We start from the raw sequence: 140,627 nt of genomic DNA, 5'->3' as shown, positions 1-140,627 counted from the left end.
AAAAGACAACTAAGTTCTATAATTATACTGTATATGCGTATGAAATTTTTATCCTCCATGTTCAAATTGCTCATGATGATGCTGATTTCATTTTACTGAAAAACTACCAAAAACTATTGGATCCATCACTATTTGACCAATTAAGCATTCGTGAAAGGGAAAAAAAGGAAAGGAAGACTATAGTAAGAGTAAATTGGAGGTGAAGAGAGTGTCTGACAGAGTGATGAGTGTGAAGCTGGAAATTGTAGGGTTGTTGATAAATGTCATCAGCGCATATGCCCCGCAAGTGGGGTGTGAGATGGAGGAGGAAGGAGATTTCTGGAGTGAGTAAGATGAAGTGGTGGAGAAGGTACCCAAGGAAGAAAGAGTGTTGATTGGAACAGACTATAATGAGCATGTTGGTGAAGGGAACAGAGGTGATGAGGAGGTGATAGGTAGGGATGGTGTCAAAGGAAAAGTGCGGAAGGACAAAAGATGGTAGATTTTGCAAAAAAAAAATAAATTGCAAAAGAGGCAATGGTGAATAATACTTTAAGAATAACTGAGAACACAGGTTGATTTTATCTTATGCAGAAGATGCAACCTGAAAAAGATTGGTAAGGTGGTGGCAGAGAATGATGCAGATAAAAAGCATCGGATGGTGGTCTGTAAAATGACTTTGGGGGTAAAGAAGAGTGAGACCTGAACCAAGGACCAGATGATGGAAGCTGAAAAAGGAAAACTGTGACCTGAAATTCAGAGGGGATGTAATACAGGCACTTGGTAGTGGTAGTGAGAAGATGCTGAACAACTATACAATTACTGCAGAAGTACTGAGTGTGACCGCTAGGAAGGTACTTGATATGACATACACGTACGAACAGACGAAGGAAGACAAAGAGACTTGGTGGTGAAATGAGGAAAGCAGAAGAAAGCATAAAGAGGAAGAAGTTGGTGAAAAAGTATTGGGATAGTCTGGGTTGCATATATAGCTGTCTTTTAGCTAAGTGTCTTTTGCTCTGACGTTTAGCTAAGTGTTGTTCAATATATACCCTCCCAGCAAAGATTTGAACGATTGATGACCACTGATGACAGCTGTTGTGAATCAGATAACGTCAAGGAGAGGAAAGGAGAAGTGAAGATTTCTCAACATCGATGTGGTTTCATGCCAAGAAAAAGTACTACAGATGCAATGTTTACTTTAAGAAATTTAATAAAGAAGTATAAAAATGGCCAAAGGAGTTGGATTGTGTATTTTAGATTTCAAGAAAGCCTATGTCAGGCTGCTAAAAAAGGAGTTATGTTGCTGTATATGGGAGTGATAACGAGCAGGAAAGTATTTGAGAATGGTGTAGGACATTCATAAGAACAATGTTATAGTCTTCTCTTGTTTGAAATAGTGATGGACAAGTTGACAGATGAGGTCAGACAGGAATCCCCATGGACTAAGATGTTACAGATGACTGATCGGTGGTGATAGTAGGAAGCTGGTGGCGATAAGTCTGGAAAGGTGAAGGTACACACTGGAGAGAAGGGAATTTAAAGGCAGCAGGAGCAAGACAGAGTACATGAGCTTAAATGAGAGGGAGCATGGTGGAATGGTGTGGCTTTAAGGAGTGGAGGTGGTAAAGGTGGATAAGTTTAAACACTTGGGGACAGCTGTCTAAAGTGATGGCAAGTGTGGTAGAAAGGTAAAGAAGAAAGTGCAGGCAGGGTTAAGTGGATTAAGAAAAGTGTCAGGAGTGATTTTTGAGAAAAAATTATCTGCAAGAGTGAAAGGGAAAGTTTACAAAGCAGTAATTAGACCAGATATGGTATACGGTTTTGACTCTTTGGCACTGACAAAAAAGACAAAGCTGGAGGTACAGAGTTAAAGATGTTGAGATTTTAATTGATAGTGATGTGATGATGATTATGATGATGATGATGATGATGGACAGGAATAATAATGGGTATATCAGAGGGACAGGACAGGTGGAGACAAAGTGAGAGAGGCAAGACTGGAGCGATGTGGGGTACATAGGGAGATGGATGCTGAGGATGGAGCTGTCAGGTGGAAGCAAAAGAAGAATGCCACAGAGGAGATTTATGGTGAGAGAAATCATGCAGGTGGTTGGTGTGACAGAAGAAGAAGCAGAGGACAGGGTAAAAAGCAAACGGGCGATGCGCAGTGGCGACCCCTAACGGGAGTAAGCGGAAAAGATGTAGAAGCGTTCTTGAAATCTTTCTTCCCGCCCCCACCAAGAATTGTCTCTTCTCCAGATTTGAAATAAGGAACAATGATTAAACATACATACATACAGTAAAAAGAGGCAGTTGTGTCCTGACTTTATCAGTAGCTCTTTGTGTAGGGAACGTTTGTTGTGTAATTTTACATTATTAATTGTATTTCGCGTTCAGGACAAAGCTATGTAAAGATATGTTTTTTTTTTTTTGGTGACACTGTTTTATGAAACGTATGTCAGATAAAAAAGTAAAAAGAACTGTACACTAGTAGCAAGTAGCAAAGATTAATCGAAGTGCACTAACAAAAACAGTGCACAATAACAGGGACTCGCGGAGAGCCATTCGGGATGCGCCCTGTGTGGAGGTTTTTATGGAATCCCGAGCAGAGCGCTGATTGGCTGGATACGATGACGCGAGGTCCTGAAGTCCATTGCAGGAAGTAGGTGAAGAGTCAAAGCAAACTCTGACAATTTACCTGCACAAACGCTGAGTTTTCCTCCATCATGTCCGCGCCTCTGTCGTTTGCTAGAAAGGTTGTGCTTGTGACCGGAGCTGGCGGTGGTGAGTTGAGACGACAGTGCTCTCTTTAAAACTGTTAACCACCTGCAGTCGCTAACTGAAACAGCTTTTTGAAGCCTTGCTATTAGATGTGTAGAAGTGCTTTCAGCAGGCAGAGCAAACTGATAAAGTTAGCCAGCGGTGCACTTTTGTCTTGAACTTGAATAACGTAACCACCAACAACAAACCAAACTTTATTTGAAGAAATTATATATAAATGTAGCGCTGCAGCTAGTTAGCATGTTGCTATGTGTCTTTAGCTCGCAGCACTATTATCAGCCGACAATATGACATGTCCGTGTCAGTAACCTAAGCAATACAAACTAGCTCGTTGATCAAACGTTCATGTGCATTTAGCAGGGTAACTCAGCTAACTCTTTACATCTGTTTTTAATTGCACTGTTTTATATGTTTAAAATATCGGGACAAAATATGTGACTTATTAGTATAAATAACTGTAAAATCCCACTAAGATTATGAAATGATCTTGCAGATTATGAAGCAGTTTACAATGCTTTTAATTCTTTATGCTTGCTTAATTATTTATTTTCCCTAATTTGATCTTCATGCATTTTCTGCCAGTTCCTCAGTGCACCCTGTTTACTCACAAAGGATATTAAGAAAACATTGAGACGCATAAACAATGACTTTATTATCTTCTACAGCCTGGGAGTGTGTTTTTACCACTTCCTTGAAAAACCTTACCAGTAACTGACAAAACCTTGAAAAATATTAAGAAAATTTTAAAGGTGTATATAAGCCTTTAAATATTTAGCCCTAACGTTGTTGGTTTTTAAGATTTTATTAATACGCGTTATTAATACAGCATGTACTCTGCAATAAAGGTCTCTCATTTGTACGTCTATAAATTAACCCCTGCTATTCATTATAAAGTAAAGATTCATATCAGTCAAAAGCCACATCTCTTCCTCTCCTCTGGCCACCATGGAATGTCTCCAGTATGCATACTGTGAAAACCCATCAACAGATGATGCTGTTGCTTTAGCGATGCACAGTGTGCTCTTGCATACTTGATTAAGACAAAGCACCTACAGAAGAAGTCTGTTTTCGTCCATGCTCCTGCCTTTAACCCTAGCCATAATCCTCACAAAGATCAAGGACTTAGAACTTTATCACTTAAGTGTTGTTAAATGTTGGCCTTTCTGATGAGCACGCCACAAGTGGTGAAAATTACTGGCCCTACACTGTCCTCTGAACACAGAATTTCTACAGAAATGTTTACATACGTCTACCCCCATTCCACCCCCCCCCCCCCATTCCTGTTCACTCACGATTTAGTTGCCAAGCACAGCTCTATATACTTTTCAGGGTTAAGGAGGCACCACCACCATCCTCGGACTGATCATGGCTGAATCTTATCGAGAGAGGGCCAGTATGGGTAGGCTTCTACTCCAACCAAACAGAAATCAGACTTAATTCCACCTGTCTAATTAGTCATTCTTGGCTTTTAATAGGCTATCTGGTGTGGCATCTGCTTGGTTGGGTTGCAACCCTGCACCCACGCCGGCCCTTTTTGGATAATATTTGTCACCTCTGGCATACAAAGATACAGCATTATCAGAGTCATGCGACAATTGCAACCTCTTCACCATATACAGTAGGCCATCCTGACTGGGTGCTTAGCCATCTGGCTTGGTTGATCTATCGGCCTTACAGGACATCTTACCTGTATTTTGTAAATAAGTACTGTAAAGGACATATTCCCTATAACTCCACATATAGCTCCACAGACCACAGTCAGTTAGCACAATGAAAGTTTTCCAAACTGCCATTAGCATTGCAATTCCAAAACTGCAGCATTTAATTCAGAACCAGCAGACTGAAGAACAGCTTCTTTCTGTAGGCCTTCAGGATCCTGAAAAACTGTAGTCCATATATTACTCTTCCTTGCGTTTTTATACATTCAGACCGCCACTACTCCCACACTGGTCAACTCACTGACAGCTCAGGGACACTCATGGGCCGCCTTTTCAGAAGTTTCTGTCACGTTTGGGCATGTTGCAATATTTCAAAGGGCACTTTTGTCACTTTACTGCCACTAAGGACCAAGTCCTGTCTCTGTGCAATCTATTTATTATACACCATACATACTACTACATCTAATTTGATTTACTCTTGTTTAAATACTGTGACTGCATATACGAGCAAGTGCATAAGTATTTGAACAGTGGCAAAAGCATTGATCAAAAGCATTGTGGATTTAAAAGTAGTTAAACTGAAGTATTTCAGTGCATAAACTGCTTGATACTTACTATCTAAGGTTTTGAAATATTTGGGCACTTGTTTTTTTTTACTACTTTGAAAAACAAACATGTATGTTTTTGAATGTAATTATAGTAAAATCACTATTGTATTATATTATAGTATTTCTAATTAATTTCTCTTGTCTTTAAATTATTGTTAGTTATATGCAACAACCCGCTAGTAATGTTGCATATCAGTATGATGGCAGAGTGTCATATTTGTGGACCCAACTTATCTGACTCTTTTGTGGGCACAAGTGGTTTCTACGAATTTGTGCGAACACTTTCAAAAAATGTATTTGAAATTATTTCAAACAATGGATTAGATTTTTTAGCAAAATTATGCCTCGGGTTTTGCTATGGAGGACAGCAAGCAGCTAGTTGGCTGTATTAGTTGCCTTTGTCTGCTGTTAAGTTTTACTTCCCTTACACTGGAATTAATTACCTCAAACATTACGACAATGCGCCTGTGCACAAAGCAAGCTCCATGGTTTGCCAAACTTTGAGTGGAAGAGCTTAAGTGGCCTGAATGTAGTCATGACCTCAACTGCACTAAACACATGGCTTGAATTAGAAATCCTACACATTGCACACTGGACATCATCACCCAACATCAGTGTATGATCTCACTAATGCTATTGTGGCTGAATGAACAAATGTACCAGCCATGCTTCAGAATCTAATGGAAAGGCGTCCAGAAGAGCAGAGGTTATTATAACAGTTAAGTGAGTGGTAATTAGTAGTATTGCGCCTTTTCAAGCTAATTTTATAATTATAAAGTATACAAAGTACACTTCCCAACTTAATTCTTGTATAAGTACTGAATACATTAGCTTAAAGGTGGTTTATTTGTGTCTAATTTTTTTAAGTAATGTTTCTTTTTTTCCTCCCTTTCCTTGGCATTTTGTGTACAACTGAGGAATAGCAGTGTGAGAAAAATATTTACTAAAGTTTCCATGTCCTATAAAACCTATAAAGCTGCCTACTTTTAGTTATAATTTAGTTTTTTGTTTGTTAGAGAGTGCACTAGAGTATTTTTACTCAAGTTGTCATTGGTAGGACTGCACTCTTAGTTCTTTGTATGGTTATGGGTTGGATAGATACGGATCATACATACAACCTCTAATAAACACCCTGGGGGGATGATCAAAGACCCTTAAGGGTGCTCGTTTGTATGTCCTACACTGATCTTTTAATAGAACTACTTCTATATCACTCCATGCCACAGTTTCACTGTCACTATAGTTTAAAGCAAAAATCAGACAATTGTTTGTACATTTTGTCAACCTGATAGTTGTCGGTTTAACTGACAGTTTAAAGATTAAATTTCGTAATTTGATAGTAGTAGTTTTTCCTTTTCTTTCTGCTTTTTTTTTTTTTTTTTGCTAAGAGAGTTGAAATTCTCTTCTGCATATTTAATTTGGCACAAGTTTTACACCGAATGGCCTTCCTGATGCAGCACTCCCGTTATATCTGGACTTGGGACTGGCACTACAAGTGCACTGTCTCAGAGACCCCTAGTGGCTGTGTGCATAGTCCCAGAGTCACATCTCGGTTATTCCTTTTAAATTCATTGCGGTGGTGTCCGGAGGCAAAATTTTAATAAATGGGTCACTGTCCAAATGTATATGGGCCTAATTTCATTTCTTTATTTCCTTCTATTTTTTTGAGTGAAAAAAATATTCCACTGCTCTATGGGTACTATTGACTGTCAGAGCACTATGTTTTTGTTGTATTAAAGGTATTTATTTCTCTGAGAAAAATACTAGTTTTAATAACTGAAACTGAAAAACAAGGACAGCATATTTCCCCCATAATTTATATATATAATGTGTATATATACATTATTTATATTATTTTATTGTTTTAGCATATTACATTTTCTTGTATTCTCTTGTAAATTTGGTTGTATTTCTCAGTTATCAGATAGCATGGTATTGACATTTGTCGTTAATAGTGATTTTATGAAATCCTAAAGTCACCCTTAGCAGGAACATTACTTGCAGTTTTTCTCCATTTAAACTTTGGCAACCCTTTTTTCTTTAACTAATTTTTAATAGTGAAGTTGAATATCAGCTAATATGTCTGTATTCATGTTCAAATGTTGTCTGTCATTGTGACGTAGAATTTATCTTTTGTAAAGAATCCTTAATAATAAGAATAGTGCTACATGAATAAGAATAATGCTTGCTCAACAACTATGCATTTTATATTCTAGGTGTCAATGTTGCAACAGAGCCTGGTGTGAACAGATCAAAGGGCATCTTAAATAGCATTAGTAAAGTAGAGGTGGCAGAGGCTAGTACTGTGGCCTTGCATGATCAGGGTCAACCCCCACCTTAGGGTCTGTGTGCGTGGAGTTTGTACATTGTCCCCGTGTTTGGTGGGTCCCTTTCAGGTGATCCAGAGTACTCCTACAGATTACACATACAGATTGGGCTAGTCTGTCCTTTCAAATTGCCTGTATGTGTGCGTGCCCTGCAATGGATAGCACAATGAGTTGATATTATTTAGTTACCAAAAAAAGTTAAAACTCAAATACAGTGGAACCTTGTTCAAATTCAAATACAGTGGAACCAGGCTCGGATTCCAAAACACTTGTAAACCAATTTGAATTTTCCCATAGGAAATAATAGAAACTCAAATTAATTGTTCCACAGCCCAAAAAATAAATACATAAAAAGAATTAACACAAAATATTAAGTAAAAATAAAACAAATTAACCTGCACTTTACCTTTTAAAAATAAATAAATCTTAACAGATAAGTGTTTCCATTTGTGAATGCTGTGTATGTATGTACGTGTGTGTGTATGTGTGTATAAATGTGTGCGTGCATGCGTGAGAATCTAAAGTAAGCGCCCCTTTCCCCCCTTTTGTCTTACACAGTTACCCTTCCTCCACTCTTTTCACACACACAACGAAAACACTGTTTTATGGGAAAAATAAACAAGAAATCTCTCTAATGACACTCGATTGAGCGACACACTAACGGAATTACTTCTGTAAAGTAAAAATAAAACAAATTAACCTGCACTTTACCTTCGAAAAGAACCGCGACAGAGCAGTGTTTCTGTGTAGAGCAGAGAGAAAGAGTGTGTGTGTCTGTAAAGGCGAAAGTAGGGGTTTGTCTGTGTTTGTGGCAGGCAAAGTCTTAAGCAGAGAGAGAAAATGGTTTTTTAATTTCTCGAATGAGACTTGCTTTTAATTTACACGTGTGCAGACACAAAATATAAATGTTTTACGTGCATAAACATGGTCACAGTGTTATAGTAAACAGTACACGCGAGCACAGATATTGATTATACCAGTAAAAGACACGCACTAAGACTCAGCAGGGGAAACGATTACCCAGAATTCCACAGCGCAAGAGATAGAAAAACTGTTGGCTCAGTTGTGATCAGGTGATGCTTGGCGTCAAAACAAGAACGCATGCGTGCTACATGATACTCGGTACTCGTAAACCAAGACATGTTCATTTTCCAAGTCCAAATTTATAAATTTTTTTTGCTTGTTTTGCGAAACACTCACAAACTGACAAATTAATCTGAGGTTTTACTGTATTAATAAGGAAACAAATCAATAGAAGTATGCGATTTTTAAGGAAGTACGTGATAAAAAAACTTTAAGAATTTACCTGCTGTAATGAGTATTTATTTTGGCTTATGCCATTACTATTAAAGTCCAGGTATGTAATAAAATGCAACATTCTTTTCAGGACTTGGGAGGGAATATGCCTTAGCTTTTGGAGAGCGAGGAGCCGCTGTTGTTGGTAGGTTATTTTCATAGTCAATTTACCCTAATTTTATTCATGCTGAATCATTTCAGTGAAATTTGCCTTTTGATTGTCTGTTCTCCACACAGTAAATGACCTTGGGGGTGATGCAAAGGGAGGTGGAAAGAGTTCAGCTGCTGCCGATAGAGTGGTAGAAGAGATAAAAGCTAAAGGTGGCAGAGCTGTGGCAAATTATGGTAGGTAATCTGGATTTTGTGAGTTATGCTCATTATTTGTTATGGAAGGTGGTTTAATAATGCCGGTGTCCTTTAAAAACATTTTCCAATATCCTGTGTAATATTTTCACAATAATTGTGGGGAAAAAATGCTTAATTGCAATCTTTTACAAAAGAAAATAAGTTTCAATTGTTTGTTTTTACAGATTCAGTAGAAGATGGTGAAAAACTAATCCAGACTGCTTTGGATGCATTTGGACGACTAGGTAGGTGTATTTTTTTTATTTATTTATTTTTGGGTGTTGGTTGTTTTTTTTTTCGTATAATGTTGCTTGAGATATATTAGGGGGGTTTTCATGAACTTAAACATGAACAAATTATCCAGTAACCACAGATAAGATTATATGCAAAAGTACATAATTGAGCCTGTGGAATAAGAGGAAAAATTATCTGCATGTTTATTAGGTATTTCAATTAATTAAGTTGTTGGTCAAATATTTAAAAACTGTTTTCTCTTTTTATATACCAATATATTTGCCTGAATATCTATGTTCTTACATTAATTAACAGTCTACTGAGTGGCAAAAACAGCTACTTTCTTAAACCTTCTAGCATATAAAACTGCTGGGTTCCATCACTGATAACCATGTGCAGAGCATTCTTGCTTAGATCTCTTTGTGTAGAGAAACTTGCTGCTCATTTATGACTTTACAGCCTAAAAACAGATTAAAAAAATGCTATCCAAGGCAGTTCTCAAAAAACATCAATAGATATTCTTTTTATGTGGCAAACAAAACAGACAGACAAACAAACAAAACAGTCTAGGTTTTGCTGACTCTATGGTGTAGCATGATAATTGCAAATAGTTCAAAACAAATCTAATGTTAAGGCCCACTGTTTTTGTTCACATGACAATTGTAACTACTCTGTAAGCATCCTGTTTTTAAATGAAGGTTTTCACATCATTAAACTGTTGGCTCAGTGCATTTGTATTCAAATGTGTCAATTTGGCTGATGGTTTTATTCAAAATGATGTGCAACTGAGACAGAATAGATCTAAGCAACGGAGGGAGCTAAGGGTTCAGCAATGTCAGCTTGGTAGTGCTGGGATTTGACAGTGCCTTTTAAATTTATTTTATGCCTTTAAAGTTTAGTCCTGTGTCCTATTTGGTATGATGCTGTCTGGATACAGCCAGCATTTGTGCTTAAAAGATAAAGTCTGTCATATTTGGAAAGTAGCCCAGAAAAAGCTATATCTTCTACAGTCTAGGATTTATTAAATAACTCAGTTTGTCCTTGAAGAAGGGATCCCATAATGTTGTAGTAATGTACTAATTGTTCTTAGAAAACTGAAATAATATTGTTAACTGTAATAAATGCGCCCTTCAATTTCAATTATTTAATTATGAAATGTTAATATTACATGCTTACTTTGCACTATACTTAGTAAGGTTGTACTTCATGTGATCTACTGTATGTGTTACAATATCGAACATCATTAATAGGCTGTAGATTGAAAAATCATAAAGCTATGAAATTTTAAATATATTAAAGCAAATGTATGTCATTGCTTCAAAAATGTTTTTCTTAAAAATAATATTTTAATTGTTTAATTGCAGACTATGATTTTTTTTTAAATTTGTTCTGTGAATTGAGTTAATTTCCTTAAATACTTTAAATTCAAACATATTTGGATTAAATTTAGGTGCATTTCAACATTGACATGAAAAAAGTTTAATACAATATTCTAATAGGCTTTATTTTCTATGGCCATATCTTTTCCTGATTCTGGGAATCTTCCAGATACAGTATGATGTGTTGTAGCTGTGTGTCCTAACATTTTTTTGTTTTCTTCTTAGATATTTTGATCAACAATGCCGGGTAAGTTCTAAAGGTCCTGTGTTTTTGTTTGTTTTTAATAAGTTGTTTACACCAAATGTCATTTTCCCTGCCAACTGTGGACTGTAATTTGCTTCTTTCTCTGTGCTCCAACGTGAGGATCCTGCGTGATCGATCTTTTGCTAGAACCAGTGATCTTGACTGGGGTATGTACCATTTGAGGGTAGCAAAAAACTACTTTTTTAAACCAGATACTTTTACTCACTCTTTGCTTTTAAGCAGTATCTATAATAAAGAACATGAGGGCAACATGAGTGCACATAACGTTATCTGTGTTCATGGTCATTAAAGAAGGTTGTATATATTTTGAGCACACAAAAGTATTGGCAAGGGTGGGGCAATAACGAAAAAAATACTGAAAAATGTATGCTTTATTTCCTCTTGCTTACAATGGTCCGCACTTTGCTTATACTGTAAGTCATGTTGGTTTGTGACTTTGAAGCAAGTTGAATGTCACCACTATGATCATTCAGCCAGGCCCCTTTTTAGTGAAACAGAACGTCATTTTATTAATAGACTACATTTTGGTAGATAACAGAAACAAATAGGATTACGATATATTAATCGCCCAAAAAAAAAAAGGTTGCTGTACTTTATAAGAACTGGTGCTGTAATCAAGACTGCTCTGTGTTTATTTCAGGTTCTATACTTAACAACATTCTCATACTGAACAAACTTTTAACCACTGTACTCATTGCCTTTATTCTTTTATACCTGTATACGGCAATGACTTATAATTCCACAATGATGGGTTTATAAATGCTGTCTCAGGGAGTGCTTTCTCGCCATGGTCACCACCATTTCAGATTGAATCCAGCATGAATGCGTCTGTGTATTAAAAAGTGCATTTAACAAATTGTGGGGTGTAATAAACATTTAGTAAACAAGTAGGATCCTCAATTTCTATTTGGGAGAAGCTAAATAAAAGCTCCTTTTTTACTAGCTACTGTAATACACTACAAGCTAATAGCACCCACTCTCATACATGCGCGCACACAGCAATGACTTTTTGCTGCATTCAGGCAGCACTTTCATGGTAGATCCGGGTTAAAGAAATCACCATGGCGACTGGGAAGTTCATAGAAGTAGGTATGATTCTCTTCTCAGTATAGTGAGAAATGCAGGATTCAATGTTTCGCGCACAGGAAAACTATATGCATAACCGGGGGGTCATGCGACAGCAGACACAAACAGTGGGGGTGGGTGGGACACAATGTTCAGACATCCACGAATCTTTGGCCACATAGTGTACACGACTTCAAGGGTAAAAGCATGATATTTAAAAAATAAAATGTAGTAATATTTTATATTAGGAGAAGAAATTGTGTAACATTTTGAAATTAAAGCCATATGGTTGTCCATTTGTGCATTAAAGTGAGGAACATTTGAAGACATGTTTTACTAGTATTAAATAGAATTCAATAATTTGTCAAATCTACTGTACCTTACACAACGGTGAAATAATTTTTTCACATATTCCAGTTAGGAGTCTGGGGTCAGAGTGCAGGGTAAGCCAGGATACAGCAGCCCTGGAGCAGATAGGGTCAGGGGCCTTGCTCAAGGGCTCAACAGTGGCATCTTGGTGGTGCTGGGGCCCGAACACCCTACCTTCCGATCAGTAACTCACTAGCCTTAACCGTTTGAGCCACCACTGCTCCAACAAAAGTAATTATTGTTTTTACAAATAAAAATACTTAATCAGATTGTTGATATTAGTACTTTAAAATTAGGAAGACCATGTGTTTATTTAGGAAAAAATAACTGTATATGATGGAGGAGGGTTTATTTGTTTATTTTTTCCTGATGGACAAATCCTGATATTTAAATTGTGTGGAGCAGTAACCTTCAGGTCTATAGATTGTTAGATCTGTAGAACAGTTGTATTTTCATTATGCTCAGTAATTCAAAAGTGTGTAAGCTGTAAGTGATTGACAGACTGATCATGTGTACATATGCCATATGCATTTGGGGCAACTTGCTCTTGATGCAGAGTGGGCTGAACCACTATCTAACGGCCATACAGCTGTTTAGTCCCAAATACTATGCATGAGGAAATGCTAATTCTTTCACTCTTAAACATAATTGTGCTTTCCACTATTGAATTTTTTTAATCCTGCAACTTCTTCACCGAGTGTTAGTGATTCTCATTCATGACTTTTAATTAACTTTTAATAACTTTTTCTTTTCTTCTCCTGACCACATTTCTTTCATGAAGTTTAGCACTATCCTTCCAAGTTTTAATACATTAAGGATTTTTAAACTATTTGCAGTAATTTTAAAACAACTTAGTTGTTCAGACACATGTCTTTGTACTACCCCACAGTCTAAAAAAAATAACCACTGCTCCAATTTGTACTCTGTCAATAACTAAACACACAGATAATGTTGCTGTGCACTCAGTGTCCTATTAAGGTAAATATTCTATTTAAATGCTATTTTCTTCTTTATTTAGACCTCATTCACAGAGTGCACTTGAGGGGTTCATTCTTAGTCACTCGCGCAGCATGGAATCACATGAAGAACCAAAAATTTGGAAGGTAATGTAATGGCCATGTCTATGAAATAACATTGCATTTTATTCACTATTAAAAAACTTTGATGCAACAATGCACATCACTGCGCAGAATCATCATGACCTCATCGGCTTCTGGAATCTATGGGAACTTTGGCCAGGCAAACTACAGCGCTGCCAAGCTGGGCCTCCTGGGTCTGGCCAACACTCTGGCAATTGAAGGCCAGAAGTACAACATCCACTGCAACACCATCGCGCCTACTGCAGGCTCACGTCTCACTCAGTCCATCATGCCACCAGGTTAGAGAGTGTTAGAAAAATAATTGAATAACAAAACCAACACACAGCAATGTTTATCTATGACCCTCCTTATGAAAAGATTGGCATGCTGTCCAGGTTTTCCTTCCGTGCCGAAATGTTCCCTCTGAGGGTGTTTTATTTGCATGTCTATTAGGGTGCACTCTATTAAAATAATTATATTAAAAGCGTGCAACAAATGAATAATACCCAGACAAGCTTGGTTCAGTTATCTGTGTGATACAGTACATTTAAAAATACAGCAAACAAATTTACAATACAGCAATTCTGCTAAAATCTACTGTGCACAAAATATGATATCCCTTGCAGGATGTAACAGTTTTTTTTGTGCTGTTGAAGTAATTTCAAAAGTGTTTTTATGCTTCAAGCTTGTACACTGTTAGCATGATTTTTGAGCTGAGTATTGTGATTTGTGATCAATTTTATGTCTCTCATCCACAGCTAAATCTTGTTTCTACAGTTTTCTATAGTCTGAAACATAACTCCAGAAAATAGATCTTGTTTGTTTTTTTGTTTTGTTGCAAATCAAATGTAATTTTAAAGTTATTCTGGTAGAAAAATGCTATTGCAAGCTACTTCCCAAAGAACACTGTGTAATATTGGTTTGTGCTGTGTTCTTCCCCACAACAATGGTTAAGCTGAAGGTTGTTAGAGCAGGTTATATAGTTTTAACAAGGGTTCGAGTCTGTGTCCTTGAATTCTTCTAGTGAAAACAATGAAATGCCTAAATAGTAGGGGTGTATTAAAGGAAAAATATAAAAACGATGCTCAAACATGAAGTACAATTGGGAACATGTATTTGGATCTGGTAGATCTAATGGCTCTATCTATGTAATGGATCTGCTATGGCTTGTGTCTTTGAATCAGATTTGATTGCTGTGTAGTGTAAAATGTTTCTTTTGATGGTGAGGTTTGTTTATGATGCGGTATAAATGGCTTCTCCACTTATTCTTGTCGACGATGTACTGTATAAAGTCAGTATATGGGGGGGTGACGTGACTGACCACCCATTGGAACTAACAGTGTTGATATGTGCAAACTGACGGCATGACGATTGGTTAATGACTAACAAAAAAAGAAGAAAAAAAAACAGTACATGGTGACCAAAACAAATCCTCCAGGGCTGTTAAAATCTTTTCTTATACAGTTAATCTTTAAATATTAATTTGCCTTTCTTTTAAAGCACACTAATTTAAAGACCAATTAATATTTAAAGATTAACTGTATAGGAAAAGGTCTTAACAGCTCCGGACTTTTTCTCCCTGCCACCCACCAAACATGTTCATTCTTTAAAACATATGAAATATTCTTTGATTCTTCTTTATACCGGAGTGTGCACCAAGTAGCAGCTATGTGTGGGTAAACACTGCTGACAAGATACAGTCTTGACTTTGATTTGCTTTTTGAGTATTAATTTCCTGAAGTGCCGTTTTCTTAATATTAAGTTTCTATTCTGTATCGCGGGGGAAAAGGTCCATGAGATGTTCTGCTAGATAAGCAGTTTAATAACCTTTGAATTTTTGATATTAAGTAGTGTGATCAGATTTATTTTGAGTTCCCTCTTGCTCTAATTGTTAGTGACAATGTGGTATTTGTCCTTGTCAGATCTGGTGGAGTCTTTGAAAGCGGAGTACGTGGCTCCTCTTGTCCTGTGGCTCTGCCATGATCAGTGTCAGGAGAACGGGGGCCTTTTTGAGGTTTGGTTCTAAATTTTAATGGTTTTGACTGTAAAGTCACAACTGTTGGTTATTTTTTCAAAAAAGCTGTCATCTGTTAAAGTCATAATTGTTCTGATAATTCCAAATATTTTATTTTATTTATTTATTTTTTTTACTGTTCTTAGGTTGGGGCTGGCTGGATCAGCAAATGTAAGTGGAATTTTGCTAGCCTGTTTTCTATCTTAAATTTATAAAGATTGACACATTTTAAGACTATGTATGTGTGGATGTGCAGTGCGGTGGGAGAGAACTTTGGGCAGCATTGTCCGTCATAAAAACCAGAGCATGAGCCCAGAGGACGTCCGTGATAAGTGGGACCAGATCTGTGACTTCACCAATGCCACCAAGCCAACTACTATTCAAGGTGAATTCTGATATGGACCAAGAATCACCAACTATGTGGTCCCTGTACCATGATGTGTAAGATGTGTCTGCCCTCAGCCTACAAATTATACAAGAGACAACACGAGCCAGTAAAATTGACTTTTTCTTTATAAGTAGAATCATATATTTGAAGGAATTTAATCTGAAATTTATTAAAATGGAATACATACAGTATATTCAACCCAGAAGAGGGACCAGAGTAAGCCTCATCTTTAGACCATACTTGACCAATAGACACATGAGCACCAATGTAAATTCCACTGCATAAATTAAACATAAATAAATCCATTAGCAGTTATTTCTGAGCACATTTACAACCATGGACATTAAGTGAGTCTGTGTTTGCTTTCCATAACCGCCCTGAGGAATGTACAGCACAGAGCAGAGAGAGCTGCAGTAAGGCTTGTTAGCATGGCTTTGTATTGCTCATCACTTGTGTTATGTTTGTACTGAGCATGTTGCTGTCTTCGTCTTCTGAGTGTGGGCTAGTTAATTAAACATTTGGTTCCCTATTGTGATTAAGAGTCAATGCAGTTACTGGTGGATGTGCTGTCAAAAGTGGAGGCTGAGAAAGGAATTAGAGCCAATCCAACCAGTGCCATGATTGCATCATCTGGCATAAACCCTGTGAGTACTGAATATGCAGCATTAAATTGATTGTGGTGTCATATATACAGTACAGTTTATATAGGCAATAGTCACTACCAAAATGTTTCTATATACATTAAATATCTACAATTAAATTGTATTTAAATTTTTGAATTATACTTGCATGTTGGCAGACAGAGGCTGTTGGGAAGGTGCTTCCTGAGATGACATTTAGTTACACTCACATGCACTGCATCTTATACGCCCTTGGAGTGGGAATGACTACCAGAGAGCTCAATCACCTCAAGTTCCTGTATGAAGGTCATGAGGAGTTCAGCTGCCTGCCTACATTTGGAGTAATCTCAGCTCAGGCGTCAATGCTAAACGGAGAACTTGGCTCTGTTTCAGGGCTTAATTTCGACCTCACAAGGGTAAGCAACTTTTTAGGATGCTTTCTATTAACATTAATTATGCACACAGTTGACATTGATCTCATCAAGGCTTTTGCTTGATCTGATCAGACTCGTTCAATAACAGATTTTGGTTGTTTTTTTTATTGAAAAGATGTTAACATAGTCACTTTTGGAAATAGAAAAAATGGTTAATATTTTCAGCAAACATTGATGCATGGTTTCTTATGCCATAAATTGCATGATGCATGGATTCTTATGTCATAAATTAAACAAAAAAATATAAACATTATTATGGCACTGTGCAAAAGCTTGGGCACCTAAGAGTCTTAGATTCTTTTTACAAGGTTTCAGACTTTAATCAACTCGTTAAATCTGATGCATGGCAACAGCTGTCACTGGTAAATGCCAGTTTCGAAGCTTAACAAATACTTTGACTCTTCAAACCTTGTGCACACACTTAACAACCATGGGTTCCTCCAAGCAGCTGTGTAAGACTCTGAAAATGAAAGTTATTGATGCCCACAATGCAGAAGAAAGCTACAAGAAGATAGCAAAGCAGTGTCCCCATCATAAAATCCAACGTCAGAAGTATGCAACAGAACATCTACAGAAGCCCAATGCGTTTTAAAAACAAGTGCTTTATTTTTTTTTTAATCTTTGTTCAGTTTATGACATAGTAACTATGCATCAATGTTTGCTGAAAACATTGTGTATTTTTTCCATTTCTAAGAGAAACTGTGTTAACATCTTTTAAATTAAAAAAACAAAAAATCTGTTGATCAATGGATGCCTAAACTTTTGCATAGGACTTAATATACACATGAAGGTGCATCTCAATACATTAGAATATCAATGAATATTTGATCTCTTGCCAATCAAGCACAGATATACAGTACCATGGGCCTTAAACCAGGGATTAGTACTTTAGGCAGTGTGGGTAGGTCCTGCTGGAAACTGAAATTAGCAGCTTTTTAAAGCTGGTCCACAAAGGCAAGTGTTCCAAAACTTTCAGTGGACCAACATCAACAGATGACATGTCTCCCCAAACAACCACTGAATGTGCAAACTTTAAACTGGACCTCAAGCAACTTGCATTCTATGCCTTTACTCTCTTCCTACAGAGATCTCTCTTCCATTTCCAAATGAAATGCACTATTTAATTTCATCTAAAAAGATGACGTACACACAGTATGTTTCCATTTGTGTCACTGAGTGAAATAAAAGAATATTTTTTGTTACAGTTAGTGCTTATATGTATTGGCTTTCTTTTTTTTTTTTTTTTTTTAGCTCCTACACGGAGAACAGTACTTGGAGGTGTACAAACCTTTGCCTACTTCTGGTATGTCAGCTGTCCCATAGTTTGTATGATCAGGACTTTTTTCTTTCTCTTAACCAGCTGCTCTAACTAACATCTGTTTTCTAGGAACATTGACCTCAAAAGCATCAGTAGCAGACATCTTAGACAAAGGATCTGGCGCAGTCATACTATTGGATGGTGATTATCATTATATTATGTACTATTTACTATAGTGTTTTGCTAGAATTAAGTGAAAGAACTACACAGTACTTTAATTACCTATTGTTTTAAATTAAATAAGTGAGCAAGAAAAAACAGAAATAGTACAATTACACATTTTCTTCCTTGTAGTTTACACTTACAGCAAGCAGGAGCTGGTCTGCTACAATCAGTTCTCACTGTTTATTGTGGGTGCTGGGGGATTTGGAGGAAAGAGAACATCAGATAAAGCTGTGGTAATAAATCCTATACACCATAGTCTTTTTTGCTTTTTCCTGTTGTTGTACATTTATACAGTATTTCCTCCTTTGCAGGCCACAGCTGCACCACCAAACAGATCACCAGATGCAGTCATGGTTGACGTAACCACCAAAGATCAGGTACTGTCAAATGTGACATCTGATAAAAGATTAATAAATGAATGATGAAACCATTGCAACAACTGTTGTACTCTTGTTTTTTTTCTCCTTTTTTTTTTTTGTAGACATTGCTATAAAATCTAGCTATACTTCTACATATGTTTTTTTTTTTTATATTCATATAGACTGACATATTTCACAGTTCAGAGAAGTAACATTTTCTTTTCTTCCATAATCTCAAAAACCTCATTTTTGCATTGTAGGCTGCTTTGTACAGGTTGAGTGGTGATTGGAACCCTCTTCATATAGACCCAAGCTTTGCAGCAATGGGAGGTAAGAATTTAAACAGTTTTCAGTATCAATTAGAGTAATGGCATTTTTACTTGAATGTTTAAAAAGCTATCCAACACTGTAGGTTTCAAATCTCCTATACTGCATGGACTGTGCTCATTTGGATTTGCTGCTCGGCATGTCCTGAAGCAGTATGCTGGAAATGATGTTTCCAGATTCAAGTCCATTAAGGTGAGGCAAATTGATATGATGCCACTACTTAAAACCTTTAAAAAAAAAAAAGAGATCCAATTTGTAGTGATTTACAAATGAATATAATAATTTTAATTATTGCATTTTTTTAATGTATTAATTTCTGTTATAATGTTTTGTATCTACATTTAATGTATTTAATTTAAATTTATTTATTAATTTTTTTGGGATAGGTACGATTTGTGAAGCCGGTGTTCCCAGGCCAGTCTCTGCAGACAGAAATGTGGAAAGAGGAAAACCGAATTTATTTCCAATGCAAAGTAAGAATAAGTGTTTATTTATGCTGCTTACATCCATCGGTAGTGTATATTTAATGCTCAACCTACTGTCATATTTGTTCTGGCTTTTTAGGTGAAGGAGACAGGAGATGTTGTGTTATCTGGTGCGTACGTGGATTTACATGCAGCTCCCGATGCTGTTGCCAGCACTTCTCCAACAGAGGTACCGGCATCATTTGGATTAAATATTATTGTTTATATACTTTCAAGGAAGTAAGTCATTTGTAAAAAAGAGAACAAAACTTAGTCATTTTTGCATATTTACATATATTACAATCACTATGACTTCACAGACCAGTGGACTTCAGAGCGACTTGGTGTTTGCTGAAATCGGACGCCGGATCAAAGGCATGGGTGCTGAACTTGTGAAGAAAGTTAATGCCATTTTTGGCTGGGAAATTACCAAAGGAGGAAAAACAGCTGCCCAATGGAGTAAGACATAATGTTTATTTACCAAGCGTCTACAGGGACGTAGACTGATATTCTCAATGTCTGGTGTCAAAACATCAGTAGTAAGGGTGCTAAACAAAAATAAGTACTTGAAAAACTTCTTAGAAAAACGTTCTTTAGAAATATCTTTAGAAAAACTTTTGTTTTTTAAATCAAAGCTTTTTATTTTTATTTTTACTTTTTGCATTGTTCTTTTTTAGTTTTATTTTCTGGCCATTTAGCACTTGATGTTTCTCTCATTTGCAGATGAGAGATACCATGCAATGCTAATTTTCCAACCGATAATCTGATCTGTTTCTGTGCAGCCATTGATCTAAAAACAGCACAAGGTGCGCTCCATAAGGGTCCTTACAGTGGCAAAGCTGATGTGACAATTACTGTGGCTGATGAGGATTTCATGGACGTAGCGTTGGGGAAGCTCAACCCTCAGAAGGTACCTGTGTGCCACATTTGAAATGAAAAATTTATATTGAATTACCATATATGAGAATGTTTGGAGTAGTCTACCACATTAATGCTGTTGTTCAGGGTGCTTTGTTTGTTTTCCCCATAGGCCTTTTTCGCTGGCAAATTGAAAGTCAGAGGGAATATCATGCTGAGCCAGAAACTGGAAACAATACTAAAGGATTACGCCAAGCTGTGATACACCAAACAACCTAGTGCCTGGAGAAATGCAGACTGCATGACAGTTTTACTGAGGGTGTATGATTGTTGAGATTTAAAATTTAGCATTTACAAATCCTCAACAAGAGTAAGAAATTACAACACTAATGGAGAATAGCAAAATATGGTAAGAATATGATCTAAACTCAATTAAAATTAAATGAGTTTTTTTGGGTCTTTATTGTGCCTGGATTTCAGTATATTGAACGTTTAGCTTTTTTTCCCGTTAGTCACAGTCAGGCTTTTGTTCAAAAGAAATCTGAACTAGAAAAAATGTTTCCCAAATCTGTCACTAAACAGTGGTCAAAGCTGATTAAGTAATTATGTAGTCAGGAGATTATTGATAGGACGTATTGGAATAATATTCATAACAATTGAGTAACTTTTGTGACATAAAACAAAGCATAATTGATCAACAGTTATAAAAGACTAATAATTTATAGTAAATCTGGTCTATTAAAGGTAATTCTTATTTCTGTACTTAAATTAAATTACTGTGCATGTAATATGTTAATAATTTCTAATAAATCTGACCTTTGTGGAATACCTAAAGAAAATTCCTGTTTCCTTAATGAACTTCACATACCCATAGGTGTTGCAGCAAGGAGATTTATTATATCATTACAGGTGATGTACATTACATATTAATTTACAATGACCTTTCTAACCATAATAAAATTAGATGGAGTTTTGTATATTCACATTTTTAGAGAGTAAAGGGGAGAAGACCTAATGTGCTACACACCACAACTACAGTTGATTTCCTAAGTGTGACTTGATCCTCATTTATTTTCTTCATTATTATATGGAATGAATGACTGTGTAAATGTACATGCTAAAAATGAAGGAAGGGGGAAAAATAGCCATTTTTAAAAACAAGAATATATTAAGAGTATAATTTGCAAGATCAGCTATATAAATATTTTGTTAAACAATTGTTTTAAATGCCTATGATTAATAAGAGTATTTAATCAAGATGTTATTTTATATTTACATAAACAAAATAATTTTATCCTTCTCAGTTGCTCCCCAAAATAAAGCTAATGTACATTTTTACACTGTTAAGTTTTATTCTTGTGCAATGGCTGACTTATCAGTTCTCATAAACCACAAGGCTGACAAAAACATCAATCAATCTGCTTATTCACAATAGGCTATTAATATGTACCCTTTACCTTTGATTCAAAGAACAAGTCATAAAGTGATAAGATGAAGGCATAGAAGTGATAAAGTTCAACTTTGGCAACACAACTGAGAGATTCAACTCTTTAAGGGCTCAATAATTAGCTAAAGTCTTGAATCAAAGAAAAGTAAAGAATATACTAGAAATAATCAGCTGTCAGCCAGACCTCGATGGACCAAAACATGTCTTTGTTGGAGACAATAGCATTTATTTGTTGCTGCCCACAGCAAGGGTATTCCAGTTATGTTCACATAAATGCATAAAACGTCTGATTTCTGGCAGATTACCTCGATGGAAAAGTGCTTTGTATGAAAAGTCATATCCTTCTTCACTAAAGCCTTCATAACTATAAGTTCAAGTTTGTTTTTGAAAGAAAAAGCTTAAAAACTTAGATTGCCTGCGCTGATATACATATTTACTATACAGGTCTTAACGTACCCAATCGATGAGGACTATGATACAAATACCTAAATACTGTTTATCTTGGAATTATTCTTACAGAATGCCTTAATCATACAATAAGAGATACCAGCAGGGACTAGTACACAGTTAATGCAATGCAAGAATGGTCACAAATTTGTAAGCTACAGTATGCAAAGAAGTTTAAAACCTTCACTTGAACCAATAGATGTCACAGAGGTCCATGGTTGTACTTCAGGTATAAATATAAGGACACTTTTCACTATAATATCTAGTCCACAATCACAACACTGCTTAGCAACATATTATTTAAGGCTTACTTATGTGGTATAGGTCTACAGACTACCCAAGTAATGCTTTTAAAAAGGGGTAAAATATATAATTAATGTGCTTCAATATAATATATGCTTGATCCGGATTTAAGTGATATGAAAGAGCGTCCATCCTCTGGAATTCAATCAGGGTTCCTCAGTCTTGTGAATGTCCAAACTATTGACTGATCAGCAGCGCTGTATTTGCTCAGGTCAAAAGTTCACCTTCCCAGTGGTTCGTATTGCTCATCTTACCCTGTGCAAAAGTTGCTCCGACCTCTTCAGTTGTGCTAAATGATGAACTTTACATCATTCTTCACATTGTTGGTGTAGATGCTGACACAGTCAGGCAGGACACGCATTTTCATGGTCCCGTCAGCACCGCAAGAAAAGATGTGATTGCCTGGTGCTGTCTCAATCTGCATAACCCCTGTGCCTAGGTTGCGGAAGATGGACTGCCGGGCATGTTCATTCGGGAAAGTGTGCAAAAGGCTCTGCGTTAACATGTTCCACACCTGCATAACAGCGAATTAGAATAATTTGTCTCTTGGCCATAAACACATGACATCATAGTTTTAAGTTCAAAATAATTGTTTCATCCAAGTCATTTTTTGGTTCTAGTAGTAACATTTATTAAATGCGGAGTTGAAGGTGTGATGGTGACAATACAGTGCAGGCAGTAAATAAAAATAAAATAAAGATGTATTTTAATAATAGTGTCGTTTACGGGCATGAGCAGGTAAATAAATAACTTCTCCTTGCCTCTAGTTACAATTTGGTGGAAACACTTAAATGGCCTATAAAATGTGTTAATAATTTAATATCATACACAATACTGTTATTTTAAAATTATACTAGCATGACATCTAAATTGGATACGAACATGGGACCAAGTTCTGGATTCTAACAACAAATTTAACGTACCTTAATGTTGCCCTCAGCCGAGCCGCTGATGAAGCAGCTTTCTGTAGTGTCCACAGCAAGCGCTTTGACAGCCGAGTCATGAGCCTGGAAGCTCTGGCGCTGAAGCTTCAGTGTGAGGTCCAGCACGCTGATCCATCCTTTCCTGCCTCCGCTAAGCAGCAGCTGCTGTTTAGGAGAAAGAGCCAGCACAGTGGCACCCGACTCATGGCAGCTAAAGCCTGCAAAAGGACGAACATGCTTAGTGCGATTTTACAACCACACTGATATTGGTCTAAACCAAGAATGTGCTGATGGATACTGGTATGACAGAATACACTGTATGGCCAAATGTTTGTTATACCCATATGTACTTCTTGAGCATCCTGTTTGAGATTTGCTGTGAAAAAAAATCTCATTCCTCTAGGAAAGAGTGGGGCTGTGGGCCTTCAGCCTTCAATGAGGTTTGTTACTGATTTTCATTACCAATTTGGGGAAGACCCATGTTGATGGTCAGATGGCTACATATTTTTGGCTATATACTTAATCACAACACACCTGTGTAATTAATAGCTACAAACAAAGAAGGGAGAATTACTGCCATGTGCAATTTGTCACACATAATATGGTCAGGACTGCTGTTGTCAGGATTGCCATGGCAACACTTCATTTATGTATTACCCAGCAACACCATTTTTCACAGCAGGAAAAGAAGCAGTTTAGCTCGTGAATAATACATGCTTGGTTGAGTAATAAAACTATTGGCAGAAGAATCTAGTTAAATCCAGTCCTGTGTTTTTCTAAGTCATCTAGATGCAAATCTACTGTGTTTCAGCAAATCATCTTTTCTCACTGTCAGTGGCCCAGGGTCCTCACAGAAAAAGAATTTTGCTGTCATAATTATTTGATGTTTCTGACCAGAGGTGAGGGACATTTTTTTTTAAGGAATTTAGTAGGTAATGACATCATTAATGCTTTAACTGCACTGCTAGCTAATACAGTATAGTTAACATCAATCATTAATCTTTGATGTATCTGGCCTTGTGCCCTTGTGTGGATGTAGGTGGCATGAACAGCAAATTGCTCAGCAATATTCAACAGCTTACAGATGCTCAATACCCAAGTCCTACATGGTTGGTGGAGTGTTGATATGTGCATTGTATTGATGTAACACATGTGAACTGGTTCGTATGGAAATTTGGTAATACCATAAACAAATTTGATAGCACCATACAACAAATTTGATAATACCACTCAAAAATAATACTAATAATAAATCCCCATTGTGTTGCTAATCAGGGGGCAGGGATAGCTCAGTGGTTAAGGCGTTGGACAACTTGTAGGTCACAGGTTCAAACCCCAGCACCACCAAATTGCCACAATTGGGCCCTTGAGCAAGGCTCTTACCCATTAACTGCTCAGAATTAAAATTAGATAAAAACATAAATCGCTCTGGATAAGGGAGTCTGACAAATGCTGTAAATGTAATTATACTGAAGGAATAAATTAAAGCACTTAAGATTTTTTTTATTAAGTGTTTTCCTTAATCAGGGTAATAAGTGCACTTAATGGGTCTGCTGCTGCCGTCATGTTTTATGTCATTATATTAAATATTAAATATAATTATATAAAATGCTAGAAAATACACTGTACACTCCAAAAATGCCTCCTATAATTGCTGTGTTCCAGTGGAAAATTTAAAGAAAGCTGAAATTTTGTTTATGGCATGACAGTCTAAAACTCACCATGAACCAGGCTATGCGACGGCATGACCAGTGTATCCCACAAACATACATTTCTGTGTAGTGAAAGACAAAGAGGAAGAGACAGGCAGAAAGAAAACCAGTTTAGGTGAGTAACAAAATGATGGCAGAAATCGGCTAGAATCCGATGGCTTATGGGTTCTAATGCTGGTTTCTGCACAGTGTACCTGTTGTCAGTGGAAAGGCCTGCAGTGGCAATGAGAGATGACGAGCCCACAAAAACAAAGTCATGAGCTGTTTTATTATGGCACTGCAATGTCTGAAAATGAACACAAAAAACACCAGTCTGTTACCAACCCAAAGGAAAACACTATTTATAAATAAATAAATAGGAAATGCTGGCACTTACCAGGTACGGTTTTGGGGTGTTCCCTGATGTATTTGTCTGCCAAAGACTAAGAGCTCCATCTGCATCAACAATACCAAACTGAGGGGGAAAAAGTTATTTATTTATAATAAATAAGGAAAATCAAGTCCTCTAAAGAATAAAAATACATATACGAAAAGGCTACCAGTTAAATACATATAACCTGTCCTAGATCATTTACATTAGGCTCTACTTACTACTATTGTAAAATTCACTGTAAAGCAGATGAGACCTGTGTTGACTTACCTTATTCCCCTGGTAGTTAAATCGGATCCTCGTAACCCTGGAGTTGCCAGGGCTCCTAAAGCAGATAATCTGCTGTGAATGGCCCCATTCAAACATCCTCACACTTCCGTCCTGAGCACCTGTTAGGTCTGTAGTCAAAGAAAAAACACAAAACTGTAGTGAAAAAATAAATAAAATAAAATAAAATCTATCTATCTATCTATCTATATATATATATATATATATATATATACACACACACACAATTTCCCTTTGATTTTCTCTAAATACATGCCTGTTTATGCTCACATATGGGGAACTCTACTGGGCTTTACTCTGTAATATTTAATCAGCAAAACTAAAAGTTTGATGGCACTTACAATATGGGAGGGTAGGGTGGGATGTCATCCTCCTGACGTTGTTAATGTTTCGTTTAATCAGCTACATAAAGGATAAAGGATTTTGTAAGGTCTAGAAGCAGACTTCAGCTTTAGGATACAGTTACAAGGCAAAAAAAAAATAATGATCTTAAACACACTGCTCTATATGGCCAAGAGTTTGTGGACACCACTAGATTTTGGAGCATGGTTTTGGTGATTTCAGTCCAATTAGCCTTAGTAAGAATTAGAAAAAGTAAGAGTGAGTAGGCCTGATGTGCAATAAGTGTTCCAATTCATTCAGTGTTCAGGGGTTAAGGTCAGGGCTCTGTACAGGTCAGTCCAAGTTTAGCAAACCATGTCTTCATGGACCTCGCACATTATTTGGGTGCCTTAGCTCCAGTAAAGAGAGAATTTAAAGGACATCATATAAAATTGTGTGCTTCTTTGTGGCAACACAGACGTCACATATTGTTCTAATGGTCGGGTGTCCACAAATTACTCGCTATACATTCTAAATAATAGAAACCAGTATAAAAAGGCACAACATAAAACTGTAAATGTATACTGTGTAAAACCACTCAAATGCATACATTTAGGAAGATTTAAGGGTACCCACCATGGCTGCTCCTCTGCCAGTCTGGTGGCTGCCTAACCAGGGCATATTAATGGGAGTACCAGGGCTGCTGTGAGTGTAGGGTGTTGTGCCATGCAACGTGGTGAAATCATCCCGGGTCTGGACCACCAGGAAGTCATCACCTCTGAAACACCACATTAAACACACATTGCAGTTCCAAATGAGAACAGGACAACATAATGTTTCTGCTCTCTTCCTGTTAACTGAAGTAGAAATTGAAATAGATCATTACTTCAGTTCATGTTCATGAATCTAAAAACAAAGCATAAACACTGACGATCGGGTAATAATGAGATCCGAATATAATTTCCTTGAGTGTCTGCAAAGTGAATGAAGCGGAAATAAGCTGCACAGGCAGTTTATTCATTTAAAACTCATTCATAATAAAAGGCTTTTGTGTAGCTAGTGAAAAGAGGATGGGAATCTCATGACTGAGAACCATATGCTTTATGCCATTGTGGGAAAAAAAATTAAAATAAATACAAATCTGAACCAGCACTACAATCGCTGCAGTGGGACTCCAGGAAAATAAAAGTTTCCTATTATTTTGCCTCAAGGGCAATTTCCCTGGATTAAAAAGTATTACAAGTAAGAGCAAGTTGGCAAAATTACTTGACTTCCGACTCTGCTTCATCATCGATCCATGTCATTATCTGAGTGGCCAGGATGGAGGACACGTCCAGCTCCTGGATGTCATGGGTAGATGCAATCACTAAGCAGTTACGATTGGCCTGTGAAAGCATAATGCATATATTATTACAAATACACCCAGTGCACAAGCTAAAACCAGAACCTTAACCAGAAAATGCCTGTGTTTCTCTGATACCACTCTGCACCTTATTAATGGAGAAGGCAGTGATGATGTCAGAATCCTTGTGGATAATACGTGCTTTGCCTCCAGGGTAACCCAGTTCTGCTTCAATCTGTGAGAAACAGAGTCATCGTTTTCAAGTCTCATTCATGCAACAAACCTTTGCTTATTTACAGAAAATTCTCACGTTCCCATAATATAATACATATTCTAGAGAATGGCTGATGTGAGAGAACCAGTTATTTTACATGGCTATAACGGATAAAAATAGGTGATTATGGGAATAAGTACAGCTGCTGGAATAGACATAACATTCCAATACCATAACTGTATATTTCTACAAAAAAAAACAGTTTGGACTATGTATAAGTTACTTCTCAAACATCCGTAAAAAATTAAGGTATTTTCTACAGTACAGTTTGTGCTTTGAAAATAATCTACTCAACGACTTCCCAACCGTGTTTAACTGATTGTCCTTGTAGTTAGTAAACTAGATGCAAGTGTAAGGACCTATCCAATAATGGAAACTTCAAAAAACTTTTGTAAGTTGCTCTAGATAAGAGTGTACATGTAGATGTACAGTAGAAGCCTTCTGGCTATCAACATGATTAAATGATTTGCTTGCACTGTGCATTGCAAATGACATCGTAAACCCTTTTAAATCATCATTTAAAAACTGATGCAATAACATAGTTATCTTGATATTTAAAGCAAGGAAGTTGCAATGCACCTTAAGACAGTAATTGTAAAAGAGGTAAACTTACTATAATAATGAAAAAACAACCATAACAGGCAGTACCTGATTAAGACCAGGCTCCTCCATTCCTGAATACCTCATGCTATCAGTGTCCTCAACCAACTTAATGGTTAAAAATAGTCACAAAACATCAGACAAAAGAATTAAAATGAAACATGCAAGTCAGTAGTTCACATCAAAAAGATATGTTTAGACAGTTAGTAAAAACAGTAACTAATTACAATACAATACAAACAATTCAGGCAAAACAACTGCACAACACAACCAGCATGGCACACACCTAAAAGCACAAATAGATATTATAAACAGATATTATATTAGTATTGTACTGAAATCCAATGAGGTAGCGAGTGACTGCCTACCTCATGCAAATGCAAGGAAATGGCTGCATACCTCAGTCTGATCCCGCTTTTTGGCAAAGATGTTGCGGATAAAAGTCTCCTGAACCTCTTCCTGTTTTACCAGGTACTGCCATAGTCTCTTAACAGAAAGTGCAGAATGATGTCGAGACCTAGATGATTAACATGCATGGTCAATACAGTAACACTAATGCTCAGGTGCGATAATTGGCAAATTAGCAAGCAAGAATTACAAAAATTTTATTTCACTTTTTTATTTTTATTTAATTTACCTAAATTAAAGAAATAATCATTTTAATCACACTTCAGACTGTTGGCCATTTGTTGAAAATGGCTGTGTTTGTGTTTGGATAAGAATGCAGAATGTCTTATTATAGCTGACCTGAATGGGGTGTTAGAGGGTTCGAATAATGCCTTGTGTCTGAGAAGAGCTGGTCCAGACGCCATGGTCCCATCAACCGGTTGTGTGGAAATGAATTTGGAAGGCGGCCCACCGAAAATCTCCAGTCTTTTGAGCAACACCTGTTCCCAGCGCTGTAACGTTTTCATTACTGAGTGGCACAGTGGGGAGCATACAGGTAGGTCTGAAACACACACACATACAAAATGGGCAAACAAAGGAAAACAGCTACAGCATCAATAAAACTCCGTGAAGAACAGCTCATAGCAAAACCCTAGAGATGCCTTGAGGTTTACCAGTCAAACTCGGAGGCAGTCATGCAAAAAGTCTTCTACAATTCAACTGCCAGATATCTAAAGCGTTATATTTCTAGACATACAGTATAAGTATCAAACCACATCACATTCAAGATTTTGTCTCAGTCACTATTTTATGCCGAAGATGTTTAGTGTGGTTGAGGCATGGCGAACCCTTATTTGTGCATGAGGCATAGTCATGTTGGAACATGTGTGGGCCCCTTAGTTCCACAAAAGAAAATATAACTGCGACAGCATAGAAAGGTATTCTACACAATTGCATGCTTACAAATCTGTGGCAATAGTTATAATATACACTGATCAGCCATGACATCAACACTACCACCAGGTAAACTGAACAACATTGCTTATCATTTCACAGGTCACTGACCTCCAAACAGCAGATTTCAATCCGATGCACAGGACAAACAAGTCCGATCCTCATGCTAAGCCACAACATATCCCCAGAGGTCCTACAGAACCATGCTCTAAGGGGCCAGAGCCACCCCAGTGGCACAACCCAAAAATTTTTATGGTGGGTTTAATGTTATGGCTGATTAGTGTATGTCTTATAAGTAATGCTTTCAATGGACACTTGGAGGAAATAAGAAGTGTTTTCATTATATGCACACTGCTATACTGAAAAGTTATTTTTAAATTCTTACTTCTTGATTTATTGCAAACTGTTTTTCGCCTTTATTAAAGAGTTTGCTGTAGAGCTTATGAATCTCTCAAGTTAAACTTAATTAGTAGGTCACGTATAGGCTCTTTGCTTTACCTCGGTTAGAAGCGCAATAACTTATTTGAAAACCCCAGAAGCCTGACTTCTCTAAAATGTTCTTCGAAACGTCATCTATATTTTATTATTATTTTTTTTTTTACTCTTAGACATTTATTATTTTTTTTTTTTCAAAATTGGTTTTGGTGGGAAATTAAGTAAAATAAATAAATAAATAAAAAAGCACTCTATAAAGTGTTAACTGAATAAGGTTTTATTACTTACCCTGGAGATCATAGCCAGCCATAGGATAGAATGATTTCAAGCTGACCAGCACCAACTGCACCATGGCCACACGCATCAAACACCAGCTAAGGACAGAGGAAGCTAGACTTCAATCCCTTTCCGAAAAAAAAAAAAAAAAAAAAACGGCATAAACAGAAAAAACATTGCATACACACCTATATGAATTGTTGTTGGAATGTTCTTTAAGTGGAGAATTGGGGTCAAATGCATCTCCAAAACCATCATCATCATCATCATCTTCTTCCTCATCACTCCCTTGGCTTTCCTCTGAATCATACTCAACTTGGCTTATAGACGGTGGCAGGAAAGGCTGTGGAAGGTATATGAATGTGGAATATTTTTAGGCTTAACAATTGAAAAAACAAATAAGACTGGATAGAATATTATTTGTCTTGTACCTTTGCAATAAAGTAGTCCCAAACACTGAGTTCAGGAGGCACAAAGCGTTCTTTAAAAATGGACGCCTCCTGCTCTCCTATAGGGCTGACTGGGCTGTCTGGTACATCCCTGGAGCTGCTTTTGGAAGGAGGCAGCCTGAAACGCTTCTGCTTCCAATCCTGGTCTTCATTTGTGGCTGGAGCTGACACCCACAGAAAAGTGTGATGAGAAACAGTAGTATGCTTGCTAGACAATTGTGTTTATATACAGTCAACAAGCACAGTAGACAAACATTGGAAATCCCTTAATAGCTATGAATAATACATTTTATTTCTGTCAATATAAAAATACTTATGGAACAGCATCTTCTGCTGTCAAAAAGAAAAAAAAATTCTTCTCTTCACAAAGCACTAACCTGATGCCATGCTGGATTTTCCTGCTACAGGCAGACGAGCCCCCCCACCAAACACAACCACCCACAGCTTGCTGTTGAGTGGATGAGCCACGATGTGGAAGAGCTCATTGCTGGAGTGTGTGGCCAGCCCATGCACAAACAAGCTGAGGAAGACTGCTGTAAGGATCTCGCACAGAAGCACGCCCACACTTGGCTGGTTCTCCTCTGCTGCTGCACCCAAGAGACGAACTAAAGTACTGACACCTGCAGCACAGATACATGAATGAATGAATGAATGAATAAATATATTGTATATTATAATAACAGTAAAATTATGACCACAAAGCTTTCTGTACAGCTCAGACACAACACTATCTTTGTTCATGGATGCAGAGGCTAGCTGCTTGTATATAATAACAGAATATGAGAGGTAATGTTGGCTTTAAGCTATTAGCAGTAGTATACTGCGAAACATAGTTATAAATCAGTTACTAATGTATTATATGTGCTGTATTTCTACACCAGTTGTAACTGAAGGACTGCTAATATATGACTACTGTTTGAGAAGCACTGACAAAACATGTCAAACTAACTATGATTAATTAATAGCAGCAGCAGAAAAATAAATAATAGTAGTAATAATAATAATAATAATAATAGAAAAAAATATGGTTGGAGTCTACCTGGCCACTGTGCTGGAGGGGTGTTGGGAATGGCAGCTTCATCCATACTCAGAGTTCGGACAGGGTGTTGATGGGAAAGTAGTATGCTCTCATAGACAGTGCCTGTGAACTGGTTGATGTGACTGTTGGAGGAAACATTATGGATGTAAAGCTTAAACAGTAATTCCATGCCGAAAGTTATGTTCTCCTCTATTAATTGCTATTTGTTAACGAACAAATTAAATGCAAAATGGAATTTAAATTGTATTCCGAATGTGCATTTTTAAAGATTTACATGGAAGGCATATTATGGCATCACAAAGCTATCATGTTCTTTTGTACACTAGTCTCACGGCAAAACTGGATTGAATATTGATGGTTGATTGTCATGTTTGTACACACTTTCCTCTAAAGATTTTTATACGCATACTTGACAAAGAGCTCTAAACATTTTCCTAATTTTTGTAAAACACAATAAATGCACTTCAGCAGAGTCCAACCCACCTGTAACTGTGTCCATCACAGAGGCACTGGTAGATGCAGGCAGACAGAGAAGCTGCCAGGGTGTGCATCACATAAATCTGTGCAAAGCAGTCATTGGATTAGATGTGAGACAGAACAGGGAGTGTAACAATAAAAAAATATAACACTACATTCTTCTATTTACCAAAAAAAAAATTCCATTTGGAAACAAGCACAAGTGTAGTTTAAACCAACAAATAATAAACATGCTTTTGGAATAAGCCTAGGACTAGGTGAAGTGTCGCATAAGTTCTGTACCATCCTCTGGAAATTTACTATACCTCATTGTTCGTGATGTCTGGATGAGGAGGAGAGTCTAGTGCATTAATGGTGTGCAGTATGTCATGTGTCAGGTTGGTCAGGTGTGCTATAGGATTTGCTACAACAGTTTTGGAGCTCGCAGTGCAGGCCAGCAAAAGAGGAACTGATGCTTGCTGCTGAACAGGAACCTGAGTACTATCATCCTAATATAAATAAAAATAAAAAAAGAGATTAGATTAATTCCTTAAAGAAACAATTAATGCCAAATAAGGTTCTAAAACACATACAGTATTTAATTGACTGCATTTTCTAACAAGGAGCTTTTAAGTCAAACTAGGACTTGTAATAAAATTTCTCATAAATGGAGGATTAAAACTTATGGTTTACAGTTAACATTATAGTGATGAGACACTGGAGGCTACCAACTCCTGTAAAATATTTTGCTGTGTTTATTCAAGACTGAGTTTGTGTCTGTTTAAAAATCTGCAGACAGAAGGACAAGGCCGTGTGCTCCAGCTCCATCTGTCAGTCAATGCGTGTAATGTCCCTTCTGCAGCATTTTTTTTAAGCACTGCAATTATTTTTGAGTTGAAAATAACTTTTCATAACAAACCAGGACCAAGACCATTGGACAAAATTTCACTTTATTGGTGTGGTAACTCAATCACTACTGATTTATTTTTTCAATCAAACTTTTTGTTCGAGTTTGATTTGTTATCATGATACAAGTTACCTGTTGGGATTCCTGAAGAAGAAGAATTAGTTCCATCCTGACTGAAGCCAACCCTCCTCCATGTGAACCATGTAGGCTGCAGTAGCTTAAAAAGATGCGAAGTAGAGGCTGGTTTCTCTGAAGCCACAGTCTGCGTCTGTGTTGCATCTCTCTGACCTGCTCTGCAGTCTCCTGGTACTCTCTCTCATCTCCAGAGGCACCACTTACTTGGCCAAGCTCAAGTGAGATACCTCCAGCCAGCTGCCGATGGTAGGGGTTGTACCCGCAACACTTTTGGAGGGCCATCACCTCACGCTCCAGCCAGTGGCACAGTTGGTGGCGCAGCTTGCCACCGTCCAGCTCGTAACCTGTGGAGAGAGTCCGGAGCTCGGCAGTCAGCATCTTCAGACATGAAATAAACTTGAGCCGAGCGGCTAAGATGTCTTCAAAAAGGACAAGGGAGTCTTCTTCAATGACATCGGTAGACATGGAGGTTGAATCAGGAGCCTCACAAACGACTGCTGAACTCTCTGACTGGATTTTCTTCATGGCTAGGCCAGCTTCTTCATCATCAGATTCTTCTTTATCACTATCCCACTTCAGCTCCAAAGGCTCATCTTGCAATGTCGTGGATGGCTGACTCCAGTCAAAGCTCAAAACAGAGTCTGAGTGGCTGTGATCTTCTTGTGGAGAAGATAAGGTGTCTGAGACAGACGCAAAGCCGTTATAAATAGGCTGGGACCAATCAAGAGTAGAGGCCTGATCTTTTCTACTTTCACTGCCTGGATTGTCAGGACCACTAAGTGTTGGTGAGGGCTTCTCTTGGATGTGCAGCATCTTGGATTTCTTAATAACTTTGGGCATTTTGGAGAGGACATCTAGAGCTAACATAGGGCAACCAGCTTGTAAGTGAGCATTAGCAGTAGTAAAGAACAGTCTCCTTTCCATGAGACTAATAGAATCAGCCATGCTCCCCTGTCCCGTCAGGCCCACTTTAGCTTTGTCTGAGGATCCAAAATGGCGCCGAAGGAGCAGTGGATGTGTCCTGAGGTAGGTGTAAAAGTTGAAAACCTCTGGGTTGCAAGGAGATGATTCTTTGGTTCCTGAAAGAACAAAATAAATAGCCAAAAGGCTATCAACTAATAACTGAAATATTTGAATATGGAAAATTATAAAATGATATTTGGGTTACATAGCATACTACCTTTGTGTAAAGCATCACCATCCTGGTTGGGTTGCTCAAGCAACGTGTCCAAAGCATGACTGTAATCATCTAGAACCCAATATGCCATACTACGTAGAAAGGGATCCGGGTGCACTGGAATCTGATGGTCGTGACCCAGCACGTACCTCTGTAGAATCTTCTTATAAGTGGAGGATGTCTCAAACTCAGACTCATATAATCTGGTAATCACCAAAGCCAACTGCAGGTCCTGCATCTTCTCCAAGCAAACCTAAACGTATGTAGGTTTAGTAAGAATATCAATCTTACAACTAGCAAAAAATACAGTGCAAATGTAAGGACTTTTAATACCTTTTAATGTCTCTAAAACCAAAATAATAGAATTATTGTGGCAAACAATATTAACAGACTAGACAACAATATACTGTATACAGTTATTGATTTTAAATAAATAACTTCAGAGCACATTAGCATAACATAACTGCCTTCCCATTAACATAAATAAATTAAAATTAAAATAAAAAAATAAAATTTATGCATTCATATAATAAATGTTTATTTATTGCTTGCAAAACTCAAGCACTCCTCTTTTTAAAATGGTTTTAAGAGAAAATTAACTAAAAGCTCTCTGATGATTAGAAGCAGGGCCTTTGCAGAAATCATCTCCAGTACGTAGAGCCAAAATAGCAGAAGCAGCAATGGACTTAAAGGCATAGTACAATTTTGAGTGATAACACTGACTATTTATTGTACAAACAGGTTTTTGACATTGTGAAAATGATCAGTGTTACAGGCTATAAAATACCTGTGAACTGAAACATAACTAATCAAAAATGCATGTGCATTAATCCTGCCCCAGATCACAATTAATGCACCATATCCAGAATTTTTCAGTCTCTTTAGACCTTAAATACCGCTTCAACTGACTCAACTCAAAAATTAGCTTGTCTTTTCTTCCCTTTTTTTTATTCTGAAGCAAATGTACAGTTATGAAATGTTAAGCAGAGGCACAAATGCTTAAACAACCTTCATGTAGACTGAATAAAATACCTTCTGCCGTAATTCCCAAGAAGGCGAGTTTATTCCTTAAAAACTGGTTATATTATGCATCATCATTTCAATCCTAAAACAGTTACCTCAACAGCATCCTTGAGGGAACCAGCCAACAGAAAGAAAGCTGCTGAGTGCTGAAACCTCTGCTTTCCAAGCAGAGAGAATGCGTTCTTCAATGCAGCCTTCCTCCATCGGTCCTCATTAAAGTTGTTACTGAAGAAAGCCGTCATCTTTACATTCTTGTGGGACCTTTATATGACAGAAGATTGCATCAAAAATAGTCCAGCAGAGAGTTGCATTTGATTTTAAAACTCATAAAATGTAAAATTAAAAGGTTCACACCTGTATAGTCCCCAGACTACAGCTTTCTTTTTCATAGCCAAATAAAACAGAGCTGCATCCAGGGGATCGTTGTTTCTTTGGAAAGAAGCCTTTGCTACCTGGTAAGAGTTAAGGCAGCATTAACAATTGAAAAGCAGTGGAAAAAGGTGAGGGGTAAAAAAAAGCATAGCTTATACCACTAAAATGCAAATAATGCACATCAAGGGACCTAAATGCAACTAAATACATTTCTCTTTAAAAATCTCGAATTATATACAACATATACAGTACCACACACACATACAGACACACACAGACACACACAATACCAGTCAAAAGTTTGGATTTATTTTCTACATTTTAGAAGAATATTGCACCAAAGCTGGAGCCTGATAAAACTGTTGATATTTATGAATGCAGTTTCTCAACATACACCATATATTTGGCCTCTCATTATGTGTTCAGTAAAATTCAGGGGAATAAATTTAGCCAGCGATTCATCATTATTTGGCTTGATGGTTTTATCTGTGGCAGACATGATTGCCCAACAAATAAGCTAATGTTTTGATTGTGATTCACATGTCAGCAGGAGCCTTTTTTTTTAAGCCAAGTAATATTTTTGCCTGCACCAACCTTTTCAATGCATCTGCGAAGTTTATTAGTGCTCCTTAGCCACCAGCCAATACCCATGGCTTTCAATTCAGGCCAGGTGGGTTCTCCCTTCTGCATGCAGGGCAGCATGTTGAGCAGTTCCTCCTCAGCATCAGAGTGAAATGCCCAGGTGTAGTGACATGTAGACAGTCCTGCAGGCCAAAAAACAAAAATAAAGGGCCAAGTTGTCAAACACCAAAAAGAATAACAAACTGACAGCAGAGCCGGCTTTCAGGAATGTGATCAAACCAGAGAAAAGATAAACACCTAAAAAATTTATGGGTCATTCGAAGAAAACTGCAGCCAAACTGTGACAGGGGGGTAAAATTCCCAAACAAAAAAGGTTTAACAGAGGGCAATTTCACCTTTATGCTTTCGTTATCCTCATACAGTACTTAATGGCATACGTGAAAAAAGATCTCTACTTAAGCATAAAACCACACATTTCCTGCATTATGCATGCAACAAACTCATTAAAATAAAGAATTTATACATTTAAAAATGAGGGAAATATTTGACAGGTCAGTAAAACACATTACCACAAGATTGGTAATGAAAAATAATCAATGAATTGGATCTTAGCTTCGGTGACTTTTTAGTAGATGTTCGATCCAACAAAAAATAGGAACTCATAACACAGAAATTGAGATTTTCTTGGGTACACAGTACATCACTAAGACGTTAAGTAAAGCCCTATTCGGACGGGACTAGTTTTCCAAACGACGTTCGAGTTTGAATTTTTTTCAGACGACGTCTGTCATTTCATTTATGCATTCGGACGCCCTCACATCTCCGTGTTTATTACGGAGGTAGGAGTGTGTGTTTTACATGTGGGTGTTGCACAAGATCACATGTCCATATCTACATCCATTATTGGTGCGCAAACTTGAACACTGGCGTGATAGAGATAGTACGGTAGTTCACGTTGACCAAAACAAAACAACGAAAAACGCGTTTTGGAAAAAAACATTTTCGGCAATTACAGACATTCGCATTCGGACGGGATTAGATTTCTCAGAGGACCTCCAAGTTTGCTGAAAAACAGTAGGTAATTTGCTCTGGAATTTTTACAGAGATCGCGTGAGAGAAAGACAGACATGGCAGATTTAGACGGGATTAAAATCACAAAGTACGTCTGTGAAACAGAAATTTCTCTAACAACCCCCTGTAAAACTAGTCCCGTCCGAATCGGGCTTTAGACCATGTCAGTTAAAGATTTTTATAACAAAGCAGTATGTATTAACTGAGTTGCTCCACTCTACCCTGCATGAAACGCCACGGCTGTACCTTGGATGGCAAATTTGGGAGTTTTTTTTCCGATATTACAATGCATTTTGGCACCATTATTCCAAAATTGCAAAAGAACACAATAGAAAAGCATGAGAAAAGCAAGACAAACTAGTCAGAAGAAACAGATTATGCAATTTTATAATAACCTTAAACATTAACATTTAACAAATGTTAAATTAAAATATCTCGAATGGGACAGGCACTTCATGCTGTGGCTGAGCATTATGGGGTGTGGCAACCCACCGACAGCAGCACTCGAACCCGGATCTTCATATCCAAAAATCAACAACCTAGAGCCTTAGCTACCTGAGCCACCACTCCCACATCTTAAAATTAATGTAGACTACAATTAAAAGTGCCTCTTGAAGATAGCTCAGCAACTTTAGTTTTATCCAAACTTCCATCTAGAAGCTTTTTAAATTCAAATTTTATTTGTCACATACACAGTCATACACCATACGATATGCAGTGAAATGCTTATGTTTATATTGAAGCTTGCCATTTAAAACACCTGGTAATGCTCAGCACACCTGGTGATATCATTTGCGCTAAATGTGCCATTATCACACATAGCCGGGTAATTGTGCTGTGATTATGGAAAGCCATTAGGGTCATACTTGGACACATGATTCATTTACATTAAATAAAATAGTAATGTATTAAAATTTATAAATTATTCACATGAATTAATGTTGACAGCCCTAATCTATAATCTTATTGTAATTTTCCTCTGTTTATTAAATACCATAGATTGAGTTTAACTGAGAAATATTGTTGTTACTAATGAATATCTCCCATGAATATAATCCAGGCAGACACCAATGAATATATTCACAATGACTTTTAAAGATATCGCATCCAAAATCAGCTGTGACCTTGAATAACCATTCCTATAGAGAACTATTAAGTAGCCTCTGTACTAAAATAGATCTTTTTCTAAAGAAAAGGGTAGAAATTAAAGCAATGCCACAATTTTCAACACTAATTAATTGGGATAATTTAGAAAAAAAAAAATATATATATATATATTAGCTAGAAACTGGATGACATTAAAATTATCTTATGTACTGTATATCTCAAGGTGTAACAACTTACATTAATCATGATACTTAAAAAATACATTGCAATGTTAAATTTAATTACCAATGATTTATACTTACAGTCATGGCCAAAAGTTTTGAGAATGACACAAATATTAGTTTTCACAAAGTTTGCTCCTAAACTGCTTTTAGACCTTTGTTTCAGTTGTTTCTGTGATGTACTGAAATATAATTACGAGCACTTCATACGTTTCAAAGGCTTTTATCGACAATTACATGACATTTATGCAAAGAGTCAGTATTTGCTGTATTGGCCCTTCTTTTTCAGGACCTCTGCAATTCGACTGGACATGCTCTCAATCAACTTCTGGGCCAAATCCTGACTGATAGCAACCCATTCTTTCCTAATCACTTTTTTAAGTATGTCAGAATTAGTGGGTTTTTGTTTGTCCACCCGCCTCTTGAGGATTGACCACAAGTTCTTATTGAGATTAAGATCTGGGGAGTTTCCAGGCCATGGACCCAAAATTTCAACGTTTTGGTCCCCGTGCCATTTAGTTATCACTTTTGCCTTATGGCACGGTGCTCCATCGTGCTGGAAAATGCATTGTTCTTCACCAAACTGTTGTTGGATTGTTGAAAGAAGTTGCTGTTGGAGGGTGTTTTGGTACCATTCTTTATTCATGGCTGCGTTTTTGAGCAAAATTGTGAGTGAGCCCACTCCCTTGGATGAGAGGCAACCCCACACATGCATGGTCTCAGGATGCTTTACTGTTGGCATAACACAGGACTGATGGTAGCGCTCACCTTTTCTTCTTAGGACAAGCCTTTTTCCAGATGCCCCAAACAATCGGAAAGGGGCCTTATCTGAGAATATGACTTTGCCCCAGTCCTCAGCAGTCCATTAACCATACTTTCTGCAGAAGATCAATATGTCCCTGATGTTTTTTTTGGAGAGAAGTGGCTTCTTTGCTGCCCTTTTTGACACCAAAAGTCTTCGCCTCACTATGCGTGCAGATGCGCTCACACCTGCCTGCTGCCATTCCTGAGCAAGCTCTGCACTGGTGGCACTCCGACCCCGCAGCTGAATACTCTTTAGGAAATGATCCTGGCGCTTGCTGGACTTTCTTGGACGCCCTGAAGCCTTCTTAACAAGAATCTGAACCTCTTTCCTTAAAGTTCTTGATGATCCTATAAATTGATTTGGGTGCAATCTTAGTAGCCACAATATCCTTGCCTGTGAAGCTATTTTTATGCAACGCAATGATGGCTGCACGCGTTTCTTTGCAGGTCACCACGGTTAACAATGGAAGAACAAAGATTTCAAGCATCACCCTCCTTTTGTCAAGTCTGCCATTCTAACCCAACCAGCCTGACATAATGATCTCCAGCCTTGTGCTCGTCAACATTCTCACCTGAGTTAACAAGACGATTACTGAAATGATCTCAGCACGTCCTTTAATGACAGCAATGAAATGCAGTGGAAAGGTTTTTTGGGGATTAAGTTAATTTTCATGGCAAAGAAGGACTATGCAATTCATCTGATCACTCTTCATAACATTCTGGAGTATATGCAAATTGCTATTATAAAAACTTAAGCAGCAACTTTACCAATTTCCGATATTTATGTAATTCTCAAAACTTTTGGCCACGACTGTATATTTCATGGTGTGACATTTTGAATGCTGATACATTTTGGTGCTTTGTAAACATACCTTGGCAAAGTAGCTGTGCACGATGCACTGGAGGTAATGATGTCAGAAGGAAAGTGTGCAAACGAACAGCAAGTAGGAACTTCAAGCCACATTCATCCAGAGTCTCTCCACCTACATTTTGATCATTAAAATCGGTTAACAATCTATAGTATTAAATTAGCTGATTAAAAAAAGAAGCAGACAAGTAAGCAAAATATACTGACCTTGATCTTTTCCCTGACTCTCCCTGATGTCTGTGCTGGTTGAGGCAATGGTGTCAGCCAAGGCCATAAGTGACATTTGTTCCATTCGTGTCAGCCCAGGTAAGCTAGAGTGAAGCAGGTGGCTTGACAAAACCTGGGCATGCTCTGGGCCAAAAAAAGTAGGACTGTATTTCGAAAGATCAATGACCTTAGCTTTATTATCCTCCTCCTCACCATCTAAGAGATCCATGTCACCTAAGCTCACAGGGCTGGTCTGGAAAAGCTCATCATATGTGTCTGCTCGGCTGGAACCATGGCCGCTGTCGCCGCTAACGCTGGATGTTTTCCCTTTAGCACAGGGGGCTGTATCATCGTCTGCAGCAAGCAGAGCATACAGGGGCAATGGTGGGATGGAGTCGATCTCTGTGTAGTCTGAGCTCTCAGTCTTGCTAAACATCCCTTTGGGATCCCGGGCAGTACTGCCAATAGCACTAATAGTGAGGGATCTTAAACGACGTTCCTGATTAACGTTGGTGTCCTTCAGAGTCACAATCTCTCCAGCTATGCACTTAACCAGATGGGACAAAATAGCTTTGGCCCGTCGGACCTTGCCCAGGTCCATTAGTTCCAAAAGCTGTACTGGATGGTATTGAGGGAGGGTAGGAAACAAGTGGTGGGCTGCCTCAAACAAACCGTAGTCTTCCATTTCAGGTGGAAGGTCATACATTGTCTTCTTACCACTAAGCTTTTGAGCCAGACTAGTCATTGACCTGGTAAGAGTCCTTTTAGGAGGTTGGAGATTCAGTCCCTCTTGTTTGAGAGCTGTATTAAGTGAGCTCATGCTGCCACCATTTGCATCACCTAAATTCAGTGCGGATTTGGCTAATGCTGCAGGCTGCCACTGAGAGTAGACATGCATTTCACAGTCCATGCCGACAACAAGAATGCCATCTCTAACCCAAGACAGCGAGACTGGGATTGGCAAAGAGCCCTCCACAGAGGAGACAAGGTCCACTACACGCAACAGAACAAGACGTGAAAAGCAATGCTCCCTGCTGATGTCCGACAGCCCCAGCTCTGGAGGTTTTTGTGAGAGCAGCCCATACATGTATAGTTTAGAACCAAGACCTACAGTCAAAATATGAGAACCATCCTCTCTTGAAACCCAGTCCAGATGAACAAGACTTTTACCATTGCTATGCAAACAATCCCCAGTACTTATTGTTTCATCCTGAAAGCCAGCCACAGGCAAGTGTTTATCATAGTTAGTCAAACTGAGCGAAACATTCAGCTCAAGTGTCTGCTCCAATATCCACTGGGACCCTCCGGTGGATTCACACTGGAATATACTCACATGAATGAGGGGCTTCTTGGTAAGTCTGGAAGGCTTTAAGTCCCTGTATGCCACAGCTACTCGGTTAGTGTGACAGCAGCTAATGCCCACAGGCCTGTCAGGAATGTTCACTGCACTGCTATTGGCAAGACCATCCTCCACTAGCAAAGGCCATTCCTCCCAGATGTAAGATGCGTCAGAAATTACTTCATTGTCAGAGACTACTCTACAGCTCCAGAACCTCACAGTCCCATCTGTACAGGATGTTGCTAAAAGATATGGGGCCCGGCCAGTAGGCTGCAGAGATGACGAGCTTAAATGGCCTGCAAAGTATACAACCAAAGAGGCATTAATTCCTTTTAAATTAATTATTTTTGAAATAAACAAATCTTCAGTTAAACAGTAACCTACACAACAAATAATTTTATGTAAATATTGCATTTGATCACTGGTATTACTAAGATATCAACTTCATAGAGTCATTAAGCATTCTACCTGCAGCTGGTGTGGCAGATATAACCTCAACTCCTTCTGGAAGGTTCAGCTCCTGACTGAAAACTCTCTCTTTGATCAATGTGAGGCGACAGGCACTTTGCAGGTTGGACCTGCTAAGTGGTGATTTATGGGCTGATGGTGAGTCTTTGTGAAAGTTACACATAAAGGATGAAGCCACAGTGTCTTTATCAGCAGGGCTTGAGGTCTCGCCTAAAACATAATAAATATGATAAAGAAAACTTGTCAATTTGCATTTAGGAATTTGTCAGGTACTCTTAAATAAAAAATTTATGGGATATCACATCAGAAAGTCCAAAGACAGAATGCAAACCTGAGAACTTGGGACAAGTAGATTTGAGTTTGAGCTACTCATTAGATATTTGTGGTTGTCTAGCAAACAAACCAGGATAAGAAACTAACAACCTTTTTTTTTTTTTTTTTTAAATAGTGTTGTTAAAACTACACACGCACCCAATAGGAAAAAATTATTTGATCCCTGCAAACAGTTAAAGGGTCTATAATTATTATGTTTATTTTAAAGGATAAAATCCAAAAAAAAAAAAAAATCCAAAAAAAAAAAAAGCACATAATGGCTATAAATGAACTTGCATTTAAGTAATATAAGTATTTGATTCCGAAGCGAAACATGACTTAGTATTTGATGGAGAAACTTTGTTGGCAAGCACGGTGGTAAGATGTTTCTTGTAATTGGCTACCAGGTTTGCACATATCTCAGGAGGGATTTTGGTCTACACATCTTGTTTATCGCATACTGTAGCAACTCAAAGTTTCAGCTCCCTCCATAAATTTTCCATAGGACCCAGGTCAGGAGACTGGCATAAAGTGCTTCTTCTTGTGCCCTCCTTTGTTGGCCTGGCAGTATATTTTGGGACATTGCTATCTTCAGTGTTCTGGCTGAGAGAATAAGGTTCTCATCTGAGATTTTAAAATACATGGTCATGTCCATTGGCCCCTAAATGCAGCAAAGTCAGCTTGTAGTCACAGAGAAACCCTAATATGTGTTTTTTGTACACATAAGTTGTCGTTAGAAGCACCTTCCTAAATTGACAGGACTAATCTGTGTAACACAGGAGGCAGAATTACTGATTGGTACGGGGATAAAATACTTATTTTTATTCACTGGAATGCAAGTCAATTTATAACCTTTTTTGTTTGATATCCTGTATCTCTATAACCCTATGATAAAAAAATTATAACCCCTTACTGTATATATATTTTATAATATGGGACTTCACAGTGGTGTGATGCACAAAGATCTTGTATCTACAGTACATACAGTCAAAATTATTAAAATCATCAAGCCCTTTGTGATTTTTATTTATATATATATATATCTTTGTAAACCCATTGTGCAAAAATCTGATCAGGAGGGATCTGATCAAGACTATAGTTTTAAACTGTCCCATCAGTCACTCTCATATTGTGAGATAGTTTCTGAATAATAAAAACAGTATATGTTGGCTCCCTCATTTTAGCCAAGTCACTTAGACTTTCAGGCAACCAAAGCATGGTACGGAGCAAAGCATGCTGAAGCTGACCATTTGTCTGACCATGCAAAGATAATACTTCCTTTAAAAAAATCAGATACTCACCCATGGTAACAGGAGCTGCGGTCAGCTGCAGGTGCCACATATGTAGGACTGATCTCCTACTCGGGGTAAACTCAATCACCACCAGAAAGAAGCGTGCCCAGAAAAGTGCCGGGCTAGATGCTTAAAAAGAATAAGGGAAAATTTTATTTCATAGATGCAGAGAAAAAGCCGAGAAAGATCAGATGGATTTCCTGAAGGCAGCCTACTATTGTCAGCAGCTGGGAGCTCCTGTGAGCATTCATCCTTTTTCTCCTTTCCCAAGATCAGGTCCTCTTCAAACACATGTAACAGCTGGGTCTCCTTGCCTTGCTGTGGAGGTATTAACAAGAAGTGTAAACTCCCAACACTACTAGTAACATAATAATTGTGATTTAATTTAGCACTTGTACCTAAAAGGTTGCTCTAAGAAATTATACATACAAAGTCTGTGATGGCATCGAGCTCAATGATGCAGCCTGGTCTCGCTGTAGACTGCTGACTTATGATATTGAATACTTCTCCTACATATTTCTGAGCCACACAAAATAGGTGAGGTAAAGTGTTAAGTCATCTTGTCATCTAAAGATAATTTTAGCTATCTTTAATTATTTAAATCACTAAGTTATAGCTTTAATATGCTTACTGATATTTCAGGATTGGAGAGTTCACTCAGCAGTTTCTTAGCCTCAATTACTGCCTGATACAATCTCAGGGAATGGCCATCACTTGCTACAAAACAGGCGCTTGGCGAGTTGCCATATACACCTTTAAAAAATTATTAAATTAATATGTATTCAAAGCTATTACACAAAGCAGACAAATGCATGCTGCGATATGCAAAAACAGGACCGAGAAAGAGACACCCTTACCAAGGCAATTGCTTGGGATGAGAGTTGGAAGCCAGGCCACATTAGAGAAGGCAGATGCATGGAGCGAGTTGATTCTGGCCAGCTCAGACACACCCCCTGAAAATGACAAGGGTCCGACTGGATCCACCCTCCATAGAATTAGTTCACTATAAATTGCATTCGGGTCCTGGGAAACAGGTCCTAGGGATAACCGCTTTCTTTGGCCTGAAGAGTCTGCCCCGGGCCTCGAGTGACCAATGGGGTTGCACACATTGACATTGTGATGTGAAGTTGTTAGGAGCAGAGGCAGTACAGAGTGGCAGGCCAGGTCATTGAGGTGGAAGCGATGGCCACAGTAGCGTGACTTGTGTGAGACGCTAAGCACAGTGGAGAAGGCTGAGCCCTCAGCAAAGCTCACTGACCACTGGTTGAGTGAGCCATCAGAATGTTTTGAGATCATCAGTACATTGGGCGTGAAGATGCTCAAGCGCAGGCCGTTTGGGGACTGCTTACCCCGGCCCAGACCAATTAGAACGGAAGAGGTGCGTTGTACTCCTTGGGGACGCTGGCGACCATGCTGGATTGCCAAATCCACATTTTTATTACAGGCATACATCACTACACTGCTGCTGAGGGAGATAGCATCACCCGCAGGAAAGGCAACAGGAATTCGGGATGCGAAAGACACCTGTGACAAAAAAAAAAAAAAAAAAAAAAAGATTTGTAACATTGGTAATAAGAGTTACAACTATACTTGGTGCTACCGAAATAACACAAATGCAGATAAATATCACATAAAATCCCTTTAATGAATTGGTTTTATGTTTTTAAATTAGTTTTCAAAACGAATACAGAATATTCCATTAGGAATTGGAAGTTTTTGAAATTCGAATTTTTATAGCTATTTGATAGCTGGGGTGTGGTTGAGCATCTGTTTGTGAATGGGGGTAGAGCAAGGAAACCTGAGTGGAAAGGGTGTTTCCCAATGACATTGAATTAACAGATCCACAAAATGTATGCGCAGTACCACCATCAAGCCATTACTAACCCCAATTTGGAATTTAACTAACCCAATTTTTGAGAGAAAAAAAAAAAATATATATATATATATATATATATATATATATATATTATGTGTAATATTTATTATAAATTCTTACATTATTAAAACACGTTTATAATTATCACTATTATTAATATCTTATAATAAGTTTATAGTGGAATAATGTTACCTGTGGCACATTTTATCCGTACCTGTGCTTGTCGGAACATTCCGGGCTGGTACTCATCTAGCCAATCGATCTGCCAAACCAGCAACGACCCGTCCATAGGGTGGATGCTAAAAAGCATGTCTGCTCCCCTGTTCCAGTCGCTAAGTAACACCTCCACCTGGTGAATTACTGCAGCTTTAGGGAGAGGAATTGAGGATCCGTCTTTAAAGATGATCTCTTCATTTCTGCTTTCAGGCGCCATAGTACTGCCCTCCTCATAACAGTCTGCATCGTGATAAAAAGAAAATGAGTCTTAAATAATTTAAATATCTATATTGCAATATTTAGCTGAAAGGCCTTCATATCTTTCAAATGAAGTCTGAAACTACCATCATCAGCCTGGCTAGGCTGTGGTGGATTCTGATGCTCCATACTGCTCCGGAGCTGCTGGAGGAACACCTCCATGGTAAGAGTCAGGTGCAATTCTTTGTTGTTAAGCCAGTGAACAGTGAAGGGTCCACCAGTTTCCTCATCATCTGAACCGCTCAGGGAAGATATTGAGGGCAGCAGAGGAATATCTGAAATAACATAATACCTTTGCTGTTAAATATATTTCAGAAAATGCTTTAAAACAGGTTTCTAATGTAACTGACTAGATACAACATGAGTTGATTTGTATTCAATACAATATTACTTATCTCATAGAGAAATAATGACAGCTCACTGTAAAATCAAACACTCAAAACAGACAAATGCAGATGATGACAGAATGGTCTCACAAAAAGAAAGATATATATATATATATATATATATATATATATATATATATACATACACATACAGTAAATACAAAGAGCACCTTGTTATTATTCACTGGCTCAAAGTTACAGCTTCAGAAGAGTCAAATTACTGGGCTGCATTAAGCAGAGAAATCAACTAAGGAGAGAAAAAGACTGGACTTTGGTCATGTGGTTGAATGAGTTCAGATCGATCCTGCTGCAAAGCAATAAAAAAATGTTCCCTATAAAATGCTTTGTAAACATATAGAGGTCATTCTATAATTTGGGGTACAGTACATTTCACATGAGTAAAAAATATTTATTTAAAAAAAAATCTAATCTTTTCTGTTAAAAACAGATGTGGTTCAGTCCAACATATCTGCTGGTTCCATACTGTACTAGCAAAACTTCATCCTGCAACTCAAAAATAGGTGGTCCCAATGCCAAATGACCAGAATCAAATGATGTCAATTCGCTCTTTGGCATACATTTTAATCACACTTGTGCAATGCTCATCTCTTGTCTCCAAATATACTTCCCTCCTTGCAGAATCAGCATCCCAACGAGTCCTATATCTTCTTTTCTCATCTCTTTAAAACAATTGGATTTTAAAAATGTGTTGATGAGGGAGAAAGTGAAAGTGTAGCCATACGAATAATGTGTGCTGTGACAGATATAGACTGATAACAGTAATTATGTAGAAATGACGACTGATTATGTACACTGCTGAGTAACATAGTTTTCTTATTCTGAAACAAAAATTTTGTGATTGCCTAACTAACCATTTCACATTTTTTAACAAATCATTAAATTAAATCATAAAGAATTTGTACACCTTAGTAGTCAACTATAATATTTAATGACAGCTAACTATTATTGATAAAATATTTAAAAAATAAAAGAAAACTTATCACAGTGTGTTTAAAATGTATGCCACAGAGAAGAATAGCATTATTTGATGCTATTCATTTGGCATTGGGTCAAATCATTTTTAAGTTACTGGATGGAGATCTCGTAATGAATTACTTTACAGAAATTTTGCAGACGTTAATCAATTAATGTATTTCAATTATTTAAATGTGAAAACTAATAAAACATTTTTTTTTAGTATTTAGACATGGTGCAGTGGCTTAGTGGTTAGCGCTGTCGTCTTGCACCTGGGTTTGATTCCTGAATCGAGTTTGCATGTTCTCTGCGTGTTTGGTGGGTTTCCTCCGAGTATTCTGGTTCCCTCCAACAGTCCAAAGACATGCAGGTTAGCATAATTGCCCATAGAGGGAGTGAGCGAGAGTGTGTGTGTGTGTGTCTGTGTGTCTACCCTATTCAGAGTGTACACCGCCTTTTCGAGGAAAATATAACGTATAAAAATATACTTATTATGGAACATGAAATGCACAAAAAATTATAGAATGGCCTTTAGGATTATATGAATTCACAACGATGGGAATTTCTTTTTTGTATTGCGCACACTGATTATTTTGCAGTAAATCCATTTAATCTTTCTCACTATTTGCAGTCAGTTGCCACAATGTCTGTGTGGTTACAGTGAAAAAAAAAAAAAAAACACATCTAAGACATGACAAGCAACTTCCTCCCACGCACTTACATAACCTTTCCGGCGTTTGTCAAAAAGCATACTCACTCAAACAGTACATTGGTATGTAGGGGACAGTCTGTGTGGATGGGCAGGTTATTTAAAAATTTTACCTATTATAAAAATTAAGTTAATATAATTCAAGACGAATTAAAACTATTTACAGTGGAAAGTGAATGCAAAAAGATTACCTGTGGCTGGGTTGATGCTAGCAGCAATGTGAAAGTGGCACAGTGCATTGGCATGAGCGACGGTGGCTCTGTGGGTGTAATGTTTATTCTGCTGCTGAGGAAGAAGCCTTGAATGAGCCATACCCCTGACTGGTCCTCGATTCATTTCTGCCAAGTTCAGCTAGACATCATACAGGGAAAGAGGTACAATTCAAAGGTTTGCCAAAGAAGATTCCAGTTTGTCTCTACTTTATTTAACAGCAAAAAATTATTTAAGGTTAATTAAACAGTTTATTACTACTTATAATATATAGCACCATTTATAAAACCCTCATACAATCACACCTCTAGCACCTTAGTTTCAAATCTGTGTGTACAGTCCAATCAACATGTGGTATGCAGTAGTCCTATGATGGCCCATTTCCACTGATGAATAGGTTAGATGGGGACAGCTAAGTAATGCATACCAACAGGTCGGCTACAAATTATACTTATACGTGTAGTTTTTCTAATGTCCTTTTATTGCAATATTTTTCTTTAATTTATTTTCTGGAACATTTCTGAATACGACCCATATCAGCACATCAAAAGGCTTCAGACATGAAAGGGCATGAAACAAACTGCACTGTGTGTGTAAGTCCACTTTCTAATTTGAAGTGCAAGATAAGCTATATGCCTCAAATCATCCACACAGGTCTCCTCATAAATTATGTGATGTTCCCAGTATATTTGCAAAGTCTTTTCATCATAATGGAACTTTCACTTACCTCAGGCAGATTTCGACTGTGACCTTTGTTGTTACATTGAGCCTTTTTTAGATTACTGGACTTGAGAGTATCGTTGCTGCCGCTGTGATTTTGTCTTAGTCCAGAGAGCAGGCAGTCACTGGGCAGCAGTGTTTCGGCCCATAGTCGACACACACTGTCCTTACAGCAGGTCAGTAGCACGTTACACACAGCACCTCTGGAAGCAGAGGAGACAGTGACATGCCTGTATGACAATAAACTAAGGAATCTATTCAAAGTTAAGCTGCACATGAATAATGGTAGGTTAAAACCAAACTGTTAATTTTATACAGAGACTTGTTGGGATGCACATTGTGAAGTCAGGCATTTTTAGTTAAACAAAATTCTAACATAAACCCTGTTTTTAACTGATTACTGCAATGAAATCCAGCAGCAATTATCAATGTAATTTGCTTTCATAGCTTGTATTCTTTTTTTTGGGGGGTGGGGGAATTTTTCCCCGATTTTTCTCCCTAATTTAGTCGTGGCCAATTCCTCCCCGTGAGCCGTGATTAATGTGGGAGCACAAAGTACCTCTCATCCCTCCCCTCTGAGAGAGCTCGGCCAATCAGCTCTCTTTAGACCTCCAACTGTGAGCGGTAACAGCATCACCCGGGGATCGAACCAGCGATCTCCGGATGATAGGGCGAGCACTTTACCACTTCGCCACTCGGAGGCACAGCTTGAGAAAGTGTTTGAGGGTAAGTGCAGTGATCTGAACTATAACTGGATTTCTGAGAACATCCATTTCAGACACCTCTACTGAAGGATAATCTGGCAACCTCATAAGCATAAAGTACACTCAACAGATTTGCATAATTCGCTCACAAATTTGCAAAATCAATAGTGGGTAGAAAAATTTTCCACAAAGCAACAGATTTTCAGCATATTTGTACACCTATTTTGATGGATGACATGAAAACATACCTGAAAGTGGGTTGCCACATTTAAGACAAATGACACTTTTAGAAACGGCTAATTGTTTTTTTTAAATAATGTTTTCACATATAAAAGAAATTCATGTGTTTTCATCAGACTTCTCCATCTAAAACATGTCTATCATCAGGCGACATCTTTTCAGACGTTGGATACTTTTGTTTGCCTCACCTGGGCATATACTTGCTGGTTTTCCTCCATGAGAAGCCAGTGACCGAGCGCGGATGAGCTAGATAGATGAAGGAGAAGTCCGGCTTCCCCTGAGAGCCGAGTTCTGGTGGAGTGAACAGTTTTGCGGCATCATACTGCCACTTGTTCATGCTGTACCACACTTTTACCAAACAGTCATCCTGAGATCAGACCAGAGCACACTTTATATACAAACAAAACATACTGTATTTAAATCAGCAAACCAGTTATAAACAAGTACTACAACATGTACCAACCTGCCCTGCAGTGGCAAAAAACTCTCCATCTGGACTAAACTTAATTAGGTGAACAGGTGAGGCAGTGCTGTGTTAAAAATAGGAACAAAATGAACTGTATTAGCTCCATGACTACAGGCAAAAAAGACTTCCAAGAAGTGCTTGGATATGTAAGAAATTCTTACTTGCACTGCCATATACACCTCCAAGAAGACAAAGGGTCACTACCCATCTCTTCTTCAGCACCACCAAAGAAATTCATAGTGGACCATAACTGTAGGCAACCTGACCCAGTCAAAAGACAAGTACCTACACACACCCACACAAAATCACAAAAAGAGAGTTACATAAATGAACATAATTTTAGGAGCAAACACTGATCTGATTAACATATAAAAGATAGTCATGTACCTGTGGGGCTCCAAGCAATGATGTGTGCTTTAGACTGTAAATCGAACTGTCCTGTTATTTGCCAGTGATAGTTTGGTTTCTGTTGAGACACACAATATGTGATTAAGATGACAGAGTACTAAAAGAAACATAAGTGGGATGCTTGAGGTGAAAATAAGCTCACCATTGGCGTCTTTTCCTTTGGGCTCATCAGCACAGGGTCAAATATACAAACAATGTTTCCATAGGATGCAGCAATCTGTAAGGAACAATATGAAATGGTCCATGGACAAATGCTAGACACAAAGCTTTTGTTAACAAGGGAAAAATTGGTGGTGTTAATAACTTCTATTATTTTTGTTATAGATCCAGATCACAAAGACAATTTGGTTAGATCAGTGTTTAATTTTATTTCTGATTATACTATCCTCAACATTGCAGAACCGATCCACAGCCAAACCGCATTATATACACTTGACACTTCTTAGCTTGTCATGCTAGGATGAGTCAGTCATTTCCTAACACAGTGACATATTTAGCTTATATCTACTGTAACTATAACGGTGCATCATCAATCTATTTTCAGTAATCTCAACTGGTTGAAATCTCAACCTACATATAAACCTTCTCCAAATATTTCAAAATACAGTATGCAATGTTGATGTATAATATTTTGCTATGAAAAAAACATTTGCACAAAGCTTTATACCGGGTTTTAAGACAATGTGCATTTCTTGTTTTGATGGCAGAATGTGTGTTCATATGCGTGGCGTTCTGCAGTTAGGTTACAGTATAACTAATGCGGCTACATCCTGACAAGTTACAAACTTATAAATTCAATGGAATTAGATTTTAAATTCAGTTTTGCTACAGACAGGCACTTTAGTTGGTTCGCTTCTACTGTGATTAAAGTGAGAGAATTTCCCCTGTGGATAATTTAGTGTAGCTTGTTTTATAATCTGTGATTATGGTGGCCTCTTATTATTATTTGGATGAGGATTATTTGAAAAAGTTGAGCCAAAAGTCATAAGATGAAAGTGAGGAAAACCCATAACACCTACCTGTCCTTGTTGAGAGCAGTTCACACACCCAACTTGAATGTTTCCATGCTTGGCACCTGGGATAATCTGAAGCCTCTCAAAGTCACTTCCCAAGATAACAATGTCACAACCAGAAGCATAGGCCTATCAAACAATCCAAGAGGATATGCACATGTATTTAAAGCAAAAAAGCACACTTTTGGTTTTATGGTTTGAGTTGTATCTATGCCTGATTAGACAGCATGTTTTAGTTTTTACATATGGAGGATTTTTTTTTGGAGCAACAAAACTATTACAAAAGAACTTTAGTGTAGTAAGAACTAATCATCAGAGGTACTCTGAGCAAGGACAATGCATTTGACATTAACACATTCCATGCTGCATTTACTGTTCCTCTGACCCTAGATTCCAACACCACACACCAATCCAAGCTTGGACAGGTCCGAACGCACCCTCTCATTATCATAATAAATACGTAAATATGTAAGTGAAACCAATTTTTTTTTTCTTTAAGTAAAAATATAATAATATAAATTTGCACAATTCAAAACATTTTATTTCCTCTTTTTGCTTTAAAAACGCTATTGCACTATTTTAGTTTTTGACTCATTACACATTACTGACCGCCAGTTTGGAGATTCCATCTAAAACAAATACTCTGAGGCGATTGTGATCATGACTGTGTGAAATATGTCACGGTGAAAAGATCAGATGGTGATTTCCATCCATGCAGGCAAACAAAAGCAACTCAAACCATGAATAATATAAATGAAGTCATGGAGAATTATTCTACACTCATGAGCAAGCTTTTGCCGCGTGCGTGGCTTTCTTACCGTGAACGGCACATCGTTTATGCTTCCGACAAAGAAACAATTGTCTCCGGGGTTGACAGCCCCAGTGAGTACTTGGTGGAGATTCATTTTCCCTTAGTGTCCCTAAATTTCGATTTCCATCATCAGATCATCTGGCATGCTTTTAGAAAGACGTGAAATACCACGAACACAGAACGCATATCCACATTTTTGGTCACTGATATTCACCTAAAAGATAAAATGCAAGGATGAACAAACGGTCAGGTGACAAAAATAATACATACATAACCTTGCTAAATGCTTCCTGAAACTTATCAGGATAAAACGCAAACCTCAGAACTAACTATTTTTTTTTTTTGCTTATAAACATGAGACAAATGCAAAATCACTACATTTAACAATCATGTTAATAGTGAGTGAGAAATAAGCTCTTGCTCTTTTGTTTTTAGGAACTGAAAATGAATGTTCATGTGTTAGCAATCTGGGGGCGCAGTGGCTTAGTCATTAGCCATGTGGCCTCGCACCTTCAGGCTCAGTTCATTTCCCACCCTGGGTCTGTGTGCATGGCGTTTGCATGTTCTCTCCATGCTTGGTGGGTTTCCTCCTGGTACTCTGGTTTCCTCCCACAGTACAAAGACATACAAATTAAGCCATGTGTCATTTCCCAAATTGCCCTTAGTGTGTGAATGATCATGTGAGTGTGTGTATGTAGCTTTACCCTGCCTCATCCCCTAAGTCTCCAGGGACAGGCTTTAAAGATGATGAGTGAGTGATAGTGTTAGCAATCTCTGATGTGTGGAGTCCAACTAGGGACTGTGGAGGTCAATGTATTTAGTCCCAATTTTTACGACTGTAGTAGGACCTTCGGCCAACATTCACACACTACGGTCACTTTAAACACATGTCTAGTTAATGGTTAAGTTCAGAATGACTCCATGTAAAACACACAGTGCCCTTCCCGATACCCGGGTAAGGACATTATTTCTTCCCATTTTGCATGTACAGGGAGACTCAGCCTGTGACTACTGTCCACAAGGGAAGTTCCGCGCGCTGCCTCACGTGATGACGTGACCAATACGTGGAGGTTCTGACTGGTGTAGCATAGCCGCTAAGTCATCTATCCTGCGTTGCACATTATATGCTCGATGCAAAGCTCCACAATTGCACTAAAGCACTAATAAACGCCACCTGATACGACTAACTTTTACCGACTCAAGCATTAGCTAAAGTTGTGAGTTATTCAGCCAATAAATAAACCGTTCTACTAACTAGCAGGCTAGTGCGCTAACCCAAGCTAGCTGTCAATGTCTACCCATCAATCATGTAGAGCCAAGTATTCGAGTGAACACCGGGCTAGCTGTTATACAACTGCTAAAAGACTGATCCGGTTATATATACACATTACGCACGGGCCTTAAAGTTGCTTTAAGGAAACTACTGAGCCACACTTGTTTCTCAGCTACCTAGTTTCTATACCGGACAAACTAACTACTGTGTAGTTCCACATATGCTTATCAAGTTAAGAAGGACTATAACCACTGCTACCCCAGACTGAGCAGCAGCACCGCGCTCTTTATTATCATCATCTGCTAGTGTTAATGTTATCATGTTGTGTTGCTAACGTTAGCGCCTCTGCTGACACACACACACGCACGCACACACACTTCTGAGCAGAAACACACTTCCCAGCGAACCACAGCTGGCGTTAACAAGCTCCACACGAAGCGTTAAAACGCTGTAAAGATGTTTATTAGTTGCCACACACGTCCTACCTCATGAATTCGCCGAAAACAAGTTCAAGTTGAAGGGAAATACATTTTCCCCCATTATGGGACAGCCATACTCGCTTGTTCTCATTTGAGTGCAGAGCTCCGCTGTGAACAAAATGTTTGGCAAGGTGTCTCCAGCGCGGTGCATTGTGGTCGCTGTAGTTCACGAACCGAACGCAGTGCATGGACAGGCTGGCATGCACACTAATAACTTTACCCTTGATTTTGTGCGTTTCTAAAAAGCGTATATATAATGTTATCATCTTATGTATAATGTTATCACTCATGTTTATAATCCCATATATATATATATATATATATATATATATATATATATATATATATATAAGAAACCCACCAAATATGGGGAGAACATGTGGGGCCCTGAAGTGAAAATTAAAGACTTGATTTTAAAAGTGTGAGGCAACATTATTAACCACTACAATATGCTACATAGATAAATAGATGAAGAGAGAGAAAGACACACACACAATGTGCATTAAGGTCAAACTGGGACAGTTATGAGCATAAATACTACCTTTATTTCTCTATCTCTACATTCTATCTTCTATCTATCGGCTGGTGTTTTTGTGTTTGCACAGGTAACAGTAGGCATCATGAACTTTTATGTCATCATGTAAGCGTGTCACACACATCCCTTGTTGAATGTACTTTACATGGCTACTAAAACCTTGGATCAGACTGCAGACTGTCTACAGCAATGCCACATCTGACAGGCAGACATAGGCCCTACCAAAACATTGGACCAGCATGAGGAACGGCAGCAAGTTGACCTCACAATCCTTCTTGGGTAATGGTGGCATGCAGGCCTCAGGATCTGCACACTGGCAGGTAAACCTCTAATTTCTTTATATAATCCCCTACTACACTAATGCACTTATCCTGGCATTTCACTAGTACTTGGATACCATCAAGGTAGAAAGATTTGTCAATATGTAAGTTTTTTTTACATCTGAAACACTGGCCTCCATGGAACTCCTTTAATGGCCCAAACATGTGGAAATCACTTGGAGCACGATCAGGACTGTATCCGTCTAATGAATGTCTGATAAGACGTTCCCATTGCTAAATGCCCACAGGAACAACTGCAGTGAGCTCGGATGTACAGTCTTTTTTTTTTTAATTGCTTGCAACATTCCAATGTTTTACAGTGACTAACTGTCAAAGTCTCATCACCATACTCGAAGTCTGTGCTTGAAGACTTCCATGTCAATCATTATTAAAACAAAAAGAAGTTTGGCAAAAGAATTACGATGAGAGTTCTTCATATGAGAAATTGTAAAAAGATATATAACAATCAAACTGGGTAAAATGTTGTTAGTGTAATATTAGGACATTTAAAAACATTTTATAATAAGCAGGAATATGTGATGTCCCACAAAGAGTAATGTAAATCATACTGTAAAATGTAATCACATTGTGAATTATACTCTTTATTCTTACTTATAATTTAAGTACTTTATTTATTACTCAGGTAATAAGTATATATAAATAATAACATACATTCTTTTCAAATGCATGGTGACGTGTCCTTAATTTAATTTATAATTGTAATTGTTGTCCAATTGTTGTAATGTATAAGGGAAAAGCATTGTGCTGATTTGAAAAATATGGACTTTGGAGTCGTAATGGTAATTGTTTTGTCTCATGCCACATCACATCAGCATATCATTTATTGTTTTTCTGCAACAGCAAGATCTTTTGTGTGTTTTTTTCTTCCTTATATGTACAGTGTAAGATTTTGCTCTTTGTGTATATTTATTGCAGCATATCTAATACTCTTCTTCCAAGGTCAGCTATAAGGTTATTTATTTCTGTGCATCATTTTTGTGTGGGTTTTTTTCCAGCATATTATAATGTAAATAAAACACATGTAGGAGGAATACACAGTATAAAGCCTGCTGTTCTGGCAACACCAAATCATCAAATTGAGATCACCTATGCTTAATTACTTTTCTATAATCTTAATTATTAATTTGCAAAAATCAAAGATTAGCTAATTTTGAGCTGATAGTGATAAACATACTGTACTTCATAAGTAAATTTCCATGTTTGTGTAGTAGACATGAATGCATAAGGAAATATAAATTCTGATCATTATGTCCTATCAAATGATTCCTCAATTTTGAATATGTGATATGTGACACCCGTTCACTTGATGTCAATTTGTTTCTGCCAGTACATTTGAAATACTATAGTAGATGTCTTTCACGTGTCTAAAGTCCACTGATCATCTATGCTATTATTTAGTTTCAAGCTTTTGCTTTTCACTTTAATCCACTGTAAGAAAATGATCTCACAGTGATAATGCTGCATTAAACTGAAACAGTTTATTTCTAAAGTGGTGCTACTATTAGTACATTGTTTGCTGTTAGCACAGTTTATGGTATCATACCAAACACTTGAAAAAAACTAGTTCAGCTGGTTAAACAATTAAATAATTAGGTCCGTACAACAAATTCTTTAGTGTATAACAGGATAGGGATGGGTGTGTGTCCTATCATATGGGCACCGAAGACAAAGTATAAAGGTGTGCCATAATACTTTTATAGATAGAAACATGTGACTGACGAATGTGTTTTTCCCTTTATTTCTCCTGCACACTAGAGCATTACTAGAAACACAGGTTATACAGTGATAAAGTGTAAATGCAGGTATACATACAGTTATAATCCCACATGCCCCCCCCCCAAGGATAAAGTTTATAGAATTAGTGCAATTTGTCAGCAATATGCAAAGACCAATTTTTTTATGGGTTAATAAAAGCACTCTTATAAGATAATAAAAGGGGGGGAGGTAATGGTATTAGGTATGTAGTATTTTAAAAGGAAAAAAGGAGAAAATGTATTTTGTATCAACAGCAACAGTAATAAAAATAATAATAAGAAGAAAAAGATGCCATACTGGAGACATAGTGAATCAGGGGCACAATGGCACACTGCTTTTGTTGTGCAAGACGCTAAAAACAGCTAGTTTCTTTATACACAAAATATGACACGTTATACAGTACTGCCTGTGATTCCAGCGAGTGTGTGTGGGGCGTGTCTTGGGACACTCACTGCATCCGCCCCTCCCATGCAAAAGTCACAGGCTCAGAGAAGTTAGGGAGTTTTTACTTTAAAGTCTTTCAAAGGCACTCCTATGTTTCTCTTACTTACATCAGAGGAACAGTAGGTGCTATAAGTTTGGTTCCTGGATTGTTCAAGCAAGGAGACCCTCAACTTGTTTCATGTGTATTCACTTTTTTTCCAAACTGCTCTAAATGGTCTTTCTTTTTTTCAGTGTGTTTATTCTATAAACCCCATTAGAGTCAAGGGATTGATCATTAAAAGGGGTAACTTTTATTGACATGAGTTTTTGAGCTCTTCCAAGTTCCATGTCTCATTTTCCAGTCAGACCAAACATGAGTGAGCTAAGAGTCAATGAAAATGGTCTACTTTTTTCAGAGAGGTGAGGGTCTTTTTGTTCCATTGTGCCTGGCCAAACATTTTGATAAAAGTTTTGTGGGGGTTCGTGTGGAATTTAGGACAATACTAGGCCTTAATTGAAAAAACAGGAATTTAGGAAAAAACATCATTTGAATTCCAGCTAAAGTAATAGTGAGCCGTTCCTGTGGGGAGGAGGGGTCCCTAAACTTATATAACCCACATTAATCGCCAAAGTGTATGTACTGTACTTGTGCCCTGTGATGGGTTGGTGCCACACCAAAAGTACAGTGAGTTCCCTGGAATGAGCTCTATGCCTTCTGCACACCTGTACAGGATAAGCATTATAGACAGGATGGACAGAATTAAAAGTATCAGAACAGAAACAACTAAACATGGGTGTTAGTGCTACAACCGAAGTCACTAAAATAACAAATATACAAATGTGTTATGTATAACAGTAACATACAGAGATGCGAAATGTAAAAAATGACATTTTGCCTATTAAGCAATAGTACTTACATGACATTTTCTGTTATATCCTGACACATAGTTAGGGAAAAAAGTACTTAATGAGATGAACAGGCATACCAGGATAGACCATGGCATCCCTTGTCATAAAAGCAGGCTAAATGTTTACAAATGGTTATCCCTGATTATTAAATTGGTGGTTGCATATTATACAGTCAGCTACAGTATGTGAGCCCACTGTTTGTGGAATTGGTTGATTAACCACAGGTTTTAATTGTACAATAACTGCTTCCTAATGAACTACTTAAAACCTTACATAAGATATTGTACAGCAGCTTCAATTAAAGCAAAAAAAAAGTAGGTCAAACCTTTAAAGCAATTATGAGGAACAAGGAACAATGTGGTTTTACTCCTGTGAATTGCAGTACAACTATAATTTGTCTGCAGTGGGTTGGTGGAAAGGAAATAGGTTTGCATTCATATAAAGGGTTAGGACTCATACAGAAGCCCTTCCCTGATAGGCGGAATTTGATCCTTGTGTACTTGTGTACTGTCAGTTGAATTAAAACCAGTGCTCAGTATTCAGTTTTAGAGATTAAATAAACCGAAGTATGCATTGTTTAATAATTTTAAACACACTTTAATTGTGTGCTGTCTTTATTCTATACTGTTAAAAAAAATACTGTAGTTATAACTAACTCACGAAATAGTACATGATATTGTAGCTGAGGAAAGAACAGAGAGTCACAAAGGGAAGAGGATACATGCTGAAACACTAGTACAGTCAATAAATGATGCATATTAACATGTATGTATAATATACATGCATGTATATTAAAAAGAAATCATGAGACAGCAGTGGCAAGAGAAAAACTGAAAGGCTCAAGGATGTACAATAGGTCATTAATACATGTGCAGAACAAAGACCAGGCCATCTGGTGTAATTCTAACTAAGAGCTTTAGCACAAATTTCAGACAAAAATGTTAAATGTGTCGGAACATACAGTTCATCTTGCTGAATATGTGGCTGAATATGGTTGGTGACTAGTCAGGGTGCCTATGCTGACTCATGTCCAAGTGTTAACTTGTCCTCCACATACCTTAGCTCTCAATCCTATTAAGCACCTGTGGAATTTTCTGAACAAAAAAGTGTGATTCAGGGGGGCCTGACCTCACAACTTACACAAATTAAAGGACCTACTCACAACACCTTTGTGCTAGATGCCACAGCACACCTTTACAGGTCTTATGGAGTCTGTGCCTCTATGGATCAGAGCTGATTATGGCTGATAAGAATAGTTTAATTATTACAACATTCGTAGAGCTACTAATGTTCTAAAACAGTATAAAATACTAAAACAATACTGTGAGCAAGTGTGTTCGAAACCTTTCAGTAGAATTTGTATTCACTGTGAATATACAGCATATAAAAAAACGATTACTCTGTTATTAGTTTCTGCTTACTAAATACTGCATGCTCTCTGACACTATGCATGTAACTCAGTGTGGCTTTGACATAGGGAAGGGAACATTTCAAGCTAAATTAAGATGTGCTGAGATAAGTGGGAAAGACAGTTTTCCTATAAATTATAAAAGACCTGCCATTGACATTAAGATGGTTTAAGGACATTTTCACTGGGGCAGTTGGTGTAAAGGTTGCCTTTATGTAGTAGGTCATAGAGTAATATAAAAAGATAACTAAAAATATATAACAAAGACTTTTACAAACACCCAGGACTAATTAATGTATTTGGTTCTCTGTTTGTTATAGAATAGAGTAAAATAGAAAATCTAAATAAAAAAAAAGATAAACATTTATGCTTGGTTATTATGGTTTATTTTGTACAATAGGTAAGTTTTAACATTGATCCTAATGACATTTAAACAAAAATTGTGTTAGATCGCAACAACAAGGTTCCTTTGGCTGGCTATGTTTTCCTGTTAAATAAGTAAAAATAATTATCATGTGAATATTGTAATGATTGGTCACAATATATTAATGAGTTTTAAAAGAGATATTTAGAGTGTCCCTGTCTGCAAAATCACAAAAAAGAAAGAAAGAAAAAATAAATAAATCAGTAATTAGATAAGAAATTATATTATAAAAAAAAAAAAAAAACATTTTTTGTTAATATTTTAAATATTTCTTATACCTGTATTCAGGTAACAGGATTTGGTGAATGCAGTGGAGCTATTACAACATTTGAGCAAAGAATAAAAACAAACAAACAAACAAACAAATTAACAATTTCTTTTAAGATCCATAACCTATGAATACAACAGCGATCCACGCATTAAAGCTAATATTCTAAAATATTAAGAGTATACAGAACAGGGTCAGGGAAAGGCAAAAATCCTGTTTTCGAATCACTGTAAATTAATATAATTTTTTATTAATGTTCCTATACATTTACGTATTAAAATGTTTTTACAGTTACTTTAAATGAGTATCATTAGTCATCATTAGTGTTAGATATGGCATGTAATCTGTGGCATCCCCTTGTACAGGAACATGCTATTGATGCATACTGTAGGTGCGAATATGAACACAAGGGGGCAGTATTGAAGCGTTTAAGAAAGGTGGAGAGATCCATCCAAGTTACAGTTTAACAAATGACATGTTCCCACTGGCATGAAATAACATACTCCCTTTATAGATGAAGGAGTTGTAGGAAAAACTGATTGTGTCAGAGGTCTCTTTGAAGTAAAAACAATTTACATCTTGAATTTACATCTTCTGGTTCTGGAATAGCAGTAGAAGTCATACAATATCTAAATCCACAATTGCTAACTGCTTGAAAGCCAGTAACCATTTTTCATGCAATTATACTTAAGATTTGTATTCAACTGCCTATGAGACATGAACTCTCCTTGAAGTGTGTTTCTGATGTTATTGTATCCTGCCCCAATGACTTATTACATTAATGTCTCTGGCAAGCCATAATTATAGGAACGGAGGGTGGCAAGCAGTGCCAGAACTGTATTGTAGCTCTGGTGAGGCCATCCCTCCGAGGGTTGATGGGGGAAAATTCCACTTTGCCATAGCCATACAATCTTTGCAACAGACGTATACTATACCAAACCACAATAACACATAATGGCACACAAATCATATGCAGCTGAAGAAACACCAGTGGTAGCACATGGTGTTGTTTATCTAAACTATCAACATGCCATCTAAATCTTTTACCATGCAGCTCCATTTTTATTTCACTAATGGAGTTATTTTAACTCTTTACAGGGCTTTTGATAATCCTGGTTGTTTTCCAACTCCTACAATGTGTGATGCAATCTCTTCTGTTTTGCTGACATTTAATGTTTTTATTTTTTTTCACCAACACATATGAACATCGATATCCACCTTTATGTTTTCTATATATTTTTATGTCTCATGCCTTTGACATTAAGATGATTGAATTAAAATGATTTTTCAGTGGCAATCGGTTAATAGTTTTCTGTCCCTGGCATATAAAACATGTATCTTATGATTGATCCTAAATATTTCAGTGCACCCACCAATGCACAGCAGTAAAATCCTGTTCAGGCAACTGCAACCTAAAAAAAACCTTTCTTGTAAAACCGTCATGGTCTTCATATATATTGCTATATCAATTGTTTAATAATATGACATACAATATAGTATTGTATTTTCTCGGTCTAATTATACCTTCTATGAAGTGTGGTGTGACTGTGAGAGCCCTAAATCTGCATGAGCAGTCACATCGCAGGGCTGTGGGAACAATACAGCCACAAAGGAAAGGGAGTGGCAGTACCAGGATATCCCATCCCACTCACTGCGCCCTCTTCCTGAAGAGTTTTCCAGTAGCATCCAGGGAGAAGGTGAGGAGGTCAGGCTTCCATGTCCCTCCAAACTCTTCTATCACCTGTGATAGAACAGTTTATACGTGACCCTTTGAGCATTGCCACCAAACACAAATAAGTCCAGCATTATGTTTAAATAAGAAACCTAACGAGAGGATACACCAAACAGATAAAAAGCAATGCAAACAATATTCATGCATATACACTGAAATGGAAATTGCTTCCTGGAGTCCTCTTTGGATATTAAGTGTATTTAAAGGAGTTCTATATACAACCCTGTTTTGAAGGGTTTTTAGGATCTTGTAGTTCTGTTTTCATGCCCACCAAAGACAATGCCTAGTCTTAAGATCTTGGTTCAATTTAATAATCGTCCTATCTTTTTTTTTTTTTTTTACGTTTTATTTAACATTCTACTTTCTAACTCTTTTTTGGACAATTGTTTTTTATTCTCTTTTTAAACAATTTTTAATCTCTCCTGTACTGAATGTGGCTTTTTGTGACCCGTAAAATACTAAATAAACTCCTCAGAACTTCTTTTTGCCCCAGTTTTCCTGTCCCATGACAAGTCTGATGAGCAGCTTTAATACTGTAAGAAAAGGTGAATATTTTTACATAATATCAGAGTAAAAATTGCATCTGCAGTCAACTATATAACAACTGGTAACTGTATATGGTGATGGCAATTCTGCATGTAAGATTCTGTGATAGTGACTGCAAGGAGGGGAGTTTAAACCACGGACCGACCACAAAGAGGACACCGAGCGAGTTTTGACGCTTGACTGCCTGTGCTGTAAACTTGGATTGGAGTCATGAATAAGATATCGCTCCAGATATAAACATCAATGCAAATTTGATCAAGATAAAAAAATTTAAATATCTAGATTTAAATATTTGTTTTGCCAAACACCACAGTGATGCACTGGTTTCTCTAATTGGGTTCTCCAAGGTGTACCACTGAAATGATAAGAAAACATGAATTTCATTAAATCAACACAATAAATGTAAGTTTTTATTTTTGAAAGGTTGAAATAACATTGAAGACAAATTTAGCACAATGTAGATTTATAGCTAAGCTCATAACTCATCTTTTATTTGAGTATGTTAAGTTCATCAATTAATGGTGACATATTGATCTTCCAACTCATAAATGAAGTCACTGTGGTATTAACTGCTTTCTGTAGAATTTATAGTCTGTCAGACTGTTTCTGCTGTGTTCTAAATTGCTTTTATCTGACACATGGGTCAAAGAGCGATTGAGTAGCGTGTAATGACAAGACGTAATAGTTTCTGACCAGAGAAGTCAGAAGGAAAAAATACATAAATATGCCAAAGCAATAAATGTGTTTATCATGGCAACCTAGGAAAAGGAAGAACACATGTTCTGTCTTGTACCTTTGCCAGTCACCTAGCTGAACAAATCTCCGTGAGGATTTCCTTGGGAAGTTTGTCCTGGGATTCTGGCCACCACAGGGTTAAAGGGCATGTATTTCCCATACAATGTTACATGTGCCTTTATAATTAATTAACGTATGTTATTGCCATACGGATTTGCTAACAAACATGCTTGGTCAGCTTCATGAGTGTCTATAATTTTATAAATAAGAACATAAACACTTTCGTAGTGTAATTAAAATGTATAAGTCATGGACATACATATGAGGTTAGAGGAACAAGCTCATAATATTACCTTCTGTTGTCTGCCCTTGTAGTCAGGTGTAACTCTCCAAAAATAAATACATAAATAAATGTACTGTATAGATATGTAAACCCCGATAAAATATAGCCTTCTTAAATAGTCAACTAATTCTGGTATAGTTTATTTTCAAGGCTGAGCCATATGAACCATTGAGGAGAAAGTGTTATTTTATGTTTATGATTCCAATATGCACAATTTCCTCCACACAGTTGCAGGGTCCGCAGGACATTTCTGAGTTCAGGTCAGATCTCCATGGGTTTCCTTTGGCTCTTCTAAAAACATGCAGGTGGCTAGGCAACATTAAATTGCCCCCTAGATGTGAATTAGCATGGATTTATGTGTGGAAAATGCCCAAACTTGGTCCCACACCCAGTGTTTCTGGGATAGGCTCAGGACTCACCACAGCTCTGATCCAGAAATGGGGTTACAGAAGATGAATAAATGTATTCATTATTATCTTGGTGAAAAGATTTTAATCAGGCATCTTGTTGTGGTTGTTTTTATTGTTGCTGTTGTTGTCTTTATCCCCAGGCCCCTTTGACAGCTTATAGTATGTTGTGTAAAAGTGATGTCTCACTGTTTCCTCTCCTGAAATCCACAGTGCACTGATTTGAAATCATCAAGCAGTCAACAAGCCACCTCAGCAGACAGATAAACCCAGAGGGAGAGGATGAATGACTCAACCATGCTGTTGGAAGCTAGAAAAATGGAAGCTTTGAATAGGTAAATAATTCTACACATGCACATCGGCTCCTCTTGTGCTTTTAGAAGGAGTAACTAAAATGAACAGGCTAAAGAAATTCATGAACTCTATCATATGTGTATGCGAAAAAAAAAAAATTTATTCAACAGGCGATGGGTAAAGTCGCTGCTAAAATCCACAAGCTTAGTCGCACCTAACCATTCAAAAATGGGAACCAGAGGACTCTATAACACCTCACTTTGCAATTGCATCTTGTTACATGTCAGATATTTGGAACAGATTTATGATATCCTCCTAACACTGATTTTAAATAAGTCCCTTAAGATGTTTTCTGTGACATGGTCTCTAAGCGTCATTCTCTATTACTGTCTTTGAGACAAAAGTCTCTGACTTATTCATTACATCCATCAAGCTCTTCAAACTAATCTCACCCAATTTACAGCATTTGATCATTATAGGTAAATAGCAGGTCTTGTCTGAAATGTACAATGAAAGTTTTATTATTTAGATTAGTCTGGTAATGAACTTAATTAATAAGGACAAAAACAGAAATTATTAATTAGAATAAGAATAAAGAATTAAATGAATTGAAATGATAGTGTATACTTAATTAACAATTAGCCAGAGAGTAAAGAAGAGGGAAAGAGCAGTGAAGGAAAGCTCTGAACTAATGTGTAGCAGGAAATTAATAATAATAATGAAAGCATTATGCCAGTCAAATCATGTGTAGAATATTATAACTTACAATACCGATAGCACCTTTTATAAATGAACATGAGCTCAGTGTCGACCTCTGTAGAATTCGTTAGTTTTTAATCCAGTACATTTGGATCAAATAGGCTATTTTGTCAGTGGATCCCCTGGGGCCCCAACCTGCCCAGAACCATGACAACCTCCCCAGCTGCTCCCTGTGATGGTGGGGATTATTTTTTAAATGTAATTTGGTCAATTGTCATCTGCCACTCACTACCTAGCCCTCCTATCATACCATCCAGGGGGAGGGTAAGGACCAAGCCTGTCCCTACACCTTTTTGTATTTTGTATGTTGTTGTTAGTCTTTCGGGATCGCCACGGCGGACCGTCCGATCCACAACACAACTTGGCACATGTTTTACGCTGGATGCCCTTCCTGACACAAACCTTCTATTGTATGTGCGATTGGGACCAGCATTGCGTCCAGCGGCTGGGGTTTGAGTACTGGCTGGGAATCGATCCCACATGAAAGGCCAGGGACCTACCACTGGGTCAACAATGCCCATCTTTTTGTATTTTGTATAATTAGTATCATTTCATTTATTTGTAGCTCCGCCCAAGTGTCAACCTTTGACTTCGGTGCAAGGCCAAACCGATGACCTCTTAAATGAGTTCTTTTCTGTGGGGTTATAAAAGAGTGAGCCTCACATATGGTTAAGGGATGTTTAATGACCATAGAGGGACTATTACAGATGAAAAAAAAATGGTAATAAGCACGCAATTTGCTCCGTTGTAAATATAATGACCTATAATAAGAGTGTAACCCATGATAAGTTCCAGGTGGAAACTAAAGCTACTGTTTAAACTGGAGAATTGTTAGCAGGGAAGCTTCGGTTTTCCCACAGCCGTGTGGTGCACGTGAGGAGGCGCAGGACCTGCATTCCCTCCCAGAAAGCCGCTGCTTGGTTCGTGTGAAGATGAGTGTGAATGCCGATTAGAAAACAAGTGCCGGGAGATGACGAGACCACCCGAGTGGGTTTTTTTTCTTCTTCTTTTTCTTCAGTTTTATGAGACAAAGACAGAGAGGCCTCGGGTTTGGTTTCCAATCACTGTGTCTCCGTCTCGTTTGGGTCCTCTGGACAGCCTTTTGAATCCAGGACACCGCCTCTATTGTCGCGCGCGCTCACCATTCTTTGTACCCTCTCCAAGAACAGACAAGGGGCACTTTAGATACGCGTTTAACTGACAAGTGACGCCTAATTTTTATTTATTTTTTTTACGTTACACGTCGAACGAGTAGCTACACGACTCGACCAAAAAAAAAAAAAAAAAACCCTAGACGTTGAAGGGGTCCGGTTTTATCAACCGCGCTGAATTAAACAAAAGCTCCTGTTCCATGTAGCGGCTCCAGGCAGCAGCTTAGCGCCTCCCTGTGTGTGGAGCGAGTGACAGCTGTGTGTGTGTGTGTGTGTGTGTGTGTCTTAGTGAAGGAGGCTTCATCTCCCAAATAGGATGAGCAGCCGATTTGGTGCTGGCAGCGCGGATGGTCCGGACCGATTCGCTGTTAGTGCTTTGGAGCGCTCTTTGTTCAGGTTCACTGTGTCTCCGCGGACTGTTTCCACACCAGACGGATTTCCAATGGATTTTCCCGTGTGAAGACGGAGCGCGTGAACACGGTACGGTGACCGTGCTGTAGGAAAGGCGACGGGGCTGGGGGGGGGAGAAAAGTAGCGCAGGTTATTGGTTTGAATCCCGTGCTGTGTGAATTGTGACTTAGGAATCAGATCGGGATTGTGATTTACAAAAGCGTCTGATTCAGTTAAAAACTTGCTTTGCTATTAAGTTGGCTTTGTGTGTGGCGGATTAGACACAAGTGCGCTCCTACTGCGAGCCTCGTCTGACGTCACTCCTGTAAAACTTCTATGCTGATTGTTTTTTTTTTCGTAATAAGTGAAATTTAACAGAATGATCATTGAGGTATGTGTTTCCTCTCGTTGAACACCTCGAGCTCGTATGTGTGTGTGTGTGTGTGTGTGTGTGTAGGGGGTGTTATAACGCTGGAAACACAACACTCAGTGTCTGATTTGGACGTCAGTGCACATACTGCAATTATAGCCCAAGTCTCCCTGAATGAACATATAAAGATTTCCACCTATGTTTTATTCATATGTAAGAGACAGCAAGGACACTTAAGGGGGAAAAATGATGTGATGATTTTGACTGTGATTTTGTCCAAGTTGTTTTGAAAGTAACATGGCGTGTCTTTGTTTCTCAAATGATTGGCACTTGTTAATATTCCACCCAAATGCATTAAGTTTTGTATATTTATCATACATGAGAACTGAGTAATGCGCTGACATATACCAGTCTCATATTGCTTTATATATTTTGGTAATCAGTGTTCATTATCATAGCTGTTTTTATTCTGTATGTGCAGGCTTTTTCCTAAGCTCATCACCCTACAGTGTACTGTATGTGGACACACTACAGTAAAGAGGCTCTTGAATAGGGACAGGTTTGTTGAACTGAATGATGCTACACATTTCAGTATTTTTGCTCGAGACAAAACAAAAGGTTTGGATACAATATACATACAAACAAGTAGAGTTGAACTGAGATAAAGACTATGAGTTGATAAAATTCGAATTATGAATCGAACACCATGAGAGCTGCCGAAGCTGATCGCATGCGATAATTGGTACGAATTTGAATGAGCAAAGTAGAAGCGGTGTGACTTACCACTCATGTGGTAAGTAAAGGTATGACCACCAACCCTACCCCTAACCATGCGACTTGAAGTTACCTATTTGTGACTGTGAGACTATTCTGGTTTTCATGTGAGCTTCTGTGTTAAAACGGGGCAAGAATGCGGCTAGGTGACCTGGATGAAATCTTGAAACCCCATCAATTTCGACCCCTTACTCTTGACCCCTAAGGTCAAGTAGGGTGTGACTGTGTCAGCTCTGTCTGAACACGCTTTTCTTTGCACACAACAATACGAAGCATCTGTTTCTAGACAGTGAACAGGGTGACAGAAAAGCAGAGACAATCCAAAAGAGTTCAATCTCTCATGATCCTCCATGCCTCATTGCTCTCTTATGACATTAATGGTACTTGTTAAGTCTGCTGTCTGCTGTTCCTCTGATGAAAAATGTCTCTTGGACTATACCGATATTCTACGATTACTTTATAATTCATATGACTTCAAGGAGACTTCGATCTTTTTGTGGATGGTTTTGATTTACAGATACGCTTTTATTTCCTAGGTCAGTTGTACATATATAATAATCTAAGCGCCTTCTGTTGTTGGAAAGACATCTGTGTCTGTTCTGTCATAAATAAGAGACGCTGATACAGAACCTTGGCTGAGATAAGTCCATATGCACAGATCATCAGTACTGAAGGGGGCAGTATATAGTGACATATACAGTTTTTACCTATTTATAAATACACAGTTGAATGTTTGAGAATCTGTGTGTTTCTCAACATGGATGTTTTTGGAATCTTTAATTGCAGATATTAGATTGAGTGGTTTATGTTCCATCCATGCATTTGTGCTTGCTGCTGAGTGTGTGTTTGGATGCCGCACAACACTTCACAATCTGTATTATTGATCTACTTGGGGGCCTGGAATCAATTTTTGGGGGCGAAAAGCAGGTTCTTGGTCATAACCTGCAGTGATGATGCATCCCACCTATGAGCTTGCCAGATGGCATTCAGCATTGCCACCTACCAACATGGTTATCCTGCAAGTATGAAAACGGCGTACTATGTGAGCTGAGAATCTTATGATGCTCTGTGAGCATGCAATACATGTGACCAGGCTGTCTGTTTCAAAAGGTTGAAAAAGGGTGTGTTGTAAGGGACAGTTATAGGCATGAGAGTGAAAATTATATATGAAGGGATTTTAAATATTTATCTGAAAAAAAAACATAAAAGATTTAAATAGACAGAATGTAGACATTTTTAAAAAACATTTCAAAAAGCATAAGAATAATACATTAGGATTTGTGTGTTATTTTTTTGCTTATAATTAGCAGCATTTTCTTTTAGTTTGTGGTTTTTAATGTCAGCAATCTGTTTTTTTAATAGATTCAATACTCCAGTAAATGCCGCAAGGGGTATAAAAAATATATATTTTTACAAGCTGCAACACACTGGGAGGCATTTGGTCTCCACACCCCAACAATGGCAGTAAAGGCTCCATTGTGTGTGACTGATGTGGATTTGTCACACCGGTGGGCTTGAATCACTTGTGGTGTGTGGCATGTTTAGATTTACATTGTCAAAAACAGGTAGATTTTCTCTGCTTGAATAATTGATATGGGTTTTTGATTTCAGTTCAATCACAATACTCTCTATCGATGTGTCGCATGGACGGTGGACTTCATGTCATTTCCAGGATTATGTATTATGAATGAACACGCATGGGGGGAAGAGTAGGGTGGAGTTGGATTACAATTGGGGCAGTTTCATACCGTGTTATATATTGCCTAGACAAGGTTACTGATATTTTTAAGTATAAATATCAATACTTTATTTATTAATGTTCAAATGCCTTTTATTGCCCATACATTTTTTTTTGTGCCTACAGGGATAACAACAATGACGAGATCAAAAGTAATTATTTGTTTTTTTCCATGCTCTCAATACTTACTTTCATATTGACATCTTAATATTATTATAGCATCATTATGTCATACCCAGCCACTCACTATAATTCTGCCTATAGATTCTTTTGGTCTTCGTAATTCTTGTGGCTGATTAATGTCTATGCTGATATTGCACTTGAAATAGAGCCGTCCTGAACAAAGAAGCTAAAACAAGATCCAAAGACATTTTTAAAATTATGACACATTATTGACTCTCAGTGTCTTTAATTTACTTTTTGAATGATTGATTTTTATGTTGTGTGTCCAGGTTATTGTTCTTTGTGTTTTCTTCATAACTACCTAATACATATTACAGTATTTTTTTTTCCTTTTTTTCATGCCGTTGGTTCCACAGTGGTGTCACATAGCTGACATTTATTAGTTTATTGGCCTTTTTCCTGGTGTGCACTTTTGAAAAAATGATTGCTTCTTCTGTAGAAGTGAAAATGTATTTTCCTCTCTCAATACCTACATGCTTGCTATCACATAAACACTATATAAACGGTAGGGACTGATTTATTACCGCTCAGTTTTCTTGTTTACTTGTTTCACACTGTACTGAGGTTAAACACAGCCATGGATAACTGATAGCATCAGGTTTTGTTTTTATTCTCTTGTTTGTACTGGATGCCATGCCAGGATTGATTAGATGCTGTTGCTTATGCAAGAGCATGTGGCATTTTCAAGATTTTCACTGGTGATCTGTGGTTGCGCGTTCCACTAGGTTTTCGCATGCCGTGGTGGAGTGTGACGCCGAGGACAGCATGTACATCTGTCCCGTCCCCAGACCCAGCGTGACTGGCACGGCTTTGCTCATCTATTAATCATGGAGAGCGCCTTCTTATTCCGTTGCCATAGTTTCAGGGCCTGAGACGGCGCCGGGGCTGGAGGGGAGATGGCAGGGGCCAGCGATTCCAAACAGCCTCTCAAGGAAAGAGTATGCTTAAAGGGGCCACTATGGCCTGTGCTGGCACTGTGAAGAGACTTATTGTGCATGCATGCCACAGATGGACTGAATGAAATATTAGGGATGTGACAGCGAAGACACGTAGAGGGTGCTCATTTTTTTAAATCACACTGAGGCTATTTGGATTGAAGAAGAGTATAAAGGTGTTGATATGTGCAAATGAAACCGCTTTCCAGAAATCAGATAGGAGAACAATGATACCATTAGTTGAGATGATAGTGGTATATTGAGAAGCTCCATCTTAGAGTCTGACACAAATGCACGGCATTCACTGGTAGGATTGGCTGATTGTCTGGGACATTTTTGTTAAGGAGTTTATTCTATAGCAGAGAAAAAATAGAAATGCTTCAATGGTGCTGATAGGCTTTTTTAAATCTCACTGACAGGGTGATGAGGCTTATGGTGCCTTTTGTGAATGCATGATGTGCCTAACTTTTCAGAGATGTGTTGAACTGAGCTTGCTGATTAGACATGAGAGCCCGAAGTAAATAGTAAATAATTAAAGCTGTACAGTGCAACATCTGGAGCTGAGCATGCACCAATTTTTCTTACTGGATAAGGTTTTCATAAATAGTCCTAGACATTGTTTATTCCCTGTATGATGCACTCTTTTCAACCGAATTCCTGCTATACTCTACGTCATTCTCAAATTTACGTTTTACGATTCTCAAATTCAAAAGTACACTGAATTGCTAATTATGGCCTAAATGCTTTGGTTGTAATCTCGGAGTGTTCTTGTCTTGTTTTCATGGTCATGCCATCACTATAACTTCTCATCATCTTGCTTTTCTAGCCAGTATTTTAGGGCAGAGAACAAGCAGAGACAGAAGCACTGTAATCATGAGGCCTTCTCCTGTGCCTTTCATGTGGCTTTCGTTCTGAATAAAGAACCTTGTCATTGTCAGGACCGTTGGGCTGCACTCCAAGCCAGCATGCTTTCCACTCTGCTTCTCATATCTATGACCTTTCTTGGATGGGCCACCCATAGTTACAAAATAAGGGCTGCAGTGTTTTTTTTTCCTTGGGCTTTTGGAAATTTCCTGGTGGTACTGAATGAAGTTCTACAGTTAGGTTACATCACCCTCTGCTTTCAGCAGGTGGTGTTGGAGGGAACGATGTGACTCTTGGAGGATTGTCAGTTTTTTTGAGGTATTGCATCACATTAAAGGACATCTGCTGTAACTTTTCAACAGACTGGGTCACCACATTTAATATCTATGTTTGCATATAATACTTCTAACTATCAGACTACTTACACTAGTTGCCACTACGCTGTTTTTCGCAAATGAATTACTTTTGTCAGATGGGATACTGTACATAAATAACCTGAGCAGTAACCTTTAGAATTGCTAGAGATTCATTCTGGGTGATTGCTTTAAAGCTTTATTTTAAGGTATAACAGATTTTCTTGGAGCTGGCTAACTGAGCACGTGCTAAAATCAGCCCTGGGGAGGTTTTAACTTTCTGTGCCTCGTCGGAGAAAGTTTAACAATAAAGGCTCTTTGTGTACATTTATTACATATCTAATGAACAAATTGCAGCCATGTGGCGTTGTGTGCCTGGTAACATAAGCGTAACCACAAGGCCTCCAGTGTTCAGCCCCTGCACGTCCATCAGCCCAGCGTTGAGAAACGAGACAGGCACGCTTATCATCACTCTCAGAGGACCTGCTCAACAGCCCCGACATTGTTTCCTTCCTGCGCCGCAACAGGAACTGCACGTGAAAAATCAGGAGTAGATCTAAAACAAGCTGAACTTTGTTGAACATTTTCATGTCTATTTTCCTTTTCCTTTTATTTAATAATCTTGGGGGTCTGTCTTGCGTAAAGAGACCAGTGCATAAATACTACTTATGATGAATGACAGCCAGAGCAAATATACATAGTTTTTCTTTCAGATGTACCAAAGGGAAGGATGTTTGAGGTCTAATTGGATTTGCTGGGCACGGTCTATGGAAATAAATTGTCACCACTCCTGAATTAAACATTGAGCAGTGTTATTTGGATAGCTGGTGTCTTGTTTGTTTTGTGTAAATGAATATGTTATTTGGAGGATTCTGCTTGCTTCATACCATTCATAACACTCAGACTGTTTGGCCAAGCCGACAATTCAGACACACTCGTCTTCTTTTCAGTGGCATCGCTGATAGCAGAAGCAAGAAACAGCTCCTCCGTCTTAAGTTTCCCTAGGCTTGTTTCAACTGCAGGATAGCATATATCAGCTAATGCAAGGTAACTGGATAGAGACAAATGAAATGCTATCCAGATGCATTGCTCCTGTGTAACAACTGACCTATATAACAGAGTGTGAGATATCCAGGTGTATTACCGCCACAGCATTTCCTCCCCGTCTCACTTTGATCTTCGTAGCTCGAGGCCGAATGGATTTTATAGCCCTGTCCTTGTCCAGAGCTTGCTTCATGTTCAAATGACCGAGTGCATATCTAAAACAAACATTGTATGCTGTGTTTAAATCAGTAAAATGGAAAAATCTGTAAAATGTTGGCGCCATGGAGCAGCCTCGTCTTCTTGACGTCATCCAGAGTCTTTGCCGAGTTAGTCGCTAACTCGAAAGAAAAATTCTTTGATGATGCAGCCAGTTTTTGCTGCGTGAAGGTTTTATACAGTTACGTTCCCATGTTATATGACACTTCTTTGTCATAATAGCGTCTTTATCTTGTCAGCTTTCCCGCATGTCATATTTTCATTACAATGCTGTTTTCTGACCATCAAACAAATTTGTCACGAAAACACGAGCATAAGTACGAGCTCTATTATGTGACTTCATTTAAATCAGGAGGGAAGATGCACAGCACCCCATTAGAGTGGATTGATGTCTCACCAGGAGAAATTTTATTGCTAGTTTGACAGTGCAGTGTGAGTGAAATTAGGCATGAAGCTGCACTACTTTATTACTCATGTCTGATCTGTCAGGCTTCACTGACGGTTGTAGCCATGACTTTACCTGCATAACGGCCATGACTTTTCATTAATGAGTTGTATTTGTCTTCACAATAAAACACCGTCCTATTAGTAGGCTGTTACTCCGCGTCGCTTCACTGTTCTGTCTCTCTGACTGCACAGGCTGAAGGAGACTCTGTGGCTTGGCAGTATTGATCTTCTGTAGCTGACTATGAAGAATTTTTTTTATGTTTTAAATAGCCATTGGTGATGGTTATTTATTCACACAGATGCATTGTATTACATTTTGGAGGTTATTGAGTGTGAAATGAGATTCTGATCAATGAAACCATTAATACTTTGTTTGTCCTGCTTTGTTTCCTTTTAATAGCTCATTTCTCACTTGGTTTTAACAGAAATGACCAGAAAGTCATGACCAGAAAGTAGAGTGTTTTATATATATATATATATATATATATATATATATATACAAACACACATATACAGTATGCATATTAAACAGAGGCATCGACTACAGAAGGCGGTTTTAATATTGACCTAGCAAAATATTTTAGCAAACATAAATAAATACATAATAAAAGCATGGGCAAAATAAAGAGCTCTTGTTCAGCAATTCCTGATTTCAGACCAAGAAATCTCTGTTTCTCTGTTGTAGCAAATCGCATGCATGCTTATGTAAATTATTTCATTTGCCGAAAGTGAAATTTCTCATCAGACAAAAAACTAGCTACTGGGTGGAGACATAAGCTGGGGAAGCGGGGAGTTTTCATGGATGTTCTTAGGTTTTTCATTTTGTTTACCCTCTCTGGTCTGATTAGGGAACTCATGATTTGCCTTGTTTAAAGTAGACGACAAAAACAGGAGCATGCATTAAAATGTAACTGTTGCCATTAGTCATCTTATTCATTTAAGCAAAGAATTAGACATTTAGACAATAATAACCTATAATAAATTTCATTGCATACCCCTGCTTTAAAGCTTGGACTTTTCATCTTTTCATGTCAGCGACATAATGCTTTAGAAAGCCCACGGTGCTAGAACCTTAAGGCACACACACACACACACACACACACACACAATAGCCGGACAGCTGCATGACTTGACTTTACTTGCATGCCATGCTGGGTGGGATGTGGCATCAGTTGCAAGTCTGGCATCTTAATGCTGCTTTAACAGATCATATGACGCCTGAGCACGTGTGAAAGGTCCAGTGTCCCCTTGGACCATTTGGTGTCTGATTCAGGAACCTTGGGCCGATCAGATTTCTTGGGTTTTTCTGGTCAGGTGTTGTGGTGGAGACCTAATGAATACCTTTAAAGGTTTGGCATACTGCAAGTCTGAAATACCAAAGGCTATGAGGATTGAACAAAAACAATTTATTTAAATATAATACATCATTGGTGTTACCATTGTTATACATATAGTTATACTGTATATAAAACTGACATTAGATTATATTGTGAATTCTACTTACAAATTTATTAGTGGGTACTTTCCAACTGTCACGTTGTAGTGTAATCATTATTCTGTTCAGTCTCTGTAGAGTTAGATTTTTGAAGCGCTACTGTGAATAACATGAAGAAGATGAGTCAGAGGAAGCAGCTCTGAACGCTTCATAGTCCTAAGTGAGACGGACTTTTAATAGCATTCCCTCAAAAGAACAAACTACTGAATGCAGTAACTCAAGCGAGCAGCCACGAAACATCCCATATCTGTGTTATAGAGATGGCGCTGCTGTATTTTTGTTCTCCGTATGGAATTTCAGCGGAAGGCGATTGAATGAGATCCATCACACATTCCCAAACCCCCATATTAATAAAGGCCGAGAATGAAACAGTGTTTTAAAACGTCGGGAGAAAGGGATTTCCATCCTGCCAGTGGGAACAAGCCACAGTTTCTTTGGCGTGAAAAGAGTGACAGAGTCCTCTGACATTGTGAAACTGAGGCCCCGTGGTCTGCACACTGGCTATGGGCAAAGAGTTTACTGTACTTTTCAGGCTAATGTGGGCTGAATGAAGGCCGCCTGAGACCGGGGAGGCCCGGCAAGTTTGTAAAACATTCAGCGGTTTTCATATGGTAATTGTTCCCGAGCTCTTCTTCTAGATGCTTTTAATGAAAGTAGTCATTCAATGCTCGGTTCCCCCCACCTCATATGGAATGTGACAGGGTGTAGTATTTAGGTGACTTAATTGACCCTGTAAAGAAAGAGTAAAGGAGAGAGAAAGAGGAGCGAGGAGGGCTTTTTATGGTGAGAGACTGTCCGCTTTGCTGCCATGTCCAGTTAATATAAAAGGCATTGGTTAACGCTAATTCATGTTGAACTGCTCTTTTTTGTTTAATGGACGGCAAGTTAAAAAAGAATTACTTTGCAGTTAATTATTGTCAACAAGAAAAAAGGAAAAACCAATTAGTCGAAGGGAAATATGTAAGCACAATACAGTTCTTAATGGGTTTGAAATTTATGTGATTAGATGGTGGTAATCTAGATTGTTGAATTGAGTCGAAATGAATGGCATCAGTGGGTAAAGAGCATGAGGTTGTATGACCTTTTCAGGATCCTTCCAGGATTTCCAGAGCACTCACAGGTAGTTATTTAGGTGGCCAGTTAGTTTACAGTTATTATAGCAATTTGACCATGTGCTTTCATTGAATGAGTTTAATCTAATCATAAAGAACTAAAAAACAAGCAGGTCAATCAATAATGTCAGAATGAGACGCCTGGTGTATCCTGTAAGTGGAAAGTCCAGACATACTGTAGAAAGCTCTTTTTGGTCTAAAACCTACACAAATGTGTGAATTAACTGTAGAGTTGAAGAGGTCCCTGGTTGTAAAGGTTTTGAGAACACCCGTGCTTGGCAACATCTAATTTGCTAATGTCAGATTAGATGTTTATATACAGTATGTTAAAGCCACGGTGCCTGGGAGTCACAGGACATAAAGAGGTCTAGTCACATTAGAACAAGCAGCTTAATCATTATCAAGGCCTTCATAAACCTTGCTGATTAAAACATTTCCTGTTATTTGGACTACAAGTCAGTCTCGTTGGTTTTTCAGGGACTGGCTTAAACTTACTTCCCTCTGCTAACTTGGAGTCATTAATCTCTGCCAACAGCACTAAAGTTGAAGACCAAACAGACTCTGACAGTGAGGGGGACAACTGCATGTCATATGGCACGCCGTCTGCATGCTTTATTTTGCGGCACCTGCAAATTCCTTTTATTTATTTTTAAACCATTGACGCTAATGTTTTATGTGAATCCAAGAACCTTTCTCCACTTAGTGGTTCTTTTTAATTGCTATCTTTCTTATGTAATAGCGTGGTAGGCTGCTTTCCTGTATCATATGCAAATAATAATAATGATGATAATAATTACCCAAGAGACTTCTTCAGGCTTTGAGACAGTAACCTCTAAATATTTACCCTTATTCAGGTTCACCTCACATAAAAAAGCAGTTCAAAGTGCAGAAAGATCTAGTTCAGTATGCAATGATGTGTGCATGTGTTCTAGATCCCTTTCGTCTTTATTATAAAACTGTAAGATAAAGTGGGATTAACACTGTTTTAGGATTTGCAAAACATGCACTTGTCAGGTATAGTGTGGTGTAGGTGGAAAGCAGTATGTTCACAAGTTTGCATAAATTACACTAAACCCCGTAAAATAATTTCATATATGTGTGTAGTGTTAGCCAAATGACTGCCAGTTTTCTTACTGAATGCAACAAAAGAAAAAACTGCCTGGGAATTAACTTCAAAGTGGCATTTGCTCAAAAGGACATAAGTGAAAAGAGCATCCACTTGAATCCAGCCTATAATGCCTAATAAATAAAAAAAAATTCTTCCTTGCAATTAATGCAGTGCACAGAATAATGCGCCAATATTAAAACCTAAAAATAACTCCACAGTGCTATTCCCTACGTACTGCTTGTGTCATACGCTGCTCACACAGTCTTGTTGTTGTTGTTGCTGTTGCTGATGATGATGAGCAAATCCAACCGTAAAGCTCTCATGCTCCAGATGACAGAGACAGTCGTGTAAGACCGTGACACGTGGGTCAGCTGAACCTAATTCCCCTTTGTGCTTTCAGTTCCTGTTTTGTTAGTGTTCATTCAGTGGAGAAGCTTCTCATGACGGTGGAACGAAGTATAAGTAAATCCGTCTCGCAGTATACTATACTATTTTGGGGGGCGTTGTTTATTGCTGCTCCCTTTATTTAATAGGTTTATCAGTACACTCTCTTGACCATGACAGATAACAGGGAGCTGGTTGCACAAATCCTGAGTCTTGGAGGATGTTGTAGGTGCAGGTCCGTTGTGGCCGCTCTATTCATGCGGCTTACCACCCGATGGGGATCGGCTAATTGGTGGCCTCGGATGGGGCCCTTTTTCTAAGGCTTTCTCACAAAAGATCACATGGTGGTAGCACCAAAGAGGGGGGGTGTTAAGGGGAGAGAATGTTTCTGCCGAAAGAGTCCTATTGCTGACTGCGGGAGCGAATCGTCCCTCAACAAGTTATCTGTGACCAGTGTTGTGGGACGTTACTTTTTAAAGTAACTAATCCAACACTGTGTGTGACCCACTTGCTTATCCGTGTGTGAAGACCTCCCTTTATTATCCTCTTTTTTTTTTTTCTGGTCTTGCACTTTATCTCTGTTGCTTTTCGAACTGTTGTTCATGGTGGAGCACAAAGCAAGGCTTGTCATGTAGGTCCTGTGCCCTGTCTCTGCATTCTCACCTCCATACAAGGACAGTAACGTTGTCAGAACTGCTCCAGGAGCTTGATATTGATTCCTTGCGGGTGAGTGTCTATTGCTTAGAAACGGCGAAGCCCGAGGTCAATATTTCTCTTTAATCATGTCCTCTTGCATTTTAGTGGGTCTCTAACATACTGCCTATTGATCTTAATCCCCAGATTTTAATCGGCTTTTTTAAAGAGAAGGATGAATTAGAATTAAAAGACACACCCAGAATTAAATATGCAGTCTACAATAAAGAGGTGAGAAGGGATTTAAGGCAGGTTCATTTTCAGTCAGCTCTTTTACTTGCTGTGTGGTTGAGAGCCAAAGCAGCTTTGAGTGGGCTTGGTTGAAAAGGTGTTATGATTTTTAATGACCGCAATCTGCCAATCAACCTGGCCAAGTAATATTCCAACCCTAAAGAAAATGTTACTTCACATAAATCATACTTCACGTACACAAGTATACACATACTTCACATGTTTTCCACCAATTTCTAAAATCGACGACACATTCCTACGGGTTAAACTGCCACAGCAAGCTGTGTACAGTATAATCCAAATCAAATATAGATTCAGTTTATTAAAAATTTGCTTGTATGTTTTGTTGAAATAATAATGCCTTCAGTGCAGCACACAGTCGTTTTTTATTGTTTTATTTAAAGAAGAGTAATATCTCCTCCAAACTGTTCCCTACAGAGTCCATCCTATGTTGGCTAGAATCCATTATCAGTGGCATCTGGATCAGAGCAAGTTCCCCACTGATGTTTTTTAATACATCAGATGCAACCCAATACACACACAAACACACACACAAACACACACACACACACTATGAGAGACCACTTTCGCTCCATGTTGGTGAGTCATTACTTCAACAGAGATCAATGCTTTTGTAGCTCAGATGATAAAATGCAAATTTCTTATGATCAGAGGAAACCCAGCGGAGGGATATAATATCCTACTAGCTCAAGACCTGTGTGGGCTTGAAAATGATCTATTTTCAAGCCTGACAGTCTGACGCGAATAGCCAAGTCAGCTGCGCACTGTAAGTGAGCTTAATCGATTTGGAGTGTACATGATGAAGATACACAATATGCCTGACTCTTTTGACTTGAACCTTAATTAAAAAGGGCAACCCGATGAGACATGTCTCTGTAAAACATTACTACTGATTAGTTAAAGACTACACCGAGTAACATGTACGTAAGAGGTGTTCACAAATCAGCTGTTAAAAATATTTACACGGTGCGTAAGACAATCCAGCACAGTTGGGAGTAGGATCATCATATCATCAGTGTTATTGAGGATCAATTTTTAAGACAGGATTGAGTAAAGTAGAAATGTTGGCACTACATTTCCTGAAGCAGTGTCAAATATTAAACAGTGATACGCCATTGTCTGTGTCCTTAGCAGGCTATCTTTATCATAGTACTTGCCCAAAGTATTTTTAGCCACACAAATGAGTGCGTCACCTGACTGGTTTGCGGAAGCCTGTTACACTAGAATTGCTCTGTGTAGGGGTTGCAAAGGAAGCCTTGTAAAGCTCAAAAGGGTTTTCCCAATGGTCCTGCTACTAAATAGTATGGCTCCAGTGACAAACCCAAGAGAGCCATAAAACCAGTAAAGGCCTCCCCTTCAATACGTCCCTGTTTTATAGCAAAGTCAAGTAGAATGTCAAGCATGTAACAGGGATCGTGCCAGTCTGACCAAAGTATTCCTTTGAACATAAGACAGTCATGACAACACACATGACATCAGCTGATGAACTGGTGATGCATGTTTTTTATTTCAGTTAATTTGGCTGCGTGTCTTTTTTGTCACATTGTCCCAGGTCTTCTACATCAAGGATGTAAATATGGTATCAAAGCCTTAAACTCAGTGCATCCCCTGCTCTCTTTGGTCATTATATGGAATGGCGTAATGAGTCTTAATCAGAGGCAGGGCTGCTGCTGGTGTCGTGTTACAGTTTGGCTTACGCGTAGCGGGTGGTTTGATTGTGCAGCGGAACAGCCCTCGGTGAGCTTAAAGGCAGCCTTGATTAGAGCCGGAGCGACAGTATGTCACCTCATTTTGAAACGGTTTAATCTGGAACTAAGGACAATGCTACCTTTAACTTTGCGTACATACACACATGTGCACACACACGCTCACTATGTTCTTAACTAGCTTTGCTCAGCCACAGACTTCTGTCTCCCATCAGGATCAGTTGCTAAAACCACTGTTCCTTTGATTTGCCCCCTGGACGCCAACCCGAAATTGCGCGGTTGCAACTTGAAAAGATTTGACTTCCTCCACCCTATGGACTCAATTATTTTTCCTTGCTTGAGTCGGTAGAATGTCAAGTTGTGTATGAACTTCTCACATGTGGTGCTGCTACATGGTAACTGGCTTCTGTATAGCCAGAACAGAAGAAACCTCCAAAGAAGAGCCCTATCTGGCTATGGTCACTACGGAGGTGGCCCTAATCGCATCAGGAGGAGTAAAGAAAAAGAACTGGGATTTGCAGTGCTTCCTGGAGGGGGTCTCTGTTCTCAGCAGATAAAGCTGTTTCTGAAGGCCCCCCGAGTGCTAAAGCCGTATTAAATCCCTAACGAGTCACTCTAATGAGCATTTACCTAGAAAATACTCCGTAATCTTTCCTGCAGTCATTTCTAGTTTGGGGAGTGTACTCCTAGATCTTAATTATTAGTCATCTTTTTTATTCATCCGCTTTGATTTTGATCTGAAAAATGAAAACCATTTTAATCTACAAAATAATATTTTCAAATATACAGACTGCTTCTCGCTTGCCTTGTAAAAGGCATGCGTTCGATTCCCAGCCAATGTCCAAACCTCAGCAACTGGATACAGTCCAGATGACCCTTTTGGGGTGGGGGGAGGGGAGGGGTTGCCGGCACTGGGGGACAGCTGAAAGATAAACAACAACAGCCACAACATACATACAGATGAAACTCGACTCCTATTTCCATGGCATTTGTCTGTGTCAGATACTTTAGATACAAAAGCTCAATTTCTTTTTAACTTCATAATAGAACAGTATTTATTATCTGAAAGTGCACCTATCAAAGTTTAATTGCTTTACAAATGACAAAATGGGTACAATGATAACACTCGTGTTTGCCACATTCCTGTATAGTCCTGACCTCGCTCCAAGCTGTTTCCATATTTTGTTGTTTGGGCCATTAAAGGGGTTTCTGGGAGGCCAGGGGGTTTAGATTCGAAGCAAGCAGTTCGATCAGGACTCCGACATACTGAGAAAACGTTCTAACTTGATGAAATCCAAGCACTCTGGGATAAGTGCATTAGTGTAGCTAGGGATTATATGAAGAAATAAAGATTATAAAGGTTTTTATTCTTATAACTGTGTTTATTTAGATAGATAAAGGAACTTGTAGATAATGGCATGAAACACTTGCCACTGGAATGTTTAATGCGATACATGCATTTGCTGTTGGCTTCCATGACATAGATTAAAGAGGAACGTAGAGCACAAATTGTCTCAAAGTGCATCAAGTGGCTTAAGGGCATTTGGTGGTTGGTATTACTGTACGTATGAGCCAACACCAAATATTTGTTATAGGTTTTGCCTTCAAATTGAAAAACAGTGGGATCAGTGCATTTATGGTTCTATAAATTCCACTGTCTTTACTACTATTAGTATTGGCCTTACTGTGTAGTTTCTTATTTGCATCAAGTTAAACTTTGCTCAGCTTAATTGTATTACTGATTCCTCCAACATCATTTTACTAACAGCTGCTACACCAGATTAATTGCCAATGTTAAAAATAACTAAATGACTTCTGGCTACTTTGTCACATTACATCAATGCCGGCAGAGTGAAGACAGAGTCTGACACAAGCAGCCAAGCAGATTCAACTTGTTTAACTGTTGAATTAGGAAGACGTTAACTGTTACTCAGAAGAAATTCAATTCTTTTTGCCGGGTTAGAGGCTTGGTGGTACTGTAACATTTATGAGTGAGATATTAATTTTGCAAGAGAAAAGAAATTGTAAGGCAAAGGAAAAAGGAGTGAGTGTCCTTTTTTGCCTGAGCAGGTATGGCAGCTGATGCTCTCTGGCTGGACTCATTAGTTGAGTGGATATTTGAACCTAAGTACTCTCTAAGAGACAGTCGCTCTTCAATTCCATTAAGGCATTGTACATTATTCACCTGTTTCATTAATCAAATTTCCTCCTAAATTTACAGCACTTGACATCCTTAAACAAACAGCGGGAAAAGAGTCGAAAATGAGCTCAGGGAAAGCTTTTGATTCAACCTTTGTGAAAATGACAGAGGGCACTACAGTTCATTGCAGCTGGGCTTATGATTGAGGATATTGTGTCTGCTCGAGCTGTCTCAAAGACAGTCTGCTTATCTCAAGGCTGAGATAGAGAATGAAGTCACTGATGACATATTGCCTTGACAGAAAGAATAGATACAAAATGGTGTATGTGTGTATGGGGGATGGGGTCATGTACGGCTGGGGATCATTCCGGGCCTACTATGGTAAAATTGCTTGCTGTCTCTGTTTACACTGCCACATCAGTCGTAAAAATTGGGTTTGGAACGAGAGAGTGGGCTGGGTGACTACACGGAAAATAGATTTCATATTGTTCATATTTAGAAGTGTTGTTTACTCTAATGTTTTTTTTTTTTTACTAATTTAAAAAATGCATGCTTTATTTCCCCATGAGATATCTACAAAGTTAAGATTTTCAACTTCTTATTTTTTAGGATAGGAAATCATTAGGGTTTAATGATTTGGATCAAAAATTCACACAAAGATTATGTTGACATGTATTTGACCACATGTAAACTGCAGTATGTAACTATTAAATCTCACTCACTTACTCACTCATCGTCTATTCCGCTTTATCCTTCAAACAGGGATGCGGAGGGGCCTGGAGACTATTCCTGGATACTTAGGGCATAAGGCGGCGGGGTACACCCTGGACTATCCATCGCAGGGCACACTAAAGTGCTAATCACTAGGCCACTGCGCCGCCACTATTAAATCCACCATGGCACTAGAAGCATTTGCATGAAGGCTTACAAATTTATATCATATGTATTTTATGTGTCTTTAGTTTCTAAAATCCCTCTTCCCCAACATAGTCACCGTGACCTTTGCTAAGTAATATGCGACAGCATTTGTGGTTTCCTTGTCCTCATTTTCTCGTTCAGCATGATGGCTGCCCTTCCTGGTCACCAAAACCACACAAACTCCACCACTAGTTTAAAACAAACAATGCACTGATGAATGAGACTTTTGTTCGGACATTCTTAGCATGAGTCGCTGAGTTCATAGGTCAAATCCAGTATACGTCAGGCAAAGCTCCACATGAGTTACTCACTATGCAATGCATAGATTATCTATAATAAATCCCACCTTTTTGCGATTAGATAATTGCACGGGTTCATGTCACGATTTCGATGTCGGAGGCAGAATTATTGGTGAGCTCTTTACAAGAGACTTTTGTCATCAGAGATGGTTCAGGAGCACTTCCAATCTGTTCAGAGTGAAAACATTCACTTTGCACATATCGGGATATAGCTGGTGGAGTCTGCAGTATAAGCTTCTTTACTAGTGTTGTTTATTTTGCACCCGGTGAAGGTTTTAGCCGAAAGGATCCCGTAATCCTCATGCCATGCAATCTACACTGAGTTGTTGCTGACAGGCCTGAGTTCCCTTTGTGCGTGAGGAGTCATGCCTGGGAGAGATAGGTTCCTCGTCAGGGTATAGCTTCCTGCTGCCTGTTTATACCATACTCTGTTTCTCCCACACATCCTCAGTCAGCTTTGTTTTCATTCATACAGGCTTTTTTGCGCTTGCGAGCCTCAAGGAACCGACTGCCATTAGCAGCCTGGAAATGTTTGCATGACCGAAAGCTAATAACACGACCACTAATTTGCACATTGGCCCATTGGAAATATCCGGACCATGTGACTGAGCAGCGTGAGGCCCATAGTTTAGTGTTACTCACTTCCTAACTCTAAATTAAAATTTATAGAGAACAATCATTAACACTCTTTTATTTGCAATGAATTTCTTTTGGAGCGAAGAATATAAATGAGCCTGCTTGTATCATGCATTTACTATTCTCTTCAGTGAGCACAAGGCTTTCAAATTAGTGGCAATTACTCAAAGGCTAAAATTGAATTACAGGGTCTAATAAATGGGCTGCGGCGGTTTTCCTTTACCTTTGGCTTTCTGCTCACGTAATCCCCTCCTGATTCAATTTATGCGCTTGTTTCTGCTTTGAGTTTTTTCCTTGCAGTGAGACAATAACTTTTACCCTTAACCTTTGAAAGGAATAGATATCAGTGATCTATAGCTCCACTGACTAAATTAATGAGCAATTTCCATTAGAAAAATTACACGACACAACTGATCTAAGGATCAAGGAATCAAATGCCGTCTGACGCAGTGGCGAAAATTAGATATTGAAGAACCGTCATGTGCCCTTAGGAGGAGTTACTCCAGGGAGAAAGAGATATATTGAGACTCCCAACAGAGGGAGGAAAAGATGAGAATGAGATGTTGCGAAGCAAGATTTCGTGTGGATTTCACGTCGTCTTGGCTTCCATTTTCCCTCCTTTGCGAATGTTCTCTTCCCTTCTGGTTGAAGATCTTGGTTTTATGTTGCATACATGTGATTTGGTGATAGCGCGTGTAATTAGTGTTCTAGGTGGTTAGAAACAGTGTGTGTGTACACTGAGTGTAATAAGTTCTTACAGTGCAGTCAACCATGCAGCACAAAGCATCTGTGTAGTGCAGGAAACCCTGGTGTACACTAACAGCCGAAGCTTCTGGCTCACTCGGTGATTAATATATGTTTTATAATACTGTATGAAAGTTCATCTTAAAAGCATTTTTATGAAAGTTTGACATTTGTAAGACAAACTGAAATAGTGACGAATATAAATGTAGGTTTTAATAAGTAAAACAAGTTGTTTTCATGCAAGTTTTTTTTTCATTAGAACGTAAGAAAAAGCAACAAAGACTTCATGAAATCTATTTGAAATATTTAAGAAAAAAAGGAAAAAATATAATATATATATATTTATTTGTTTTTTCTATTTTTTCTTCTTCTTTTTTCTCTCTCTCTTTTTTTTTTTAGATGCTCACTTATAAGATTAGCCGCACTCCACAAATTGTTCTTAAAATAGCATTCATTCCCAACTGTGTGTGGTTTCTAAGGAACCAGGAACCTAAATGTATTTTTGTAGTTTTGGAATTTGGTCGTGGACAGTATTTATTGACTCGGCTTCCAGCAGTTGATGGGAGGCAGCAGAGTTCTTACACGACTCTATCCTATCCAATTAGGAGAAAGTGCTGTCTGAGCCATGTTTTTGCTATTTGTCTTTAACCTCCTGAGATCTGAAGTCTGCCGTTGTATTTCTCCTCACTGTTTCCCTCTATTAGCACCTGATAAATACAGAGTTAATCAATCAAACAGAAGGAGGCTTGGTATAAAGAATTATACCTTATGATCCTTATACAGTCATCTGTAGAAGTTACTGCTCCCACTTTTAATGCTTTTCTCGAAAAAAAAAAGTTTTTCGTGTGTAAAAAACATATTATATATCATCTGATTGTAGCGGGCCTCGGTAGTAGTCAAGTACAACCTTAGTGAAACAACAATATATAACCTTTTTACTGTGCTGGGTTTTTTTTTTTCAACAAAAATGAAGGCAAAAAGAATAAATGAGTATGAGTATGATCAGTCTCTTAAATCATTTTGCCAGCCCCTCCAAGCATGCCATATTTGTTCAGTCTTCTTCTAATTGTGAAGTCATGAATTTTAACATTTAACATGCTCTGTAAGGTCTGTAGGGTCTGAGATGTAGCTCTTGTTTTTTTTGTATTTTTTTTTAACATTACACGGTTTGTTCTGGGTGAATGTGCTGGGATGTCCACTCCTGGGGGGGATAAGCAACTTGAATGAAAGGGAGGGGATTAGATAAAGTCTTGAATGCTTTCCACTTACAGAATGTTAAAATATGTCTGCTAGCATGGTGCCGGTAGTGGTTAGCACTGCCGCTTTGCACCTCCCGGGTCCAGGTTCAATTCCTGTCTCAGTGTCCATGGAGTTTGCATGTTCTCCCCGTACTTGGTGGGTTTCCCACAGTCCAATGACATGCAGATTAGGCTAATTGGCGTTCCAAATTGCCTATGGTATGTGACTGAAAGTGTGAGTATGTGTGTGCCCATTGCTTTTGTTTTTCTCTCTTGGTTTTTCACACTCCTGAATGCTCCAGACCAGCAACTTCTGCTCTTATAGAGGTGTGCACACCTGCTGATGATCAGTTAATCAAGGACTGTTGATTAGTAGCACCTGGCGGCGTCCTACCCTCTTAAATCCTGTGGAAGCAGTAAAAGGCAATGTATTATTGATTCCATATTTTCATAATGCCTTAATTTTTCTTTAGTAAATACAGTAAAAAACAAGGCTATATGTTGTTGCTATGATCAGATGATTTTTACTATATTTTACACACACACAGACAAAAACATAGAATATAAAAAAGGAGGCTCTAACATTTACACATGAAAGTCTTAAGATCATACAAGAATATATAGACAATGAAGTTGGGAGAAAATGTAATGTTCTTATATGAGATGACATTTGCATCCCAAGAGGTTGAATGACCAAGAAAACAACGTCTTTTCACTTTCTTTTTAAAACCCACTTTGCATGTATTGGCTTTGTGTGTATGAATAAACTGCAAATAGCGTATGTCTGAAAGGGTTCAACTTGAGGCTTTGCAGAAGGCCATCACTGCTGAACTGTTTGGACATGTCCGACCTACAGAAGTAGAAGGATTGAATGTGGATTTAAGGCTCTGAGAGGAATGACACAAGAACTCACTCACAGCCCATCAGAGGATTAGCATTCGCCTTGGATTTGGCTAGCATGCAAGTTAGCAGTGAATTGGAGAGTGCTACTCACCAAAGCCAAGGAACAGGCGTAAAGCCAAAACCTCAAGCTTTACAGGATCTACTAGATCAAAAACAATGATGCGATTAGAAAAGAAGAAACTTGAAGTTCATTTAAACATGCTCTACATCTCATCTATACATCTGTAATCTATAGGTTATATTTAAAGCTTTATCTTGTTGTTGTTGTTGTACTGTATGCATCAGTATTGAAGAAGACTGTACACTGGAGCACTGAATCACAGAATTTGATGTGTTAGAAATGCATTAGATGTTTTTTGTTTTTTTCCCCCATAATCACTCTTCCAGTTTGTGAGGGTGTAAATAAAATGCCACTCCCCCACTTCCAGTTAAATACAGACTTTCTGTTCTGCAGAATGCATTATGTGGTTCAAAATATGCCAAAGAATATTTACTTTAGTCGTTATTACAGTCTTATAGCTCATTTCTATTGGCACTGGGCCTGCCATATTTTGAATCATTTCAAGAGATTAAACTGATTGCATTATAGTGCTTACAAAATAGTGATTTGTCTTTTTTTCTACAATTATAATAAGAGCACACGATAAAATGTCATCAGCTGTTACAATCATGACAGTTGAAAAAATCAGAAAGAGAATTTTTCATTTACTTGCTGTCATTGCACTACCTTTAGGCTTATATTTTAAACCCTCCAAAAAGTACGAAAGACAAATCAATAATCTCTACATACCGACAGGCCTGGTGCCGACAGCCAACGAGATTTTTTTTTAGGTGGCTTAAAAGAATTTTACAATTAAGCTATATTTTGCATAGATTACGTTTTGCAGCTGCGGTATTTCTGTGCCTTCTTTGTGTGAGTATATATATATATGGAAGGACGAGTTGATGTAAGGGAGCTCCGGTCGCTTTTTCTTTGCTCATGTTAACAGGAAATTGAACGGATAAGCCACTCGGCCAGCTGCATTTGCATGCGTGTTATAATATTTGATTTTGACGTCCATTACTTGTGCTGAAATATTGAAAGCAGATGAATAGCAGTGGCATGAATGGAGCATGAGATATGATAAACGGATCAAAGAGAGGCAGGATATGATTGCCAGTCTCTTTCTTATCTTTAATAAATTTCTGGTCTGCTCAGTCTGTTGGCTGCACTCGGCAGAGCTTTTGGTTTGTCTCTATCCCTCTATCCCAGAGTGACTGACAGAAAAGAATAAAGGTTTGAACGTACAACTTTATTCTTTTCTTTGAATAGTATTGAAAGCAGCAGTTGGGGGTCTTCATGTATATTCTGCACACAAAACATAAGAAGTAAGTGGGTTTTGGCATTCTGAGAGTGCTGCACAGTCCTCCAGCATTTGTGTTGCAGTTTTCCTTGACGGCTCACTACCTTAATTTGAAGCATAGTTATTGTGAGCTACATTAAATTTTATATTTCAACTGCACCAGTATCACCTTCAGACATTATTAACAATGAGGGAGAAATCTCCAGTTATGCACCATTGTATTAACTCTGGCCACTGCTTGTCTGATAAACTGTGAGTCACATCAAAAGGCTGCTTTGACATTTTTTTCATGCTAGTACATTATACCACTACCTCAGCCTCTGTTTTTCCCGAAACACTGTTTATAGGCGGCAGGTTGATGGGATGCTCGTTCCACACTGAAGTCTTACATTTTTTCTTTGACACTCAGAAACATGCCGTTTATCCAGAGCGTCCCTCACCATGCTGTGTTAAGGATGGTACTCCATCGCTTCTCTGTATGGCTAAGGCTTGATTGCAGGTTGCACCCCCTTTAATTCTTTGTTTGGCGATCTTCAGCATGTTTGCTATGTGCCTGATAACGATCATTTCACCACTCTGTGAGCGGCGTAAACCTGCACCGGCATCTGGTCTCCAATGGATGAACATGCAGTCAGAGGTGCGAAAACAGTGTGCGAGTCTACGCTGCAGACGCAGACTCATTTCCGCTAAGCTTTATTGCCTGCCGCAAATTTCCTTCCAGCATCTGGGGTAATAAAGGTGTTGGCTTAATTTCTAACTGAAACACTGAGGTTTCTGTCTCAGCTTTCTTCTTCAGCGCGCTAAAACTGACATTAATTTAATCTTTGTTTCAAGCACTTGAATAACATAAAAAAAAAAAGAAAGCTGTGTCGTTCGGCTTTAGGAGAAAAATCCATGCTCTTTTTTCATACACTACTAGACTTCCACCCCCACCACAACACACACATACACATATGCGGTAATGTTGATTGAAACTGAGGGATGTCATAGTTTCATCAATAATCTGGGGATAAACAGGAATTATATTTATATAAATTATAAATGATATATCATTTCTATACATTAATTATATTTCTAATTTACATAATAAGCGTGTTTTGTGGACAAAAATGATAAATGTCTGTGTTTCAAGTGTAGACCCTTGTCCATGAACTTCTACGACTTTTGAGTCAGCTAAGACTAATTACTTTACATATAAGCTAACGATTTTCGAAAACACACTACTATACTATATATGTCTCATTGTTAAAAACTCATGATGAGAAAATGTGGCTTTGGTTTAGATGAGTTTTATCATAGATCATGTTGTATGTCTCTGATTAAACAAACAGCAATGAGGCCTGGAGTTGTTTAAAGCGCAGGGTTGTATACTCAGTGTCAGGCTGTCATGTCAGATTGAGACCGTATTAGTCATGACAGCCTACGCTGGCAACACTGATTTTATTTACAGTGGACAATCTTGCCTGAGGCCATGTATTTTGTTCAGGTCATTCATCACAAACACACCAGACATAAAGCAATCCCAGTCACCGTGTGTTTTGCTGAATGATGTCGAAAGTGCTATGATTGGCCTGGGTTTGTCAGTCTGACTACCCTTTTTAGTTTTTTTTTTGTGGCATATTATAGTCAAAATGCACACTTAGCCGTAGAGTGCATAGAGTGCATGTTTAGGAGATCCAGTGCCTCCTTCATCAAGGTTGTTTCCTAGGATTTCAGTTGCATGCCCTATGCTATTAAGGGAATCTTGAGTGGAGAATAGTGTTTTCACGGCACTCTGAATGGGATTCACAGGCGCATGGAACGGGCTCTCTCTCGCTCTGTCGCCCTTCCTCCCTCCGTCCCTCTGTTCCTCCCCCTCTCTTCTTCACCTTCTCTCTCGGGTTTCTGGCACCACTGTGTCTCCGAGATGGGTCGCAAAACATGGTGGGGAGTTAGGAGTTGCATCGAGGGCCATAAAATTCTTACTTCGAAACAGTCACTTAAAAAAAGCAGCAGTGCGCTTGGGTTCGAGAGAATTAACCCGTCAATTCTGACCGAGCTCCTGACCCTGCAGTGATTATCAGACATGATTTGAGGGGCTGATTTGTTGCCTACAATCCACAAGCAAAAACAGAGGAATAAAAATGTCAGCAGGGCTGCAGGTCGCTGTAAATCTCCTTAGTATGAAAAAAGATCAGTTTCCAGTCCAAGTCAGGAATGGAAGCCAGAGCAATCTGGAAATTGTATGAGCTGGTACCAATTAATGAATCATATTGAACAGTGTGCATGTCTTAAAAAAGTCTGATCGTCTGACTTAAGGTCCACTTCAGGCTCAGCCATCGATCGGTGACGCATATTACTGAGCTAATCCAATTAATTTGTTTCGCTGGCAAGGCAAGATTGTAACATCACAGCCCTCCTGCGCATAGCTGTACTGTACCTTGTTTCTGCAGGTGCCTCTGATGAAACTAATAAGGGAACTAAAGGACAAAATGGCTCTCTTCCTCTTTCCTGCAGGCTAAAGTAAAGACATAGAGAGGAGCCAGTGCAAAAATGAGGTCAGAGGCCTTGCTGCTGTATTTCACCCTGCTGCAGATGGCTGGGGCCGCCTTCCCAGAGGACTCGGAGCCAATCACTATTTCACATGGCAACTGTGAGTATCCAGGAGCTGCTGGGAGAGACGTCTACACCTCTTTGTTCTTCCTCTCTCTTTCTTTTTCCTCGCCGTCCATCTTTCATACACATTTCTCATCCCGCATTCACATTTATTTTTCTTTCTGTCTCCCGCATTTTATTTTACCCGCCTCACTTGTGTTCTCTCACATATCCATCCCTTACATTTTCTCTTCCTCTTGTTTCTGTCATTCCGTTTTGCTAGAAATATTTTTCCCTCACGCTGACAAGAAAGGAGCTTTCTCTTCTCTTTGATTTCTTCACGATTTCTCTCACTTTCTGTTTTTCCTCCACTAAAATTCTTTGTCTGTTTCTCTCTGACATGCTCATCTCTCCCCCTTGCACTCTCACCCTTGTTTGTTCTCTCTCCCTCTCTCTCTCTCTCTCTTTCTCTCTCTGTGTCTGTGTGTACTGTTTGAAACATGATTCATTGCTGTGAAGGAAGCCCACAAGAAAATGTGAACTTTAAATGCTATTTGAAATGGAGTCTTTCTAACATCAAAGGATAATCCTTTATTTTCCCCCGTCAAAGCTTAAAGCTTTATGTTGAGGTCTAACTGCTGCGCGGGGCACAGAGATTTAGGGTGAATTTTTATCTCCATTTTTTTTTCTTTCACTCTCTCAGTTAAATCCGCTAGCCTACAATATTATTTGTTTATATGCTTGGAATTATTTTGCTTGTATTTAATTTCCACCTCATTTGCAGATACAAAACATTACCCAGTGTTTGTTGGACACAGACCAGGAAGGAACAACACACAACGGCACAAATTGGATATTCAGCTGATCGTCATAACGAATCGGACCCTATATATAGCCGCAAGGTCAGTTTGCTTACTGTCAAACATGCATTGGGCAAAGGATTTTTGTGTTAGAATGCCAACCACAAGACTTTAAGGGTGCCTCACTCTCATGCAACCATAGCGACTTCTCCCATCCACCGAAATACACACCATCCCCAGCTTTTTTATGGGAGCAGCATTTCCATAAAAGTGGCATATATTTCCCACATACAGTACATAACTGTAATGGCTTAAGCAGACTAGCTTCCTTCATGTGGTCAGAGAGTTTAAAGAAAGGCATTAACTTGAAAATGTTTTGTAGAGCAAATGATTTCCTATAGAATATTATAGAATTGTTTTCAAAACACAAGTACAGTTACAAACGATTAACATCAAATTTAGGAAATAAAAGCGGTGCAAAATGGTAATCTTTTTTTTATTAGTCTTTGGCTCGTGTTATCCACAGAAACTGCTCCCTTTACTGATAGAGGAAAAAAATCCAAATGCAGAAAGTTGATCAACGTGGCTGTTCTACTAGAACTTATTATATAGCAGAATCACACAAATAGGAAAACCCTAATAGAAAAACAATCAAAAGCAATCAAGAAGTCCGAACTGAATGGACGGAGTGAGCTATTGGCAGTATAAATGGAGAATAATGCTGGTTTGTGGTTGATATTTGGGGTGCACAGAATTGGAGATCTTTTTTTTTTCTTTTTTTTTTTTGTTATGCTTCATGGGGCTTGTGCAAATGGAACTCTAGCCAGCAGTTCTAGTTTCACCATTGGAATAGACGAGCAAAGGCTGATGAGAACTATGCACACACTCCAATTCACGTTTACTGAGCCAACTAGGAAGGAGATAAGTGTCCTGTGTACTGGCGAGCCGTCACAATCTGCCTGGTGTCGTCTTGTGTACGTCCAGGCCTTGTACACTGCTCTACTAATGTCTGGGTTATGATCTAAATATTTTTCCACACAGTGTGCAATAATACTGATTGTAAACCATACTAGTGTACTGTATAAATCCTACTACTTTGTGTTTCTATTTTACAATGTTAATTAGTCATGTAGTGTGCGGGTTTTGGATACAGCTCCGCTGTGGCACATGAGATTGCATTCATTCAGTTTGCTGTATCTTGGCCCACAGATGGCCGACAGTGATGCAGTCCAAAAGCTGATGCTACTTGTGAATGGCTTCACATCATTTGGCTCATCATGAGGTCCAGTGATTAAAAGGTTAGCCAGCTCGATAGTGTAGCACACGGCACAGGACTAGAAAAGTGGATTCGGATTTAAAAAAAGAACATTGTTGGCAGTCTGGAAACACAAGCAGATAGCTGTAAATAGCATTTAGTGGGAGGATAGAATTATTTAGCCACAAAGAATTAAATTAGGTTGCTATTACATAATTTTGGAACAGTGTTTACATAAGTTTGGTTCATGTGTTCCATGAGTTGGTTTGCCACTACAGAGACCTCTAGTCTTTGGACCTGAACAGACCCTTCCATAGTTCCACAGATTTAAGAATCCATAAAGATAAGGCATAAATGCCTGCACTTGGACTTAAAATCATCCCAAATCATACAAACTGTAGATTGCCTTTCTTCACCCATTACTGTATATGCGGCAGTTTGCTACGTATTTGGTAAAACCCTATGGCTATGGTTATCTTGTTTTTTGTTTATTAAAGACCTCTTTGGTAAGTATAAGTAAGTCTATATTGTAGTCATCCTGGAATTTCACAACTTATCAGTGGCTTGCACATTTAAGAGCTTTTCAGGTGACATTACAGGTAAGAATAGTCGGAAAGGATGCTTAATTGGCACATATTATATATATATATATATAGCCAAATGCCTATCACTCTTTGCCAGACACCTATTATATAATGAAAAACACAAACCAGGTTAGCAATGATCCATTTGGATGCAATTTGACCATTCTATTGTTTTTTCTTCTGAAAATGGCTCCCCGAATAAATAAACCAACTACCATGTCTTATAGCTTATAGATCATCTTTGTTAGATCATAAGCACTTTTAGAAAAAAAACTGTTTCTGAATTACAGCAAAAAAGACCACATCATAGCACAAGTTAATCTAAAGAATATGCAACAGCAGTAAGGCAATTTAAACCTCTAAATTCTTGCTCAGTTCAATCACATAAAGAAGCCGACAGAGATGGTCCAGTTGAATCAGCCTAATCTGTGTTCTAATGGCTGTAAATGGAAATAAACAGTGAAAAGTGCTCAGATAAACCTGGGCTACACTATTGCCTGTATATCATTATTTTCCACGACAGCCTAAATGGAAAAAGGTGGTCTAACTGTTAAATTTGTTCTTAGCGCTAAATTAGCACTAAATTCTTTATAATTGGCCCCACTGATTAGCAGAATTGGCCTGCTGTAGCATTTTTCCCAATCTATACGGAATCTAGGGAGAAGCAGCAATTTGGTGACCCTTAACGCTACTTAGAAGTTTGTGCAGATTCATTGTTCACATTCCCTTTTCCATGTCTGCTGTTTACCAGGGAAACTGTGCTCATCATTCTTTTGGGAGCCCCTTTGGCATGCTATGGGAATGGCCTAGTGGTCCGTGAGGTATTCAGGTTCATCCCTTTCAAAACAGGGCAGCAAGTGAAGGCCAGGAGTCTTGGATTCATCCAGTGTTTTCAAATCCCATTAAAGGTCCACTAATGATGAGGATTGTGCTTTCTCCCATGTGCTTTTTCAGCTGGTCTTAGAGACCCCAAATACCCTCACTTGCCCTCACCCCTAAAATATATATATATATATATATATATATATATATATATATATATATATATATATATATAAAACGCTATTAGCGATCTTTACTTTATTTACATGTCTAGTTCCTGTTGTTGTTGTGCATTTGTCATATCTAAGGTTGAACAAGACAGTATACAACGCCGTCCCGGCTATCCACCGTGCGGTTATGAAGGGGGTGAGTGGTAACCAGGGGTATGTCACTAGGTGTGGGGTGAATACTAACGAAGGCCCCTATCCCTTCTGTCAGAGAGTGAGATTGTTTTACAAAAGGCCACCAGATGGACCACAGTGGCCCTCAGTCACCCCTGAAAAAAACTGGGGTGTTATGAAAACGACATTCCTCAGCACAAAGCCTCTCTGTTCTCCTGGTGGGCGGCCAAGTCCTCACCAACACCCCCCCCCCCCCTTTCTGCCCAAGCACAACACACCCCGATATGAGATCTTTAAGCAAACGGATACACTTGCTGCGTATCAAAGTTTTGTAACACCTCAGGCACCGAGAATAAAAGAAGGCGCCCGACTCATGACGCCAAATGTTGGGTTTTGTTTGTTTGCTTATGCTGAGCTCCAGAGGTCTTTGTTTGCTTGGCTAGCTCAGCACTCACACAGCATGAAAGGAACTCAGCACTTGTTACAATCACTTCTTTTACAGCTGGATGAAGAGCCAAACTGTTCAAAAGCTTTAAAGCTGTCATAATAGGAAGCCTGTTGAGCTTCATCCAGCAGGTAGTGAGTGTGGAGTTGGTGATCTGTCCACAGGTGCAGCTGGAGTTTGATCCGGTCATGTTTGCACAGTGGCCAGTGCCGTATTCTGCTGGCAGGATGTAAGCCTGACGCATCAGCGATCACTGACTTATCTATTGCTTTGTGGCTAAAATCATTAAACAGAGAAGGTACTGTTAAAAGGTTTAAACCATGATGCACACTGATTAAAGAGGTCCATTTAGCATCTTTAATGGTTCATCTGTTTGGCTGATTTGGGAGAAAAAAATTAAATATAACCCTACAATAGATGACCCTACAATAGATCTTTTTTTATATATTTAAAAAAAGGCTGCATTTGCTATTCATCATGCACCGCAATACTTAATGGTTCAATGTGTAGATTTTCATGTTGGACCTTACGATGTAATGACATACGTTTCACTCAGTTAATGATCCTCTGCAGTTGTAATTATTCGGTAGAATGAAGTTTCATTAACGGCCTGTGAGATAGTCAAGTGAGATGACACCTTACCCATGCTAATTGAAATGCATTAGGAGTGGAGCTCAATTACTCCTCAGAAGTAATGGTATAGGATCACCTGGGGTTTAGCTTTCTGTAATCTAGAAGTGTGTCAGTGATCTTGAGCTGAGCGTTTCAGCGGGAAAGTCTAGCTTCGCTACGCGTCTCTGAAACTCTGAAACAAAGCTATCGCGAGTTTGTAGTTGGTAAGCAGAGGGATGATTACTCTTCATTAGCATCAGAATTGTATACCCACCCAGTGGTGCACAGAAAATAGGGAGTAAATATTAGGAGCTGCAGAGAAAACACTGACCACCACAGCCATATCGGCTTCACCAGCTCTAATCATTTTGAGCACCGTGTAATGAAGCTGTTTAAAACTGGAACATTTCTTGGCTCAAAATCATGCAGGACCAGCCATTTATCCAGGGCAACTAAGAGTGCGAATATGTACCTTTTTTCCAACAAAAGCTGGTACACCATTTAAAAGAAACTGGAGACTGTGAACTATTTGAAATTCGACACATGTATGATTAATTACCGGCTTCTGACAGAGATTTGGATAATATAATTGGAAAGAAGTTTATCCAGCTCGAGATTGCCCGGCCCCAGGAAACTTGTATAAGTGGATTCATTTCAGAAATGGCTTCTCTTCCAGACTTTATTAAATTTGTATAATGAGAACGCAAGCCACTGTGCAGGTTGTTAGATATAATTAAACTGAACTCAGCGGATATTGACGAGGCACTCTGATTAAACACACATTTACAAGTAGTCTCAAACAAATTAAACAGTTTACAATGCAGCCGGTCCCACAATCCCACCTGTCCGAAATGAACTCGAAATTTTACGATGTTTTACAAACTGTAAAAAGTTTTCGCCCGTATTATTCGACCTGAGTTTGCCAGCCCCTCATGCCGGCAGAGATTCTGGTATAACCAGTGGAAACACATAACTTCTGTCTCGTATTTTAATGAGTGTTGGTATCGATTTCCTGTGGTTGAGTACTGAACTTAATTGACCTGAACAGCGCAGAATGACTTGGCACTCTCCCAACCAGCAACCTTCCACCAGAACAAAGGCAGCTTTGTGGGTGCTGAAGCACTTTAAAACCTTTGTTGCTCGTGCCTGAAGTGGTGTTCGTTTTTAAATAGAAAGTCCACTGGACTTGAAATAAAAAATTTTTTGTCATCTTTTCAGGGATCACATTTATACAGCGGACATCGAAACAGCCAACACGGAGGAGATCTTTTTCAACAAGGTAAGTGCTCTGTGTCAATCTGTCTTCTGGGAAACGATCCTGTACTCTATCGTAATTACCTGGCAGCACTGAAACCCTAGCATGAGACGCTCTGGCACTGTGACTCCGCTAAGCACATTATCCTATCAAGAGTCGTCGCTATGCGTCATCCACCCTAAAAAGATGGACCCGGAAGGCTGGAGATTTATGCCTACATGTAACTGCGGCCGATTATACCAGTGCTTTGAGCTGCGGCGAGGAATACCAACGCGGCGTTGATTGATTCTGAGACTGAGAGGGCAAGAGAGATTGATTAATGAAAGGGTGCAATTTAACATCAGTGATTTAATCAATTAGCAGTTTGTAAATGCAGCTTAGAGCTTACATCGTATGTTAGAATGACTGCTGATTTGACCACAAGGGTAATAAGAGACCGACATAATCTAGTCTAATGTGTTGTATTTGTTGCACAAGCCTGTCTTCAGTGTAAAGCCTAAGCAGATCAGCACTGATTCACCATCGATTTCCTCTCCACAGAAACTGACATGGAAGTCCAGGCAACCGGACGTGGATACCTGTAGAATGAAAGGAAAACACAAGGTACACGGACCAGTTCTTTATCCTTTTATCATGCCATCATAATACCAGATAATATTTTTCTGCTCATCTGGATAATGCAATATTTCGAAATCTAATAAAGGCTTTTAGGAGCAGACTAATGTCGTAACATCCCATGTAACATGAGATATTATGTATTTGACAAAAATGGCGTAATTGGTAGCCTAATGGACTGAAACAAAAGGTGATAAAATGTGTTGATACTTTTTAAAGCAACATGGTAAACGTATAGACTAGTAATTTAATAAGGTTACACAGGTCATGCTTGAACTCTTTTCTTATCTTTAGGATGAATGCCACAATTTCATCAAGGTCCTTCTCCAGCAAGATGATGACACCTTGTTCGTGTGCGGGACAAACGCTTTCAACCCTTCTTGTCGGACATACAAGGTACCACTACCTTCCCTGTGGCCTCTATTCACGCAGCTGGATATGCTGTAGATTTCGTATAAGCGAAGCTCAATAAAAGATGACATACTATAGAGGGAATGTCAAGGAACTACAAACAGTAATGGATTATTCCTGCATGAGCGGGTTGCAAGTATGAGCCCACAGTCTTGATAAAAAGCAGTGACAACCAACTGCACATGGATGGTTTGCTTCAGTGTCATGACAAGAGTAACAAGTGCAACAAGTAGTCAGTCATTATTTTTATGTTGTGACATGCCGTACTGTGTAAATTCTTGAACCACCAGTCATTTCTCTATCCAGTGAAATTAAATTATAATGATTAAGTTAAATAAATGGAACAAATATTTTATCTGAAATCTGAAAGTCAGGTATAGGGACTTAACTGAAAATAAGAGAATAAGAGTTTCCTTCTGTAGTGGTGAAGTGGTTAGCACTGTCCCCTTGTACCCTTAGGATCCGGGTTTGATTCCCGGCCAGGCTCGATTCCCGTCTCTGTGTGCATGGAGTTTGCATGTTCTTCCCATGCTTGGTGGGATTCCTGCCACAGTCCAAAGACATTAGGCCTTTCCAGATTGTCCGTAGTGAGTGTGAATGAGTGTGTGAGTGACTGTATATCTGTGTGCCCTGTGATGAATTGGCAGTCTGTCCGAGGTCTACCCCGCCTCGTACTCTGAGCTTCCTGGGATAGGCTCCAGGCCCCCCGTAACCCTGAATACAATAAAGCGGTATAGACGATGAGTGAGTGAGATAATACACTACGTGACCGTATGTTTGTGAACACCTAACCTTTACAACCAGATGACATACATTTTGACCATCCCATTACTGACTTAGTCCCCCTTTGCTGGTACAATAAATTCTGCTCTTCTGTGAAACCTTTCCACTCGATTTTAAAGCTTGCTTGAGGGGATTTGAGTGCTTATCCAGAAGCAAGAACATAAGTAAGGTCAGGCACTGGTGTCGAGGGAAAAGGCATGTGGCTCAGTCTGTGTTTCAGTTCATTCCAAAGGTGCTCGGTGAGGCTGAGGTTAGAGCTCTGTGCAGGCAACTCAAGTTCTTTCTCAACCAACATTGGCAAACCATGCCTTGCTTTGTGCTCGGGGTCAGTAAAGCTGAAGCAGGATTGGACATTTTAGAACGAGTGAAGGGTAATTGCACCATAATGTTACAGTATACAAAAACATGCGTGCTTCCAATTTTGTGGAAGTGGTTCCACATGAATCATGGTTGTGATAGTCAGGTGTTCACAAGTTTTTGATTCATGTCACTTGTTTTTTTGGGCTCGGAGACATATACAGGCTAGAGTCTATACAGGTTGCTTTTTCACATTTATTTCAGCCATAGATGAGGCATCAACAAAGACGTTTCCCCATAACATTTTATATTAATTCAGATATAAATTTCACATTTTCTGCAGTGAGTAAAGTGCAATATCTGTGCAATATGTGGCACTACATAAAAGTCCTATCCTTTTAAAACAAGACTGAATTCCCTTTGCCAGAAACTACAATCTGCTCAGAGATTTCCCAACTGCGGGGGCATTTTGCCCTCACTGGGTTGTGTGACAGCAGAGTCAGAAGGTGCATGTGTGTGTGTCGACCTTGGCCACTCTTTTACCTTTCCATCCTCGCAGCATGATGACTCTGAAGAAGGGGCCTCTGTTTCAGGTCCAGACTCAGCCCACATTAATCAGCACCTCTCAGAGAGCGAGAGAGTCAAGGAGGTACAGATGCACTGTACAAATGTTCAACTGACAGAGCGACAGCTCTGCTCCGTGTACACACACGCCTCTCAGTCCCAAGGGCCCATCTGTAGCCCACTCAACACTTGTGCGCCCTGGGATCACTCAGACACATACCTTGGACTCGAACAGCCGAGCAGTTCTTTGTGTATTATCCCCTCCCTCAGCTATCTGATATACAGGTGGTGTGGATTATGTCACCTGTTCCTTTATGGTGCTGCAGGAAAAGGGGGTGAGGTGATGTCCCTCACCGTGTAATTACTGACAGCATACAAAAAACCTTCCCATAACCATTTCAAAGAGGGGCCCTGCCTAGTGCATTACGGAAACCGTAAGTCCATATGTGACTGATGGGTCTTTTGGGTGTAATGTGATACCCCTCCTACTGTTGACTACTGAATCGTCTGTGGCTGTGCTCGGATTCCTGGCAGAAGTCGATGCTTTGATGGAATTAATGAACGTATCCATCAAAGTCCTTCTTAAAGGTACCGCTACAGGATGTCAGAGTTGAGGAACCAATCTGTCAGGGCCTTTTTATGACTCATCTGGTCTATAAGAAAAGGGGCCCTCAAGTATCATACTACTGTTTAGGAGTTTCCTCCTCCTGTCATATAGCAGGAAAAGCTTAGAAGCTCACTGGACAGGCTTACCACTGCAATACTCACAAGTTTAAAAAGGGAAGCATTTTAGGTATTATAGATAGTATAGAGTAATGAGGCTTTATAATTAATGTTTCTTATTCCAGGAGTTTTCCGCTTAGTTTTAACACATTTTTTAGGAAATGTTAATTGGGCTCATGGTGTTAGCTTCTGATATTTCATATTCTCCAGCAGAAATCCGAAATGTGCCTAGACTTTGGCGTGACCTTTTTCACTCGGTAGATAATAGCTTTTTCCACTAAGAGAAAATAGAAAAACGAAATGACCCCCTTGAAAGCCAAAAAGGGTGGCGTAAGCAGTTAAACTTTTTGGCAAGCTCTATCTATTGTTAAGACCAAGAAAGGCTGTTAAAAATAACTTCTTGAGACAATACTGTACTGTAAGTTACTCCGGAATTACATCTCTTGATGCTATTTAATAATGATTTATTATTATTTTTGTCACTATCAGTTTTTCTTTCCTGACATTCCTTATGTTTATTTTGTGTGCAATACTGCTTTTGGAACTGAACAGAACGGCATTGTTGTACAGAGTTTAGGGACTCCTTTGCCGTTCCCTTGAGTGTAGTTGACCTTTACCCTTTGGCTTTTTTCTCTAGGCGGACACGCTGGATGCGCTCGGGGAGGAGATTAGTGGAATGGCCCGGTGCCCATATGATGCCAAGCATGCCAACGTTGCCCTGTTTGCTGGTGAGCCATCAGACGAACGATTTTTATACCAACACTTTTAAAACACTTGCTAATTTGCTCATTATGAAAGATTTTCTTTAATCATTTTATCTCCAGGCTGTTAATACTCAGTAATAGCTGCAAGATGTGCCCTAGCTTTTAAATAATAACGCAGATTGTCATTATTAGATGGCCTATAAAAAGGCATGTGAGGGATACAGGGAACTCCGAGGCGGGCTGAGCTGGTGGCAGGCATTCTGCGACAGTTGCTCTCTGTTTCTGGGAAGAGCATGCTGCTTGGCAAGATTGTGCCTGTGGTCAGTTTGGAAACACATGAAACTATTGTGGTAGTAGAAAAAAAATAATAATCCAGAGTCTTCCCTGAAATATGGGGGTTAAAAATAACTCGCAAGATGGAAAACCCAGATGATTCATTTCTTCATTAGTGGCTTGAAAACGCCGTCCAATATGAGTCTGCTAAAGTGATTCATGTAATTGTCATAGTTACACTAATTACATTATTGCCTTCATATTTGTTTTGCCAATGAAGAGCAAACATTTGAGTATGAGTCATTAACCTTTAATACATTGCAAGCCTCATCTCTGGTAATGGTGCCTTTGTTTTTGGGCTGGTGTTTTTGTGTGCTGGTGTCTTTAGGCATTTCACAGACTGGAATCTTTTTCGCATGGTGTTTGTTTTGTAGATGGAAAGTTGTACTCTGCGACGGTGACCGATTTCCTGGCCATCGATGCCGTTATTTATCGTAGCCTGGGAGACCAGCCGACCCTGCGCACCGTGAAGCATGATTCAAAATGGCTGAAAGGTGAGTTAACCTTAGCTTAACGTGTGCTTTACGTTTTCATATGGAGAAAGCACATCTTTAGACCGTACCTAGAACGGGCCGGGTTAAAAAGCTCGTTTTCTTTTTTCTTGCTGATATAAAGCACTTGTAGTACTAGTAATCTTGTTTTATTTCTTAATACAGTCTTTTACTATAGGATTATAAGACCGTGATATATAGTTTAGTTATAGTATTGTTATATTTGTTTATATTTATACTCTCCAAGCCCTGGCTATATGTGTGTTATGTGTTTGTGTGTAATTTTGCAGAGCCCTACTTTGTTCAAGCAGTGGATTACGGGGACTTCATTTATTTTTTCTTTCGAGAAATCGCTATGGAATACAACAGCATGGGAAAGGTAAGAACCCGACTTGTGACGTGGGTTTCGATTGTAAAAGAAATACCAATCTTAATGTCTATCCTTTCCTGCTTAAGCACCGCACGCAAAAATCAAACGTCTTCTGAAGAAGAAAACAGGAAGCATGGCGCGCCTCAGATAATGGGGATGGTTCTCAGGAAGGGTCAGCCATTCTCGAAATAGGAAAACACGCTCAGGATGGAGGGTCTAAAAATAAACAAGAGCGCCACAGACGTCGTTCGAATTGTTGGAAGTCTGAAAATAGTTTGCTATTTCAGCCGGAGCACCTGTTGCATGATGCACCCTACGTCAAGAAGTCAAGAATTCGTTTCCTTCATTTAATTAACCTTGTTTGACCCTGTTTATGAAAGAAATTCTTTCTTTGTGGCATTTCACATGGCGCTGTTTGCATGCGCGGTGCTCTGTGGCTGATGGTTAATTGTAGTGTTAGAACCATCTGTGAATGAAGCGCTCTGCTCTTACAGTATGAATGCATTTGAAAGAGTTCTCTAATTATACTTGCCTGCTCTAGTAGCGCAACGCCTATTGCCATCAATCTCAAACGCACTCACAGGTGCTAAAATTATTTATATGAATATTTCCTAGGCCATTCATGGAATATTTTTATATACAATTAAGCACTTTCGATACAGTTTAATTGAGTCCTTATCATGTTCAGAGGGTGAAATGAGAGAACTCGTATAGGTGCTACAGTAGATGAGGACTTTTTGCTAAGAGTTTAGCAATTAAAATGTATTAAGCATTCTTATTGGAATACTAATAGAAGGTCTGAACTCAATCTTTATAATTGATTTTATCGTAATACAGTAAATTTGTGCATATTTAGAGGTACTAGGCACTAGAAATCCAATAACGTCAATATTAAATATTATTATATGATAAATATGAATCATATGATGTTGTTTGTTGTTTTCTTCACTTCACTAATGAATTGATTTTCTGCTCGGAAATAATTAAACTTGTATTGCAGGCATTAAGACACTTCAGTCAGAGGCTTTATCAGTGTGTATGATGCTGTTTTTTATCCCCAGGTGGTTTTCCCACGAGTGGCCCGTGTGTGTAAGAACGACCGCGGCGGCTCACAGCGTGTACTGGAGAAACAGTGGACGTCGTTCCTGAAAGCTCGCCTCAACTGCTCCATCCCGGGAGATTCGCACTTCTACTTCAACATCCTGCAGGCTGTCACTGACGTCATCCGCATCAACGGCCGTGATGTTGTCATGGCCACCTTCTCCACGCCATTTAACAGGTATGTAAGATTTTTTTTTTAATCTATTCAGAAGCAAATCTAATCCAGTGGGAATGTTTCTCAGTTGATCCACTAGTAATGAATAGAAAAACAGACTTGGCAGATAATTTCTTTATCTAAATTGGAATCACAGAACTGGCATAAGGCTCATAGTATTTCACAATTCCCATGTTTGTGGCAGAGCGATGGAGCTTGTGTAATGGGCCAGACAACTACAACATTTCAATAAGGGTTTCAGTAAGGACCATATTTAAAGTTAATCCAAGCGTGGAGAATGAACTGCTATTGACTGGAAGTTCCAGCCATACAGCGGGGACGTATTAGTCATTGTTTCTGGGCAACTGCTTCGACAATGTGCCAGTTCATATTTCGGATTTATTGCTCAGATTTACAGTTTTGGCCATGGAGGTTAACAGAATCCCATCTCTGTAATTAGCACAATCCTATCCTTGTGTGCTCTGTATTCCGCTTAAACTGCCTAGTTGAAGAGACAAACGAGGTGGCATGATTCAGAGTTTTGTTATGTATACAGTAGCGGGTATCCGCAGGCGAATTACTGCATGTCTCTCGTCTCCTCTTTAGCATTCCAGGCTCGGCCGTGTGCGCCTACGACATGGCGGACATCGCCACCGCTTTCACTGGCCGCTTCAAAGAGCAGAAGTCGCCGGAGTCGACCTGGACACCCGTACCTGAAGAGAAAGTCCCTAAGCCCAGGTACTCACTGGTATTCTTATTTGTTTTGTTTTCGAACCCTTGGAAACTTCCCCAAAGCATGTGGGAAGGTCCTCATTTCCAGCGAATAGACAGCGGTGCCTTGAACAACAATGCCATTGTGCTCTTTCATCACAGATGATGTTTGGGGTTCTGTGATATGGCGCCAACTGCAGTCATGAATATTTACAATTGACTTAGGGAGATATTATGTAGGTCTTATAAATAAATGATGGTCACACTGGGCAATTCCCTTTGAATAACATTGTTATCATGCCATGAGAAGAAAGTCAAAGACAAAAAAAAAAAAAAGAGAGAGAGAGATGTACATTTCAGCAAATGAGGCATGAGCTCATTTTCCAGATGGCTGACTAATTTTCCAAAAGCACCAGCCATCCTGGTCAATCTTTGTCCTCTGTCCCTCTAATTATCACGGCAAGAGCGAGCTGTATTTGCCCTGAAATAACGTTTTACAAGAAGGAAAGAAGTGGGGAAGACAGTCGAGAGCTTCTTCTAGCATCCATATGGTGTGTCAGCGCGTTAAACGCAACAGGAGTGTCGCTGGTGCTGATTAGCATCAAATTATGTGTTTGTGGGAAACAAGGTCAGGTGTTAATGAGCACAAAAGCACTTACTCTTCTTTTGTGTCATTCTTATTTTATCGTTACATGCTGCAAGGGTTGCTAACAGATGCTTCATTTTGCTCTTCATTTGCTCGAGCGTGTTTAAAGAACACTGATTCGAATCCAATAGTTTACCACACATGTATGTTTAACCAGAGATACGGGGTGTATAAAATGAACAGAAGTGTATCTTTGACATGTTTCCTAAACTATGACTTTCTCTTTTTCTGTTTTTAGGCCGGGCTGCTGTGCCGGAACCACGTCAACGGAGAAGTACAAGGTGTCTAATGAGTTTCCAGACGACACCCTAAACTTCATCAAGATGCACCCGTTGATGGATGAGGCCGTACCATCCATCGCCAACCGGCCCTGGTTTCTCAAGACAATGGTTCGGTAAGCAATCAGATCAGTCTCCATGTGCTAATGAGGACTAGTCGTCGTTTTCTAGCACACATGTATCTTTAATAGCACACTCAGGACTGCCGAGCTGAGAGCAGATAAGCAAGGCTTATAAAAAGGGATTTAGAAATAGTTTACTGTCCTGTAGCCTGAAATTCCGTTCCATAATGGCGCTTCCCTAATGATATGTGTGAATTAATGGTTTCTATTCAGCATGGAAATTGTTTCTCAATTGACCAGTGGATCTGGGCATTTGCAATGCAGAACGATGGTCAGGTCGAATTCAGGCTCAAATAGATTAATGTAGTATTTAGAGCCGGGGTTGGAATTTCTGCTTCAGCTGCGGGAAGTGAGTGAGAAACTCAATCCAGAATAAGATTCTATCTCGTCTCTAGCCCGAAGCGAAGAAATTTAAATTCATGCGTTTCTTTTTCAGCAAATTAGTGAAAAAGGATGTTCTCGCTAGACAGGATTCTCTCTGCTCAGGAATGATGATTTGACATTGGGTTAATGACCATTTAGATGAATTTAATCAATAAGGAGTTTGCAATCTTGTGAACATAATGGTTAGCACTGGTGCTTCGGACCTCCAGGGTCCGGGTTGGATTACCGCCTCGGGTCTGTGTGTAGGAGTTTGTCTCCTTGCTAGTTGGGTTTCCTCTGGGTCCAAAGACATGCAGAGTAGTGTGTGAATGAGTCTTTGTGTGTGTGTGTGTGTGTGTGTGTGTGTGTGTGTGTGTGTGTGTGTGTGTATTCCCTGCGATGGACTGGCACCCTGTCCACAATGTACCCCGTCTCATGGGGATAGACTCCAGACTCTCCACGACCCTATACAGGATAAGTGGTATAGATGATATAGTAACACTGGTTTAAAGGACTGTATATATCTTTGGCAGCTATCTGACGCAGCTGCCATACTGCCTCAGGGTGCCCAGCTCAAACCTGAGCCCAGGTTACTGTCGGCACTGAGTTTGGACCAGTTGTTCGAGTTTCCAGTTAGTTTCTTCCCAAAAAGCATTCCAGGAGGTCAACTAGTGACTTTAAATTGCCTTTAGATGTAAAAGAGGATGAATGGTGTTGTGAGATGGATGGCATCCCACAACTAGGGTGTAGTCCAATGTTGTACCGAGCGCTGCCAAGATCCATTGTGACCCTGACCAGGATAAAAGAGCTACTGATGAATGTGAATAAATAGATAGATGCTGCACTATTGATAAATCAAACTTGCATTCTCTAATAATTTCTATCCCTACCTCTTTATGAATCTTGCATATATGACAGAAGATGCCATAATCATTTATTTTTCTTAATAAAAAAAAAAATCACCAGCCGTAATTACCTTAAAATTGTATTTGTATACCAGTTTGAAGATTATACACATATTTGATTAATGTGGAGGTCAGCACAGTAATTGGAATGGCAGACAGTAGACAACAGCTTCATTTCTGTAGCAGGAATACAGTAGAGCTGAATGTTATTAAGTCAAAGAATTACTGAGCGATTTCATTATCTCAATTCTGCTGCATTACATATTTTTCTCCCTTTCTTGTTTTTTTTTTTTCTTTTCTCTCTCCCAGCTATCGGCTCACTCGCATTGCAGTGGATAATGCCGCCGGGCCCTATCGCAACTACACCGTTGTTTTCCTGGGCTCTGAGAGGGGCATCATCCTTAAGTTCTTGGCTAAAATAAGCAACGGCTTTCTGAACGACAGCCTCTTCCTGGAGGAGCTAAGCATCTACAACCCGGAGAAGTATGTATTCCATTAGAAACTCACCACCAGCCTGCAGATCATTTAAGACTGATCTCTCGGGTTACAACCCCTCGAATGTGGTGAGCAAAATTAAAGGGAGCAGAGTGGAACTTTTGCAGCTGGGCCATTGCCGCGAAGCCATGCTGAACGTATGGCAAATGATTAAAGAATTCAGAGAGGTTGAAAAGGGGGGAATTGGATGCATGGCTCAAAGCCTAGCTGAGATCCCCTTTCTTTGTGAGATGCGATAGAGGTTTGGATCATGCTGCTGTGGAATAAACAGAGAAACAGAGGCCAAAGCAAACTTTCTGATGAAAACTGGAGTTAGTCACTGGTGATTAGAGATTTTAAAGAGCTACTGAGCTTTGTCGCGTGACAAAGTGGGGATTTTTGGAGAACGCACCTCCCAACATACAGCATGGCACCGACCAAACCCTGGCCATGAACCATATGGCTTAGGTTTAGCAGTTAGCATAATGACTTCACAGATCTTCAATTCATATTGTATGAGTAAGACGGACCTACACTATGTATGAAGCCCAGCTGTCATACAGTTGCCTTTAGATGTGGGGATCTTGGGCTCTTTTCCCTTCTAACAACCATAAGTGGCTCTTCACAGCTAACTGCTAAATGATGTGTAATTATTTCAGTATGCACGTACAATATAGTAGTCTGCTTGGTTGTACCAGACAGGCTTTACATCCTGGTAACATTGTGGCACGCCACAGCCTATAAGAACTAAATATACAGTGGGATCCAACAGTCTGAGACCGCTAGTGAAAATGATTTCGTTTGACATTCTTCTTCAATTCAGCCCAAATGTTTTCAATTCAAATGATATTATCAACAATACCCAGAGTTATTAAATCCATGTGTTAAGGGTTAAGGGTTAAGACTCCTTCCTAAAACCTGACCTTTTATTCAAAAGAGTTACCATGGTCAATATCACAAATTTGCTTACATTTAAATGGTGAGCTAGAAATTGTGCAACATCTTCAATGCTAAAAAGGTGTTGTACGTTTGAGTTTCATTTAGTTTTAGAATAGAATTTTCATTTAAAAATGAAGAAATCCTAGATATGTATTGTGATCACAGACATTTGCAATAGGGATGAGCTTTTGCATTCTTTCAGGTGCAGCGTTGATGGCGTCGATGACAAGCGCATCATCAGCATGCAGATCGACAGCAGGAGTCACTCACTCTTCGTGGCGTTCACTTCTTGTGTGGTTAAGGTACCGCTGTCACGCTGTGAGCGACATGGGAAGTGCAAAAAGTGAGTGGAGCTCAGCTCACACAATAAGGTTATCAGCTGTAATAACAATAGGGTTTTATCTCTGAGGAAAGAAGTGAAATGAGAACTGTATGAGGTTAGAGAGCATGTCATTGAGCTCACTAATCCTGGTTGAAGGCAGCAGAATAGAGCGGTTGTGCCTTCCTCTCTCACAGGTCCTGTATTGCCTCCAGGGATCCTTACTGCGGCTGGGTGTCTGAAGGCGCGTGCCTGGAAATCACAAGCACAAAGTATGTTATTCTAAACCAATACACCTACACTATCTGGCAGTATCATTGAATCCGTTCAGTTCTTTTTTTAAGTGTAAACATGCCATTTTACATTGTTTTCTAACTATTTCTAAATATTGTGAACTTGAGAATATTTATTTCAGATTAAAAAAAAAATAGACGGAGGGTAAGAAATCTATAAATAGAGACATGCAGCAAGCTCTGATATAGCAGTGAGGGGAATTCTTTTTTTTTTTCAATGCATGCAGCCTCATCTATTCCTAGCCTGGCTTGCGATCTCCTCTTCCATTCTTTGTTCCATTCTATTGAAACTGTGCCCACTGTACACTCTGATTCTAGCCTCAGATTCCTGCTCTTGGCTCACAGGACTCGAAGTAGATTTTTTTTTTCTTTTGCTGTTGCTGCTGCTGTATCCCTTCTGCCTCAAGGTTCAACATGCTGAAATGAGTTTTTTCTCAACACAGTTGTAAAGAGCAGTTAAGTAGCCTTATTGGATGCTTGAACCGGTCTAGCCGTCTCTCCTCGGCAAGGTGTTGATGTCTATAGAACTGCTGCTCAATCAATGATTTTTTTGCACCAAAAATCCCAGGAGATCAAGTTTCTGAAATTGCCAAACCAGTCCATTTAGCAGCAACAGCCATGCCACCACAGTCAGTCACATTCCTTCCTTATTCTGAAAGCGCATGACCTGGCTCATGACCCTGTATGTTTTTATGCCGTGTAATGATGCCACATAATTGTCTGATCACTGGATAAATGAGGTGTAAAGATGGTCCCAATAAAGTGGCCTGCAAGTATATATTGCTCCTGTTCAACAATTTATTTATGGATTACTATGCAGTTTTTGGTTTCTTTCGGAACAACCATCATTTGTACATTCAAAAATAAATCATTCCGCAGATAAAGTTGTTAAACCTGTAGCGGGTCTTGCCCTGTGGAAAGTGATCAGTCATTGCGCACTGTTTTATTATACTGTTATTATTCTCAAAGGCTTGTCTGCTATGATAGAGCTTTTCACTTTGGAAATTGAGTAGCGAGAGGCATTAAGAGGTTAGATGACCTCACGCTGCCTGAACAGTGCTTGTAAAGTGACTGAGTAGAGGATTACACAGTTATGATCTGTTGGCTTTTGTGGTTAGCAATTGAAACGCATTCGGCTCAACACTTTGTGCAGCGTTTAATGAAAAGTGTCAATATAAAACGGACCCTTGAGAGTAACAGCTGAAAGTTTCTGCTTTCATATTTTGTCACCATCGACTACAATTACTTGGAATTGGATGTGTTGTTGTCTATAGTTTATTGCACTTAGAGAGAGAGAGAGAGAGAGCGAACTGAACCTTCACACTTTCTCGTCTCTTTGTCAGCACAAGCTGTAATAACACAGAAAGGCATTCGTCCACTTTTCTCTATACCCTGTTGTGTGTACAGTTGGATACACTTGGACAGGCTGAGTCAGTGTGGCATTCGGAGATTATATGTACTGCATCTCTATTCACACTGTACACTGTGCCAGTGAATCCAAGACCACACTCGTGTTGGAAGAATCTTAGAATTTCACTGATTTTAACGTGCCTGTCCGTCAGGAAGAGCTGGCTGTAGGTGACAAAAACATTTGAACAGAATACTCCATTTCTATTGTGTCACAATTTAAAAACAATTCGGTTGTCATTATGGCCATCCTGATATTCAGTACAACAGCACGATCTCGAGTGTGATATTGCTTTTATACAACAGTTTAAACACTCAGTGTATTATTATTTGTACTGTATGTTCATTTAACCAGTTATTTTGGCCTTTTGGCAATGTTACAGGAAATATCTTCGGCTCCTGCAGCCTTGTGCCGACAATGTATCACAGCCATGCTGATATTCAATACAACAGCACTCCCTATCTTGTGTCACAGCTGCTTCGGCTGTAGCCCATTGTTTCTCTGACGGTCCTGAACAGTACCAGACAAAACCTTCAAATAGTGTTTTTAGTTCCTTTCTTCCTTTTTTTCGGTGCTTTTAATGTGAAAACTAAAACATGACCTTAAGAAATAAACATATAAAATTATATGGTGACAATATAAATACTTGTGAAACTAATTTTCAACATTTAAATATTTCTGTTGTCACACCCGGTACCCTCTCAGTTTCATGGGGAGCGTTCTCTTAAATTTCCCAATATGACAATTAAAAAAAAGTTTTAATCAAAATTATATCAAACTTTTAATTCATACTGTAATTTAATGTGTATAAGCTTTCAATATCAGTTGCTTACTTAAAAGGATAATGATCTTAAATTAAATAATGATGGGTTATTATATGTAATTGCTGCAATTATACTGAAAAAGCAACTTTAATTTGCACATTATTGAATGATAGAGGGTGGCACGGTGGTGTAGTGGTTAGCACTGAGGCCTTGCACCTTCAGGGTCGACTATATGCTTCCCACCGTGTAAGATTGGGAGTATGCGTGTATGCCGTGTGATGGATACAAACCATCGACAGGTTGTACCCTGCCTTGTCCCCAAAGTCTCCTGGGATGGGCTCCAGATGACCCTGTACAGGCTAAGTGGTATAGAAAATGAGGGAGGGAATGTTAGAGCATACTGTACTGCTTGGCTGATCTGACATGCTCATTTAATGACTATACAAACTCAGATTGAAACTGCATGTAGAGTAAAAACTAGTGGAATATTTCCACGTCTCTTGGTTTTGCTTTAGACAAATGCTTGGCTCTTCTCATGTTAAACGTTAAAAAGAAAAAAAATCTGAACTTCCTGACAAAGCAACCAGGTTTTGAGTTGAGTTATCATGGCAGTTAGCAGAATTCATGATGCCATTTATCTATCTATCTATCTATCTATCTATCTATCTATCTATCTATCTATCTATCTATCTATCCATCCATCCATCCATCCATCCATCCATCCATCCATCTATCTATCTCTGTATATCTATCTATCTATTTATCTATCTATCTATCTAATACCTTTTTACTTTATTATACCATTTTTTAGGTTAAGTCAGTACGACACTCAGATTTTATATATTCACTGCATCTCTATTCACAAAGAAATGAAGAGACCTTGTATATAACTCACACTATTTTCTGCAGAAAAAAATTGGTCACTTCTACAAAATGTGTCCTTTCACGGAATGTAAAGTGCATGACAGTTGACCTGTCTCTGCTGATAAGACGACTGAGCATCCATCTGAAATAGCAGGCTCAATCTGACCAATAAAAAAAAAAACAGTGTGTTCCCGACAGAACAGAATGCTCACATGCTCAGTGATAGTTTTAAAATTGAAGAATTTTTATTTGTCAAAGTGCAACAGTAGTACTGTAGGTCTGTATGTCTTTTTGATTGCATCGGGTCTTTTAGATGAAAAGATATGTTAGTAGAAATGAAAGGAACCAAAGCAACCATCAGCTATATTAAAATCAAGCAGACGGTCTTCTACTGGGAAGTTATAAAACAATCTATTCCTGCTGGAAGAAGTGAGTTAATTCTAGTCATATCGATGAAATGTGTGTAACAGTTACAGTAACCGTCTCCTTTGACTGGTCCCCAGGTCTTGGCCTTTGAGTACAGGTCAGTAAGTCCCTATGGAAAACAGAGGGTGTGGCCCCAGGGTTCGAGCTCTGCTCTTCCTCGCATGAGCTTGTTTGAGGCAGCAGGGCTGCAGCAGCTCACCACCGTGTGTCTTGTCTCTGTTGATTATGCAGATGGCCGTTCGAGCAGGACGTGGAGCAGGGCAACACAGATGGACTGGGAGACTGCCAAAGTAAGCAAGGGCCTCTTCCCTCTCTCTCTCTCTCTCTCTCTCTGTTTCTTCCTCTCCCTATCGTTCTCTTCACTCTCTTTTTCTCCCTCCTGTTTATCTGGGCTCAGCCTTGACCCTGTCCTTCAGCTGCAGAAACACACTGAACACAAGGACCTGCTTTAGACACACATGCACACACACACCACACACAAACACACACACACACATCATTGACAGAAACTTTCAATGTGACCTATTCACTCAGCTACACTAAGCCTTATAGATGCCTGTTTTCAGTGGACTGCGTTGGTTTATTACATCAGTTTATCTGTTGTGAATAGTAAACCGCTGTACACGGCTTATCTGCTTTATGCTGTGATCTTTTGCAATGTGATTGACTGTTTGATGTTTTACTGTGACACTAACATTGATGTTAATTATAAGGTTTTCTGATTTTCCTATTAAACAGAAATAATAAATGAGTGCCTCACGCTTAGTCTACCAAAACGAACTTTACGTACATTAACACATTTTTTTCCACTTGCTTTTTTCAGACTCCTTTGTGGCACTAAATGGTAAGTGGTGTAAGTCAGAAGCAACTTGCATGAAGCCAGACTTCATTAATTTCTTACAAGCATTCAATCTTGTACTCTCTCAGTCTTTCCCTTCTCTTATACCTGACTCTCCTTGTTTGTGTAAAAAAAAAAAGACTATATATATAATTTAATTCCTTAGGTTCCTCACTTCCTTTACAGACCGTCAGCCAAGTCATCAAATATCTCACAATTCATTACCTCCTCAGTCTTTTAAAGACAATATTACATTTTCCCCTGCCTATAGCAGCATACAGTAGCTACAGTACACTCACTTGTTTTCTCCCCAGTTAGCTACTGTAGATTTGAGAGTCGCTCCTCCTTCTGCCATAACACCCCCCCCCCTCCCCCCAATCCCCCCCGTATTCTGTGCAAGTCTTAACTGGTCCCATTGATTCGCTCTGACCTTTGATTTCCTAATTGGATAGATCTAGCTGCTTAATAGAAGGTGGCTTTGTGGGTTAGAGATGTGGCCGAATGCAAATGGTGGAAGCTGTTTACAGAGGCTGAACAGCGGCATGTTCTCCGGAGCGCCTTTAGAAATTATTCATGAAATACAATCCGGCGAATGCTGGCCGCATCAGTGGTGCACACATTTACAGACACACACAAGCACCCATAAACCCACATGCAGACACACATACTCATATGCTCTGCTTGGTGCAGTTCGATAATCCTGTTCGCTCTGGCACAGAAAGGAATGTTCACCAATCTATTGAAGGGAGCTGGTGAAAATGTCTACCCTCCTGACCTACATATCACACTATTACTTACCCTGGGTGGAAAAGGTCTGATTATCCTTAGCATTTATGACAAAAATAGGAGTCATTAATCTCTTCTTTGACATCCCTCTGCTTTCGGTCCTGCTGCTCTTTGAGAAGTGCATAGTGCTAAGGCTTGCTTGGTTCATCCATTATATCTGCCCGATTTCAGATTTCCTTGGCAATACATTTGCAATATAATCTTACCACTACCCTCATGCAAGCAGAAACCATGGCGAAATCAAACTTCCGAAGTGATATTAGTATATCTGAAACAGCATCGTTTTTCATGTTTCCGCGTCATGTTTTTAAACAGCTCGATTTCACGTACATGCTATATCGGTGTTCGTTTGGAATATCGTCCCTTCCCAGCACAGGCTATTTAAAAAAATTCTATTAAACCAGTAAAAAAAAAAAAAAGTTCAATTTGCCGTTTCAGAGAATTTCTTTTCCCACTAAGCCCAAGTGTATGTGTGTCATCTGCCTCCATTTCACTTTCCCTGGCTGTGGAAAATGAATTATAAAATAGCTCTGTCACACTAATCACTCAGCCTCCAGCACATTTTTAAATAAATCATTTTAATGATTGCTACGGGCAGGCCGTGAAGCTGTTGCACATGACAGACCAGTAGCAAATAACTGCAGACCACAACAGATAGGCATGAAAAAGAGGGTTCGGTCTACCACTTTACTAAGATATAAGATACAGTATGGCGCTCACTCTGGTGAATTGTCTCCTTTTGAGTTTTGGAGTGATTCGGGATTACCTGTAAAATGTGTAAAGAAGCTCGAACCACATGTGTGTCTCAATGCCACAGGCTTGAAAAAATGCTCATTTAAGTAATGGATTTTCTATAAATATAAGCAGAAAAAGAATTTCTGGAGAATATCCAGAGCCACACATCTGAGCATGGCTGACTTGGACGTGGGCAAAATAAATATGTCGTGCAAGGTCACAGGGCTCACAAGGCCAGAGTGGAGCCATGCTCGAGTGACACACGGACAATGCTCAGCGCATAATTCAGTTCCTGCATCAGAAGCTCAAAAGGTCATCGCTTAATTCAGCTCTTATGTTCTATTATGACTCGAAATGACTCAATTAAAAATATGGAACGACATTAAAATGATTTTTCGCATTCAATATTTCTTTCTTTTTAGATTTGAAAATGGCAAGATAAAGCGATAATGGTTTGTTTCTTGTAAATATGGAACAAAAATTGAGGAAGATTTTAGTTTCTGTCACATTCTTTGGTCTTGACCTTAGCGATGTGAAAAGCTTTTTCATGGTCAGTATCGCACCAAATAATGTTCAGTTAGGCATTATGGATGGCAGCATGCATTCTCAAAAAAAGGAGTACTAAACTTTACCTTTTCTTGTCACTGTAGAAATAGAGAAAATGGTACAACGTTTTTATCTTTTGCTACATAGAAAGAAACAGCAATTTTTTTTCAGGACCAGACCAGATCCAAATACCTCAGGGGCGGGCACCAACATATTACTGATGATTTACCGCATAAAAATATTGATTGAGGTTATCGAAGTACTTCTTTAAATATTCCCAGTAAAGGTGTAGTTTTTTTAATATGTGGATCAAATATTCAAATCGTATTAGTTAGCTAAGTATTCTATCACAAAGCTTTCCAAGACATTGCTATTTATTACTTCTAGTTCTGCAACCTGCTTCTTCTACCAAGATGTTTCATTTTCCTTCCCCTTGCATCCTCTGATTTCCATTGTCCATGATTTGTTTCATAATGTTTAATAGTTACTGCAGCCGTCTATTGACATGTGACGCATGATTAAAAAAGTATCCTTGTTTCCAGTTCTTTTGAAACTGTCCCATCTTTTTTTTACCTTTGCGTTTTTTAGTCTCAAGACATGACTAAATATTTTGCTAAATTTATTCAAAGGTGTAATTAGAGAACAGATGCTCTTGCGAGTTAGCTAACTGTGTTAACACAGTCTGATGCCACCATTGGTGGTGAATAGAAAAATTGTAGTCTATTTTAAAAATACCAGTTGACAGCAACAAGGAAATGTCGAGTTTAGTACTGTTTTTCTCAGACATAGTGGACAGTGGTTATTTAGACCCTGCTATGAAGTATATTTCTGTTTTCTGAAGAGATGCTTGTGTATTAATCTTTGTTGTGCTCTGGCAGGCCACTCCACCTCTTCTCTCAGCACTGTGCAGCCCAAAGACCCCCCTGAGCCCACTGATAAGAGGGACCCTTATATCGCAGTGCCCTCTCTAACCCAGCACGAGTCCACCGGTAAGCCTTGGAATGGAAATGGGAGACTCCATTTTTGTCCTGTGGGGGGGAGAAAATTGCTACAGTTTCATGCTGCTTCTAGTCGACCAGCACAAAAAGCGAGCGATGCAGTTATACTTGCAATAAATTACTGCGCTTCTGGAAAAGAGAGAATTATTAAACAAAGACTGTAATGGTCCTTGAGGAGGGAGGCAATATCCAGGCTATTACAGTTTAAAGGAGAAGATTGCACTCTGTTTATTTGCCCATCTATGTGGCCTAGCCTTTATCTTGTCCTAATGACATGACATTGAGGACTATTTCTTGGCAAGATAAACCCACAAATTTGTTTAAGGTCAGCCCAGAACTGCCTTTGTACTGACGCTCCTGACAAGAGCAGTGTACACATCATGTTATGTTCACCAAATCGATTTTAATGCATTACGCTGCAAGGACAGCCATTACATGTTTTATTACAACAACCCTGGGTAAGGCTTTTGGAATATCTTGGAATAACTTATCAAAGGAGTAAATTGGATTATTTTATGTTATTTATCAATGAAGGGCATAATTAGCAAAGGATGATTTCTTAAAATCTATTTAAAAAAAAAAGCTTTATATAAAAAAAGGACTGTTAGGTTTTGACTAACGTGGTTAAATGTATAAGTTACATAAAGTTAGAAAACGAAATCAAATATTTCCATGAGGGTTTTGCATAAACTTAGCTTAAAATATTTAGTGTCTCAGGACATTTGCAATTTGAAAGTAAAATACATTCTTCCATTCAACCCTTACTATTTCAAGGTCATACTACTAGGTCAAACATTTCCTCAAAGGTCATGTTTTCTGCACCTTTCTCAGTGTTAAAAATGTGTGTTTTATGTAAGATTTGTGATAATAAAGTAGAGTTTGGCATTAATAAATGATCCCCTGGACAAGCACTGGGATTGTCAATTCGCAGTTAGAAACTCAAACTCCACATGTGCACTGGGTAGCAATTCTCCAACTATTATGCTGTAATTTAAGTCTTATAGTAAGACCTGATAAAACGCAGGATGTAATCTTGTTACTCGCCTGGCACTATTTTACTGCTCCACCTCTGTTTGCCTGTGCATAGTGATGTGCTGCACAGACATGCCGAATGGTAAATCATTATCATTAATTTTACTGGCTATATAATTTGTAGATGGCAAGATATGTGGAGTGCTCCTTCAAGACTTTTTAGACAGTACCTAAATTGTATCTTTTGAGACTTAGGCACAGTAACACACGAAAACTAGTATAGCTGGAATCAAGCTGAAATATCGTGTTCATTTTGGAAATACACAATCGTGTAAATAATGCCTACTAGTGCTAGTGTTTTGGGCTTCATAAGTTGACTCCCACTTTTAAAAATGGGAAACGTGCAGAACTCCACCTTTAAAAACAAAGTAGAGCCAAGTAGTATTGCAGGTAGTATGACAATAAATGATCAAAATCATGATAAATGATATCATAATATTTTTATACTAAATGTTTATTTTATTTAAGAAGGCCAAATAATTATAGACCCTTATTCATATTATTATTAAAAATACCTCTTTATGTTAATGTATACCATCTCTTCTTCATCACGAGAAGATATTTTTGGCATATCGCCCACCCTCACGTGAGAATAGATTAGTCCCAAGGACATTTCCTACATTTGCATGGTCACTGGAAGCAGCACACCTGTTGAACATACACAATGGTGGCAGAGAAGTGGCATGCTTATTTGGCATTACTGCAGTGTTGCTCCCTCTGTAGCCGATCCCTGCTGCCGCCATGCAGAACACTGTGGCGCTGTGGTATAGGCAAGAGGTCCATATCTAAACGCTTCTTTTTGCTGTTGTTTCTTTTATTATTATTATTATTATTATTATTATTATTATGTACTGTCTATTTTATCAGTTAAACAATCTGCTTTCATTCTATTGAAAATGAAAATGTTCACTGGCATTCACGCTGCTGCCTTGATGTTCGCTTGGTCTTGCATGACTTTAAGACTTCTTTTGAAGGAATAAGGGGTGTTTTCTTCACTGCTTTATTATTTTTTGCTTAACGTATTATTAGCACCTGCACTCATAATCACGCTTCCCTCTTGCCTCCTGTGGACACCTCTATGCTGGGCTTCATCAGTTCCAAAGTGACCAAGTGTACTGTCTGCTGAAAAAATGGGATGTCTGTACTTTTATATATATTTCTTAAAAATATCATAAGAAGAATAAAAAAAACACTACAGATTTTAATCATGTATCAGAACGCATATACACAATGATCAGCCACAACACTAACACCACTGTGAACTGAATAACAATATCATTATATACCGATAAATTGGTGACAGAATCATGTGCACCCGAGGCTTATTTATGCCTGTGGGAATGAAAGGCCAGCCCGTCGATTCTGAACCCACAGAAAAGCCAATATAGCACAAACCTCCGAAAAAAAGTCAGTGCTGGAAACGCTAGAACTACATCAGAAAACCCAGTACACCACAGCCTACTGTATATGAGGCTTAGCATGCAAAGAGTCCAAGGTTGTTGATCCAGCCTGCAAATTCCCCAGATCTCAGTCAGACCAAGCATCCACGGAATGCGCCAAACAAGTTCAATCCATGGGGGCCCACAGCACGTGGAGCCCACAGCAGCCACAGAGGTGCTCAGGCAGCACAAGGTGAATGTTATGGCTGATTGCTGTATTGTATAATAAGAGTGTATAAGCATAAGTTAGTGCGCACAGCCTCATTTTTGACTTATCCTAGGCTCATGGTGTGAGTCATAACTGGCATAACCGACATTAGTATAACTGGCCAAATTTGAATTGGATGAATATTCAAAAAGTGGTGTTCATCGTGGTGTTCATCCCAGTCCTGCTGTGCTAAAACTGACTGGTGGCAACAATTTTTCGCAGTACATTTGAGCACTCTGTGTCTGGTCCCATTTGTGTCTTTATATGTGTGTGTATGTGTGTGTGTGTGTGTGTGCACCCACACAATCCTACCCACCCTATCTGCACCTTTGCCATCTGCTGCCATTGTAAGTAGTCTCCCTTCCCCAGGACCTTTCATCTCCCCAGATGGAATGTTCCAAGGCTAAACCTTAATGTAGCCACCACCAATTACTAACCTCAATCTACTGTACAGCACATCCTCTTTCTTCCCAAATGGAGACGTATCTCTCTTTTCCTCATCTGAGGAATGGCTTGTGTTAGCCCCTCCCTCTCCCTCTGCCTCTTCTCTCTCCCTTTTCTCCCTCTGTCTCTTCCCACTCCACCCCCAACCTGTGGCTGTCTCTTTGTGCCTCTCGAATTTATAGGTCAATTATAAAAGCTGTATAGATAGTGAGAAAGAAAATGGTCTCTCTGGAGTTTTCTCGGCCTATATTCCACGTAGAATCAGCTTTGCTGTAACAGCACGAAATATATGATCATCATTAATGCCCACCCTGCATACTGCTTAGAGCCGGGAGGAGCTCACTAGCTGTGAACTGAGAGCTGACACGTGATAGCCGCGTAGAGATCAAGTGTGAGCGTGTCCATGATTACACCTTTCATTTAATGATAAGTGCTGCACAGTGCACTTGCTTCTTGGTTTTATGGTTGAAATCCTCTCTTTTCCCCTCTAGAGATTGGATTTCGGCCAGCGTGTACATTTGCTAATGGGGTTTCCCTGGGCTGCCATCGTTAAAGATGTTAAATCTGCAAAGTGAGCTTTCATTATGGAATGCTCACAATTTTATAGCACATTTGACACTGTTTTACAACTAGGTCTTCCATCACACTGACAGTCATGAAGAGGGGCGGGTTTAGTGTAGATCACTATTTTCAGCTACTCATATCCTAATGATGTTCATATTAGTAGCTTTCACCTCTTCCATAATTTAGGGATACATTTATTTAGGGTAGAACTGGTTTCGGATTTAACCCAGTTCTGCTTCTCCTCAACTCTATTAAAGACCAGGACATTTATTATTTATGCACTTGATTCCTTTTTCATATGGACCTTGTATGATATTATATTTACAGGTCTTCTATGTCAGGGTTACATTTTATTATTCTATAAAATGACATTTTATAATCTTACTTATGATTGGAATGTTAGAGGTCCGAATCTGTTCAGTTAGGCAGGAGGCAATATAAATGCTAGCTTGACATTTTCTAAAAGGGGAATGTGCACTTGTAAACAAATGACGCGTGCATCTGAGATGTAAATAAAAGATTGCTCACTGTGGCATATGCCAGATTTAAACCTTAACTATTATCCCCCCCTCCTGCATGTGCACTGAACAAGCATTTGATGTCCTCAATTAGAAGATTTAGAAGGCAAAGCTTTTGAAATCACTGCATTGATGTAGAGATCTAGAGCATTCACATAATCAGCCATTCAGGACACTGAAGGCATCCAGTTTAAAATTTAATGATGATGGTTTGGACTGTAACTTTATGGGCAGAAAGTTAGTGGAAAAATAAGAAATCAATAAGAACTGTAATGACTAATTAACCGCCATCAATCCTCACGAAAAAACTGGTAAACTATTTTAAAGTATTTATTAATTACATTAGACATTACATGTGCTGTAGAGTTGTTACAGATACTGTATATTGAATGCATGTTTTCATGCTTTTCTTGAAGCATTGTAGCTGACTGTATCACTTTCTTGCAGTATACAGTATGTGTGATAGAGATGGGAACAGACCTAGATTTTTGTAAGGAATCTCATGTCCACATTCACAATACAGCTCTATGCAAAAGTCAGAATGAATTCCTCACCTAAAGTAATGCCATGCCAGATTTTATTAATATTAGCCAAATAACTGTAATGATGTTGTAATATGTAATACATTTACAGAAAGAATAAACCATTGTTTATTTCTCGGTGAATATAAATACATGACTTCATGAATTAAAAGGTTTACTTTGCTACTTTGAATTTACTATGTACAAGGTATTTTTTTCAAAAACTAATGAATAAAATAAATAGTTAGCCCTGGTTAGTGTAGTTACTAGTAAGAAACTAGTAGCTCTAGCAGTTCAAGGATAGATTCGGTTGTGAGTAATGCTTTTATTAAAGATGGAAAATAATAAACAAATCCAAACAACACTCGGATTATACATGGTCAAGGACAGGAGGAAGATTATATTAATAGTAAAAGTAGTAATATTATAAGATTATATTAGTCTTTCACAAACTGGGTATCTGAAAAATAAGAAAGCAAATTCTTGGAAAACAGATAAGATGAAAAAAACCATGAACAAGAACCAAGTGCTTGATATGAGTGAGTGTATGGAGTGTTCTTAAACAGTATCCAGGTGTAAAAAGTGTCCAGGTGTAAGCAAAGCAGCACTCCAGCGACTGTGAATGTGACAGTAATGAGACAGTTGGTTATTTTGGTCCTTGTTGGCCATATTTGTAGGCTGTTGGGTGATCTGGGAGATTAGGTTTGTCACCGACTCTGGTGCTGACAAGACAAAAGTAATCTAGTCTCGTGTTTTTTTCTGAGAAATGTAACTTTAAATACTTATCCAATGTTATTTTTACATCATTTTGCCTAAAAATACCTTTAACTTTTTGTAAGTTTGCAGTGTTTGCCATTATTTAGAATTTGACTTGCTGCTTAGCCACTTCTGTTAGCAACTAGAATCCATGCCAGTTAAACCTAGCGTTAGCAAAGAAAACACTCTAGCTTCATCATTTTATATTACTTACAGTAAATGTATTACTTCAGGATATTGAATCATATTTGGCACTGCATGCATTATTTTACACACTCATGAATAGTTAGTGCACGAAGTGCATTCATTGTGTAGCATGAGAAGGTCACGGCCTCTGAGGAATTGGCAGCATTCTTGATGTTTTTTTCTCAAACGATGAATGCGATCTATTGATGTATAGCATCAGAGACATTTAAGATTTATAACATGTACTTTAAATATCTAAATCAAAATGTAAGGAGTTAACTGTATGGATTTTTTTTATTTAACTAAGTGGGAGTAGATGTAATCTACATCTGAGTTCTGTAATATTTAAGTACCGTACAAACATGCCAAAATAATACCCAACTAACATAACTTTTGCCCGACCCTGAAAGATCTTTATCCAAGTCGAATCTTGCTTAAGTAGAATTCATATAAGGGATATAAATAAACTGAATAACTAAACAGCAGTAATATTTAATTAAAAAAGAGGATTAATACATTTTGCTCTAACACAACACTATATTTCAGAGATCCCTTACCAAGCACTCTCGATATAAAACATGTAGGAAGATAAAACCCTAGTTCATCTTGCAGCCACACTAAAAAACAAGCATTCACTGACGAAAAGAAAAAGAGTATTGGATTATTTTGCAGAGAAGTAAACATATTAAAGATGCAGTGGCAGAACAGTTTTCTGAGCTGGTTGCTTGGCTAAGATGTCCCTTTTCTCACATGAGAATCTGAACAGAATCAACAGGAACATTTGTCACTTGAACTAGAGCCCTCAATGGAGCTTCACACACCATCATCAGTCAACACACATGTTCATGCTTCTGCAAGTCATTCCAAGTCCTCTGTGAGACGTTCCCCAACCTGGGGGGTTAAATTATCCTCAGACATCATCATTAATGACTGTCAAACTGTCATATTTTTAAACAGACCTCATGTACTGTACCTTGGAAGCCTCTTAAAAAAAAGTCTTTTTTTTTTTCAGTGTGAATATTTGTCACTTCTTCAAACAAGGTAGAGTGTAGTAGGAGGCTCTGGAGTTGATTTAACTCACTCGAATGCAGCGAAGCATTTTCCAAGATACTTAATTTATCTTCAATTGGAGCCTCATGAAATTCAAATATGAGGATTCTCAGCTTGAGCTTTGTTTTTGTTACTACTTTTATGTCAACAACCCATGCTGGAAAAAATATTCTGCGAATAAGGTTTCGTTTGGATGTGAATTTTAATAAGAGTAGACTTTTTGAGTATAATTATAAGACATCGTGATTACTTGCGCATTTAAAGCTATTTGGAGCATCCAGAAGGAATCAAAGGAATTCATTAAAAGAGAAATAAGGGCTTAAAAGTAAGCGAGATCTTGCAATCATGTGCCTTTAACTAATAGAGCTCTGCTTGTCTGAGACCAGCGCTTCTTTATGACTGCAGGTCCTTTGAAGTCAATTCAAGAAACAATTTAGTTCCTACATGAAAGTTGGGTATCTTCAAAGGTCTGATAAAGCCCGGAGGCTTTGTTTAAGTGAGGCCCTCCATATCCTAGTAGCCTAGTGTCAAGGTCAGAGCAAGTGGCCCATAGAGGCACTGGAAAAGCACTTTAACTTCTCTTAGTCTTGGGGACTAAGTGAACTTCTGTGCCTTCTGTGTGATGTTCAATGAAAAGCTTGTTTCTTCCACTCTATTTCAAACAAGGTTCACTGCTGAGACTACGTAGATTTCGGGCTACGTGCTCTTCCTGCAGGTGTCTTGCTGCATCTCTTTGAATCTTTGTGTTTAGTTCAAGGTGATTCTTATAGGACACTCTGGCCAAGATTAAAACGTTATCCATCAATACATGTGTTGTAAACATGCCTACTCACTTTTTAGTCTAAATACTGCAGAAGAAAAAATTATCTCCTGTGGCTACGCACCTTGGTGGTGGAAGTACATTTACAGTAGAAAGACTACAGCTGCTTTGGGGTGAGATATTTGTGAGGGGCTGATTGATTCTTTTTGCTTCCTTAGATACCTCACTAGCTAATGCAGAAGGCAGCTAGAGATTAATCTTACAAAAAGCTAAGAAGCTGAATAGCAGAATTTAAGAGAGCAAGCAGAAGCAAGTGCAGCATATATTTAATCCTAAATTGATTTAAAAGCTAGCACAACTATAGTACATGGTTTGGGCACTTTTTGCATTTATACAGTACTTGTACTATTTTATACTTAGCACATAGGAGAGCTGCACTCTGCAGGGATTCTTCAAATCAGCTGTTAGCTTTGAGAGAAAAATAGCTCGCATTGTTTGATGAAAGGTTTTCATTCCTACAAATCCTTCATGCATGACCATAGGCCATTATTTTTATTACTATGCTGCATCTAATTGATTTTTCACGTTGATGAATCCCAGTGATTATGTGACTCACTTTCCTAATGCATACTGAGTATTGTATGAACCGAGCATTGATGATGAAATTTCTTGATTGGTGTTTTTCAAAATAACTAAGCACTTATGTAATGGCTAATAAGTTAGCAATAACCTATAACCCAGAAATTGGGGTTAATACCATGGGCTGCCAGTGATTGTTGAACATGTTGTTAAACAGATGTAGCTCAGTGGGTAATGCATTAGACCACTGATCAAAAGGGCCCAGGTTTAAACCCCAAAATTGTTTGGCTTTTGAGCAAAACCCACCACTGCATAGATGTGATATGAAATAAATTGCTCTGGATAAGGGCATCTACCAAATGCTGTAAATGTAATCAAATGTTGGCATTTTGTCCAGCACTTTTCTTTAATCTCAACCTGCTAAACTACACTACTAGGTAATTGCATTTGAACAAATTTTATTAAGCAGGAAGACTTTCCTAATGTCATGCATTTAAGATCTAGACTCTGAGTCCTCATGTTAAGCGGGTCCTTTTAAAATTCCCTTTCAGACAGATATATCTTGCTGTAGGCTGTATGGTGTTATAAATGGGAAACCCATCAAAACATCAAATACAGAGCTGTGAGGGGGAAAATGGTTCACTTAAGCAAAAAAAAAAAAAAACTCACAGACTTGGTTGAAAGGAAAAGCTTCTCAGATCTCTCCATTAGCAGAGAAGAAGCAGATGTGTACTGGTTAACTAGGTCGCTTTGTCATCCAAGGTCTCAGAAAATCTGTCATCAATTCATCTACTTGCTACAAGATAAAACCCAGTGATCCACAGATGTCTTGAGAAAAAAAAAAAAAACTTTCTCAGATATGGAGGCTGTATAGTTAGAGACAAGTTCAAGGCCATCTCTGGTGTTTAGGATCGGAGCAACACAATGTCGGATGGATTTCATGAGGCCACTGTGACTTGCATCTCAGCCTGTTCTAGACATGACTTATTGCACCTAAGTGTATCTGTGTGGATGATGGAAACCATTTGCTTTAATCCCTACAGAAAACACATGAATCTGCGCTGTGTTGTCAGTGCATACTGTTCTACTCTCCCCGAGATTTATGCCCCTTTTTGTGTTTCCCATCTAACCAATTTATTGTTGTTCTTCTTCCTCTTCTTATTTTACTTCTACTTCTTCTTTTTTTTGTACAAACAATCTACTTTTTTCCTTTTACACTTACAGGTACTCTTGTGGAATGTCAGCGAAATTATGTTTAAGCAGATATAAATACTAGTTTCCTGACTTGCCTAACTTTTTATTTCTTAGAGTTGGTAAAGTTAAAAAAGGAGCTTGTCACCTACCAAGAAACTACAAAAATGAAGCCCTCCATACTGAGGACTCCTTTTGTACAGTAAATGAATGTTTTCAGACAACTTCTCCTTATCACCAGTTACACAAGTTGCTCCTACAGACACAATACCAGTTAGAATGAGTGCACTAATATAGACCTGTGATCGGGCTTTCAGCTAGAGCAGAGCTGCTGTTTAAGAAAATAAATAAAGACCTTTTGACCAATCACAACTGAGCATTTGTCCACGCTGTGGTACAAGTTGTACTAACAGGTTTAAACCAACCTCTGCTCACTCAGTTGTACTTTTTCAACCTATTCCACTCTTCCACTAGTACCCACTAATCCTCCTTTCAGCTTACTGTATGTTGCCAGTGTAACTTCTTATAAGTAATACAAAGGGCTTTTGCCAGAACTTCTCTTACTTATATATGTATATAACAGTCTTTTTTGCTAAGTTTTATGCACTACTTTCAACTATTTTAACAAATTTACACTCTTTAATCTATTGTTCCATCACTTATACAGTTCTGTGCAAAAGTCTTGAGCCAGCCTGCATGTTTTCATTTTAACTTACATATAATTTAATTATCTTGATTAAATGAAAGAAATGAAAACAAATGTTTTACTGTTTGACCACAAATTGCCTAAAGATACAAGAGGTAAAAATTGGTTTAATTTTAAAAATGTAATTATGTAGATTAAATGAAAGAAACGGGAACTAATGTTTTACTATGACAGGCTACAAAATGTCTAAAGATGCATTGTAAAAAATGCTTGTTTATGTTAAAACCTCAGCAGCAACCTTATTTTCTCTCTCGTCTGTTCCAACCACTCAGCATTCAGCGTCACCTGTATGCTAATCACCAGCCTGATCATCTGCAGCTGTTTCCATGTGTTCCTCACATGCCAAATTTTTGCCAAAAATGACAGCCCAAAAGTCTTTCAGGAAGTCTCGAGTACTATTGCTTAAGAATACCTTAAAATACAAGAAAGTCTGGGTCTTTGGAAGCAAAATATAAAGAAATAAGGCCTGGCAAGAATTAAGATTTTGCACAGTATTGTGTATAGTTCTTAGTACATTGATTAACTAGTACAGTTTTTTTGCTGCTGAGTATTGTAGCACATAGTTTCCGAAAGAACACCTGCATGAGTAAAGCAAGTATACATGCAATGTATAATACATTGAATTTGTGTTTACTGCATATTTCCTAAAACATGCTCTGACTACATTGGCAACCACAGAAATGTCATGCTTCTATCTTAGCTTCCCACAAACAAGTGGCACACAAACCATTGCTACACATTCTTTTATAGTTAATTTTATTTCTTCTTGTTAGAAACCTGCAAAACTTTAGAACATTTTTTAGCCAGTCATGATTGTTTTTTAAAGTGAAATAAAACAGGTGGGTGGCAAGTTCATTTTCAGTTTTGCTTAGTGAATGAGTCATTATTATAATTTTAACTAAAAGAAAGTATTCTGCAAGGGATGTCCACCTTTATGTAAAATAATTTTATCAAAATATTTAAAACATCTGGGTGTTGCCAAAAATTCTTGCATTTAGAATATATCTATGCTTCAAAATAATAATTTCCCATAACTGGAAATAAAGAGTCCAAACATGTAGCATGCCTGTGCCCCTCCGGACAAAACAAGGTCTATTAAGACATGGTTTTACAAGGTTGCTGTAGAATAATTTTGGTGGCCTGCAACAAACAATAACCTCAACCTTGAAGAATAGCTTTGGATGAACTGGAAATTTGGCTGCACCCCAGACCTCATTGCTTTAGGTCACTAATGAGCACACAGCCACACTCCCCGCAGCCACATTTCAAAATCTAATAGAAAGCTTTCCCAGAAAATGCAGGTTATTATAACCGGCACCTAATTTGGACTGAAATGAAACGTACATACTGTATAAGTATAATTCTGAAGTATTCATAGCCATTTAGTGTATACTGAAAATCTGTTTTTATGATTAACAATAATGTACGGTAATAATTATTATTTCAAACAGATGGTACGGTCATGTTCTAAAGTTATTACCCCTCTCTTTTAATTATTTATGTTTTCATGGAAAAAACATAATAAAATCATCTGATCATAGTGGGATAATGACTTTTTTCATTGTGCCTTTTTTTTTTTATTATTATTAAACCTAAAAGAAAAAAAAAACGTGTGGGCAGAACTAAGTAGTCCCATGATTTAATAGCTTGTGGATCCACCTTTAGCAGCAACAACATGAAGAAATAATTTCTATAAATAATGACTCACACATTTAGGATTTTGGGCATTCGCTTATGCACAGCAATTCAATTCGGTGGAAGTTTGGACTTTGACTAGGCCATTCCGATACCTAGATTATTTAATTTTTCAGCCATTCTCATTTCGATTTACTGGTGTGTTTTAGATGTTTGTTCTGTTGCGTGACCCAAGTTTTAGCTGTCGGGCAGATGGCCACACATTTGCCTCTAGAATACTTCGGTATACTCAGTGACTGCATGGTTCTTAGGTCCTGTGACTGCAAAACAAGCCCAAGACATTACCAGTTGACCAACATGCTTGATAATAGGTATAAGGTGTTTCACTGAAATGCTGTTTGATTACCCTAAACATGGCATTGGGCATTAAGGCAGAACAACTCCACTTTGGTCTCATTTGTCCATAGAAAGCCTAGTTCATAGTTCCAGAAGCTCTGTGGTTTGTTGGGATGCATTTTTGCAAACTGCAGTCACGCTTCCATGTTCTTTTTAGACAGAATTATATTTTTCCCTTTTATAGAGGTGTACACACCTGCTGATGATCAATTAATCAAAGGCTGATTGATGCAACTTACCCTCTGGAAACTGTGGAAACAGTGAGGGGTTACTTAGTATTGACCACGTGTTTAAAATTCGTTTTCAATTTTGTTAAATAAATAATTGCACAGTAAAAAAAAAAAAAAAATATATATATATATATATATATATATATATATATGTATATATATATATATATATATATATATATATATATATATATATATATATATATATGTTGTTCATCTGAGGTGGGTATTTACCGAATAATACAACTTATTATTTTTATTATGTTTTTAGACAATAACACATAGAATTAAAAGAAGGGGTACTAACTTTTGAACATGACTGTATATTCTGTGTAAACATTGAGGGATCTTTGGTTTGATTCTCTAAAAAAACAATCCCCAAAGGTTTTGGGCAGAACCCTATTTCTTAGAGTACTTTGCTTAAGTGCCCTATCAAGTCCCTGACTCACATTTGTTACTTAGCTTTCATCACTGCTTTATTACCAACAGTCTGCGGGTAGTTTTGCTTTGTGGGGCTATCTGCAGATTTTATTTATCAGTCCGCAATTTAAAGTCCTTATTTTGTGTTTATTTTCATGCTTTATGTTGACATGAAGTAAGAGAACCTCACCAATGACTTAACTAAGGGAATTTATTACGGACAGGCTGTAATGTTGCACTCTATCCATTTAAAAATTAACATAACCGTTTAGAAGAGGCTTGATTTGATTCGAACCATGTTTGTTATTAAGCTGTAGATGTGAATCAAGTTGACATGTGCAAATGTTTCAAGTCGTAAAGAATTTCTTAACTCTCATCTGCAGGCGTGATTCGTGAGAGCTTCCAGAAGGGCCGTGATCAGATGGTGCCCATCACTCTACTGGCTGTGGCTGTGGTCCTGGCATTTATCATGGGTGCTGTCTTCTCTGGTATTGTGGTCTACTGTGTGTGTGACCATCGTCGGCGCCATCTTGAACTCTCCTCCCGCAAAAAACCTAAGGAAACTGTACACTCCAGACGTGGCTCCATGAACAGTGTAACCAAGCTGACGGGCCTATTCGAGACACAAGCCAAAGATGGCCGTCCTGAAGCCATCCTTGCTCCTCTGATGCACAACGGTAAGACACTTATCAAAGCGGAAGAGCAGCAGCACCTGGACCTGGTGGCACTTCCCACACCTGAATCAACACCCATGCAGCTGCGTCGCAAGCCCAGCCGTGCCAGCCGGGATTGGGAGAGGAATCAAAACCTTATTAATGCCTGCGCAAAGGAGCTGGCATCCATGGGCTCACCTAATGTGCTGATAGGCAGTGACATGCCAATGAGGGCGTCTCCAGGCCACATTCCCAGTGTGGTGGTGCTGCCTTTACAACAGCACCAGCAGGTCTACCAGCACCAGCATGAGTATGTAGAGCAGCCACATCGCACAGATTTGCCTGATGATCAAGCAGCCACACTAGAATACAAAGCAATCAAGAGCCCATGCCACGGTGTCATGGTCGATTCAGATGGGGTGCCACCGCGCGTACCCCAAAGGGAGGCCTCGTTAGCAGCTGTGGTACCTCCAGCTGTTCCTCAGATGGGCAAGAGGCTAGACGTCTACTGCCGTGGCTACCCAATGGGCATGAAGAAGCAGCAGCACAACACCAATTCATCCAACTCGTCTCACCTGTCAAGGAAGCGAAGCTTTAGCCGTGCCGAAACACCACCCCCGGCTCCACAGAGGCTTGACTCCATGCACGTTTCTTCACCTTCAGGCCTTTCACGTCACTCCAGCTTGAGTTCATACGGCTCGTTGCCTCGCTGCAGCTCCCGGCACCGCAAACCAGATGTTCCACCCAAACCTTCCCAGTTCGCCCTCTCTGGCAAAGTTAAGTGCAGCGACTCAGGGACATAATCACTGCAAATTGGACAGGGGAACGTAAAATCTGTGTTGTACAGCTGTGTACAGGAAATGCTCACTGTTTTTTAAGAAAACACACAAAAAAAAAACATTTTTCACATAAATGTACGTGTTTAAAGTCAGGCTGGTGATTCCCTCATGGTGAAAGATGCTATTACCTGCTGCCGAAAAAAGAGGGACTCTCAAATCTCTTGACACTGAGCCAGAGTCTATTTTGCTCAGTTTCCTCCAAGACGACAGTATACCAGGTTGAGGACAAACCATGCCACAACTGGTGTTTTCTTCACAGCCTGCCAAAAGCACAGAGAGGAGTGAAATTTCATAGACCTAAAGCTGGGATGTACCCCAGTTTAAAAAAAAAAAAACACACACACGGGCAACAGCAATTTCAGCCTGGAACAACAGCTGGTTTACAAAGGAAAACTGTGAAGTAAGATTAAAAACAATGAAATGCCTCTCTCAGTGTTGCAGCTACTGGACACAGCAATCAAGGTCTGCCTTTAGTGAGGTCTGAAAAATTGTCTACTGTAACAGGTGACTGAATAACCCGTGACTGTTAGTACTAATAGCTGGTTGTATTTATTTTTTAATAAAGTGCTTTCAAAGAAAGACGGACTCTTTTTAGTCTCAGAGAGAGATACGGAGAGAGAGAGTTTTTTTTTTATTTTTAATTAATTATGTAAAATTATTTAAAGTCATTCAACTGGAGCCAGTACAACTTATCAAAGCAAGGTCCTTAAACTTTTTGGGATGTTTCTAAGTGAGCGTCTGCAGCGAGGAGCTATTTATAAAACTTTGCCACAGGAGTTCGAGAAAAGTTCAAATCAAGCATCACACCAAGATGCAACTCCTCTTGTGAAAAAAAAATACATTAAAAGGAAAGAAAATAAAACAGTCCTCAAACTGGAACTCCTTAAACACACCTTTACTTCTCCATGTGCGTCTTCATTCAGCACTGTGGATCGTATCAGCAACCTCTAATCCTTATGGCCATAACTTCAGCGAGTGCCATTCTGGTTCACTTTTTGCATGAAGCTGTGCAAAGACTGAGCCGAGGAAGAACAAAAAAAAAAAAGAACCCCACTTTTATTTTCAACAAAAACAGATGGATGCTGGCACAACACCAGCATGGCAGAAATGCTTATTTTTATTTAGCAGGTATTAAAAGGTATCATTTCCTAGTCTCATGTTCACGCAGACCCTCTTACTGAATTACATGTTCGATAGCCTGTTTTTCGTTGTTGTTTGTTTCTTCCATGTGTAAATTTGTGCCTTACACCCCTGAGTAGTGAAGAGTTCGTTAGCTGTTAACTGTTACTTAGTAGTCCTTATGATTATGTATTTTCCTTGTTTGATAAGTAAAAAAAAGCAACTTAAGAATGTAGGTATTCTTGTTGTTCAGTCTGGTCACTTGGAAATACCGGGTGAGCGGGGCTAACCACACAGCATATTTTGTGATTGATTTCTAATCGTGCCAATGAAACACTTGAAAACAGCCCGTTTGTTGTGCTAGCAGTGCTGTCAGTGTTGTTGTTTTTTTGTTTCGGGTTTTTCCTGTTGTTGTTGTTGTTGTTTTTTTGTTTTGTTTTTTTTCCTTTTCTCTCCAGGGGCTGATGATGTTCTTAATTTTGTTTCACAATTTGAAGAATAACTGCATATTTCCGGGAAAGGTCTTCTTAGTTCTGGATGGTACAATGTAATTAAATGGCTAATTGGCTAAATAGCTCAAATTCAGCTTTTTAGTGTCTAATGTCTCGCACTAAATGACACTAAGCTCTTAATAATCATGTTGAGAGTTTCTAGGCAGGAAATACAGGCTGGCTCCTGTGAAACGAAAAGCACTTGAATCATTTTAGGGAACAATTTACTGCTTTGGATGTTTATGACAGATGCCAACTAACATAATTTCCTAACTATAGTATCGTTATTATCTACAATGAGGGTTTTAATCATCAGATTTGAGTATTTAACTACTTCCCTGAAACATTTTATAACTCAAATTTTCCGCAAACGATCGGAGCACTCACCTAGTCTAGTCTCTGTAGACTGGCATAGATTGGAAATTCTTCAGCACTTCCTTCTGCTGTGGAAGTCACTCATACGGCGGAGTGAAGGGTAGCAGGATTTGCCCTTTCCTCTCCTTAACTCGTATGTTACTTGGACTAACATGTACATAGGTTCAGACCGCATTGGCCATCTCGGATAAGATTAGGAGTAGTGAAGGGCCACTCAGACTCACTCACTCATTCTCTGAGTAATGCATCTTGGCCTGTGGTTTTTGATGCTGATTGTGGACAGTGGGCTCTTTGGCGTGCCTTTTGTTTTTCACCCCGACAGCTACGCACTGCTAGAGGTGAACAGAGCTGGACATTCCAAAATCTCTTGAAGTTTATACACGTGTAAGATAATGTTCAGTCACAAGGTTTTTTTCCTTGTCCTTCTCCAACCTCCTTAACATCTGATTCATAAGTAAATGTATGTTGTAAAAACATTCTCTTTAATAAATGAAGAAAAAAGCTAATAAAAACATTTAAGTTCTTGTCACAAAAAAAATCTCATTTTGTATTTTTTTTTTCTGTAAAATTGTACACTTACTGATCACCATTACTAACAGAAACATATGTGAACCTGCTCGTTTATGCCTCAGCCAATCATGTTGCAGCAGTGCAGTGCCAGCAGTCATGTAGTTACAGGTCATAAGCTTTATTTAATGCTCACATCAAAGATCAGAATAAGGAAAAAGGTTTTGATCGCAGTTATTTTGACCACGGCATGATTGTTGGTTCTACGTGGGCTAGTTTGAGTATTTTTAAAACTGCTGCTCTCTTGGAAATATCATGCACAGTGATCTTTAGAGTTCACACATAATGGTGTGAAGAACAAAAGAACACTCAGGTTCTACTGATTTCAGCAAGGAAGAGGAATCTGACACTACAGTGGGCTCCCTGGAACTGGACATGAAACGATTTGAAGAGCTTTGCCTGTTCTTTCTTCACATCAACTGCCCATTTTCCGGTGCATCATATTCATAAGGAATATATACTGTACCGTGTAGGGCAAGATTCTTACATTTTAACTTGAATGTTAACATTTCTGTATGTATTCTGAATTAGAAAGTCAGCAAAAAGTAGTAACAGTTTAAGATTTGTGACAGGCCATATCAAAATCATCAACATAGTCTGGGACGTGCAGGCAAAAGCATGTGAGATAGTAAAAATGTCTGCAGAAGAACCATCTTCCAAAGATCTTCCAAACAGTTCCGATTGTGCCCACACAAATTGCATTAGCTGTTTATCGATGCAGTGTTTTAATTAGACTGTTATTACTTTACCGAATTTCTTTAAATGTGCATAAGGCATATTTCATTGTAATATATATTTGTATTTTTTTTATATGATTTTGAGGAACTATTAAGCAGAAATGAGTTAAGGTCAAAGTTGGGTATGCGCTGTAAACTACTGATAACAGCTCGTTTTGGCAGATTCCTTGCATGATAAATATTTGAGCTGTAGATAAGTAAGCAAACGCTTATCTAAGCATGTGAATACAAACACCTTTACACAAAAGCTTGCTTTACACCATTCATTAGTAATTTGTCATGTCTTTTGCCATGAATAAGCAAGACGATAAGGATCAGTCTGGAGCCTTCAGCAGACATGGTGAAGTGACTCGTCAGAGACTGTGCTAACACGCAGCAGACGTGAGGCAACAGTGTAAATAACAAGTTTCAGGAAAAAGAAACTATTCTTGCTTTTCATGTCAGTCCCTGCAACTGTTGGAAAAAAACATTTTTTTTAAGGCTAGCCAAAACCTTAAATTTTTCAACTGTTTGCTAGCATGATTATAGTGCTAAGAATACAAACTAGCTACAAGCTAATAGCTAGCCATAACAATTTAAACCATGATGAATGCAATTTTCTACTTTATATATTGTGAAGAATTTAAAAGAACTCCTTAAAGCTGTTTGATGATAGCAAGTTACCTTAAAGAGAAATAGGAGACTTTCTTTTTTATGTTAACCAATTAGCCATAATATTAAAACAACTGACAGGTGATGTGAGTAGCATTGATTTTTTTTTTTTTTACAGTTGCATCTGTCATGGGTGGTATATTCTGTATTAGGCAGCGTGAACAGTAACCCCATTGTTCACCTCAGGAAGCACCTACATCAAGCTGGACCACAGAGCAATAGAAGAAGGTGACCTGATCTGATGAATGGCATGTTATGCTATTTGGACAGCTGAGTGTGTGTTTGTGTGTGTGTGACTGCTGGGACAGCTTGCATCCCTGGATTCATGTGGATGTTACTTTGACATGTACCACCTACCTAAACATTGTTGCAGACCGCATACAGCCCTCCATGACAATGGCATCCCTGAGGCAGTGGCCTCTTTCACCAGGATAATGTGCTTTACACACTGCAGAAATGTTCCAGGAATGATTTAAGGAACGTGACAAAGAATTAAAGATTTTGACACCAGATATCAAGTGTAATTGAACATCTATAGGATGTGCTGGACAAACAAGTCTGACCCATGGGGGCCGTATCTCACAACTGGATACCTTGTGCTACCTTGGTTTCAGATACTACCGTACACCTTAGGAAGTCTTGTGGAGTCCATGCCTTGCTAGGTGAGAGGTGTTTAGGTAGCAGAAGAGAGACCTATAAAAATATTAGGCAAGTGGTTTTAATGTGATGGCTAAATGGTCTATAGTAATGGAAATATTTAAAATCTGCACTTAAATACAGAAAAATTGTTTCTTTTTTATCTGGCACCCGTATGATGTACAAATCGTCAGTAAAAAGGAGACTAAGGATACCCAAGGGATTACATTTTGTCCAGTATAACAAGTTCAAATAAGTTCATTAAAATGTTATAAACAAAATTTGTACACTTACCCCAAGAAAGTTTTTTGGATCGTAAATTAATTTCAATTTATTTAAGTCACTGCAAGCAGGAATAAAGGATTTACAGGATATATAGTTATTTACAGTCAGTTTGATTATACGTTCTTTTTATCCTCCTTACCAAGCAAAAGCTACAAAGCCTTTGCCTTTAATTTTTTTTTTCATCTCTAAACTGATTTAGTCCTGTAATCTCACAACCTTATTCCAGCGACTAAATCTAGCATTTGATATCCTTTAAAAGCAGGGAACGTCAGTCTTTCTCTGCTTATTTCTGTTTGGGTAATTTATGCTTGTTACAGTTGTTCAGCTTAATTTATATCACAGTTGGTCGATAGTAAGTCAGAATGGTGGTCGAGTTGATTAAAATGTCAGATGGCCAACACTGAGCTGCCACTGTCATCCAGGTCACCAGAAAATGCAGTCAAAGATCCAGTAATAAATGTTAATAAATGAACCTTGGGTATGGCATATGGTAGACTGCTTATGATAAAACAGTATGGATACATTTGTAAATTATGTATGCATTATGGTTTAGTATTTTTTTTATATCAGTTAGAGACAATCTGGATAGAAAATTACAGCAAAGCTGTGTGTAATTAGGATTACTACAGAAATGGGTTAATTTATATGATTTATCTAATTGTAGTATTACATATACTAGGTTTTTTTTTTTTTAACATGATAAGGCTGAGACCACCAGGACTGTTTGAATCCCAGGCCGGCAGCAGCAGGATAAAGGAAAGTCGTGTAAGCTTCAAAGCATGACGGCAAAGAGGAATACTGCCATGCCAGGGGCTTTGCCTGAGCTTGTAGACTCTGGGAAATCTTCAACACTCTTGAGAGTCTGTGTCTTTTAAATGAACACCACTGTACACGTAACACTTTAGACATGCATTTCTAAAAGCAGAGTAAATACACAACATACATGATGCAAGAAAAATTTCCTCCAACAGCACTGAGTTAAGCATCTTCCAATTTTTTGTATTATTTAGTATTATTCCAGTGTAACATTGATTTAAAAACATTTACAGATGGTGACAACATAAAGCACTGACATTAGTAGGTTTTTGAGCCACCATCAAACCCTGAATGGACATACAATAGATTTTACACACATCTGGAATTTTTCTGAAAAAAATCCTTCCAAAATACAGTACAGTACATTCCCTCAACTGGTGTCTCGATGTTGGTGACAGAGAGCACTTTCTAACATTTTAGTCCTTAGGTGTTCAGCTATGTTGGGATCTAATAACTGTGAAAGCCATAGCATATGATTTTCTGTCATTTTCATTCTCTCAGTGAACCATGGTGCACTGTGGATGGCAACATTGTAGTCCTGAAAGTGACAACCATTCGTATCACAGTTGGAATGTTTCAACATCGGACAAAGACTTGCACTAATATTCAGTTCCAAGCAGACAAGTTGATCCAAAACATGCCAGTAAAACAGCATGCAGATTAACAAAGCCACTGACTTTTCCATTGCCACCTGTCCATACATCCAGCTCGAAATCACAGGCTTATCTACATCCTGTGAGATATTTATTTGAATAAGCCACTGTGATTGGTCTATTGCTAAAATTAACATACAGTGCAATAGAGTGCATCACACAAGATATATTTGCATAACACAACCAACACACAGGGTGTGTGTCCCAAACTACATATTATAGTTCTAGGTACAGTACAGTCATGGGAAGAATAAAGAAGAGCTTTCTTCAGTTGTTTGTTGTGATTTATCCAGTAGAAAATATGAAAATTCAATAACAATTGTGCAGAGCTTACCAACTTCTATAAACAGATATTATTACCGTATCTACTAATTCACAGCTGGGTGCTACTAATGAAATGAACATGATGAGTTATTACTCAGGTGTCTGTCTACATCATACCAAGAAGAAGGGATCAGCGAAGCAATTGCTGCTGATTATTATTTTGGGAAGGGTTATAAGGTACTCTAGAAACAGATTAAAATACCTCATTGTATTGTGAGAAGAATTATTTACAATTAAAGAGTGAAAAAGCCTTCAAACCAGATGCCAATCTGCAATGGAGTGGCATCCTAACACATTAACTCACTCACTCTCACTCGTTCTCTTTATCGCTTATTCTGTTCAGGATTGTGGGGACTCAGGGCAAGAGGCAGGAGACACCTTGGACAAGGTTCCACAAGGTGTCACAGGGCACACAAGCACACTCAGGCAATTTGGAAATAGCCAAAACTGTGCACTGTGGGAGGAAACCAGAGCACCCAGAGGAAACTCACCACACAGACCTAAGGTGGGAATCGAACCCCGACCCACAGTGCAAGTCCACAATGCTAACCACTAAGCCACCCTGCCATTCCAGCAAATTAATTACAGCAAATTGGTTCCAAATTCAGACCATTTAATTTTACAAAAAAACACAAGAGCTACATCATGTTATCTTCAGGCCTCTGAATGTATTGAACGTTCACTTTATTTTCATGCCAATTAGAAAATAACTAAAATAGCATGGCTTTCATACTAGAGTGGCTATGAAAAAACTCCTTTCTATATAGAATATTGCAGAACCACTTAAGTTTGTAGAATTAAAAATTTCTGAAGAAACCACATAATTTGTGCAACAATACCTTTTTAAACTGATTTGAACTCAAGGTAAAGAGATTTGGTGATCAGGGCTATGTTTGACAAAAACACACACAATATCACTACAAATGGCATATACCAACTATCAAGGATGCCCATGGAGGCCTTAAGATTTGAGCTTGTTTTGGACATGACATGGGAAACCTGTGGTCATGGAGCTCACTGTCTCAATGATTGGTTTCGGTGTTGTACTTGAGACCAAAGTGAGGCCATCTGTCCAGCAGCTTAAGATGGGTTGAAGTTGGGTCATGCAACAAGACACTGATCCCAAGTACAACACCGAAACCAATCTGAATGAATAAAGAAGAAGAAAATCAAGATGTTGGAATGGTTAAGGTCCAGACCTCAACCCAATGAAAATGCTGTGGTGGGATTGTAAGAGTCATGTGCATAAAAGTAAATTCTCAAAAATCAATGAACTTAAGCTATGTTGTAAAAAAAAAAAAAAAAAAAAGGAGTGGGCCAAGATTTCTTCAAAATGACATGAGAGACTGATAAACTCTTACAGAACATGTCCACAACATGTGTGCAAAATTCTTGAGCCACCTCGTTCATATTAAATTTAAATAAACTATGTAGATTAAATAAAAGAAATGGGACAGGCTGCAAAGTGCATAGAGATACAATTTAAACCTTGTTTATTTTAACAACCTTAGCAGCAATCTCATTTCCCCTCTCATCTGTTCCAACCACTCAGCATTTAGCATCACCAGTATACTAATCACCGGCCTGATCATCTGTCATCATCTGTACCTGTTTCTCACTGGCTCACGCCTTAAGTTAAAGCTTTTTTATGCTTGAATGATTCATACAATAGGTCCCTATATGGCTTAACAAACCATAACATTTCTGGGCAACTGGTCAGGTACAGGGATTGGACTGAAAATGAGAGCCAAAAACAATTCTTCTGTACTTAAAGTTATTGTTGCAAAAGGATTTGAAAATAAATTATAGGGTTTTTTTCTCTTGGGCATTATAGGATGTACAGTACCTACTATAAGCTTCCCACCTTTTTTAGACCAGCCAATTGTTTTTATAAGTCCTGATAAATAAATGAGGGTGTACTTTATTGTTTAGATACAGGTGGTGTGCTATTTACACATACTAATTAGTACTATAATATATGGTTGGTAAAAATATACTTTTTAGAGTGTCCTAGCAAACTAACAGCTGATGCGAGTACATAACCTGCACAAACATGCCACATGAAGTCCATTTTTTGTTTACAGTCGATGGGTTTATTTTGCAAATGCAAACCTGTCCACAACCAGTTGATATAATCAGTACATTGTATTTCTTTTCAAAAACTTGGATTTGTTGGAGGGGAGAGCAGTGTGAACACACATTAGACTTATCTTAAAATTGAAGTATACTTATTTTAGCATGCAAAATGCTTGTTCCTTCATTAAGTATGCATGTTCTGTAGCTAGCAGATTTACCAGGGTGGGCTAACATTATATAAACTCACTACTCAACTAATGAATATTAATGCATGAACATTCATAATCAGTGGGCAGTCGCATTAAAAAAAAGGGGGTGTTAGTTGAGCAGAAAAAAATGCACTCTATCATGATTTATTAAATAAAAGTAAAATATGTAGTATAACACACACATTTCCGAAATACAGTAATAGAAACATGAAAATGTATGTATTTTTTTTCTTTTGGTGGCACATTAGTGTAGTGGTTAGCACTGTTGCTTCGCACCTCCAAGGTCCGGGTTTTATTCCCACCTCAGGTCAGGTCCCGTGATTGGTGTGTTTCCTCAGAGTACCCCGGTTTCTTCCCACAGTCCAAAGACATGCAGACTAGGCTAATTGGCCGTCCCAAATTGCCGTAGTGTATGAATGTGTGTGTGCCTTGCGATGGATGCCCCAAGTCTCCTGGGATAGCATAAAGTGGTATAGACGATAGCATTAGCATAAAGTGGTATAGACGATAAATGATGAGTGAATGCTTTTATTTTAATACATTTAGTAAAATTAAATATTAACACTTTATTAACAAAATTCCTGTTTTTTTTTTTGGTTACAAATTCACT

At 38.6% G+C, this 140,627-nt stretch overlaps 3 protein-coding genes across 5 annotated transcripts; 2 read left to right on the top strand and 1 right to left on the bottom strand.

Moving 5' to 3' along the window:
- The first annotated feature begins 2,631 nt into the window (after window positions 1–2,631).
- On the top strand, window positions 2,632–21,174 carry hsd17b4 (hydroxysteroid (17-beta) dehydrogenase 4). Its single transcript, XM_053504437.1, has 24 exons — window positions 2,632–2,766; window positions 8,744–8,797; window positions 8,890–8,997; window positions 9,183–9,242; window positions 10,836–10,857; window positions 10,975–11,021; window positions 13,328–13,412; window positions 13,500–13,687; window positions 15,311–15,402; window positions 15,549–15,573; window positions 15,659–15,787; window positions 16,331–16,434; window positions 16,590–16,826; window positions 18,096–18,147; window positions 18,232–18,303; window positions 18,457–18,560; window positions 18,639–18,704; window positions 18,947–19,016; window positions 19,099–19,205; window positions 19,400–19,486; window positions 19,578–19,667; window positions 19,798–19,936; window positions 20,260–20,387; window positions 20,508–21,174. Exons 1-24 carry the CDS (start codon window positions 2,709–2,711, stop codon window positions 20,595–20,597), a joined length of 2,214 nt encoding a protein of 737 aa, XP_053360412.1. The 5' UTR covers window positions 2,632–2,708; the 3' UTR covers window positions 20,598–21,174.
- Window positions 21,175–21,967: 793 nt separating this feature from the next.
- On the bottom strand, window positions 21,968–55,119 carry dmxl1 (Dmx-like 1). Its single transcript, XM_053504436.1, has 45 exons — window positions 54,994–55,119; window positions 53,243–53,449; window positions 52,431–52,553; window positions 51,554–51,628; window positions 51,391–51,469; window positions 51,165–51,288; window positions 51,001–51,067; window positions 50,726–50,904; window positions 49,601–49,796; window positions 48,855–49,014; window positions 46,680–46,868; window positions 46,334–46,575; window positions 45,101–45,767; window positions 44,875–44,996; window positions 44,673–44,762; window positions 44,459–44,561; window positions 44,253–44,372; window positions 42,640–42,849; window positions 40,833–42,467; window positions 40,630–40,740; window positions 36,567–36,736; window positions 35,955–36,052; window positions 35,696–35,861; window positions 34,581–34,830; window positions 33,398–34,479; window positions 32,685–32,867; window positions 32,386–32,462; window positions 31,903–32,024; window positions 31,241–31,483; window positions 30,846–31,027; window positions 30,603–30,757; window positions 30,427–30,512; window positions 29,110–29,311; window positions 28,762–28,879; window positions 28,411–28,470; window positions 27,637–27,723; window positions 27,413–27,531; window positions 26,783–26,924; window positions 26,167–26,227; window positions 25,808–25,935; window positions 25,544–25,621; window positions 25,362–25,453; window positions 25,177–25,229; window positions 23,456–23,673; window positions 21,968–23,046 (listed from the first exon to the last, which is right to left on the bottom strand). Exons 2-45 carry the CDS (start codon window positions 53,327–53,329, stop codon window positions 22,822–22,824), a joined length of 8,976 nt encoding a protein of 2,991 aa, XP_053360411.1. The 5' UTR covers window positions 53,330–53,449; window positions 54,994–55,119; the 3' UTR covers window positions 21,968–22,821.
- Window positions 55,120–66,827: 11,708 nt separating this feature from the next.
- Window positions 66,828–133,583, top strand: sema6a (sema domain, transmembrane domain (TM), and cytoplasmic domain, (semaphorin) 6A). 3 transcript variants are annotated; one of them, XM_053503800.1, is made up of 19 exons: window positions 66,828–67,497; window positions 91,799–91,934; window positions 92,661–92,778; window positions 97,954–98,014; window positions 98,531–98,593; window positions 98,900–99,001; window positions 102,021–102,111; window positions 102,795–102,914; window positions 103,202–103,290; window positions 104,343–104,560; window positions 105,143–105,274; window positions 106,132–106,287; window positions 107,871–108,044; window positions 109,177–109,317; window positions 109,491–109,565; window positions 113,280–113,338; window positions 113,872–113,892; window positions 116,832–116,942; window positions 129,970–133,583. In XM_053503800.1, exons 2-19 carry the CDS (start codon window positions 91,835–91,837, stop codon window positions 131,040–131,042), a joined length of 2,904 nt encoding a protein of 967 aa, XP_053359775.1. In that variant the 5' UTR covers window positions 66,828–67,497; window positions 91,799–91,834; the 3' UTR covers window positions 131,043–133,583. The 3 variants fall into 3 exon arrangements, with proteins under 3 accessions (XP_053359775.1, XP_053359776.1, XP_053359777.1); XM_053503801.1 differs by lacking the exon at window positions 116,832–116,942; XM_053503802.1 differs by lacking the exons at window positions 113,872–113,892; window positions 116,832–116,942.
- The last annotated feature ends 7,044 nt before the right edge of the window (window positions 133,584–140,627 follow it).

The sequence above is a fragment of the Clarias gariepinus genome, chromosome 9 (genome assembly GCF_024256425.1).
Source record: "Clarias gariepinus isolate MV-2021 ecotype Netherlands chromosome 9, CGAR_prim_01v2, whole genome shotgun sequence".
In the NCBI taxonomy this organism is placed as follows: domain Eukaryota; kingdom Metazoa; phylum Chordata; class Actinopteri; order Siluriformes; family Clariidae; genus Clarias; species Clarias gariepinus.
The sequence above is the reverse complement of the archived record's forward strand: the minus strand, read 5'-3'. Positions and strand labels throughout refer to the sequence as shown.

Coding starts and splice junctions, on each gene's coding strand:
- dmxl1 (XM_053504436.1), bottom strand. CDS start 53,329: ATGAATCTCCACCAAGTACTCACTGGGGCTGTCAACCCCGGAGACAAT. Junction 51,629..52,430: donor ACTGCTCTCAACAAGGACAG/GTAGGTGTTATG, acceptor TGTTCCTTACAG/ATTGCTGCATCCTATGGAAA. Junction 44,373..44,458: donor GCTCCCAGCTGCTGACAATA/GTAGGCTGCCTT, acceptor ATTCTTTTTAAG/CATCTAGCCCGGCACTTTTC.
- sema6a (XM_053503800.1), top strand. CDS start 91,835: ATGAGGTCAGAGGCCTTGCTGCTGTATTTCACCCTGCTGCAGATGGCT. Junction 102,112..102,794: donor CAACGTTGCCCTGTTTGCTG/GTGAGCCATCAG, acceptor TTTGTTTTGTAG/ATGGAAAGTTGTACTCTGCG. Junction 108,045..109,176: donor AGCATCTACAACCCGGAGAA/GTATGTATTCCA, acceptor GCATTCTTTCAG/GTGCAGCGTTGATGGCGTCG.
- hsd17b4 (XM_053504437.1), top strand. CDS start 2,709: ATGTCCGCGCCTCTGTCGTTTGCTAGAAAGGTTGTGCTTGTGACCGGA. Junction 13,688..15,310: donor TCAGTCCATCATGCCACCAG/GTTAGAGAGTGT, acceptor TGTCCTTGTCAG/ATCTGGTGGAGTCTTTGAAA. Junction 19,206..19,399: donor CCAGATTCAAGTCCATTAAG/GTGAGGCAAATT, acceptor TTTTTGGGATAG/GTACGATTTGTGAAGCCGGT.